General features: G+C 36.8%; 1 long non-coding RNA gene across 2 annotated transcripts; it reads left to right on the top strand.

Moving 5' to 3' along the window:
• Window positions 1–23506: 23506 nt before the first annotated feature.
• LOC134415236 (uncharacterized) lies at window positions 23507–115655 on the top strand. 2 transcript variants are annotated; one of them, XR_010026971.1, is made up of 4 exons: window positions 23507–23615; window positions 35355–35443; window positions 108311–108388; window positions 115538–115655. It is a non-coding gene; the product is annotated as an uncharacterized LOC134415236 (long non-coding RNA). The 2 variants fall into 2 exon arrangements; XR_010026972.1 differs by lacking the exon at window positions 115538–115655 and adding an exon at window positions 113766–114085.
• The last annotated feature ends 28524 nt before the right edge of the window (window positions 115656–144179 follow it).

Genomic DNA, 144179 nt, shown 5'->3' on the forward strand with positions numbered 1-144179 from the left:
CTTCCACCTTCCTTTTCATCAGGTCTATATTGTATGTGATAGATAGTTTTATAAGAAATGAAGGTGTTTGATAATATGGTCTGCTGCTGCTTAAGGTTAGTGATTAAAGACAATCATAATTTTCTCTCAGAGATCTTATTAGCTTTAACATTATTTATTCATATGTGTAAGATGTGGGCCCAGAATCTCTCTTTCACTACTATACATACACTTAAAATGTAAACTCAACTACAATCCTATTGAATGCAAAATATCTTTGAGATTTCCAAGCTCATACAGCACGTCAACTTCTTGTGATAAAATATGTGCTCAAGCAGAAGGATTATGATGAACTACTTCATGTCTATGGTTAAACATAAGCATTTCTGGTATAATATATGCTAATTTAATATCTCAATTGCAGTGTATCAATATTAATAAAATAGTTAAAGGTATGATCTATGGTTTTACACAGATCTTCTTTTGGGGTGAAGCTACAACTTTCCAGAAAAAGAAATATTGTGCATACTATCTTATTTTTTTAATATTTAATTTTTAAATATTTGTCCTCAACCAAAAGCAAACATTTACAGGCTGTTTTTGTTAGGTATCTTTATTGTCCTACTGTTGGCACTGAACATTTCTAGTTATTTTTCAATCTTACTGAAAGTATTTTGAACTTTACTGGGAGGAGAAAGTTGAGAAAAGAGAGGAATATATGCAGAAGGCTCAGAAAAGAACGGTGTGCCTTGTGACATCAGCTAAGTATTTTGGACATTAAATCGCAATAGTTTTTTTCAGGTATTGAAAGGATTTGGACTTTAATTATTAGCTTTTTCTCATCACAGGTGTAAAGTATTGTCAAAACCAAAGACACAAAAATAAACACAAAAAGAAGACTATTATTATGGCAAAAATCACTGTAGCTTTCAATTCAAAACAGACACATAGAAATTCATTCTATTAAGATTTTTGAGAAACAAAATAAGAGTTGCAATTTAGGAACGTACGAAAACATGCAGATATAGAGAAAGAAAAATCTTGCCTGTTCATTGAAGTTTGTGGTATATGAACACAGCCATCACTAAAAACATTTGAAGAGAATGTTTCTTCCTAGTTCAGCTAAAAGACAATCTTTACCTAAAAGCTGCAAAATCATTTTCACTTAGGGCACAGAAATTGAAAAAACAGATGACCACACTGACTATTTCAGAGGAAGCAGGCAGGCAACTGCAGGTACAAGAAACCAAAAGAAAGTCCAAATTTCAAAAAGATAGTTTCCCATTAAACCTAAAGTAATAAAAGAAGCCAAAATTTGCATACCTGCATGTCAGTACTGCATACAACACTAGGTCAAGGCGTCCTGCTCTTACCTCTCCTACATAGTTATTAGTGAGAGTGTATGTCCTTTCCATGGTACATTTTTGATGGAGATGTCTGCTAAGATCATACATTGCTAAGCCCAAAAACTTTAGAAAACTTTGTGCTAGACAACTTCCAGAGTGCCCATAAATTATCTGTTTGTGTGTGGACATGACTGCTTGTACCCCCTTGCTTTAGGGAGTAAGGAAGCACTGCTAGGAACTGGGCAAGGCAATTCATTCTGCAAAAGTGTCTGATTCAGCAGGTTGATTGACCAGGACTTCTCCCATGTTGACTCTTACCTACCAAGCTTAGCAGAGATGATAGGTGGTTGTAATAGTTTAGCCAAGCCCTGATGGTAAAATGATCCAGTATTTTTTTTTCCTCTAGAGAATTAAAAAATTTCAAAATGTTTCATGCCTCCAGGTATGCAGCATTATTTTGAGATTTGTTAATTTTTATACTACTTCATAAAGCCAACTAAATTAATTAAATTTCTTATTTGTTCCCTTTAAAATAATTGGTGAATGTTTGTGCAATAGTTTTAGTGCTTATTATTTTGGCCTATATTTTGTAGTATTATGTTTCTACTAGATGTTTCTCACTGTTTGTAAATAGATCAAGACTGTAACTTCACTTTTCCTGTTTGAGTACAATAATTTCTGTTTCACATGCTCTTATGCTTGTTGCATATGTGAAGTAAAGATGGAGCAAAAGAAGAAAGTTAAGTATGATACCCTTAAAAATTCTAGCAAATGAAATAAAGGAAACAGACAATTTGAGGATTGTAGGTGTTTTCTTCAGACTTGTTTAATTATAAAAATGCAGTGATAAACACAGCAGCTCAATAGCCCAAGTGTGGTGCTTACAAGGATAAGAGATTTATACCTTGAGCTACTGCAACAGCCAAGTCTTGGTGACATAAGCAAAACTAAACAGTTTTGTATCATGAGAATTTATAATACCTGAATAATACCCACCTCTGTTTTTTTCTCTCAAAGATCAACAAAAACACAGGTTCTGGTCATCCAGGCTGTCCATGGGAAATTGCCACTCTAGTACATCAATAAAAATTTGGGGGAGAGCAGTGGAGTTGTCAACTCCTAATTGTTACATTCATGAAAGACTGTAAGGCTCTTCCATTAGCATAGCTGCTCTTGAGCCACTGCACAACTTTATGTATTTCCACTGGGAATTGGTCCTTTATGTTATCAAAAGCAGGAGGCATTTCCTCAATTGGTATGAAGGCTGAGGCTTGTAGGTAATGGAGCTTCAAATTGAATTCTGGATTAAATCCATGCTGAGTTGCCAATCCAGTACTTTGTGTTCTTTGCCAATAGCTTTGGCTCAAGTGAAAGAAACAGGCTTTGTTCTAAACTGGTGCAAATTCCTTGGTTGCTGTGATTGTAGCTTGTTCAAAGTGAGTGATCACATATGTGAGTCTTAAGTAGAGCTGTGCAAAACTTGGCAGCTCGAGTACACAAGGGGTTTGGTGAACCTTCATTTGGCTTCTATATTTATGGGTTTGAATTAGTGTTAGGAAAATTAAAGGATGAGGTAGGAGATGCACTAAAAGGAAGCAACTCAAGAAGTAAAATGAGTCACAGAGAGAGATATCAAAAGTAAATGTAATTAAAAGTGAGGGAGTGCAAAAATAGTTTGCTACAATTTAGATATAGTCTTATTATTTAAATAAATTTGTTTTAGTTTAGACATAGTATAGAGTATGCAAAGGTGGAACCTTAAAGAAAAGTATGCTTCATTTTGTTTTATGTTGGGTTTTTTCCTTTTTTTTTCTTTTCTTTTTTTCTTTTTTCTCTGGAAGTGACTTCCTCACTCACTGGAAATAAGAGCAAAAGCATAACTTTCCAGAATGAGCACCGACAATGATTCACTTAGTTCTGCATTGCTCATATTAGGCTTTATAATTTGTATGTCTTCCTTGCCAGAATACTCATACTCATTAGCTGTTTTCAATTCTTTTTTAATTTAAGATTTACACATTAATAAATTATGTGTAAGTAGTAGGCTATGGTAAACGGTTCAGCTAAATAGCTGCCTCAGCATCAAACTGTCTCAGAGGAGAATAGGCCCTTTTAAAGGCGTCTTCATATCTTCTTTGTCCTCCAATGTTGTATGAGAGTGAAGAAATGGTAATAGGTAGAATTTCCGTCTTCTACATGATAGGAGTTTAGGGTGAGCTCATTGAGAAACTGGTGAAATATACTTTAAAATTTAAATTTATGGTGCTGCCTTTCCCACTCTAAGAACTGACACTATTTCTTAATAACAACGGCAATGAGATATTCTGGTATGCTATGCTTTTATAGATCATGGTGTTCTCTTTAGAAGAAAATATACTTTTACCATTATCACATCACTTGTTTTTCAAATGCAAATGTAACTGATTGACTAACTATCATTTTCCACTCAGTCTCCCTATTCAAAATTACCCTTGTGGCATTTTCAACCACTCTCAGTGAAGAAACCCGGACCAAGACGGAGGGACAATCCAAGTACTCCTGTCCACCACCTCAAACTGTGAGTGCATGGAACCACTGGAGTGGTGAAAATGGGTGGTTTGCTCCTAATTTCTCCTCAGGATCAACTCTACTTGCTGAATAACCATGGAACCCTTAAGTTGCTTTTAAGATGAGAAGGGTAGAAACGAGTTTGTATTAAGGATGTGACTTTAATGGGATACATATGGAAATGCCATCAATGTGATGATGTAAAATGCATCTCTATTTTCAAGGCAAAACTTCAAGATTTCAAACCCAATAAAGAGCAGCATAGGACAAATAGTAAAACAGACATGGATGAAAATCTAGGCTATCCATTAGCATCTGATGTTGACTCAGCAGGGGAATCCTTCCTCTGAGTTGTTCTGTAATCAGTGCTCCTGTATTTATGCATCTCATTTTTCCAAGAGCAAATGGAGCAGAGCTGGTGATTTGTACCACTCTTTTGCACAGTAGCAATTTTGAGGTTTTAGCCAAATTTGAAGCAAATCCCAACCAGAAATTATTTTAACAGAGATGTGTATCACAAGAGTTGTGGCAGAAATAGCAATTTATTTCCAAGGACATTTCATGTGAAAGGGGCTGTCACTTGTCAGTGATCATCAGAAAATTCATGTCTGCCAGTTCTACTGGCTATAGTTTTATTTGACTGGGAACATAAACCTTTGGTCTAATAACAAGAGAATGCTTCTTTTTCTTAAACATTATCATGCTATTCAGAAATTAGGATATAGTTTGGGATACAGCTGCAGCATTTCTGGTAGTCACACTGGTTGTTTTTGCATTATAGCATACAATTAAATATTTTAGAGCTAAATTTACCACCAAATAAAATACTCAGGTACCTCTAACTTTGCATTCAAGAGAAGATATTTGAATATTGCTATTATTAAGTAAAATTAAATTGAGAGCAATTACTGAGAATGAAAAAAGCCTCTCCCAAACTAAGTTGAAAACATACAGCTAATGAACAAAACTAAAGAAGAATGTAGGAGAAGTGATGTAAAGCATTGTTTTTCTAAATGGAAAATCTTGTAAAGAAAAAAAAAATAAAAGGAAGAGATGTCTGGTATCATTTATATTAAAATTATCCTATTGCATTAGCAAAAAAATGTTAAAAACACATTCCTCCTGTAAAATGCAATAGGATCATTCAGTTGATCCATGAATACAACGCATCTTATTACAATGCTATAATTTTCTACAACAGTTTAGTAAGAAAAATTACATTTTTATCTGACTATTTACATTTCATCCTTCTGAGAACTTCATTGTGAGAGGATATGCTTTGTTTAACCAAATAGGAATTATAATGTTGGGTAAAAATCCCTACAAAGTAATCAGTGTTTTAAGAAAATCACAAGGTGAAAGTCAACTAATTTGGTAGGCAACAATGTTTCTGTAAGAAAAGGACTTATAAGATATTTTAAAGAGGGAGATAATCCATATAATAAGAAAATAATCTCACTGGTTGAAGTAAACACTAACAGATACACTGAACATTCACCTTAAAAAGTATATTCATTTAAAAGATACCTTGAATTTTGTTAATTTGTTTGGCATAATGTCCTGAAGTGAGAAAAATGAGCAAATGAAAGTAGAACTAGTCTATAGCTTCATGCCTTTCCTTTTTTTTTTTTTTTAAGAAACAAGACATATTTAATAATAATAATAATTGAAAAACCTGAAACACATTTGGGATTTCACTGAATTAGTTTCTCACATAACTCTGCTAAAGATTAAATATAACAAAACCAATATATTGTTCTTAACTATTAGTATTTTCATATATGATTATCAATAACTGTAAAAACAATCATATGAGGCCTTTTCTTATTACAGCATTTTTAAAATACTCCACAGAGTTTAAATAATATAGGTTGGTAGAGTTAGTAGGGGAGATTAGGTAGGATCACTTTACGGGGGAAGATATTTAGGCCTCAAAGGTCTGAACAAATTTTTTTACTTTTCCATTTCATGTATTTCTCAAGAAAGATTATTAAATCTTAGTGTCAGCATGGCTAGCACTTAGTCATTCTATAATTTTTCTAATTAGAGTATTTCTTCAACCTGATGTATTGCCAGTTAACAGTTCATTTTCTAGCCAGCTCTTATTCCAACAAGTCATAATTGCCTGCTACAGAGCTCTTTGCACAGGATCCACAATAAACTCTTTCTTTATAATTAACTAGCCCATGAGGAGGTCTCTGCTTAGAAAGTTTTGAGAACTATTTCTTGTCTTCCTTCTTCATCTTACCACTATTATAAGGGCCCAAGAAACAGCCCATCATCTTTCTATGTGTGGTTATGACTTCAAAGTAAGACTGGTTCTGTGGAAATATTTTTCCCCTTTGTCATCAAAGTTTACCTTATGTATGGAAGCCAGATGTTTTCTGCCTTTCTATAAACCAGTATACCTGGTAGAGTAATGCAAAGTGTGTCTTTTATGATCTGTTCACTGCTCACTGTCAAATGTTTTCAGGAAACGGGACTGAAAAATATTGTGAAAAAAATTACCAATCTATTTTATTTGGGGAAAAAAGCAAATCTCTATTTTGCTAGAAAGACATTTTGAAAAATGTTTACCCCAACTCAACCAAAGTACTTGCAGTTTCAAAATATCCTTGTATATATGCAATTTTGTACAGTGCTGTTCTTCACTCACATACTTTGTGCCTTTTCATTCAGTGCCTGTTTGGGGCTTTTTTATCAATTTTCTTCTTTTTCAAAACCTTCACTTTTTTTTTTTCCAGCTATATTTCCTCTGAAACTTGCAAGTTGGTCCTACACTAAGCTGGAATGAATGCAGTTTTGCAGTCATGTTCATGATGGTATATCTTTCTACAAACATTCCTGAGAGCAAGATTTGATCACATGGAAGTTCAAGACGAAATATAATTATGACTATCACAAAGGGAACTCAAAATATCAGCAAATTTAGAGTTTTTGCAAGATGAAGTTATAGCCTTTTCATTTAGCAGCTACTCATTTTCTCCACCTACTCAACACTTACTCCATTGCGTACTAAATTTGCAATGTATCTTCTTTGCTTATTTGCTGTGATTGTCTTATTTGCTTCAGTGTATTTTTACTATGTGTGAATTCTGGCTGAATCCATTCAGGGATTGAAGTATCTATGGGACAATTTTATTATGCAAATTCACTGTTTAAGAATTACTATTATTTCTGAAATGTGAAATTCTTTGCTGTGTACCAGTTGGCAATTCACATTGCAAGGCATCCAGGCTCCTGAGGGTGGGAAGGGAACACTCCTGGAATGTGGCTGTGGGCCCCTTCACAGAACTTTTGCTTTAAGGCATCTCATGTTAGCAATAGAAAAAATGACAAGGCCAAGTTCAGTGGAAACGAGCAAAAGGGAGAACTGATGTCAAGTTACTTCAGTGAGCCCATACTGACAAAAGATGTGTTCATGTGAGCTCCTTTACTCACTAGGAAAGCATCTTGGGCTGACTATGCAAACATTTCCTTAAGTGCTGTTTTTGACTTAGGTGGAGTCAAAATTTTGGTGATAAGAGTGCAATGAAGCCACAAATCTGAGCCTCAGGATATGGGGACAGCTCCAGATATTCTGCCCCTGAAAGGGTATCTGAGATGTTGTGCTCCCTCTGACCCTAACTGAATTATCTACCTGAAATAAATTAGGTTTCATTACCCAGTCTCTCTTTAACCTTTCCTACTAGTTAGGTTTGGTAGCATTTCACTCCTCATCTGCTCTGTTCTAGGTTTCAATAGGTTTTCTACAGTTTTCAATGAAGTATCTTGGAAGTATGTTGGAATCACAGAATCACAAAATGGTTGAGGTTGGCAGGCACCTCTGGAGGTTTTCTGGTCCAATCTCCTGTTTCATCAGGACAACCTAGAGCCAATTGCCCAAGACCTTTCCCAGATATCCCTTGAATATATCCTCTGCAGAGTCATCCTCACAGTAAAATCTGTTTCCTGATATTTAGAGGGAAACTATTTTCGAGTTGTGCCAAATGACTCTGGTCCTCTCAGTGAGTACCACTGAAAACTCTCTACAACCTACCTTCAGATATTTGTACACATGGATGAGAACCCCCTGAGCCTTCTCTTCTGCAGGCTGAACAGAAACCTCTCAACCTCACCTCATATGTCAAGAGCTTCTGTTCCTTAATCATTTCAGTGGCTCTTTGCTGGACTCTTTTTAGTATCTTCATGTGTCTCTTATAATGGGAAGCACTGAACTGGGCCCAGCAGCCTAGTTGTGGCCTAACCAGTGCTGGGTAGAGAAAAAGGATCACTGTTCTTGATCCGCTGAAAATATTTTGCCTAATGCGCCCCAGGATACTACTCACCCTTGTTGCAGCAGTAACGCTTGCTGGCTCATGGTCACTTGGTATCTAACAAGATCCCCAGATCCTCTTCTGCAGAGCCACTTTCTAGCAGGGTGGACCCAGCCTCTGCTTGTTCCTGGCTGTTCCTCCCATGCTCAAGACTCTGCACTTCTCCATGTTAAAATTCCTGAGGCCCCACCAGGCCATCTCTCCAGCTGCCAAGGTCGCTCTGGAAGACAGCACAGCTGCTTGGCATATCATCTACTCCTCCCAGTTTGGTGTGATCTGCAAACTTAGTGAGGGTAGATTCTGTCCCACCATTCACATTCACATTAATGAAGGTGTTGAATGGAACTGGAGCTGCTCTTGACCCAGGGGGTACGCTACTAGGTGCTGCTGCTGGCCTCCAACAAGGATTTCTGCTGTTGATCACACCCTGGGCCTGGCCATTCAGTCTGCTTTCAATCCACCTCAATAATGAGCTGAACAACTGAGTACTTCAAAATAGCTATTATAATCCCACTTTTTTTTTTTTTTTTTAATTTAGTGTTTTATACTAGGAAAGTGTTAAAGTGACTCTTTGATTAGCTTTATCCCAGTCCAATACACATAGAGTTTGGTTGTAAATATCCTGAAAACTGTAAATGTACTAAAACTTTAGTTTTATAAAATGAGCTAAGGTCAGGAAGTCTGCAAGCTGAATATTAACTCCCAGGACACCAGGAGCTGATATTCATATAACTGAAGAACATACTTAAAAGTCAGAGTCATAGCATCACTCTAGGGAGGAGAAATAGAAAGTAGCCTTGAACAGATTGTAAATATCAGCACTTTAAATATTCTCATCTAACAAAACATTACTTAAATTCTTTACATGTAATTACTTCTTCCACAAACCCTGTTTAGAGTAAAGCAGTCCTCTGCTGAAATTAGGGTATTATTAATGTAACTACTCATACAGACATTTTTGTTTTATTTTGGCTGCCAGATTAATTTGCTGTACTTAGGACAAAATGAATGGCAAGGGACATTAACATCTATCAATAAATAAATAAACTGTTAAATTTAGATCTAAACAAGCACTTAGGCATCGTGATCAACACGTGGGAAGAATTTTGATGTCTTTGTTCATAATGGGAATTTTAAATCCAAAGGTTGCTCGGTTCTGGAGGAGCACCTCACCTGCACAGGGTGGGTGTGATGTGGAAGGGACTAGAGGGAAGACTAAGAGCAGGACAGAAATATTTGTAATTTCTACCCTAACAGTGGTTCTCATGAATTCTGACCTACATGTAAAGGACTGTCTCTGAATTTGCATCTTCATATATGTATGTAAAAATTGTGTCCAGGACTTGAACTGCAGAAGTGAGTGTACTAGCAGAAAACTATAGTGCCAAGTCTCCAGTTCAGTTTTCATTACTGTTCTTATAAATGCTGGTTTTGTATTGATCCCATGAGACTTCCAGCAGATTGGGTTGAAATCATCTCACTGCATTGCCAAGAGCCTCACAGTGTTCTTTTGCTGGAGAATTGTCAGTTTTTAACAAAATAAAAAAAACTTAAGTCTGTTCTTGAAGTCAACCCATAGGCAACAGGTCACTACATAACAATTGGTCTTAATAATTTTGTTTTTTATGTTATATTTTAATGTCTCTTTTGTATGCATCTTCTTATATGCTTTTGTAGAAGTACTCATATTTTCGTCATTCTAACCAAATTAAAAAACTATCAGCATCTTCCACTTATTCAAAATGAATAAAATGGTAGTAAATTATTTCTAAATGTTTTTGTCCCTCCTCAGCAGAAAGCTAGAGTACTGCTGACCAGAGGAAACATACCCTTTTTTTTTTTTAACATGTTTTGTGAATTTTCAAATTGAGTAATGTGAAAACATTTCAAATTTCATGGATAATGAGAAGTTTGAAAGTGTTGATTGCAGAGACTCCAGAAGCAGAAGTTAAATTTTAAAACTGTACATAGTGTAAGAATAAAAAGTTAATGCAGAGAAAAGGGTTGTCTCTTTTCTTCTGTAAATAACAATAAATGAAAGTAGGCAGAATGAACCAAATGTGGGAACATTTACTTCTGTTTCTTGTATGTATTTTAGTTTCCCTAAAAAGAGGTCTTTGTTTCATTTCAGCTACTAATAGTCATACTGTTTGGGGTTTTTTTTCTTTCTTTCTTTGCAGTAGAAGAGCTTATATCTCACAGGTCTGAGGCATTTCCCTAATGAAAAATTGTTAGAAGCATTGTGGGGAAGGAATCAGCATTATTGCCTGCGACTTTCAATATTTAGGAAATTACATAATTGGTGTTTACTTTCATACAATAAGACCTAACAATACATTAAGGTGCTGCACGTTATACAGCCAAAAATATATACATGGCCTACTAGGAGCTCTTCTGTTTTTCTGTATCTCTAGGAGGTTAGAAGGTAGTTTGGCTGCAGAGGTCAACAAAGGGATAAGACAAGAGTAAAAGAGATTATGGATAAAAAAATAATCTCTTAACAAAATCTCTTCAAACCTTCCTGTATATATTCAGGTAATATGCCAAGATTTGTGGCCATTTGGTGAAGAAACAGGTTAAAAAGTACTTACAATATAGAAATACAACTGAGTCTGTATGTACTTTAGTATAAGGGGAATGAACTTTGTGTCATATGGAAAATTCTGGTTCCAAGGCATTTTTCTCTCAGATACTTCAATATTTTATAAAAGTATGAGGCCTTTCAGGATTTTACAGTAGGAAAAAAACCAGTAGGGGTTAGTTTTAGGTTTCCTTCTTTTGTTGTCTTTTAAAGAATGCTGTTCTGCCTAAATTTAGTTGTCTGTCATGCAAATAGAAGAAAAAACCCTGGTAGCAAAACCCCAACAAACCTCATCTAATAGTGAAAATCCCAGACCAAAAGAAAAACAAAATCTTCTCGTTCTAGCTGATTAGATTGGTTTTGCAGCAGAGCGGGAATTGCTATACTTTACAGATTTCAGGGCTTACTATGCCCTGATTCAAGTCTGAGAGGTCAGCAGAGGCCAGATGAAGGGCCAGGCTGGGACCTGCAAGACTTTCTACCTAAGTGAGAGACAAACTGCTGGATCCTTCTGTGGCTGCTGTGGCAAAAGCAGCTGAACAAAAGCCTACATTGCTTATTAGAAGGAGGAGTGTGATTTCAAAGGAATCAGTATCCTTTACCTCTGACCTCTCCTCATGCTTTTCTGGGAAAAAAAAATGTGCACATGGATATTCATCAGAATTAATACCTGTACCTAGCAAAGGGGGATTAACAGTCCACTATTCATGGCTTGCAATTGTGCTAGTTATTGTGTTCAGGAAAAGTCATGCATTTAAGTAAAATAAGTAAATGTTTTTATTCAGATGCTTTAATTGTGTTCTAATTTAATTCATAAGGAAAAGAAAAAATAGCAGCAATTGTGGATGATAAATATAAGATAGAAAAGACTAAAGAAAAAATAAAGTCCAACAGTTTTATATTATACTTCATTCCAGGGTCTGAAATTAGTTGGTCCTGACTTTGCTCACTAAGATAATATCTATCTTCAGCCTGACTTCAGGTGAACTCTATTGATGAATGGAAAAGGCTGTTAGTCACTGGGAAAGTGCCTGAAAACAATCTCTTCCTGAGAGCAACTGAGATGCTAGCAGAAAAGGAAAAGAGACGGTCATCTGAGATGTTCCGTCATGTGTTCTATTGCTCTGAATAATACAGAAAATTGCATACTAATTCTTAGAATGTAAGGATTCTAATAAACTGCTTTTAGACAAAGGAAGTTTTCTTATCTGGGATTTTTTTTCCCCATCATTCTCCATCTGTCTTTTCATATTGTAAGCTCTCGGGGTTAGATCTTTCATACATGTTTGTAAAACACTAAAACACTTGGCTTAATACAAATACTAAAATCCAACACAGTATAAAATATTACCTCTTCAGTTATATTAAATCAGAATGGTTCAGTTAACTCCCCTCTGCTTTCTGTGAAGAGTATTAATTAAAGTAGCCAGTAAAAAAAGGTAATGATGGGGTTTGAAACCATCTAGACTAGTTTTACCTCAGTTAAACTTTTGCTTCATGGTGTTACACTTGGTACTTTTTATTATAACTGAAAATAAAATGCAGGCTACACAAAAATAAAGAACTAACTGAGAGAGGCTAGTCAGGATGTGGGCTATTTTCTTCACTGCAACTTCCTCAAAATTTGCTAGAAAGAAACAACACATCATGATAGTGTCCTTTCCTGGCTCTAGCAAACCTGGAAACAGATAAAGAGTAAATAGAATGTTTCCTTGTAAGGATCTTTCTTTCTATTGTATTTTTTAAAATATTAGCCTCACTAGAAATCATCCAAATTAATGAAATATGAAAGGGAAAATAGAAAACAACAACACCAAACAATCACATGAGAGGAGTAGAGGAGTTCTACTCCCTCTTCTCTTTCTCCAAGAGGAGAAAAATTCTTTTGAATTCCCTTCTAGAATTCCAGTGAGTCTCACAGACAAATATTCAACTGTGGTCTTGATGCTTCTCAGAGGTCTTATTTAAAAAAAAAATGAGTCACACCCATCTTCTGAAAAAGCAAATTATTTTAAAACACTCTTGGCTGCTGAAAATCATTATTCTTCTTGAATATCTTAAGGCTGTATTAATTGCCTACAGATAAAGATATATTAATTACCTACTGATAAGTTCTTCTTTAAAAATGTTGAGTTCCGATAGCAAGGCACTTGAATATAATTAAGAACTTGGGATAATTGAGAATTGTAGGGCAAATCCACATACACTTCACATAAGTTTATTCAAGTTAGTCCCAAAAGAGAGGATACGTGTATGCCAGGCTGCTATGCCACACAGGTATGCTAGCTCATGTATAGGAAGCTGTATAGTGATGTGAATGTGGTATTTGCACTGGGACTAATTAGGTCACCTCACTTTTCACACTGTGAGATTTTCCAGTTTTGGAGCCAGCTGGGTATCTTTTCATGGTGCAGTAGTGTTCACTGTAGACATACCCTTAAAATTATTGTGTATACCCCTTACCTATTTGTCATGTGTACTGAATGAATTAGGATCCCCACTGGAAAACAGAACACAATTATTCATAAGGCATCACATATTTCAGGATTCTTTATTTGGGGTTTTCTAACTTTAAATGTTTGTTTTTTGCCATCCGACTTTTGAAGAAAGGAGGAAACCTTAACATATTTTTATATGTTGTGACAACCCTCCATTCTGTGCTCTAACAAGTATTTGAACCACAACCTTCACAGCTGAGACTGCTATTCCTTGTAGTAGGAGACAACTATTATCTCAGTGGGGAATACACAAACCGATGGTGTTTAATCAAGGGGCTTGGAGGGGCCTCTGAACAGGCTGACTTCCTTTCTTCAACTTCCTACCGTGGAGGCTTTTGGCCAGATGTGAGGAAAGAATTACTTGGATTACTTTGATGCTAAGAAAAATAGAAAGAACTTTTCTTTTTCCATAAAAAAAATTTAGCATATATTGCTCTGAATACATATACAGTACCCAAATATCACCTACTAGTCATTGCATCAATATGTGACAAAAAAACCCCAAAACGAAACTTGTAAAAACACTGCACAGGAGTAATGAAAATTGTGTTCAGATGACGGATTCAGAGGTATATGCAAGTTTTTTTCCCTACAATGTAGTTTAGGATTTTATCCCTGAAGAAGTTTCTTAAAAAAATTAAAGATAAAAATATTTTTTCATAAATATGTATTCCCTTTTTACAGAGTTAGCATGAAACAGTAAATTTTTGTATCTACTATGATTGAAGTATGAGTAATTGCACATATAATTGAACTGCCAGATATAATTTCTCTGATTAGGAATGTACAGATTTCAGTTTGGTTTTCTAGCTTGAAACTGATCTAGCATCATAGATTTGTGGGTTAACATGATCTATTGAGATAGATTTTCATTGGTCTCTGTGCAAAATAAAGTCAAGCCATTCACAAACACTTAATTCTATTAAAGATTAATTCCATTACATTGTTGCAATCTTTCTGAAGTGATAAATTTGACAGCAATGAGCCAGATTCATGCCTAGGATACACTGAATTTTAAAGGCCTCATCTTTGAGGGCAGATCTTTCAGATAAGGAATTTTTTTTCTGGGTGTGGGCAACACAAAAGCACATATGATTTCAGGAAACTGGAACCAAAGTATTCAGTACTAAACTGCCAGGGTGTCTGACTGCCCATTAAAACTGTCAGCAAGCTGCAGAAAAGTTCAAAAAGACAGTAACAAAATCACTGTTGACAGTCTCATGAACTTGAACCCATCTTTAGTGACTGCATCAATCTCAGCCTCTAGTTCTGGTGCAGAATTCATGACTTAAAGGCTTTTTGCTCAAAGTCATAATTGTCATCATTTACACATGGCTTGTTTAGACCCTGTTTCATAAGACACAGCAGAGGAAAGCTCAGGATATTTGGTACAGCACTTATATCAGCCCAGACCTCTCTAGGGGCACCAAGGGAAAGACATTAATAAGAAAGAAACCCCAAACCCAGAAATTAGGTACCCAGGCAAGGTAGAGCTTAGTTATCTTTAGTATCTTAAACTCCACAGGCTGAGAAGAAAAATAATTATATTTGCAAAAAAAAATTTCCTTTTTAAATCCTGCTTCTAATGGAGAAATCAAAAGGCAAAAGATTGGAGGAAGAGTCATTACAGGTTTTAAGTTAAACTAGAAAATGAAAAATAACACACTTGTCATAGCACACAGTAAAACTTTTCAGTATGGTTCAGACCTACTTGAAAGACTGAGATGTTACTGAAATTGGAAATGCTGCTGAGCTTAAGTATAATACCACACAAGTTTTTTCCAGAACACATATATTCTTCTATAGAACAACCAATACAAGAAGAATATAAACTCTAAAAAGGATGCTTGCAGAATAAGTTTAATTAACCTAATGTGCTTCCAATCCATCAATGAAACAGTTCAAATATTTTCAGTATGCTAAATGTAAATAAGTGAGGCGAGGTTCATAAATTCAACATATTGCTTTGTTGTCTGTGAAGTTGTACTGATTTTCCAATTGGAGTAATTATAGCAATGTCATTTCTTTAATAAATCTTTTTATTAATTTTTGATGCATATAAATACACAAAAGCCATAAATATGAAAAAATAGCACAAAAAGAGAATAATGCTGAAGAAAATACAAATTATATCCGTTCATAATACCAACAATAATCTGCATTTCTAGAACACTTTGCATTTTGTTGTCTCCAAACATGCCACAGATATGAAATTTTTGTGAGGCTACGGTGAGAAGAGGAAGACTTAGCATCTCTGTTTAACTTCCTTCAATTTTTTAACTGCCCAACAATTTGGAGAGACATTTTTGGAGAAGTGTGTGACTAAAGGAGGACTGAACTACCCTTATGACATTCTGATCAATAATAAAAATGCCTCTTTTTATCATTGATATCCTTAAAGATCTGGGTCCTTTGGAATAGAGGAGAATTTCACCTGGAGTATGTATCAGGAAAAGAATAGAGTTGAGGGCTGCTGATTTTCAGTCTCCTGTTCTATCCACCAAATCATCCTGTCCAGCTCAGAGCACAAGAGTGTGGCCTGGGGACAGCAACTGTCCGCACTCTCAATCTCTCTGAGCTGTTTGTAGCGGAGCTACTTGTCCAAGGAAACTCCTTTTGCAATAACTATTGAGACAGCCTGTTTCTGCTCTTATAAATGAGACATATCATCCTCCTCCTGCCTTTTGTAGATTCTGTAGAAATTTATCAGGTCTCTTCTGTATTTTAGTCTATAACACCGCACCAAAAGGAATGTGAATAATTAAATGATTATGTTCTCTATATGTCTGGAAAGGGACATAGATTCTGATAAAACTTCCTCACTGTACAAAGTGTTAGTCTGGAGAGCAATGACAGTTTGAAATATCAATACAATTGTTTCAATTAGCACATTAACAGAGAGAAATTTATTTTAAGAAATAAAATAATAATTTGAAAAATAAAACAAAAAAACAAAAAAAAAAAAAAAGAAAGGAAAGTAGAAGCTACGTCCTATATGTCCTACTCAGTGTTTTGAATTTTTATCTTCTAACTCTGTACTACATCAATAGAAAAGACAGAAAATTTTTCCAGCAGTTATTTCAAGACTCTGTAACCCAAATCCATATTATCATGTTGGGGAAATGTCCTGGTTTCAAGAAATTAAACGAGCCTTAATCATTTCAATTCACCAGTCTCTTATGATTTGTTCATATGATTTCACTAAGTAGTTTGATACGTTGTTTAAGAATATTCTGTTAAATAAGTAACATTTACAAGAATTTCTCTCCATCCCTGCAGGGATAATAGGACATTATAACAGTTCCCTCATAGATAAAGCCCTCAACTTTTAGTTCCTTTCTTGTTAAATCTAAAAATCAACTTCCTTTCTAGAAGCAGTGACAAATCTATTCACAGTAGATCAAACAAAGGGGTGGAAAATGAAGTGGAAAATGTCAGGGAGATTGGTAATGTTAGAGAGGACAATAAAATCTCAAGAAAGAGGACCTGGAGTACGAAATCTATACAGGCGGTTGTTTCACAACAACTTGCCAGTATGATGACACTTTTATAGATAGTTTTGGGGTTTGTCCTGAGAGTTTATGTATCTTCTGCAACACCCAGGGACTCTGGGAGCTCTGCAGGAAGCCAGAATATGATATGCAGACAGGGGTTCTGGTGACTTCTCCTTCACCTGCTCTCCTTTGCTTGGCCAAATCACAGTACATAATATTTCTTAAAAGTCATAACCTATCACAAAACTTATTTTGGGGGAATGATAATGGATCACAGAAGATATAAATATCACAGAAGAGCCCCTTTCAACCCCCATACCTACATGCCCATGCATAAAAATCATCTTGGCATTGACTGATGATTTCTTCTAAATATGACAGATCACGAATTTCTAGCTCATTTGTTTCTTTCTCTTTCATAGAAGATCTGATTATCGGCCATGAAATTTACCTAAATAAAGACTGTGTGTGGAGCAGATTTTACGCCTTTAATTACAAAGAGGAGTTAGTTAACGCTGCTGTCCCAGCCTTCCTCTCTGTTGCACGTTGATTCCACGCAGCCCTTTCAGAAAAAGGAGTGCCTACAAAATGGAACAGCAACAAGGAAGGCAAAGCTGGGAGGGGATCTGTTGTAAATGTCTAGCCTAGGTGTGTCCCTGGAGGTTTTCTGGCAGAAATTTGAGCTTGCAGAGTCCTCAGTTCAAGTGTGCTTGTTGGGAGATGCTGATTTCAAGCCTCGGTTTTTAGAAGGTGAGCGGGTGGTTCATAATTTGGGGAGAAGAGGGTGCTGAGCTGCCTTGCCGTCAAGCCTTCTGACTGCAACGGTGGCAGGTCTGGCTTCAGTTCTGAGAAGAGAGAGGGGTTTTTGCCAAATTTTCTAACCCAAGTACCTGCATTGTTACATGCTTAGCTCTGACATGCAAATACTGACGCTCATACATATGTATGAATATGTCAGTGTCGGTCTTCAGCCGTGGATAGCTGTATGCTTGACTGGCATGTGTGTTGCTGATTACTTGATTCTTGGATTCCAATGATTTTTTGAGACAGCTGAAACCCCAATTTTTTTGCATTTTGTTTATTTAGTGAAATAGCAAAAAAAAAAAAAAAAAGGAAGAGAAGGCGAAGGTTGATTTAAGTTTGGAGGTTTGTTTTTTTCAAGGTTTTTTTTTTTTTTTTCCTTTGGCTTTGGTGTTTTCTCTTAAGCTGTGTTTCAGCTTGCAGCAAGTGGTTGGCCACCCCTACCCTTCTGGTTCCTTGCTTTCTTTTACACTATTCCAGAACATGTTTCATGCCTTCCCTCTTTCTTGTTTAGACTAAATTAGCCAATGAACAACCTGACCCAGCTGCTTAGCTGTTCCCTGATCTGCATTTTACTTCTTAATGAGCTCAGAGTGACAAGCTATTTAGGCTGCTTGTTCCAGCATCAGCTCTGACTCCATCTGTAACTTTAGTGCCACTTCTTTGTCAGCAATGCCAATTACAAATGTGTGCCTTTCTAATTTACAGCACTCTACTTATAACGCCCACGCTGTGCTCCGTGTGTTCTCTCTTTGCGTCTACTGTTTGTAGTCACCTGAGCAGACCTTCAGATTGTCAGAGCAAGGGTCTGCTACATGGCTGGCATTGATCAGCTATCTATAGCACCATATACAATTTGGCACTGCATAGATCGTTTGCTCCCTTTCATCTGCCCTGAATTTGGAAAGCTCTGTCGGTTCACACGGGGTTCTACAAACCTGTCTGTGCGTTGATCCTTCTGTGAACTGGCAATCCTGGAGCAAATGTGTTCCCTTGCATATGATACTGCAATATGGGAAAAAGAATTACTTACTGTGCATCTGTAGGGCTATATTATATTTTTCTTGGCCTCCTCTGCATTCATCTGCAGAAAAATCTTAAATATGTTCCTCTTTTGCCTGTGAGCAATAACTACAACTTGATCCATTTCTTTGTGTGTATTGTCAAAAACGCAGAACATCCTCAATTCTCTGCTCAGGCAAATACAATATCAGTAAGCAGTCTCCATTTCTGCTGGTTTATAATATGGCTTACTGAGTAGCTGAAAATGGATCTGCTCTTTTTTGTTGTTGCTGCTGCTGCTGGGTGTGCATTGCCTGTTGACCAGTTGGTCTTCTGCAGAGTAAGACTCATATCTAGAAAGATGTTTCAGGGAGCACTAAAGGAAGCAATCTGTTTGGCTCCTTATCTTCTCAGACAGACAGTTCCTCAGATTTAATAGCTCGTATATTTTAAATTAATTAAAATACATTACTTCTTCACACTATTCATAATTTACTTTTTTGTTTTAACTTCATCACGTACTGTTGCTGTTCTGATTGGTGGTTGGATATAAAAATACCATTATTATCTCCAGCCATGCCAGATGATATGAGAGCACAATCTCAAACTGTCTGATATTTCATCTGAAAGTTCACTATGGGTGGTTTTGCCACTAAATTTTTTCCTCCCTGTTTGCACTATTTCTTAGTAACTGTGGAATGCCCTCAATTATTGTAAGCAGAGAGGAATGAGGGAAATCCCAAGAAGAGCATCAGATGGGTTATGATGTATATCTGTAAAGGTAGAATAACAAGGTTCCAGTAGTTACCAGGCTACATTTCTTTCATCAGATCCCATGTGGTGCTTTCAGCTGAAATGAGTGGGCATCAGCCAAGGTATTCCTGAAATTATTAAGCCCTTTATCTCCCATGGACTGTGGAAGTAGAATTTGGTTTGATGTGCAGAACAAAGAAGCAGTAGTGAGCAACATTTAGTATCTATTTCTACATTATTGTTTTGTCTTCAGGAAAAAAAAAAATTGAGTCTGAGATAAAATGGTTACTTGCATGGTGTAAGTGTTAAAAGTTGTGTGTTGCACTCACATGCATAACAGTCAGAAACTGTAAACCAGAAAATCTGGTATTAGAAAGTTTAGATCTTGAGTTAGTAAAATTATAGACGTAGGTTGCTGAGTTTAAATGGCCCTAAGAATAAGGCAGTGTTTGGATTGATTTTGAACCATTTATGATCTGTCTCTAATAACTCTTCCTTTATTAGAGGATTTACTCATTTTTTCAGGAAAACAAAACAATAGTGAACAAGCTGCTCAGCATTTAGATTCTCTTGAACAACTGATAACTAACTATGCAATTTGTTTAGGTTATTGAAAATGCTTTCAAATTTTCAAGTTTTATCATAAATTCTATTTCAAATGTTTTTGCAGAGGGTAAACATCATTGGAAAAAATCCCAAAGGCTGACATGTATAGTGAACATGGTGGAGATCTGAATATCATATCTCATTTTTTGTATTAAACAAGCATAGAAAAGTGTAATAGTAAGTGATGGTGGTGGTCAAACCTGTGACTTTTAGGTTTTAATACTGGAGGATTGAGTTTATTTATTGGTTTTTTTGAAGATTCTTCACTAAAAGACCAGAAAAACTTTGAAAATTATGATCATAATTCTAAAGTAATACCATTAGAATTGGTGGGTTTGTCTCAGGAAATTAGACTTGCTTTTATTCTTCTGTTTTGAATGGCTTAGGTTTTCTGAAAAGGAAGGTTTATTATTTTAGTCTACTTTCCACAAGCAAGATTGTGCTGATGTCTCTTAAGTGTTACAGTGAAATAACTTCTTTTAAATTTACTCATTTGTAAGAAGGATTCTGTCCTGTAAGAAGATCCTGTCTTTATCCTTTTTTTAAGTCTATTGATAGTAAGGATGAAATAATTTATTTTAGATATATTATTTTAGCTGCAATAAGGAGATGTGATTCTGATCACAATGACTCTTTGCTACTCCTCCTACTTTTCCTCAGTCTCTCTAGTCTTTTTTAGGAAACACACTTTGGGGACTGCCAGAGGAATGAGTGTAGAGGTGTATGGATCCTGATTTGGCCTGATTATTCATCAGCCAGTACAACAGCTACAGGACACATTTGCCAGCTAGAACAACTTAGGGCAATCCTGAGGCTGCTCAAAGGGATGAACAGTCCCAAGAAGGACACAGGAACTGTGGCTGTCTCTGTCACCACTTTTCACTACTGCACTGACAGTACTTTAGCCAAGGCAGGAAAATCTGGCAAGTGAAGAAATCTGGAGTGTTATAAATTTATTATTTTCAAATAGTCACTTTAAAAATGCATAGGATCAAGATCTCCTTATTAATTTCCATTGATATTGCATCAGCTACAGAGCTATTTTGTTAAGATTGGTCATTGTTTCCAAACTGTTTACTTTTCATTTTTCTTTTTTTTATACATATTTTTTTTTTATCATGTGGGCTAAAACTAATAAATTAATACATTTTAAGTTCAAAAATATGCATGACAATATTTTGGTTTTACCTCCTATATTACATGAGTCATCGAACTTCTTTTTGTGATTTCTGCATTGAATCTTATAACTTACAGCTTAGCTAGAATGTACCTTTTAAAAAGCTGTCCAGTATTGATTTAAGGATTCCCACTGAAAGGGAATCAGCTATGCCCCTCAGTAATTTACTCCAGTGATGAATTACCTTCAGTATTAATATTGTGCATCTTATTTTCAATATCTCTCTTTTTCAATCCAACATTTGCAGTGGGAAAGATAGGAGAGATTTTACACTGTTCTGTGGAGAACTGCTCAGCACTATATGAAGCAAAAATAGCATTACTCCCTTATTGCTCCCTTACAGATTCATCATTTCACCAGTAACACTTTGAAGCTCATTGAGACATACCTCTAAATAGGGGCTCAAACATGGTATAAGCCCCTATTACCTGCCAATGAATGCCAGAGAAACACTTTTCCATGGGATCTGGAGAGTGAGCTGTTGTGTGTACCAGGGGGCTAATACTGCAGGTACATTTACTCTCTGACCTGTATCAAGTAACCTGAAGGAGATAGAGGCTAAGTCCTTCCCCTAAGTGCATGTCTGAAAATAATGTGATTGTACAGGTTAGTTTGTAGACAACAGCTTTTCAGGTACAGATTTTTCATATATTTTCATAGAAGTCAACATGGTGATGGAGATGACTGGAGGGTATCAGCCTCTCCCCCTAATTATGAAACATAATTTTTAAAAGGAAATCAAAACCTTTACTTATTTATAGGATAAATTGAGGCAGCAAGACTAGACATTGGTTAAGAATTGGTTGCAGCGCCTTCAGTGCAGGCTAAAGTTTCTTGTTCGCAAATTAAACAGTACCTTTGGTGTACATTTTTCTCTTCATTTCTTCATCTACAAATGTGCTTTAGTCTTAACCTAGAGGGACCACCTGTGAGTGAGAGGGTAGTTTAGTCTCCATGCTTATTCACTCCTTGGTCTCTCTGCTGAGACTGTCAAGCCAAGAATGCCAATTAGTTCAGCATTAACAAGCCCCTTTATGTGTTCTATTGGGCCTGAGAATTGACAGCTTCAATTCTGAATTTCCTTGGTTATGTGGATTTATGTTAAATTCTTGTTTCTCATGAAAATGCTCTCAAGCCTCTAGTTGGGCTGTAACTAATTGTTTCAGAATTAAAAGTGGGTGCAAATGAAAACCTGGTCAGGTTACCCTTGGACTTGGATACACTATCAAAGCTAATCTGTACAAATCTTGCCTAACTGTGTTTACAGTGCTCCTCTGAAATATTTTTTTTTTTGTCTAAAACTGTGAAAGGTCTTAGTTTTATATTGATGGACATGCATATGCCTGATACATGAGCAAAGAGTGGAATTCGAAGCAAGCCCTGTTCAGAAACAAATTTTGAAAAAGGGAAAGAATTTTAAATGCATGCGCTATATAAACTGCCTTGTACATTTTGTTCAATGTTAGCCCACGTCTGCAAAAGCACGGCAAGTGCTGGCTGCCTATGGACTAGATAGGGTAGTTGTGCTTTCTCCTGTGCCACCCCACATGCTTAGGAAGACGTATGGGTAAACTCCAGAAAACGGGTAAACTCCAGAAAACCATGTTACCTCACTTTTAGTATTCCACATGCCCTCTTAAAAGCCTTCATCATGAGAACTGCAAAGCAAAAGAAGAAAAAGAAAAAAAAAAAGCTGGTAGTGATTAGGCTACTCTATTGCTGAGATCACAGCATGTCCCAGGATGCTGTATTTTCCCATTGCTTCCCTGTGCCAAGCCCTTCCACTGAGTTCTTTTACTAGATGTAACAGGAGTGAATTTTTTTGTGCATAGATTCTGACCCTTCCCAGGGTAAAAGTTTATGACATAGATCCCCATGCTTCACAGTTACACCAGTATGAAATAATTTATAAGCACCTGCAAACAAAAGGGCAAAATCAGAGAGATTGTTTCTCATTCTGCTTTTCCATTGACTGTACAACAGTAGTCAGCATGCCTGAAAAATGTCTCTATGCATGTTGTTTATAGCTCTGTTGCATTAGTCAGCTTCCTTTAATAAATCAGGTGCAAGTTGTGACATGTTGTTAATTCGATCACTAATAACCTGCTCAAATTGCAAATCTATGTCAGCAGGTTGGTGTTGATTAAGTCATAGTCACTACTAACATATTGTTTTAAATGACTGATAAATTTTATTTGCTGCAGTGATAGACTGCCTGCTCTGATGTATTTGGTTGTGGGCTTGTGGGGGATTTTTGTTGCGGGGGGCTTTTTGGTTGTTGTGGTCTTTTTTTTTTTCTTTTTTGTCTCCTTGTAAGCTTAGAAAAATGACACAAATGGCCCTGAGGTGGTCCTCTAAAGGCCTTTCTCTTCCCCTGTTTGCTGCAAAGAGAGCTGGTAGCCACTAGAGGGGAGGAGACTGCCGGCTTTACCGAGCGCTCCAGCTACAGCTTGAAGGTGCAGAGGCTGTCACCAGACTGGTTGCCCAACGAAATGGTATAAAATATGTTATGAAGGTTAGTAAAAAAATAAAAATAAAATGTTTTTCCCTCATGCCCCCACTTCCTTTAATGCATTTGAAATATTAACTGCTCAGCACATGGGCTATCTTAGGAGGGTTACTATCTCAGGTGATAACTGGGGGAGGGAAAAAAGCCTACGGTAATAAAGATTTAAAATGTTACGTCCGAAGGTAATGTGTTAAATCTTTCAAGGCAAATGTTTAATTTTCTATGCAAGGATGCTGGAAAATTAGGGTGTAGTCTAGGAATAACAGTCATTTATTTCCTATGTGAAATGAGAAGTTTTGATTTTATGTGTTCGAAGTTTCCAATCATTCTGTCCATTCCCCTCTTCCCTTCCCCCCCCCCCATACTATTGATGCTGAACAAATGTCTAAACTAGTAGAAAACTTAAGTATCATTCTTACAAACTTTTTGAAACATATGGTCTGTGTTATATGTAAGCAAATCTAAGCCAGAATAGCAGAAAATCTCATTTTATCATCTGTAGATGGATAAATATATATTTTTTTATATGTATACAGTTGACCTTTTTATTTTATTTTTTAAAACAGAGTAAAATTCTTGGTGTTGTTAAAGAGCTATAATGTAGAACTGTAGCTTGTTACACTTACTCTCCTGAGTGTAATTGCACTAAGATCATTCAGTTTCCATTTGGAAAGCCAGTGGCAATTACTGGAATACAATGTATCATGCATTTGCTCACTGGATATAAAACGTATATACTAATTCGCAATAAAATGTAACAGCTGTCAGTGCATTTTCTGCTCTGTTACTTCAATAAATTGGAACTCTGACTAGAAAATGGGAATATTGCATTTTTACACACTCCGTAATGTGTTTGCTTTTTGCAAATACAATTTATTTTTTTCATGACAAAAATTGTGGTTTGTTATTACTGCTAGTGGATAAATATTCTTATATCAGAATGAATTACACATGGTATCTGTAAAGAAGTAGTAATATTTTCTGCTTTTTATTGTAGCCTGTCTCCAGTAAACAAAATGCACTTAACCTACTTCTGTCATGTATTGGGTATTTTTTTATTTTATTTTATTTTATTTTTTAGCATGGCAGTGGTTGAAGGATAGCAGGAGTGTATTTTACCCTACCTTTGCAGTTATTTGAGTAACTGGTTTACATTTTATAGCAGACTGTTAATTCTCTCTTGGATTTATTTTTATTTTTATAAACATATATAGAGATAAATAGTTCTGGAAGACAGTTATTAACCATGACTCCTCACATCATGAACTAGTGCATCTGAGTTTTATTTAAGATAAAATGCCTGCACATTTGTGTAATTTTGTTACTTGAGGTCAGACTTTTCACAGATAATTAGCCTTTTACACACTGTGAAATCAACCTGCATTGGTTATTTGGCTAGACTCTTTGCTTCTGTTCTTTATTTCCCAGAAGGTTAACGTGCTGAAAATCTAGCTGCAAGCACATAGTACTGTCTCTTTGTGTTGCTAATTATCCCGTTGCATAATTATTAATATCAGGAGCAGGAAGAGGAAACAAGCACACCAAATAGTCATGAATGCTAGTGTTCTGGCAGGAAGCTAGTCCTGCATTAATAAAATGTGCCTGTGCCAATATCACAGAAGATAGGAGCGTTCCTTGTTAAGGATCATTTATTAACTGAGATCATCTTTTAGTTCGCCTTGGGGTAATGACTAATGTCAATGGCAAATTTCACAGTTGTCTAGAGAAATGAATTAAATTTGTAATAAAAAGCCCTTCGGCTTGTTGTACATGTTCATTTATTGGAGTAGTTGAACTAGGAGAACTGTAAGGCAACCAAGAACATTGGCTTAATTTTCCTTACATATAATAGTGACCTTTAGCTTCATATTGAAAAAGTTACCTATTATAGACTGGTAAATTAAATGAGGAGTTCCTCTAATGCAAAATAAACTAAGTGACTGAGCTAAGTTAAACGGCCCTTGAGCTTATGAGGTTTTTGGCAGAAACAAATTCCTTTTTTTGCTACATCTGTTCAGCACCAGCCTTCTGAAGGTGGTTTGGTATCTAATCAGTCAGATAAAGTATTACAAACTGGGATGCTAAGAAGTAGTTAGAAGCTTATCCTGTAGGATACCAGGATGATTACAATCTTGGGACAGTACAGTGACATTTTTCACACTGAAATTCTGGGTTTTTTTGAAAACTTTCATATGTTCTTTACATTATATATTTTATATAAAGTCAAAGCAACCTGCATCCATTAATAAAAAGGGTGTGTTGGAGTTTACTTTTTTTAAAATGTATGTGTGCACTGGAAAATAGAAGAAAGTTTTAAATATTGTCACCGCAGAGTGTAAATATGAAATTTACAGGAAAATATCAAAATGTAGAGGGAAATGGCATGCTCCACAGCACAGATGGAGTGAGAATTATAAAATTTCTCTTTTCCTAGGTCAAAGGACAAGAGAATTTTTTTACTTTGGGGTGTATGTATTTTAGTTTTAGGAAAAATGATAAGCCCTGTCCCACCACCAATTTAATACGAAATGTGTCTAATGGTTAGTAGGGTCGGTTTCTCTCTTTCAAAGAGAGACAAGACACAAAAAACCACAAGAAAAGTATGTGGGGAAATCCCAGCAGACAACAAGAGAAAAATACTGTAGATGTTGAAAGAAAATAGAGGTGAGAATACATTTACTTTGCCATCAACACCTGGCAGGGCTCAGGATGTGCTTTTATGGTGACTCCCTGAAATCATGCCGCAGTGCTTGGAAAATGGACAGAGTCAACACAATAGTGCTGTCTTACTCTGCCTGTTTTACAAAGTTCATGACAGAATTGCAGCACCAATGTTTTCAAAACCACTTTTCTGTTTGTATAACTACTCCATTTAATTCTAAGTAATGGGTACTTTGGTGCGATCTGCTGCTGGAATCCTGTGTTTATTTCCATCAAATTTAATATGGCAATCATTTAGCTTATTTACTCTGAAGGTTCCTGAAGTTTTAAAAGTTTTGTAGATGTGAAATTTCATTTCTGTTCTATTCAACAGCATAAAATAACTTTTGGAATTCTAGTGACTTTAATGGATGCTTTCCCCATAAAATAATATTTAAAATATATTTTCATGTGAATTAAGGGATGTTCTTACTATAACTGATGAGGCTGAGCAAAAAAACCATTGGGATGACTAATAAAATAATGAAAATACAACTGTTAGTATGAATTCCTAATGGCCCCCAGTGCAAACCATAGGTTGTTGACAGACATGCAGACATAAGAAGTTTTTACAGAATTTTGGCAACTCTTGACTACAATATTGTTGTGGGACCAAGTCAAGATTGAATTATTTCAGATGTAAAATTAGGTTGAGGAAAGGTTATAGTCAAGTGTAATATCCAGAGATTGTAATACATCCACAGGGAGTCAGTGTTGCCGGGGATCTTTTTTGCACCAGTCAGTTAATGGACCCAAACTAGGGAGGCAGAAAATAGGGAGTTAAATGCAGAGGTACAAAGCTGCTAATGGTTACTGTTTATTTTTTCTGACAGAGAAGGTCAACTTTAATTTTGTATCTGTCACATGCCTGAATTCTAATGTATCATGTTAGCAGCTTTTAAGAATATTCCGGAGATGGTTACCAGAAGATAATGCAGAAATGAAGCATGGTGGCGTTCGTAGGTGGGGGAGGGAAAGAGCAGGTTTGCATTGTCCTTCGGTGTAAATCATTGTTAAGTTGTGTGGGACAGCTATCTTTCTTTAAAGTCCAGACTAATATTCATGGCACTGACAGGATGATAACTAATTGAAGAAAAATTGTCACCTACATGGCTCTGAGTAAAATCTAAAAGTTCATCTTTTATTCCTTTTTGAAATCCAGAAAAAACAGTTGAGAATATCTTTTTCTTCAGCAGTAAAAAAAGGTTTTGCTTAGCTGTATGCAGTGAAATTGCATTTTCTCACTAGCAAGAATGTACAGTAGCAGGAGACTTTCATTTCAAAAAGGCTGCTCTAAAATCCAGCCGTTGAAAGTTGTGAACATGGTAAGCAAGCCCTGTGTTTTTTAAATAAATATTCTAATGCCTGTTCAGAATGTGGGCATGGGCATGTATAAAAAGTGTGGTTTTCATAAAGTTTCCAGTATGTTGATTTAAGTGGGATTTTTGTTTGTTTTTTAAGGAAAGAGGAAAAAAGTGCAATCAAAGCTAAAACTTGATCTGAGTGACAAAAATATTCTAATTTGGGAGTTGATAAAGACAGTGATCATATACAGGTACTGACAAATTTCAATATGCAGTTCTATGAAGAAAACAAAGAATGTTTTTTATGCGTAAGGAAAAGGAGAGTAACTCACACATAATTTTATTCCACAACTTTTATTCTTTTCTAGGTGGTGTGTGACCAATAATATAAAATCTTTTTAAAAAACTCAATGAAACTAATGTCCCTGTAGCCAGAAATATGACAGTGTGCAATTATTGCACAATTAAATGAAACTATTGAATATATATTTTCTTAAAATTCAAGCGCTGTCATTAGCATTTGCAAACTTGATACCTGGAGTACCTGCAGCACATGTCAAAATGTTTCAGAAATTTCGATGTGCAGAATATCTGAAATTTGGGCTATTGTTACTCAAGTCAGCCAAATATGGATTTAAGTAGCTAAAGTAGCTAAGCTTCAACATGCTGGCTCACTTTTGGGCTTTTAAAATTGTTTTCTTATTTTTTTTTTTTCAATTTTATTAGCCTTTTAGGAAAAGATTTTTCCTCTCTGCTCTGTTTACTTAAAATTAATTTTGTGTTTTCTACCAAGAGGCATGTTATATTCTGGATTTTTTTTTTTTTGGTTTTAATTTTTCCACCTTTGTAAACTCTAGTATTTACTTTTCACAGCCTTAGATGACCAAGACATACAGCAACATGGGGGAAATAAAGCAGATATGGGTGGGGTTCTCTAAAACAAATTCATTTTCTCTCTGTGCATTTCTGTGCTGTGGAATAGACTTTGTGCTTATTCACACAGAGGGAGTTTAGAAATGTTTTTAGAAAATGCAGATGTGTAAAGCATTCTTAATAAGGATGGGAAAAGAGTTTGCACTCCCCTTTTAACCACTCTCTCACCTCAGCCCTTTTCAGCATGTAACCTTATTCTCTGTGGGATTACTTGGATGAAAACCAATTAGAGAACTGCTCACACAATATAAATGCATACAGATTAGTACAGATTGAACGGTACCAATGCCAACTAATCATACAGTATATAAAGTCCTAAACAATATAGATATTAAGGAATGATGGGGAAATGGACTCATATTGTTACAAAACTGAGCACAAAATGGAAGCAGCAGAAAACTATTTATTTGAATAATAAATAAAGTATAGGTTTTCTTTTGCCCCTCTTTTTTTTTCCCCTTTGTGGCAATCTGCCCATAGACAAAACTAAGTGTACCAAAGAAAAGTCAGCCTACATGTTTTCAGGGTATTCCCCACGCCTTCATGGTAATGTTACTTTATTGCTGCTGTTTTCTGTCCTTTAACTGTCCGTCCCCTTGATAACCTCGAATGCAGAGTTGATTCTCCAGCTGGGATGAGAATGAGAAAATGGTCTCCTCTGATGTGGATGTTTATTCCTTACAAAGGTGTCTGGGAGGGACAAATAGAGACTGTGAATATAACTGAGTTATTTTAATGCATGGCCCCCAAGGACCGTGTGACCTGAAGGGTTTGTTTTGCCGAGGGAAGCCTGCAAGAGGACGATTGCAGAACCATGAGATCAGCCATTGTTTCCTTTTGCGTTGGTGTTGTCAGTTCCTGACATTCCAGGGAGGATATTTTGAGGAAAATATAGTTGTTTTTTCTCCTCACAACTGTTGCCCAGCAAAGGTAATGGAATGATGAAAAAATACAAGTCTCCTTCAGGTTTCATTCTGTCTTCATACTACAATGTCTGTTCTGATATGCTTACAGCTTTGGTCATTTGTTCTTCCTTTACATTTTATTAATGTTTGTTTGTTTTTTTTTTTTTTGTTAATATAAATAGGAAAATGTTTCAACAATTCAACTCTAGGCTTTCTGTTGAGCAGTAAGCTCTTCCTACCTCCTTCTTCTTCTGTTTCTTTGCTACATATAATCCCAGTGAAACCTGAATTTTTAAAGTAATTTCCTAGACAATTATAATTCTGTTTCTAATTGGAGTCTGTTATCTACTTTATTATTGGAAAAGCTTTTTAGTCCTTCAAAAACATTTTGGCAACATTGTTGAAATAATAGAACAGAATTTTGAGTGTCTTGCTTCGTAACTGCTCCTGGGCATTTGTCTCACAGATCTCTTAGCTGCTGGACTGAATTGTCCATTTACGATTATGCTGAAAGTGACAGAGTTAGGAATCTATCTAGATATAGCTACAAATCAAAAGAAATACACACATAAAAGAACTGAGTCATACTCAGTTTGGAAAAAGAAACCCTTAACATAACTAAAGGAAGTGGAATAGTTTACAGGAGGGATTGGTGTGTACATTGGTCTTCTCCAGAACAGCTGTCATTTTTAGATCAGCAGTGATTATGCATTGAGTTTTACTCTGAAAGTGTTTACTATAGCATTCAGGAAAAAAAAGACTAATTACTATAGTCACTCTTTGTACTACATAGTGTCTGTTTTTCTCTAGCCTCAAAGAAGAGAGAAAAGAAGTCCTTCCTACCATGGCTGTTACATAATTTTAGCTGGATTTTTGTGTTCAACTTTTGATGGAGATGCGCAGGAGCTCAAATGCCTGCATTCATTAAGCTCTAACTGCTCAGTTCTGTAGCTGCAATCCAGAGCCAAATCCTGACTGTATGCTCAGATACTAATTATGTCCTAAAAGGAGTGTTGGATTGGCCCTTGTGCGTGTGGCAACCTCATCAGATGATGTCTAGGTGCCGTAATTGCCTTAGCTGAAGTAGTCTAATAATGATTTCCGTATCATGAAAGAAAGTCATTTTAGAAGTGATGGAGAGAAAGCAAGAGCTAGCAAAGATTGCAGTACCCAAGCAGCACGACTCCTTAGTGTTACAGAGCAGGAGAGAGCAGCAGGGGCCTAATGTCTCATGTGAGTTCATGTAATCCACTGCTCTCTTCCTGGTTTGCCCAGGTTTTGGGGACTTCACTGATTGCTGCTTTGGTAGAACTTTCCATTGCAGACCTCAAATGAAAATACACATGAGCAAAAATAACTGCTATGTTGGAGCTTCTGGATTTTGCCTGGAGATGGGATCACTGGGGTTATTAAGGTCAAGTCTCAGCGAATTTGAAGGAATACTGACCTTTTCCAAGAAAAATTCAGACCTGATGATTTGAACTTTTAGGGGGAGTAATTTTTTATCATTAATATGAATAATTTCTCAGATTTTCTAGAATGAGATTTATTTTTTCTCAAATGCCTTTCATTACCATTGCCTTAATATTGCCCAGCCCCTTGGTCCAGATGCAGGAAGGAGCCAGCTATCTCCATTGCATTGTTATGGAGTGAAAGACCCTGACTCTCCTCAAAAGGCAAAAATGTGTCTCTTCAGTTCATCTGAATGTTTAAACCATATTAGGGAAAAATATTAATTACTATAATAACCAACACTGAAGATGAAAAGTTTTGATTTAAAGCCCTTTGCCATGTCACTGTCACTCAAAGTAAGCATAATCTGAAAGGAATTATTAACATATACTAAGCAGGAAGGACTATGTTATACCATTGGTCACTGAAGATTTATTCTTTTTTCTTATCTGTCACAGATTTGTCAAGGACCAGTCAGGGAACTGAGGTACCACCAGTCTGAAGTGTTTAAAATAGAGAAAAACCTATTAGGTCATCCACTTCTTCTAGGAGAGATTTGTTACTGATAGTGTGGTCTGAAGTGCTTTGTCCACTTCAATTTTTAATGACACTTGCTGCTGTCTAGAAGTTCTGGCGGGAGAAACAACATCTTACAGGAAAAAAAAAAAAACCTTCAGTGGACAAAGACTACTAATTTAGGAAATTAAATGGAAGTTAGGTTTTGTGTGAGCTTTCTGAAATCTCAGAAGGCATCTGTCCAGAAACAGTGAAAAAAAGTCTGGGCCAACGGTGGAAAGATACTTTCCACAGTTCTTAAACATAAACTATAAATGATAGCAGAGCATTGATTTTTTAATAACAATTTTTATTTTGTTCTATAAAAATGTATTGTAGGAAAAGAATAAGGGATGGAGGGTTGCATTTGAGTGGACAAAGGAGAAAATTAGCTGCCAAGGGTAATAGAATCTGTGCGGTACAGCACTATTTCTGTTTCAAGCAGAGGACAGTGTAAGAAAGCAGTACAGTGCTTACTGATTCATCTCAAAAACCATGCTGAATCCTGAAAACCTGCCAGAACTAACAAGATATCATGGGTGAATTCCTGTTCCCCAACAAGTGAGCAAGGATCTTGCCATTGACTTCCTCGGGGTTAGGATTTCACACAGTAGTTGAAATTTCTGTTGTGCGGTGTGGAGCTGAGGGGTCACTGAGACTTTAACTCATGAATATGCACACACAGTGCTATACTGGGAAGTGAAACGTGGGCTCCAAAGAAACAGGGAGAAATCAGTCTGGGATGCTTTCTGTGCCATCTCCTGACCGGGTCTCATTTCTACTGGGCTGATACTAATCCCAGACATTCCTCATGAATTTACATTCCAGAGAACAATAACTTACCTGAAAGACTGCATTTTCTCTAACTCCCTTTTAATATCCTGTTCATGTTCCTGAGTGTATAAGTAATTGATATGTTATTGTTATGCTTAGATTTCAGGGGTATTTTTGAATACTATCTTCAAGGAAGTGGTATCAGGGCATCATGTGAACTGTGAAGGAAAGGAATGCCATAGCTGACTACCTCCTGTGACCAATAAACCTCTGTGCCATGCTCTTTCAGATTTCACTGTGTCATTGATACTGTCAGTTCCAGGCTTCCTTGCTATCCTAGGTTGTAGAGGAGGGGTGGAAAAACTGCCCTCCAAATAGTAGAGATCTTACTTAGTGGGAATCCTGAAGATCAGGCTGAAGACCTTGAGTGGATTAGTGGTGTACGCCTTAGTAGATGTGATGCTGCATTTTGTACTGTTTGGAGCATCTGCATATGTTGGAGCATCTGTATGCGCCTTGGATACTTTTGTAACACTTACAGCAATAACATTCATTGAGCTCATTCTCATGTCTTATTTTAATAATTTAGATTTAATATGGAAGGAATTATAGATATGGCCTCCTAGTCAAATTGTGAAAGATATTCAGCATGTGTTCATGAAAACCCCACATTTTTACAGATTGTCCACATTCAATACTAGAAAATTTTGAATAAAGAAAAAAATAGTCTTTGGAACAAGAGAAACAGTGCATTTCTGAGTATAAAATGTTTGGAAGAATATCCACTCAATCTGATTTTTCTTCATCATTTTCAAAAATTATCCTCATTTTTCACTATTTTATTCCCCAAATCAAAACATGAAAAAATACTGTCCATTTTCATATGTTTCTGGTACCCTGGGAAGAGTTACACAGAGCATTTTCATATTAGAAAACTCAGAACATATACATCAAACTACATAGTATCCATCAACGACTGAAGATAATGACTTTTTTAAACAAATCAAGAAATTCTCAGCCAATATTTGTTATTCATGCTAAAATTCTGCTCCCATTATCCATTTTTCATTTCTATAACAGAAAAAAACATTTAGCAGTTTTAGTATCCATAAACACTCCCCACCCAAAACATAGCACCACTATAGGGAGATCTCTATGCAAAATACCAATCTTGCTATATAACTTATTTTCCTAATAAATTTTGCAGTGGTATAAAGAAAATTGGACCACATTTATTACTTGTCCTTCCTCAAGGCAACACAGCTTTTTAGATTTGTGGAGTGGACACCAAGGAAGAGAATGGCCCTGTAATGTAGTTCACCACTTGCTCTCTATGGGAAATTTAGGATGGCTTCCTTAAGTGCAGTTTACAGTATAGGTATGACCTAGGTCCCTTATGTAGTTGGGCAGGTTTCTACCCTGAAGTCATTAGTAGAATTAGTAGAATAAGAGCTGACTAGATCTTGTTCATGCTGAAGTCTACTGCTGGAGGTGATAGTCTTGTAAACGTCTGTATTGCTGAAGAAATATTATGGGTGAGCCTGTATCTGAGGACAGAATGAAAATACAGACAGTAGGATTCACCTGGCTTTAATTCAAGTCATTGCTCCCAAATGTCCAGTAATGGCCACCTACTGATCCTGGTCCAGCTGGCAGCATGTGCATATAAAGGTCTCCGTGGAGATAAACAGCAATTAAATCACAGAGAGAGAGAGAGGGAGACAGAGGCAGAAAGCAATTGCTGTTGAAGAAGCTAATATTGAGAAATACCACAAAACCAAGTTTCTACTGCAGGTGTAACATTATTATAGGATTCAAGGTGCACGCACCAAAGTAGAAAACACTGATCTCCTAAGCGTATTGGGGGGGAAGAGAGCTGGATATGATTTGCACTGTTCAAGGCCACAGTGCCTGTGCTACTGTGATGGAAAGACATATGGTGCTTGCTTGAAGCAAGCTGAATACAAGCAGAGGTCAGTCTTGCACTGGTGAACAGGATCTTGCATGTGGATATACGGAGCTACTGGAATTCAGCAGTGGTTAGCACAGCTTGCTTTTCCATTGTGGACATTGTAGAATTGGGGTTAAAAGATGCAACTGTGCTCATCACTGGAGAGGTTACCCTGAAAACTGTATTTGTTTGCAGCAGCGATGGTATAATTTCTGTTATAGGAGACTTTTGCCTTTGTTAAGAATTTTTGTTTCACCAATATGATTCTTTTAGACACTGCATTGTCATGGTATTTAAAGGAAATAGAGTGGGTTAATACCCAGGAAATTCCTTCTTAGAGAATGGAATTTACTATTTTGGATATTTACATTAATATATTTTTTTTCTATTGAAGTGTCTCTGAAGGAAAAACCATCCTGGGGTGAAATGTTATTTACCTATGTAGAGGATTTTTACAGGAATTTTGTTTTCAGGTGCATTGATTCAGCCAGCCTTTCTGTTGGTTAGCATTTGGATTTTGTTGAAAAATCTGAATTTATGTATCTCTTTCTCATGCACTCTCTAAGTTTAACTCACATAGAGCCAGTAGATGGTAATTTTGTTTCCATCCTCATACAGTAAAAAATAACCTCTTCGCATTAAGATGACTTTGCTTTTTTGCAAAGATGTAGTACGCAGGTCAAAATCAATATGTATCCAAATCCTTTGTGGCAAGAAAAGATGGATAAAATGCTTTGAGACAAAATTTTAAAAACAAACACTGTAATTAGCTTTTATTTAGTCTTTTTTTTTTTAAGACAATGATTTTCATTTCATATGGAAATGTAGATTTCTTCAGAGTAATTTCATGTTCTTTTTGGTTTAAAGCAACTTTTTTCCTTTGATTACTGAAATATGCAGTTCTCTCTATTTAACACGTAATATCAAATCAACATACTTCCCCCTTCCTTTTTTTGCTGATGACAGTCAGCAGAAATCATGTTCCAAAGTGCCCTGAGAACAAGGACATTGATCTCAAGTGAGACTCTTGTGCCACCTTCCCCTTGTCACTTTCAGCTGTAATTTGTTAAGATACCAGCTCTAAATTATTAAACACTTTATAAGTATAAATAATTCAGCAGTCAACAAATAAAGTGACAGCCCATTAATCAGTTCCTGTTCATGTACATAGGTGGCATGCTGTGGTCTGCGGTGGGCTATGAATTCTGCTGGAGTCCGTGCGCTTTGCAGCAGTGCTGCTTCTTCTCACATCAGGAAAAGGTTTGTGTGCATCTTCTAGGTTTGTCATTTGTTTTGCACAAAATCCAAGGAGTTCCTGCTGAACTCTAGGGAGGCTCAGTGGTGAATTGAGTCTTTTATTGTATGAGACCACATTGATATGCACTCTTTCCTTCTGGCCTGGGGTTAAATCTTTTGAGGGCCAGCCCAGCTTGGAAACACCAGAAATCCAGCAGTACCTGTGAGCAGGAATAATGCAAAATGGTCCGAATAGCAGAAGGAACACCTCTTTGCTATTTCAGGCATCACCTGAACAAGGGAAGCAGTGTGTAAATCAGGCTGAGAATCTTGTATGCTGCCTATAAGGTCAGCAAGCATCCCCTCCTCAGGATTTCAGTAAAGTTCTTGTCAAACACAAGCAGTATGTACCAATGAAAGGCTGTTTTCAGAACACCACATATTCCAAATCCAAAGTATTATTAGAGTTTTTCAGTACAAAGATAGCCTATTTCATAGTCCTGAAATTCTACCAAGAAGCTATCGATGGACACAAACGTGGCACAAATGTCCTCGGAAATTTTTATCCCAAAATGTCACAAAAATCTAGGTAAACCTGTGTATGAGGATTATGCACTGTTCTTAGACATGATGTTATTTCTGGGGAGAAAAAAAAGGAAAAGAAAAATTCTCTGGAAAGTGTTTTAAAAAATGCTGTATGAATTTTTGTGTTTTTAAATCACTGTTTGACAAACATAAATGTAGAGTGAACGCCTTTAAGTCTTCATTTTCAACACCGCAGGTGTTGCAAATTTGGATTGGCAGTAAAAAGTTTCCTCAGGAAGAAAGAGAAAATGGTTGTTTAACAGCTTTCCATTCTCATCTTGCATAGAAAGCCTGGGAAATTCTTGTCGTAATGGAGAGACTACAAAGAGGCAACTGAAATGATCCTAAGTCAAGGATCAATCCATCACACATAGGAAAAGATTATGTATGTGTCAATCTCTCTTGCTTTTTGATGCAGAACAAATGGATGTTACCCTTTGTAAATGGTTTATATGAATGCCAGTGCAGCGTTTTAATAGAACAGGCCAAGGACAGGGGGACCTCAGACTTCAGCACAGTCAGGGTTTCTTGCTGGATAAAGCACTAGACTGGAACTCGCAAGACCTAAGTTCTGCTCTCACCAAGCTGCTAGATGACCTTGAGCAAGTCACTTCACCCCTACACAGCACCCTTATAAAACTGTGATAATGATATTGACCTCTTTTGTTACAAAAGTGTGAGGTCTAGTGTTTAAAAGTCCTGCTTAAGAGCAAGTGGTGGTGTCACCCTGTGTGTAGTTGGAACTTGGATGAGACAATTTTTGGACGACATACATGCAAGTGAAGGATTCTAAATTACACTAGTGATTTAATTTGCATAAGTGCTTGAAAAGAGAAAAGTGAGCACCTGTGACGAAGCTGGTCTGAATAATATATAGTAAGTAGGTGCAATGGCAGTAACAAGAAAATAATGTGGTTCAGAAACTGAATATGAGAAATGACAAGCAACTGGCAAAGGAAAGCTTTCACTGAAAGGAATGTGATTTGATTCTGTGATGAAGCTGGGATGCAGATTTTCTAAAAAATAAAACAATTTGGATTTTTTTTTTTAGAGTGGGATCGTATTAAACCTGTGAAATTCTCACATGTAAATAAAGATTAGGCTCATCTCTTTCCTGCAGTAGGATGGATGCAGAAATCTATTGTCTGGTGGAGAACTTACTGGGACATAGGACTGTTTATTGCAAAGTCAGAGCATCACAGAGCTAACTGAGGGTGAGGGAAACATATATGAGATATTACTTTTCTGACTATTAAAAGATAGTCTCTGGTCAAGGGATCAGGTTTCTGGATAATGAGTGCTTTTAAGGTCTGCAAGGTTAAGATGATGTGGCATCAGCTATATATAAAATGCTAGTGCTGCCACTTGAAGCAGAGCTCAAGGTGAAAGTTAAAACTGTCATGGAACAAGGTGGCTGAAAAAAGTTGCAAGGCCAATTGACTGGATCAGCAGTATGGTGGCAGTTAGAAAGACAGGCAAACTGATGATCTGCATCAATCCAAAGGACCTCAATAGCATACTAAAGTGCTTATACTGTTCCCTGCCAACAGTCACTGAAATATTGCCAAATCAAGCGAACACAATAGTCTTTTCAGTCATGGATGCCAGAGATGGCTTCTGGCAAGCAAAACTGGATGCAGCAAACAGTTACTTGACAACTTTCTGGACCCTGTTTGGGTGCTATCAATGGCTGACAATGCCATACAGAACAGAAATTGCTTGAGGGGGTACCAGCAGAGATTGCACACAGCCCCTGAGGGTTGTCTGCTGCAGATATCAGTGCAGATGACATTGTTTATACTCATGTGGGAGGGCAAGGATTGAGCTATGGCCAACCGTGATCGTAAATTTTCTCTAGTAGAGACAGGAGACAGCAAGAAAGAACAGTCACGAGCAAGCATAGGAATAGCTGTACCAGCTCAAAACAAAGCTTTCTAACCCCTGTTTCTAGTGGAGGCTGGTGGAGGAAGCCAAGGAGTACAAAAACATGTCAAGTGCCCAGTGATAACACCACAAATTTCTTCTACAGACAAATTTTAGGAGCTAGAGATGGTTATAGACCAATATACATCTTTGCACATTATTCCTGCCATCTGCAGGACCATCAGTAGCTTCTGAGAGACATTATTTGCCCCTCTTTTCCCCTTCCCTTCCCTTCCCTTCCCTTCCCTTCCCTTCCCTTCCCTTCCCTTCCCTTCCCTTCCCTTCCCTTCCCTTCCCTTCCCTTCCCTTCCCTTCCCTTCCCTTCCCTTCCCTTCCCTTCCCTTCCCTTCCCTTCCCTTCCCTTCCCTTCCCTTCCCTTCCCTTCCCTTCCCTTCCCTTCCCTTCCCTTCCCTTCCCTTCCCTTCCCTTCCCTTCCCTTTCCCTCCCCTTTATGGGAGTCAAGTTTGATGATTCTAATTTCCACAAATATCCTCAAATTCTTTTGAAAAATTCAATTGCCACTTTACATTTCTCTTGTACAGAAGCCATTTGATGTCCAATTTCTTACTACAACTGATGGAAGGTATTATTTTTTAGGCAATCGGGAAGCTATTTATAAAAATCATTTGGATTGTCTTAACTTTTAAGGAGGCTTCAAGTTTGTTTTGTTTTGTTTTAACTTGAACAATGCTTCTACTTTTGAATAATTGAAAAATTAAAGAATTTTAAAATAATTCAATAGAATGCTGTAAGAAAGTACAGCATCTTACATCTTACCATCTGATAATGCTATAATTAAATTACTGACAAAAATAGCTGTTATTTGGTTCACTATAGATTTTATTTTTTTCTCTTTGTGTGTACAATCTTGTACAGAATCTTTTATTTTAGTAGATAATATTAATTTTTATTTATATTTATTATAACATTGTCTTTAATGTCTTTAAGCCATCCACCACCTGCATTTTACTTCTCTAATTTTTATTTTGTCCTCCTACATAATAGTAAATACCATTCTAATGAATTTTGACTGTATATTTTTTAATTTACATATATTCAGTTTGAACATGCTATGCTCACTCTTTTACCATAAGTATTTGATGTCAAATTTTTGAGATAAGGCTTGTTTCAGAATTAAGTTAAATACAACTTCTGCTGTGGATTGCTTCCCAGCTATTCCAAGTGTGACTATCTGAATCATGTTGTGCCTTGATGCAGCATTTACCTGCAAAATAAACAGGGCTGCCCCATTATTTTGCTTTCTGCTTTGTCATCAACCACTCTGAGCTTTCCTACCATCTCCTTGGCTTTACCACACACCAGTGTGGAAGATGGTAGAACAGTCTTCACTATTTTTTCACTTCACTTTTTTCATTTGGTAATGCAGTCGAAGGACTCTACTTTATTCATGGGTATGAGAAACATTTTGTTCTTACTTCACTTTAGGATTCTTTAATGTGCTGACCTTTTTTTTTTTATATATGTGCTTATATTTTTGAAGATATATTGTAAGAGAGCTAGAAGACCTTTTGCTAAAAGAATAACTCAAAATATTAAAGAAATCTAAAATTTAAATGAGAAAAATCACCCAGAAACAACAACAAAAACCCAAAAATGTCAATATTGTTTCTGATTATCCTTTAAATAAATTCTCTCATTTTTGATAGATATGCCAGTTTAATTTTTTTTAACCTTAAAAAAAAAAGCCTTATTTAAACTATTCACTGCTGAATTCCCATTGTCATTGTCTTTGGCTTCTGTTGCACATTGAGCCAATGCTTTCAGAGAACTCTTTATGGAGGATCCAACATGTATTTCCTGAGCTGTAACCACCAATTCTGAATGCAGAATCATGTAGACTTCATTGGCATTCCCCAGATGCATTACCTTATATTTAGCCACTAAAGCCCAGCTGCCACCCTTCTGGCCACTCTTTTTTGAGGAAAGTGTTTGCAGTCCTCAACATTTACACAGCTCAAGGAAAAAAAAAAAAAAAAAATTAGTATGGTCTGTAAAGTTGGAGATTTTAGTGTTCACACCCTTTTCCAAACCACTGATGATTTATGCTGGAAAAGAGCAGCACAAGCATCAGTTGATGGGACAACATCCTACTGTTGTCCATCTAGAAAATTAAAGAACATTTGGGCTATAAAGGTCTATGTTGGGACGTTTTCTTTCTATCCTTTAATCAGTTTTTAATCCATAAAAGACCCCCTCTACCAATCCTGCCACAGTTTAATTTCTTTAATAATCTTTAGTGTCAAGGACTTTAAAAATGCAAGTACATCACATTTCTGCTGACACTGTCAGCACAGTAGGGTAGCAAGGTAGCATTTCCTTTACAGAAATCCAGCTATTTCCTTTGTAACAACTTTTTTTCTTTTTTTTTTTTTTTTTTTTCTAAGTAGAGATGGAGTCCTGCCTTTCCCAGGATCATTTATTGAGACTTTTTTGAGATGGGAGGTGCATTGGCAATCTGTCAGTCTTCTGCCACAGTAACCTTTCATAATGTAGGTTACAGATGGCAGCCAAAAGTCCTGTAAGCTCAGATTTAAGTTGCCTCAGAGTTCTTGGGTAAAGGCCATGCTGTTTAATATCTTGCTTCTTATATCAAATTGATATATCTAGTTCAACTTAATGCCTGTTTAAAGTCTAGCATGAATGTCCAACACTAGGAACAAAATAATCACAGATCTACAGAATATTCTGACTTGGAAGGGACCCATAAGGATCATCAAGTCCAAATCTTAGGACATCCAGAATATCACACCCTGTGCCTGGGAACATTGTCCAAATACTTCTTGAACTCTGTCAGGCTTGGTGCTGTGGCCACTTCCCTGGGAAGCCTGTTCTAGTACCCATACATCCTCTGGGTGTAAAACTTTTTTCAAATAGCCAACCTAAACCTCTCCTGACACTGCTTCAGACCGTTCCCTTGGGTCCTGTCACTGGTCCCCACAGAGAGGAGATCAGTGCCTGCCCCTCATTTTTCCCTCATGAAGAACCTTTAGGCTGCAATGAGATCTCCACTCACTCTCCTCCGGGCTGAACAAGCCAATCGACCTCATTTTCTCCTTATAAACTTCTCCTTCATCATTCTTGTTGCCCTCCTTTGGATGCTCTCCAATAGCTTTATGTCTCTTTTATATTGTGGCACCCAAAACTGTTCACACGACTCAAGGTGAGGCCACCCCAATCCCCCATCCCCTCCCTTGCCCAACTGGCCATGCCATCCCTGATACCCTCCAGGACAGGGCTGGCCCTCCTGGCTGCCAGGGCACTGCTGGCTCATGTTCAACTTGCCATCCACCAGGACCTTTCCATGGCACTGCTCTCCAGCCTCTCATTCCACAGTCTGTCCATACACCCAGGGTTGTCCCATCCCCTGTGCAGAATTCAGCACTTGCCCTTGTTAAACTTCATAAAACTGGTGGGTGCCCAGCTCTCTAATTTGTCTGAACTCTCTGAAGGCTTCTCTGCCTTCCTGGGAGTCAACAGCTCCTCCCAGCTTTGTCTTACCTGCCAACTTCGTATCCCTTTAGTCTTCCGTCCAGGTTATCTACAATGATGTTGAACAGCAATCTGTTTGATGTGAAAGCAGACCTGATATTTAAAATGCTTTAATTCAAAATTAATTAGGAAATAAAATTACAGAGTGAACTAAATTAAAGGGAAAGTTTCAGAACATAGTGGAAAAGAAGTGAGAGTGTTCATTCTCCTATAATATAAATAAATTCTTGCCTGGTAGTTACAGGCTTCATGTTCCCCATAATATGTCTACTTGTAGCTTCTTTGTGTATTTTGCTACACATATTATTGCCCTTGCATAGAGAAATATATAATGAATTTTCAGAACTGATACATGGTTAAAACCTATATATTTTATATCTGGTTTTTATTTGAAAACTGTTTCCTAGGAAGACATATATATATTTATATTTGCCTTTTAGAAGATGAAGAATAACACCTGGCATGTATTTCTCTACTGAAAATGTTTAGCTTCACATCACACACCTTCCTTGTTAGGAAATGAAGAGTTAATTAATCTCTCTTAGCTGCTCTCCATTTATAGTTCAATCAGGGAGTACATTCTAGAAGAATCAAATCCAGTACAGTTCATAGACATTGCAGTAATTTTGTACCACTATATCATACTACCAGAGGGGATATCAAGATTAGAGTTTTCATGCTGAATATTGAACACATTAGACTGAAGATGTGGAGTTCTTAATTGCCAGAATGGGAGTGTCTGTGCCCAAAATAAACTTGCAATGGAGAAAGTTCACTCATCAACTTGCATGACATAGGACTTGTTCCTTTCATCCGCTTTTTTCACTTAGACAGTAAATGCTCTGAAAAACAAAATCTAATTCTTATGTGCTGAAAAGTCTTGGCCAGTGTCTGTGAAGGAGAGAGGGTTATATATTGGCCAGTGTTGGTGGAGAAGGAGGGTTATACCCTCTTGAACCAGCAAGACATTTCTTTTACTCATGTTTTATCCCACAGGGGGAGGTCCTAGCTGTTTTCACCTTCTCCTCGACAGTGTCTTAATCATCAATGCTGTTATCAGCACTGTATCTTAGAAAAATTTACATTCTCATTTGTAGACCTTCTCCTGGGAGCTGAGCATTTCTGCAGCTTCAAGTAAAAGAGGAAATTTAAATTGTTTTGTTATAGTACACAGGTGTAGAATATCTAAAATATTTAGTTAATGGGGAAAAGGTGTCTTCTAGCAATTTTGAAAAAAAGGCCCTCCCTCTTTCAATTTTTAAGTAGAAGTGCCCAAATGAATACAGCTGATTTTGGATAGGGAGAAATATAAACAAAGTATTTCTGATTTGTTTACTCTGTTTCTGGTGCAACAAAAATCAAAATTCTGTTTAGTCTAAATTGAATGTTTTCCCTATTTTAGTTAATTAACTTCTCACTTCTTTCAATTCCTCCATTATCCACTCCCCCAAATAAACAAGATTCCCAACATAGTCATATCAGTATTAATAAAGAATGAGTGTTTTGTAGATTTTGGATGAGACTAGCATTACCTCTCAGGGAAATCTATTCAGCACATTGTGGTTTATATAAAATATGGTACTATAGAAAAAGCAAAAAAGATGGGATTTTAGATTAAAGTCTGAAAATCTCTCTTGAAAATTCTATTATGAAAATGAAGTAGAAAAAATAATTTCTATACTGTAGAGAAATAAAAACTAACAAAAGCAGATTTTTTTGCTCACAAAATGATGAAATTTTCCCCATAATGCTTTGGGCCAAATTATTTTATTCAATGCAATTTAAATATTTCATTTTGATTTCCTTATTAATGATTTTCTCTAAAAGCAATTTCACTCTGGGAAGAAATTTTGAAATAAACGTTCAATTCAAAAAATGCTAAATAGGGCACTTGGGTGTTATTGAAATACCTAGCTTTATTTCAAGCTGACATGCTTTACAAATGCTGTAGTTTTTATTAAAATTTTATGTTAAGTAGTTCAAAACTGTGTGATTATAAATTTGTGAGTCAAGTCTATTGCGGCAGAAATATAATACTCCTTAAAGAAACAGGTGGTTGGACATGTATAACTTGCATTGTACTGATCAGGAGCTATTTAAGTGATACATGGAACAGACTTCAGTGTGCTGATACATTTCCAATTTATGGGCAGAATGGGTTATTAGGTTTTGTTTTTGGAGGGAGGGGCAGGGATAGAGATGGTGGTTACATTCCTCATTTCAATTATAGCAAGAATTAATATTCAGTAAGTGCAACATGCATGTGTTCTACAGACTGGATCCAACCCCTCAGATCTACAAATGCTACAGAGCTTCCAGGTTTGTAATCCTGACATTTGGAGTACTGCAACTATAGGGTGCACTGTGCCATGAAGCTGCTGATGGTTCAGATCTGACCTCTGGAAACACTACAGGGCTGTTGCTGTTTACTGTTTGCATCCGCACAGTGCCAAAGGAACGAGGACTCTACAGTGCCAGGTGGTGCACAGAGATCAGACACACTGCCCTCACCCCAGAGACAGGGAGGACAATAGACACACTCCAACAAATAACCAAGCACAAGGAAGCAGTCAGCTTGCTGTGGTAGTAGACCCTGTGAACATATCAAGATTGTAAGATGCACTGCAGAAGGTGACTTAATGAGAAATTGAAAGTTGAATAATGAATCAGTTTAAATACTTCTTCCAGAGAAATCCTCTTTAGTCTAAATGAAATTAACATCTTGGAAAACAACACATTGGTGCTTGCAATGAATTTAACAAATGAGAGTGAGTGTTTGCATCAGAGAATTACCAACTCTTGTCCCTTAACAGTAATAAATTAAAATAAAACAGTAGCCAAAGTTTGGCAGTAAGGCAATCTGAGAGTGTAAATTTAGATGGTCAATAACAAGCCCAAGAAGGGATACAAAGTTGAGAGAGGATTAGCTCTATGAATCTGGCAGAATGAACCTTGGAGCAACAGTCTGGATTGATATGAGTAGGGAAATTTCTCAAGGCCACACAGAATAATGCAATGGCAATTACAATTAATGCTAATTATACCCTACTCAACAAGGATTATGTCCTGGTCATGTCCTGCAAAAGATGGATATGGTAACAATCTGTGGCAAATGGTGAGACTGCAAAGTACACTGGGATGTGGCAGGGGCACTTGGATCCACAATGGTACTGAGGCCCCCCTGGCCAGGAAAGCATCTCATTCCTTTCTGAAGGAATGGCTGCAATAGGTTACTGTTGAAAGGGTTAATATTATTTTGTTCAAAGTCAGGTGAATTACAATTTGGTTAAAAAAATTAGATAGATCTTTGTCTTATAAAACAATCACCACTCCACCTGTTTTAATGATAGTGGTCAGTCAAAAAAAGTTCACTGTGAACTCCTCAGCATTCATATCCATCCATATTTCAGGGTAATACGTAGACAAACATACTGCAGACATTGCCCAAATAGATCTGAATAATAAGAACTAAGCAATATCAGTACTAGAAACATAAAATTTAGTATTAGAAAAATATCACTCTTAGTTACTTTAAAGATAAAGATATTTTAATAGTTAAAAACAGTTGCATTTGTTAAAGATTATAAATTATCATCAATTGCTGTTTTTAGCGAATTTAAATATGACTGTTTTTCAGTCACTGTGAAATTCTGGTGTAGGTTTGGGAAAGCAGTTAAAAAATACAACCTATAGGAAGCTTTCAACTTTGTATGTATTTAGAGATTTAAAATGATAGAGCATACTATTTCAGATAGGCATAAAATTAGAAGCATCAGCTAATGAGATGTTATGTGTTATGACTTTTTAATGTATTATTTATGGAAAACTTTTACTAGGTAATCTATCACTCAAAATAAATGAAATATAGCCATTTTATTAATCATTTTTATCAATCACCGTTGTGCTTGAGAAATAGGTTTTTCATGTCAAGAGCAAGAAAGCATACATACTATTTTCATTTTATTCTGCATGGGTAGAGCTTCATAAGGGAAAATGATATACAGGAAATAATTTTAACTTCAGTATAATATTCTTTCATGCTAGAAATTCAGAGCAATTCAGAAACATTAAAGATATGAGACAGAAGGTGCAAAGAAAGGACAAAATTATCCAAAGAATAAGCAGTAGAATATGGAAAGAACCAAAAGATTTCATCTGATCTTGGCTGGAAAGCATCTTTAGCTGAAAGGTAGTGACACTTTCTGGAAAAAAAACCAGGGGTCTTGAAGAAAGTGAGAGATAGAAAGTTGCAGAATCACTTTTCAACCTCAACTGTAACTAAAGCAAAGCATAACTTCTTGAATACATGTCTTTGGAGATGTCTTCAACTTCCAGAAAGCCTGATCTCCTCACTGAGGGGCTGTGAGTCTGCACCAGCCTCTCTGGGTGCATATCTGTGTGCTCCTACACCCCAGCACTACCCTCACTGCAAGTATACAGCGGGGACTGCTGACCTGTGCTGTTGTATTTAAAAACATAAGGACAAAAAAAAAAAAAAAAAGGAAAAAAAAAAGATAATGCTTTTTAACCACTGAAAGCAGTCTAGTGTTGTTTCAGGACAAAGTTTGACTGAACATATGATGACTAGACACGTGGAATCAAGTTAGTTATCCACACGAAACAACAACTGAGTGAATTTTTATTCCTTAAAGGAAAGCATCTAAAAAAGACCTGTGCACCCAAAGTTTTTAACACCTTTAATAGACATCTGCATATTTTTTCTTGTTATTTTTTCTTATTTTTTAATAGAAGGTGTCTTAGTGGCTTAGAAAATTGGAAAGAGCAATTTTTTGTTATTAAAGTACATGGAAATGACAAATGCAAAATGCTGAAATGTATAATTACTTATGTAAAATTTCACAGTTATTAAGATATCATATTCATGATTCTTACAGTATTCATATGAAAACTTAGCCTGCAAGAAGGAGAGAGAAGGGGTCCCAAGTATCAACAGGAACACAAACTCTTTATTTTGCTACAAAAGGTTTATTATTACCATGTCATGGATCATTGTCCAACATGCATAGCAGCCTGGTGCCATGGAAAATAGACGAATGCAAGCCCCGTCCTTGATGTTTACACTTACAAGGGCAAATGGTTAGCAGAAACAAATGACTATATCCTGTAATCAATAATTACCAACTGGGAAAACTGAATGTAATCACTGAACAAAATGGTTATTTAATCAGAAGGTATTACTATGTATTATTCAATATTTAAGCTCATTGGGTATTTACTCGGTTATTTTGAACTTATATAGCTTTAAATAGGTTTTGCTCAATTGAAACAATAGAAGAGTTCAATGGAAGTCTGAAAATCAGTAATTTTTGAGGGTGCTTGAAACCAAGGTGGACATTTGATCTTGAAGACTCCTATAAATTGGTTTCTGTATACCAGTTATGTGCCAGCAGCTTAATTTTTTTTAATTGACCTTCAGATCAAGAGAAATAGATCTCTGATTCATTATGTTTCAAATTTCCTCTTCGTATATCAAAGTTACAGGTTGCTTTAACAACAGAAATTTTAAACTGCCTTTCAGTTTTTATTTTGTAGAAATCCTTTTCAGCTCCACTGTTGTTGGAGTTATTTTGTATGACATGAGAATTTTTGTGTGCTTGTGAGCATCTCTCCTGTCATGTCTTAGTTTTGACTTAAGCAATGTTACCTCATTTAACTGCAAAAACGACACTTAAAATGTGTGGCAATAGCAACTGTAATTTTGCCCTGCCTTTATCAGGAAAAAGCTCTGAACATTTAGTGTGCTGAGCAGCGTGTGAAGACAAATATTGGATGAAAGACTGTATGCTGCTAAGTGACTTTTTGGGATAGTAGATTGCTTGTTTCACAGGAACCTTTGGGCACTGAGGCAGCATCTCAACACTGTGTTTAAACCAGGTCTCTTGACTCTATAGGCACTGGAGAATATTTGGTGGTCTACCACAGTACTTATTCCTGTGAAAATACTTAGATTACATGAACTGAAAGTGCATTATCTCTAAAGAGAACCAACAGCAATCTTAGTTCTTAAGAGAAACAAGGCTTGATCCTGCCTTGACCCTAATGGTCAAGTTTGGATTAGATGCACCTTGCTCAAAGATATGGGCGGAGAACATAGTCCCAACACTATTCCATTTGTTGAATCATAAACTAGCAATTGTGGCATACAGTTTATCTTTGGTAACTTTTTATGGCTCTTTCACTAAGCTAAAATATTTCTGCACAAGTGTCCTCTTTTCTTTACTAGAAGATCAGACTGAGTTTCTTTTGCTGTTCCCAATCAAGTTAAGCTTTGATGGATCCACATGTAATTCCATACTTCATTGTCTGGACTCCTCTTCTTTCAGCACAACAGAGAAATTTAGAAGATTCAAATATACTTGCAGATGATTGCAGTTTTCTCTTCTGACTTAATTTCAGATAAATGGACTACTGCATTTCCCAAAAAGAAAAATTTTAAAAATCAAATGCGAAAACAACTCCTGTGGTTGGTTCTTCGCACTTGATGCTTTGAACATTTTTCTGTTCAACTTTCTTATCATTATAATTTTCATTTGTACAGAATTTTTGTGTGTTTTGCACTGAATTACAGGTTTGTTGTTCTTGGAGAAAAATAAAATATTGACAAACCTTCCTATAATCTTACCTTTTATTCATGAATGAAAAGCAACTTCAAAAACTAGGAGTGGATAAAGTGTAACTCAAATTTTATTTAATGTTTCTAAAAGATTTTGTATTTTAAATTCTATGTTCACTTCCATTTCTCAGTAAAGCATGCATAACAGTAGAAAGAGTAGGGAATGCAAAGGATTTACTGGCCAGAATCTTTTGCAAAAGGAATAAGCATTTTCTATTACAGAATCTGCTGTGTGTGGAAATAATGAAAATAACTTTTTTTTTTTCATTTGTGATTGTGTGATACTAGAAATTCTTGAAAGTGTCCTACTTGGGCAACTTTGAAATTTGGTATCTTACGTGCATTTCTTTATCTATTAACTTTTTTTTCCTACCTTCCCTCTCATTTGCTCGCAAGATGGATACAAATATAGAGGCCCACACCGGTCCTAAATGAAATTCCATGTTTAGAGAGTCTCTGTTTCTAGAGTCAGCTAAGAAAAGAGGTAATCTCTTTTGATCCTCATGACTGCAGTCTGTCAGGAGGAGCATAGGGTTAGCAGTGGAGTATTGGATTGTTGATTTCAATGCTCTTATGATAAGGAACATCGTAATACAATCTCACTGAGATGGCTATCAAACCCTGTGTTTAGACTACCCCTTACAGCTCTTGCCCAATACTCTGCTCTGCACTGGTGCAGCCTCACCTTGAGTCCCACGTGCAGTTTTGGTCAGCTCAATTTAAGAAATTAGCTCATTAGAGAGTGTGAAAAGGAGAGCAAGGGAGATGGTAAAGGGCCTTGGGAGAAAATTGTATGAGGAGCAGCTGAGGTCACTCAGCCTGTTCAGCCTGGAGAAGAGGAGACTGTGGAGGGACCCCATCAAAGTTTACAGCTTCCTCAGAAGGAGGAACTGATCTCTTCTCTCTGGTGAACAGTGACAGGACCCAAGGGAATGGCCTGAAACAGTGTCAGGAGCAGTTTAGGGTGGATATTACAAGAAGGTTCTTCACCCAAAGTATGTTTGGGCACTAGAATAAGCTCCCCTGGGAAATGGTCACAGCACCAAGCATGACAGAGTTCAAGAGGCATTTGCACAATGCTCACAGGCACATGGGACACATGGTGTGACTTTTGAACATGGTCTTGGGCAGAGCCAGGACTTAACTCAATGGTCCTTGCAGATCCCTTTCAAATCAGCATATTCCATGAATGTATGAAAATGTTCAGTGTTAGCTGATTTCTGTAGCAAAGAGAAGCATGGTAGTTTCCAGATTAAAATTACTTATCTTGGTTTTATAACTGTGTTTTCTTATTCTTATGCTTTGCCTTAAATAAATGGGGTTTTTCCTCCTTCCTTTTGTTTGTCTGCTGTTAGATTTATGAATAAGACCTACAGTCCTTCTCCTATTGTTCAATCATTTTATCTTGGTGTTTCTTCTTAAATAGTGATGCCTCCATTGCTTTATCATATTAATATATATATTTTTTTAATTCTAGTTAAAATTTACCTCTCTTGAACATGTCTGTAGAGACTGTTCTAAGCAAGATCTAGGATATTGATACTTGCTGATTGCTTGTCTCCCTCCTCACTTCAGTCTCCAGAATCACAAATAAGTTTCAGGCACCTGCACGAGATCAGCAGCTTGTCATCATTTTGTGATTTAATGATTTCTTTGAGACTAGATCTATTCATCTGCACCATTCCCCTGTCTAAGAAAAGTCAGTGCATCTCACTGAAAAAAGATACCTTCTAATTCTAGCACAATGAGTGTTTGGTAAATAAATGTGTAATTTTTCAGTTACATCCATGTTTATAATTTTGAATTCCCATTTATGTTTGTTCTAAGTCTGTCATGTTTTGATATAGCTAACCAGCTATCAATTTACCATAGCCATTAATTTTACCTCTTACAGGCAAGTGCTCTTCTGAATCTCAACAGTATCCAACAAAAATCTTTGCTACTGGTCAGAAGACCAGTGTGGATGAGAGTCAAAGGAAGTTGGAAGGAACTTCTGGAGGCCTGTAATATGACCTGCTGACCAAAGCAAGGCTAACCAAGCTCTTTAGGGTCTTGTCTGGTCATTTTATGGAAACTTCCAAGGCAGGGCACAGTATTGTACAACAGTGTCCATCTTGTTCTTCAGACTGAGTCCACTGTGGCCTTGCCTCTATTTCAGGTTTGAGTGTGGATGACGTGAAATAAAGCTTATCAATGAACAGAGGTTTTTGTCCCCATGTTCAAACAAGGGCAGATGAATATTTGATAAGAGAGAAGAGGAACTCTGTCTTCTGCCCGAAGCATGCAATGTGTGGATGTGCTGTCTGGAGCCCAGCCCTGACTCTGACTGAAATCTTTTCATAGCTGTGGCTTTCCTAACATGGGACTCAGAATATTTCCTCTCTCAGACCACTTCCAGAAAAGATAGTTCTACAGGTTTTACAGGCAGTCCTTTCTCCATCCTTCAAGATTCCCAGGAGAGTCTAAGAAACACTTGGATCATGTCAGCATTTGTCAAGAAGAAGAGGAACAAGGATAGGCTTTAGATCCTAGTAGTACCTAACAAAGGAATGATTGTCTGGCATATCTTCTTTTTTGTCATTTGCCAGATTTTCCTTTTTCTGTCTGTGAAAATGGACTACTACTCTATTATATTTTATTTAAAATCTCTTATTGATCAAGACTGTCTCAATCCCAAAAGGCAAAAAGATGAGAATAAGTAACTTTAGAGCTTGTATTGGAGTTGAGATTACTGCTTAGGCATTCTGATATGTAATGTATGACCTCTATATCCCATCATTATTTTGTCTACAATAGACTGCTCTCATACTGGTGATCAAGCTAGGAATCACTCACAGAAATTTATACATTAATTTTGAATAAAAAATATGTTTGAGAAAATTAGTCTGTTCACAGATAACTCACAGTTACCACCCTGTGATAACCCCTTTTTCATTTAGGGAAAGTTAAAAGGTTGGAAACAATGATTTTGTGCCTCTCTTTCTCAAAGTTTAAGGTCATTTTGGGAGCACACTTTTATAAGGCAGAATCCTTTTTGTACCGTGGGCTTGGATTTTTCGATTATTAAAAAGAAGCATGCAGTTTTAAATAGCAAAAATTATAATACCCTGCCTTTCAGGTAAGAAAGTTTTAGATTTTTCTACTCTAGAAGCTGTGACTTGTTCTTGCATGTGAGAATTTACAGCAAAAGAGACAGCAGATATCCAGTGCAGTGGAAACTGCGCAATGAACTGGCATCTGCAGTTTGGTGCAATGTATTCTTCAAATGTATGCCTGTGCTGGAGTCTGCAGTATCCCGGCATTTTTGCACATGTCAAAACCACTGAAGACTGTTGGAAATTCCTATAAGGAGAATATTCTCTGGTGGGGTTCTTGTCTCTCTCAGGAGGAATATCACTAGGTATTCCAGAAAACTGCTTATGAACAGAGAAAGGGAAGCTTGAAAGACAAGGGTCTTTTATTTTTAATTAGAGCACCACTCATTATTCTTTTAAGAAAGACAAGGAGAAAGATTCTTCTTACTTTGACAATATGTTTTAATGTAAAGAAAATTATATTAGATTTAGAAACCATGTAAACAGTTAAACGAACAAGAGGGATCAAATTCAGGTGAAGCATACATTCTATATGCTTCATTATAATTCTCTGCGGAACAGAGATCCTGATAACATCCTTCAAGTCATATGTTATCACTTCTGCCAGTTATTATTAGAACTACTTGAAAATTAAGTTAGCATCAGTACAAGTGAGGCCAACAAAGCTTGATACTCAGGCTGATGTCTGATCAAAAAATATAGGTTATTTAATTTTGTTTTATTAATTTTTTAAAACATTTAACTTACCTTATTCACAAATGGAAAGTCCATAAAAGACACCGGTGGAACCTTAGGAGGGTCAGAGATTATTATCTGCATGCCTTCAGTTTTAGGCTGATCTTGTTTAATACATACAAACAAATCAGAGCTAATTCAGTTTACTTTTTTTTTTTTTTTAATTTTTTCCTTTTATTTTCTCTTTTGAGGTGATATAATTATTCTGGATCAAGTTATGATTAAATTTTGATTTTCAGATTTATAGGTACTTCCTTGAAACTCCTGGTTGGTCAAAGCAATTTCTTTAGTCCCCTTCCTGAGTTTACTGCTACACTAAATCAGGCAAAAAGCTTATGCTGACATCTGCAAAAAGAATTTCTTAGAGAATTTTGTAGGTTTTTTTAAAAGCTGATTCTGCCTTTTTCCTTCAGACCTACAATATGTGCTTTCATTGTTCACACACCAACTTATGAATATGTTGATGCCGTTTTCTCTTTTTTTAAGCTCCCATCTGAGTTCTGTTCATCACAGATGTTTAGACACACAGCTGTCCATCTACAGTGGTTCTGCATGAAAGACCATGGCTGTTGTGTACAAAGAAGGGATTCAGGCAAAATTTACTATAAATAGATAGCATTGTCTGCTTCTTCATTCTTCACTGGAGTCCTAAGTTCTGGAATTGGAATATTTGCTACTTTATCAAAATAGTTTTTGCCTTCTGCCTCCACTGAACTAAAAGATGAAGTGCAACCTGAGCATTTATTGTGGCTGTTATTTGTGAAAGATTTCCATTCTCTCTGAACCAAGGAAGCTGGCTACTCTGGCAGGGTCGCAGGCGACACGCAGCGCGTGGTGAACATGGGCGCACAATGTGTGCCGTTACACAATGCGGCATCTTCACCTGTTCAAGGCGGCAAACTTCACGTAAGATAAACTGTTTAAAAATGCTTCAAGGTCATGCTATTAATGTCTTAAAGCATTTGATTTAGAGAACAGATCTGCATGCAGCATGATAAGCCCCTCTGAAAACTGTGGAGCAGCAGCATAATATCTGAGAGCATTGTGGCAAATTGGGAAGTTGAGATGGAGCTGCTAATTATTCCAAGGCATATTTCTAAAAGGACAGGAGGTGTGGGATGTTCTCTGCCAAAAGCCCCTATTTCTTGAATGCTCTCACCATCTCCATATGCACATATGAAAGTTAAGCTATGCTGTGTGTGTATAAGCTGTAGATAATGTGGTCTTATCTATTGCTTGAAACCTTGAAAATCAGTAAGATACAATTCAATAATGATGAGGGCAGCAGTGGAATAATTTGGGTAAGACTAGATTATCAAAAAACAAAGAAGAAACTGCAATTAGCATCTGCTACAGACCCCCAGGACTATAAGAGAGTGAGGAAAAATATTCATAGAACAACTCTGGAGTAGTTCAAAACCACACACTACTGTCCCAGAGGGGACTGTAACTGTCCAAACATCTGTTAAATTATAAAGCTATTGTAAATATAGATCAGAGATTCCTATGCACAAATGAAAGTGTGTGGATCCTAGAAAAGATTCCGATCTTTAGTAGTAGAGCACCATTTCAAAAATATCATGCTAACAAATCAACAAGGAGAAACTACTCTGAAACAATGGGAACTATATTAAGGATACATGAATACAGCTGGAAAATTCTAGTGAAAATGTGCTATTTCAAGTCAGGAATAATCAATAAAAGAAATTACAATGACGCAAGAAAAAAATCTTTTTAAGACTAATATTTACTTGATGCAGTTTTATTGCAAGAACAATATCTACATAGATATATAGATATATAAAAGACATGAGTAAGCAATTTGACAAGGAAGAGCATCACTGGAGGTTTATAAATAAGAGTCTTTCAATAACTGTCTGAGATGTTGTTAAAGGTTTCATGATAGCTGTACACACCTTGAAATTGCTGGAAATTGTGAGGAATTTTCTGAGTAAGAAATTTCTTTTTTTTCAAAGAGCATATCCCTCTAATTGTGGTCTTTTTTTTTTTTTTTTTTTTTTTTTGAAGAATAAGCCATTGTTTCTCTTCCATATTGGATAAGGATTTGAACACCTGCAGAAAAAGTTGTTTGAGATGCTGGCATTTAATAGTATCTACCTGCTGACTCCTGCCTTCGTTAGCCTGTAAGGATGAGCAGATGTTTGACTTTGGAGATATTTGGAGAAGGTCAAATGTTTTGAGATATTTGGAGAAGGTTGTTGATCTGCCTTTTAAACCATGTGGTTTCCACAGGTGTCTGATGCCAAGTGGAAACAAGTTGTAGTGATACTCCAATATTTGTTTCCCTTTTAATGATGTCTGGCACTTTTATAGCAATGCACCAAAATTACAAGGTTCATCTATTGGTGCTTCATCCAGGTAAACCAAAGTGTATCTGACTGAGGTGTAGCTGCTTGACCTCCATTCACTCGCTCAACAGAGGAAAGAAAAGAGAACTATTTGAGTGACCACAAAAAATTTTACTGGTCACTGAGTCACATTTAGCCTTTAATAAGCATTTTTTGCTTCTTCCACCAGCATAAAAATGTGCATGCTGCAATTTATAATGCTAATGATAGATGAGAGACACACAGTTGGTTCACACTGGATATCTGTGAGAGGGACCCATTTTCAAATATCTGTATGTGGTTCACTTGCACAGGTAATTGAGTTCCAACATATTTTTCCTTTGACTCCTTCTAGAAGGATGGTCTATAAAGTAGGAATCAAAGAAAATAACTTTTAGGGTACTGTGGTATTTTTTTAATTTGAGCCATAATGGAAACTTTCTGTCACTCTTCTATTGTATTTTCTTTTAAGTGAATATTTACATACCCAAAAAGAAGCCCTCTCCATATTCAGAGATAAGTACTTTAATACAGCCACTTATGTTGTGTATTTAAGCAGGTGTTTTGCAAAAGAGCAAAATACTTGCTTGTAACAGGCTGTGATGACATGGGCATCCTGAGAATATAAATTTTTATGAAGAATAGGCCCCCTGGCAATTACAGATGTGTTAGTGACTTTCTACTTTCACTAAGAATATCTCAAAATCAATTCACTCTGTGCATTTCTGGTTTGCAGAGGTTTTTAAATAGAAGAGAAGACATTTTACTTTCCTTCTATAAATTAGAGTTTATCCTCAGAAGCCATTTCATGCCCTGCTTTTATTTATTTCTAATAATGCATTTTTTGTCAGGCTCCAAAGTGGGAAGAGATGAATTAAAATTCAGAGTTTCATAACTTCTTATTTTCAAATTCTTTTTTTCCTAGGGTTCCTTGCTTAGTCTTATAATTGTCAGGATATGTCACATATTTGAGAATTCATTTCTCTGAAGTCCCCATAATCTGCCTTCTTCATTATGGTAGAAGTGCCACAGTTAGCTCCCTCTTAAAGTCAAATAGTCGAATTACCATGTTGTTGTCCTCAGTCATGACTTTGGACCCTGTCAATAAAAATTGTCTTCCACCATGTAGCAGCCTTTTTTTTTTTTTTTTTTGGAGACCTGCCTTTAGTTCTCCTGCATGTACTGATGACCTGAATATTTTGCTGTCTCCTTTAGGCACTGAATTTCCTCTTCAAGTTCATGGGCAACCTGTAATCCTAAACTCCTTGACAGATACTGCCTATTTCTTGACTTATCTCTACCTTTTTAGGTAATTTATGTTTATTTCCCCAAAATGCTGTACTTTTGGCCCCTAGATGGATCTGTCTGTTTCCAACATGCTTTGTTGATGAACTCAGCCAATCTCTTCATAAAGCTATGAAAGTGATGGAACAGAGTAGTGCATTGATTTTTTTTTTTCCTTTGTGGGAGGGGAAAGAATTTATTTGCTGAAGAAATTAAATTTCTGGCAACTCAGAGCTGTTTGTAACTTTAGTTTCAAATGTGTGAACTAACTGTGCCTGAAGAAACATTTAGAAATATTCAAAAAGCACTGCCATTGGCTTTTTACCAACTGATAAAGCATGTAGCTCAGATAGCTCAGCTGTCTGAGGTGACTTGGAAGTAGAAGAGAGAAAAACTCAATGCCACCACTGCAGGAGATGCTGTTTAACTCCATGGGTCAACGATGAAAAGCAGCACTAGAAGAAACACAGTGGCCTTCTGTTTGATTGGAATTGATGCTCCTGTTGTCATTGAGAACAGCATTAACAGCATAGCATGTTAAGGAACCCATCCTAAAATGTCGTATGATGTCATGATTTTTACAGATGTGACAGAAGGAATGTCAGTCTGCTCAGACAAACCTGCCAATCTGATCATGGGTCTTCCATGACCTAGGGGAATAATCTAACCACACTGGATAAGAGGAGAGATAAAGCAAACTGGGATCTCCTTAAACACAAAGCTCTGGAGGATAAAACAAACAGTCACAGGGTTTATTACTAGTGAAGTCACATCTGGAGAAAAGCATCCCAGCTATAGTCTCATTCATGGCTTTTTAAGCGTGATGTACATTTATAACTTCTGTCCATGGAGAATGTACAGCTTAACTGGCAGGAAAAGCAGAGGGTGAAAAGAAAAATAGAGGCACAAAGACTGAAAATTTTGTTCCTGAAAGAAAGATAGAAGCAGCACAAGGGTTTCTGTTGTTTATCACAGCCATCACTCATCCTTCCAGGCAGCATTTGACCACTCCTCTTAAACTATCTTATGTTCATAACACGTCCAGCAAAAACTTGTAATTTGCTCTTTCCTCCCACACTCCTACTTCCTTTGATTACAAAACACACTCAATGCTGTACAAAGGTGTATTTTGCAATATAATAGTGATTTAGTTGTGATATGCAAATGATGTTAGAAATATTGTTGGGTCACCTATTGACATTAGATATATTCAAAAGTCAGCGGATCATTAAATGAGATTATTTCTACTGTGCACTTTTACATAATATTTGACAATGTTTGTAACCCCCATGCAGTTTGTATATTTATAACAAGGACTAATATTTGTGCCCCAAGTGGTGTATTTGCCTCTCACGTAACCTGAAGGTGTTTGTGTTACAGATGCCGCTCCTCATGTTCAAACCTTTCAAAAGTTACTGCCTTTCCATTCTGGATGCCCCATTGCCTTTGTCCAGTGCTGGCCACAGAAACAGCAAACTCACCTGCAGTATTCACAGGCAGCAATGAGGGAACTCCGAAAGGAGAAGGTTGCATTTAAGATGTTGGTTCAAGAAAAACACAGAACAAAATGACATCTATCAGTTAATATGAAGGGAGCCTGTTTATGCCCAACACAATAAAACTGTGAACAGTTCTTACCTTTCTGTCACCAACATACACAAGACTCATTATTCCCATTCCCTGAAAATACTGCTAGGGTCAATGAAGTGCAGGGCTACCATCTATACTGCCATTAAACTGGTACACCTCAATTAAAAAGAAACAAAAAAAAAAAAAAAAAAAAAAAAAAAAAAAAAAAAGAGTTTGATCTATTGATCTATGAATTTCCATGACTGCTTTTTCCTTGTCCACTGGGCCAAAAAACACCATATCTGCCCTCCTCCTCCCACTGCTCCTCCTTGTCCTTCTCCCCACTGCCCCTCACATAAACATCTCCAGGCTCCTTTTGGACTTGGCAATCCTCTCAAAGGGAGTATATATAGCCAGCTAGGTGGGTATGCCAGTTTGAAGGTAATCTTAGACAGCATTCTGCCCTAAAATACATAAAATCTATGCTTATGTAGCATAAGAAGTGTGCTTTAGTGGACTGAAGACTATACAATAATATTTAGGTGCTACATTGGAAAGTGACTGCAAGTATTTCAACTTGTGTATTTATTAAATTTTTCCAGTGGCGCACAATCTATCCCCCTGTTTGTTTGGATTATTGACTCTATAGTATTTTCTCTGATCACTCACTAGGCTTAAATATTATGAAAAAAGCTTTTCTGCAGCTTCTATCTACTGTGCCTCTTCCCTCCACACCGATTAGACATTTTTCTGTGCTTGTTTCCAGAATAAAGGAACTCCTCTGAAATTGCCACAGTGTTTGAATTTATGGACCTACTCTTTTATATTACTTGCCGCCAGTGATGTCTCATGCTTGATCAAAGGTGACAGCTGCATTCTTCAAAGGGACAATTGTGCTCAAGACATTCAATAGGTGTTAAGTGAGCAGTTGTTAGCTATGATACTGCTGGTGGCCAAGACCTTCCAAAACAGTGGAGGTGCTGTTACTGCTGCTCATCTTGCCTGCTGCAGCAGTTGGCAAGCACTGCCAGTCAGCAGGGAGTGGTTAGGGTGAAGGAGACCCAATCAGGCATACTGTAATTTACATCTGATTGATGAATGCATGAAGAGTGTGGAAACACCAATTAGAAATAAAATCGTAGCCACTAAGGACTTTTGATGTGCTTCTCTTACCCTGTGCTCCCGAGTGCTCCCAGAAAACTTGGAAGGTCTGACAAACAAAATAAATTCAAAAGGCAAACTCTATACATCCGCAGCTTAATTTGGATTGCATTGCAATGTTTGTAGTCCTTTGCAAAATGTAGTACAAAACGTTTATTTTGAAAAATTTTTACTCAAGTTTGAAATGAATATTTAATTTTCAAGTAAGGGTAGAATTATAAATCATTTGTATTCTCATTCTAAGCATGGTTCCTGATTATAATAATTATCTAAAACTAACTTTTGATACGCTTTTGAAAATTTTTATTCAACTATAATAGTAACTTGAAATAAATTTAGAGTTTCTTTCTTAGAATGCACTGCTTTTAAATACATAAAAATAATGTTTCAGATTTTCCATGCTGAGTGAAACAGCCTTTAACATTTTGTCCCTAAGCCAGTATCGTCAGTGCTATGCTTTTGATCTGTATGACCTGCTTTTCTGAATCCTTCCTCTCTTTCTGTTTTTGTGTGTGTGTTCCCAGTAAAGTGATCGATATCATTTATCTCAGTATAGAAGAATTGGAGTTGATATTGATTACGCTGTGTTAGATTTTGAAATTCCTTTGTAAATGTGTAAAGCCTGTGAACATCTACCATTCATCTACCAACACCTTAAAAGAATCATCCTTCCTCTGACCACATAATTGTTAAATTGTGCATGCAAAATGGCTAGAGGATATTCTGTCCCTTTTCCAGCAGGTTATCAGGCAAAACTTGCTAGAGAACATTGTGCTGTTTATATATGCTCCAGTTTAAGAACTCAAAGGTCAATAGTTGCTAAAAGCAGTTTCACTTAGCAGCTTACTACTTTTCCCAAGCTCTGCAACCTGCCTCACCAGTGATCCTTATCATTTATTAGTGAAAGTGTACATATCCAGCTCCTAGATCTCTACCCATAGGCAAGTAATCTTGGTTTACTGAAATAATCTGTCCACCTTCTAGTATAATTAGTCATGATGATTAATTACCTGAATAAGCAAATATTACCTGTAAATACAATGAGCTTACATTGTAATGTTTTTGTTTCCTAACACTTCTTACTGACTGAATCTGCAGTGCAACTTGATTGACTGAAAGTTTTCCCTGGGTTGGAGTTAGCCATTTTTCCCTTCCATTAAATAGCTAAGAACTGAATCTTTTTCTATTTTGTTTGCTTGCTTGCTTTTTAAATTAAAAAAAAAATCATTGTACTAATTTTTCTAGATCATGACATAGAGTGTTACCAAATATTTAAATTGCATCTGCTTTCAACAGCTTGATTTTGTCTTCAAATTACTTATGACACCCTATTGATTAAAGGAGTTGTTTCTGTTGCATGCTGATGGAATTGAAACAAAAATTAAGGTTATATTTTCTTTTTTTTTCAGGGGGAGATTTTTCTTTTATTTACAAGTTTTTCATACTTTATTTAAAAGGAGTAAAAAATATATATTATTTTTCATTTTAACAGTAATTTTAAATTACAATTCCAGGCAGGAAGTTCTGTTAAAGTTGATAATTTTTTTTTAACTAACAGGTATTTCAAAGTGCTGGTAATAGTTCTGTCATTGGCAAATGTTGCTAATAATTCTGTTCATTTCAGAGGAGTTGTCCTTTTTCTTTCCTGAGCACTTATCTGGTGTTTAGCTGAAGTTATCTTTTAGTCCAAACTGTCCAAGAATTATTGCTTAAACCAACTCTGTGCAGAGTGTGCCAAGATGAAAAGATGAACAGAATTTATTTTAAAATTTTGCAGCTTAAAAAATAAAGGCATTCATGCTAAGTCACTTCATAAAAAATCCAAGTAAAATTACCATGGTGCTGAAATTTGCAGATTAATTCTGTGCATAACTTAGGGATTTTGGAATACTGCTATATTTTCAAATGTGTGTATGTGTTAAACAAACAAAAAAAAAGGCACCAAAAACTCCCCAAAACCAAACCCAAACTCAAAAATATAGAAGCCTTTATATTTTATCTGTAGTAGAGTGCTTATGGAGTAAATATATGATTATGTTCAAATAGACTTGGCCTTGTTTTCTTCTAATTGTGATGGCATCATTCAATCAAATAATATAGTTAATGAACACTAAAGCAAAAAAAACCAAAAATAACCCCAAATGGACAATGATGGGAAAGCAGTAGCTACAGTAATAAAATTAATCTAAGAAAATAATGCATTCAATTATCATGGAGCATCTGAAAGAAAATAAATGAAAGAAGACTGTCATCAGATTCTTTCCTGTCCCCAAAAGTTTGATACCATTTCTTTAGGGAATAGTTTGCAAATGATATATATAATATGTGTAACACAACCATAAACAACCATGTAATTTGCCTCACTTACAATCTGTTCCATGATCTTTGTTCATCCCAAAGAAGAAAGAAAAGGTGCAGATCTTGAAACAGTTGAAACAGTAGGATGGGGAAATAAATCAGAGCTGCAGTTAATAAAACTGGTTTGGGACATTACAATCATAAATGTTTACCTGTTTTTCTTTGTACGTATTCCAGAATTTATGCTAGCTCTGGCTTTTCAGTGTCTTTGTGGATTATTTCTTAACCCGTTTTAACATTGGTAATGTTAAATATAGCAAACAGTTAAGATAATCCATGGAAAATTATGGTACATATTCTAAAATCTAAACTTCATTCAAATATAGAAATATTGAAAGTAGTCTCCCTGTGACATGGGCAGCAAAGTCTTTATCCTCTGCTTTTTCTTGAGCTTGGCTAGATCTGTTTGAGTGCCAAAAACTGAGCAGGATTAAGGAGAAACCCATAGTAGAGAAAATTGCACATCTGAACTATTAACTGGTATATTCAGTGATGTTTACACCTTCTTTCACCAAACATGTTATGCTCAGGTCTGTAACTCATCTGCAGTTAGACTTTTATGGCTCTCTTCTTAGCTGAAAGACAGTTTACTCTGCTGTGTCTCTGAGAGGGTGCAGAGTGTCTCCAATAAGTTGCTGTCAAAACATGAGAAAACAAAATGCCATCATTTTTGTTGTCCTTGTTCCACTCCACTCCATCCAACCCCCAGCTGTGCGTGGCCACTTGCCACTGACCCCTACTTTGTCCCAGTTTCATTCCTCCTTTGAGGATACACGTGACTGCACAGAGCAGTGCTGCATTTGGGAAACAATCACGCAGCAGAAATTTCCAGCAGAAATCTGGGCAGGAACAGGGGCAGCTCTGTGCAGGTTTGGAGCCCCCAGAGGTGGTCAGCACGGACATGCTGCTCCTGACAAACTGTATTGTGTCTATTACAGGCTGCAGGATCACTGGAGTAGAAATGCAGGACGTGAAGCTTAGCTGGGAATGGCTGAGGAGATGTTTTCATTGTATCACAGAATCTGTGCTATTTATGCCATTTAAATCCTGTTTCTTACTGGGATACTACTATTATTCTTCTCTCCTCTTGCTTTGCCCACAGAGCATCCACCCTCTCATCAAACAAAACAGTCAAGGCAATCAGAGAGTATTTTGTGCTATAAAGGCTGATCCAGTGATAATGTTGATTCTTCAGATCTTTTTATTGAAAAAGTAAAATATTTTTGCAGATAATGACATTCTGGGGCAAAAAATGAAAATGGCAGCAGATAGCGGAAAATGGTCTTATCTGAGTACTTAAATTAATTCCATTTTAATATATATCAGAAATAATCCCTTTTAAAAAGTCCAGTGATTAACCCCTTGCCTGCATACAAAGGAAAAAACAGCACAGAAAAATGATGGCATAAGTGAGAGGAAAAACTCATCCCTTGTTTACATTTGTGCATTATACTACCTACATGTATGCATAATGATGACTGAACAGCCTTAAAGGATTAATACATATGCAAGTTCTTCATTTTACCCTCAAATCATTAGTTATCTGTGAAATCACAACAGAAAGAAAGCATGCAATATAGAGCCGATCAAGCAAACCCTTTACTTACTGTTTCCATACGTATTTAAGCAGGATTTCCAGGTGTGTTCTTGAAAATAAACTTACTTCTGACAAAGAAAATGGTAAAATTTGTACAACCTTTTAAAAATCAGTATTTGAATTTAAAATATTGTATTTGGTGCTATTTGAAGTAAAATTGTTGACCATTCATCTGAATGAGATTCAGAAAATAATTGCTGCTTGGCTTCAGAAAGAGAAAATGCAAAGCATGCTTATGATGTGACAGCTGATTGAGTGTATACATCGATGCTGTGATTTTTGTGATTTGCTCTCCCCCTCAAAAAAGCCCCAAAACCCAAAAAACAAAAACAAACCAACAAACAAACAAACAAACAAACATGACAATCTCTAACAGGCTAAACTGTAGCAAAAAATACAGGCTTAAGGTATTTAAAAATATTTTTTAAGTAACAGAAAATGTTTTATACCATTGTAGTTTTGAACACAGCATTAGTTCTCGATGGCAAAATACGCAAAATTCATGAAAAAAAAATAATGTGGTTGTCTTAACATTGTTGTTTCGTGCATATGCCTAGCAATAAAGGTATTTAAATACAATCAGTTTCACAAATATAGTCACATATATCAGCTTCTCAGCTTGCATATTTTAATGCAAACTATTACATACTTTTGCATATTACTCCCAGGGGGAAAAAATGCCACTTTTATATGTTTGCATTAGTGTTGTCATAATCATCTATTTGATCTGTCTTAATTGTCTCTGGGAAGTGACCCAAAGAAGAATTGCCTTTTTGCAACATTTAAAGATTAATATATAAAATCTTATCTTTTTTGGCCTGATGCACAATTAAAACCACTGTGGGAATAAATATCTTTGTCTGTGACAGGTACCTTATCTCTGCTTGGATTCTGATTAAGTTTGTCTTTTGCCCTATCTTCCATATCATGTTTCCACTTTGGTCTTATGCTCTGGCATCTCAAAATATTAATAAAATGTTCTTTCATAATACCTTTTCATTGTCTGGAAACATTCCTGAAAAAGCCACAATTGGGAAAGCAAGAGATACCCAGGACTGGTAAATCCTCATTGACTTTCCTTGCTATTACTGTTTCTTTTCTACCCTTACCTAGTGACCTCTCAGGGTCTACTGTTGAAGTATTATTGTTGTTTATCATAGATTCATAGCAAGTAGGGCTGGAAGTGAGATAGAAAGAATGTTCAATTCCTTTTCCTACCCTGAGGCAGAACCAGCTGTATCTAAATCTTCCCTGGCAGATGTTTGTCTATCCTGTTTTTAAAAACCTCCAGTCTGGGGATTCCAAAAATTCCCTAGGCAATCTATTCATTTACTTCACCATCCTCACAGTGAGAGAGCTTGTTTCTTCTTTTGTCTTTTCTAATGTCTAAACTCAATAATAAGCTCCATATTGCAGTTTTTATCATTATCCTCTCTTGCATCTTCAACAAACATGGACAGCAATCTGCAGTCTTTCTCCTTGAAGCCACCTTATTTTAATTTGAAGATTAATATTTGAATATTAATACCAGGTTTTGTCTTTTCTGATGATTAAGAAACCTTACAATTTGGTTTTCTGCCATTGTACATCTCTATTTCCTTCCTTCCTTCCTTCCTTCCTTCCTTCCTTCCTTCCTTCCTTCCTTCCTTCCTTCCTTCCTTCCTTCCTTCCTTCCTTCCTTCCTTCCTTCCTTCCTTCCTTCCTTCCTTCCTTCCTTCCTTCCTTCCTTCCTTCCTTCCTTCCTTCCTTCCTTCCTTCCTTCCTTCCTTCCTTCCTTCCTTCCTCACAACTAAGCTGTTTTTTGCTTAATCTTCTTATTCAGACCCTTCTCGTTCAGTTTGTCCACATGAGGCAGTAATTGCATGGGACAAAAATGTGTTGAAACTTAAAGGTGGTCAGTGCAGGACCCATCCTACAGTGAATGTCCCCGTCCTTTACACAGCCAATGGAAAGTCCAGCTAGCTGGCTTATGAAGGACATCCTGAGTTTGCTCTACATTAGGTATCTAAACAGTACAATAGTCTTTTGGAGGAGCAGTGAACAGGGGTGTCTGAAAGAGGAAGAAGGAATGAGAAACAAAGCAAATTATGTGAAAAAATTAAGAGAACGTACCTACTGGTAATTAATTGTGTAAGCAGAATACTCCCTGCCTGAAGTCCTGAGAAGTTATTGTCTTCCTAGACGTTATTGGTCCAACAAGTGGGTTTAAGAACAGAGGGAAGATCTATCTGTGATATATCTAGCAGGGTGATATCTCACCCTGCTAAGGAGATTCTGCTAGCTGCAGGAAAAGACCTGAACTTTCATTTTAACCCCTTAGACAACAGTAGTGACTAGAGGGGCTGCTAAATAATGTGACACTGTGTGTTTGCTCAGGGACAAACACAGGAGTCCCCACCTTATTTACAGATTAACATTTAACCCTTGGGACTTCTGGGCTGATTTTTATGGTGCTGTAGTTATAAAAGAAAAATAAATGCTCTTTATTTTTTTTTTGTTTGTTTTTCCTTTTTAATGCAGCTCACATTAAAAAACCCCAATGGAATTCAATTTCTGAATAACCATTAATATGTTGCTCACATTTCAGACAATTCTACTTTGTTTTGTGTATATTAGTCTGTGTTCTTTTGATATGTTTAATTTTTGCAATTGAAGCTTTCTGAACTCACAGTGAGGTATTTGCAGAAAGTTAATTAGCCCATGCAAATTCACTAATATCTGTTTTCTACTTTAAAATAATTGAAATTGTCTTTTATGGTACAGTTAAAAAATTAAATAATTAGTAAAATTTTATGCTATACAAATGACCCAGGCTGTGTTGCAGCCTTCAGACAGGTTTTATCAACTTTCTTAGGCTTCTCATTGGAAACAAAAAATCAGTTTTACTAAGTTGAGTAGCATATTAAAGACCTGATAGATACCTTAAAAGATAAAATAAAGTCAGCCAATATTCTCCCATGTCTTTCTGTAAAGCACATTATCAGTCTTGGTGAAAGTAAGCCTGAGGTAGCTGGTGTTATTACAGTTTAAGTATTGACCTTGCACAAATTCGGCCATAATCTTGTTATCAAACTGATATAGAAGGAGGTGGACATCTTAAAAATCAGGAGGCAACAGCAATTTCAGAACTAAACCCAGCACTATGTATTGGACTAATTGGAAAATTTTTGGGTGGAATTCATCACACTAAACTGTAGACACTAAAATGAAAAATGTACCATGAGTCCAAGTCCAAACTAAGAAAAAAAAATATCAGGAGATTTTATAAGACCAAATTCCAAATGTTCTAAAAATCCCTGGGCCTGAGATCATATGAGCACTCTGCTAACTTCATCATATAGCTAGGAAGTCTGTTAAATCTGCCATAATCTAGCAGGTTAGGGATTGGAATCTGGGAGATATTGCAGTCTTTTCCCATTACTTGTATTTGAGCCCATGTGGTTTTTTTCCTTTTTAGAAAGCTTTCCTATCAAACAGTATCAACAATATCAAAAGGTACCAAACAGACATTTAGAAATCTTCAGTGAAGGTAGCAAAATTTAGTATAGTTATGTTTTCTTTAGCAATCTGTTTTCTGTTGTCTTTTAGAATGGTATCTCTTAGTAGACAAAATTTTTAACAAAACTGTACTTTTATGGGAAATTCCCCTTTACCATTCCTGTATCAAAATTATCTCTTTCAAGAACATTACCGTGATATAAGGTTATCTACACATTTTCATGTATCTTTTACAAGGTATCTTAGGGAATTATAAGAATCTTCTCTCACAGTCTCTACTATATGAAGATTCAGAGTAGAGTTGGCCACCATTGATGAGCAAAAATTCCTTAAAGAATATAAAGAAATATTTAGATGTGGAAAACCAGTGTGCTATGGCAATTAACACTGCCGACCCCCGAAGAGTACTTCAGAGGATGGTACCACAAAATGAACAACTGTGTTACATAATTGCAGTAACAAAGATTATAACCACAAACAGATGGAAAATATTACTGAGAATATCTCTTGGTGGTTGTACCGGTCAATATTAAAAGTAAAAACATCTTTCAATATTTTTATGATAATCATAATGGATCAGTGGCAGCAGGAGGGGTGGCTATGCTTGCAAGCTCTTCTGTGGAGCTTGCTCCTAGAGGCTGCCTGTCTCACTGCCACTATCTCCCTTTGCTGAGAAGAAAAAGCTACAAGGCTGCTTTTAAGCATTCACAGTAACTTATAATATTTGGCAATCAGTTGCAGCAGGGATCCACCCAGATCATCAAGTTATGAATGCAACATAACCCCTCTGCCAAGTGTGTAGCACTTAAAGTCTGTGCAGTGCCAAAGAATCCTTTAAAATATGTCACCTGTTTGGCTTATTCCCTGATTGATAGCTGTAAGCACTCCATGCCTTAGAAACTTTAAAAAATAAACATCTGGAATTTTTTGACAGGTGATTTTTTTCCTTACTTGCAAAACACTTGGGAATCCTTCAGTATGTGAATAACTTTAAGTGGGAAAACAGATAAATAACAAGTTGCGTATTGAAATACTTCCTCAAGAAGTACATGAGGGTAATGACAGTCTTCCTGACTTCAGTTCATAATACTCACTTATGGGTTAAGCCCTGGAGACAGACAGAAGATGCAATAATATCACCCTTCCCCAGCCTTTCTGCTGCCATTCAGCTGCCTCAATCAGATTCAATACAGCCAAGCAGATCAGGTGTTAGCTGTTGGTGGCAAAGCTCCCATTTAGGTCACCTTCAGCCAGTTGTCTGAAATTAAGATTTTTGGGGGCAGTCAATCTCGCGGTGATGTTTCAGGGATTCCACTGGGTCAGTCAGCCTTACCAAGATTCTGGCAAGAAATCATAGACCACATACTAGAACAAATCGATGAAATTTTAACTAAAACTTGAAGAAGGATGGGAAAATGCATCATACAGAACAAGTTCATTTGTAGTCCTTGTATGTCATCTACATTTGTAGGCCTCCTATGTGAAAAACACACATCCATGTAGGACCTAGGTTGTGCTGCCATTTCTAGGTTTTGCTATGGAGGCTATTAACTTGTACTTGACAAGCAAATCTTAGTTTTCAACTCCTTTCTCTGGAAATAGCCAGAAACAAAAAGAGCATGGCTAAAGAACATTTTGCTTTTGCTGACATTCATATAACTACTGAAATGACCATGCATGGAGCTCTGAAGCATATAAAGGAAAGAATGCAACTTCCCTGTTCATTGATGACATCTGAAAAATATGTTACTGTCACTGTCTAACAAAGGAAAACAAGCTTAAGCTTCTGATTGTCATGCACTGATCCTGATAATCCTGACCTTTGTTCATTCATAAATTCTTATTATTTACTACTGAGAAACCTAAATAACATGAGATTTTAGAATCAGCAGATTTTGCAGTTGAAGTTTCAGAAACACAAATCACAAAAATTTTGGCTGTGACTGACAAAATAAAGAGTTTCTTCAAGCAAGGATCTAAGATTTAAGGAAGAAATCTGGCACCTCTTTTTTTTCACCTTTTATAGAAGAATTGACAGCAACTTCCAAATGGCATACTGAATTTCAGCACTGTTAAGACTCATGAAGTTATACTAATTGTAACCCACTTATTCCAATCTTTCACCACTGTCACCACCTAAAATTAAGTCACTAGGATATTGACAAATTATGTAAGTGATGTAGGAATTGGACTTTTCTTGAATTTGTATTGACTTGCATTCCAGAATTATTGTTTTGTTCTTAAAAATCTTTGGACCCTCCCTTCTGTTTGCTTTGTTGTGCCCTTAATCCTGAAAAACCCCCTGTGTTTGGGTCCCAGTAGTACCAGTCAAGCAGTTATAAGAAGTAACTACAATAAGTCTGTTTTACCATTGATGCTAATGGCATTCTTTGTTAAAGCAAATGATTGGGCACTAATTTCTCAGTGCAAGAAAAAGCCATGAAAACAAAATTGTCCTGAAACAGCATGGTATTTTAAAAAAGGATGTAATATGCTTAAATGTTTGTAAATGATGATTTTATTCACTTTGGAAGACAATCTATCTTCATCAGTGAGGATGCAAAATGTAAAATTGAGACTGTAATAGCTACTTACCCATCCTTTCACTCCTACACACTCTACTTAGAAACTCTAGAAGCTGAAATTTCTGTCTCTGCTGTGAAATAGAGAAATACTTCTACTTACTTCAGATACCTGAAAAGGTGATTTATCAAACTCCTTCTTCTTCATGTGATACTATAAAATCAGATAGCATATTGAACTGATTGCTATAATTCTTCAAAGTTTGTTTTCCTGAGCGTAGCAGATGCATATCATGAGCTGTTTTAATATCAAAAGGTGTTGTTTATGGATATGTTATTATGCTCCTCTACTTGTGTTTCCTTCTTAATGACAAAATATGCATTTTCATATAAATTTTCACTGATAAAGTACTTTAAGGTAAAGGACCTAATTGTTTTAAAAGCATTTATCAACAGATATCATTAGCAAAATATTTTAATCACTATAGTTTATGTAGACTAAATGTAAGCTTTTATTAATACAAGCTAAGCACTCATTATAAATTTGCACAGAAAATGATAAAATATTATGTATGAAATGAATCATTAGCATGGACCATTAAGTCCTCTATTTTCCTTTAATTGAATTTGTCAGTAGTACCCTCTTTAACTGAAAACCAGTCATAACCACAAAATTAAATAATAATTAAAGAAACAACTATTCAAAGAGTTGCTTGGTAGCTAAGGTGCCATTTAACCAAAACAGCAATTTAATGTAAATTGCAGCCCATGTAGACATAGTTCTGAAAATTATACATCCTGTGGTTCATATACGTTTGAATTAGCAAAACATTTTCACAGTCTAGATGTTCTTATAGTGGTTCTGGAAGCATAAAGGAAGACTGAATAAATTGGTGAAAATAGGTATAAATAGACCTATGGCAATTAAAGCTAATTAAGACTTTACAGAAATAAATTGCGGGCTGTTCCGTAAATTTTTAGCAGATTAGAAAATGCACCAACTTACAGTATGGGCATTCAGTCACTCAGTAAAATGCACTGGATGTGAGACCAAAAATAATTATTTTCCCACTGGTGCTTTCTTCTAACTCAACCCAACTATTAAAAGATAGGTGGAACCTTCTTTTTACAGAAACTTTGGTGTACTGCCCCTTTCATACACAAAAAGAAAAACCAAACCAAACCAAACAACTGAACACCCCCACAAAAAAACCTAAAACAAAAACCAACAAAAAATACCCCAAAACCCCAAAAAACTCCATACAAATTAGGAACAATTCCAATAAATACCACTACCGTGTTTGAGAAGGTGAATCTTGCTCTCTCTGAATAAGCAAAGATGCAGCTTGAAAGAGGTCCAAGAGCCTCCATTGCATATATAGAGATTTGCTGTTGCTGCTTTAGAACATAAATTGGGAATATATTTTCTTGTTGATCATGATTATCTCACATCAATTACCTATGGGACAGTGGGTTTTTTAGTCAGAATATCTGTTTTGCACAACCAGCAGGGGGAGGCAAGATTTAAGGAAATAAACTGGGAAAACTTCACGGAAGCAAGTTCTTTTTAAAAGGGGAGGGCAGTTGAAAGCTTTGAACAAAGGAGAGAGGTGAGTAATACAAGACAGAAGGGTTAAGCTGGTATTTTGATTGCTATTTTCATGTCTATCAAACCATAACATGCAGTTGCCACATGTGTGAAATTTGAAAGAGCTTGCATCAGTTTGTCCATTTTTGCAATGCAACCCATTTTTCTTACTGTGGATACATAGCTGTAGTAAAAAATATTTTATTTCCATTTTCTAGTAATGCAAACTAATATGAAAGAACAGAGCTGTAAGTAAACGATGTTACAAGTTTCAAAGACAATGTCTCTTGTTTAAATATTTCACATAATTGACTACTTGTGTTTAAGAGGCAATGAAAGAGATGCACAGCTGGACTGAATACCCTAAAATTATTTTCAGAAATACATATCTCATTGTACTTTTTAATTCTTACTTATACAGCTTTCATTCTTCTGAACAATTTACAAAACAACTTGCGTAGCTATTATGGTTAAATTTTGATTCTGCTAAGAGCATTTCAAGATATTTTCAGAGAGGACCTAACGTTTTGATGTGTATTCATGTCTTCTCCCTGATTGTTATAATGTAGGGGCACAAGCCACGTGATGAGGACTAATAGTCAATGTGTGTGCTTGTTGCTGCACAGGATCTATTTTTCAGAGCAGGAAAGGGTGCAGACCTGCTGTGAACAAAAGGGCTGTTCAGCTGCGTGACTGTGTTCTGCACCAGGCAGGGTGAAAGGTACAGCCAAACCCTAAGAGCTTCCTTGGAAAACGTGCACATGTAAAGCTGCCTGCTGAATAACTGCCCCATGAATTTCATCAGGACTTCTTACAGGTTGGTGAGTGAACGGCAAAGTATACCATGTGAGCCACAGATTAATATCCTGCTGGTTACCTATGTGGATCATCAAGGAGTCTTTTCAGCTCATTGCTCCTTCTGTACTCCTCCATAGATCCCACCTGTTATCCGTCTCATAGGTCTGCTTGCCTCCACACAGTCTAGACTAGTCTTTACAAATATGATTAAAGTGTGTGTGCATGTCTATTTTAAATCCTACAAATTATATGCATATTTATTTTATATGTATAAACCCTCAAGAGCATATAGACTTAAAAAGGAGGTATATGCTGCCATTTCCAACTGTAGACCAACATGGCAAGAGGGCAGCAGCCTGCTGCCCCTGAGTGCCTGAGGTACAGGATGCCGTTTGCACAACAGACCTTGGTAAGGAATGGTATGGTATGGTATGGTGTGGTATGGTATGGTATGGTATGGTGTGGTATGGTGTGGTATGGTATGGTATGGTATGGTATGGTGTGGTGTGGTGTCGTATGGTATGGTATGGTATGGTATGGTATGGTATGGTATGGTATGGTATGGTATGGTATGGTATGGTGTGGTGTGGTATGGTGTGGTATGGTATGGTATGGTATGGTATGGTATGGTATGGTATGGTATGGTATGGTATGGTATGGTATGGTATGGTATGGTATGGTATGGTATGGTATGGTATGGTATGGTATGGTATGGTATGGTATGGTATGGTATGGTATGGTATGGTATGGAATGTTTGCTGCTGTTATTACCTTAATCCTAACTTTCTAGGCTCTCATGATACCGAGTCCCAAAGAAGCATGCAGATATAACAGTTACTTGTAATTACAGCTTTGACGAGTTATTTGAATCAATGTATTCCAGAGCACAGGAAAAGTTCCAGCCTCATGGCTTTGATACTGACAGATCTGGTGCAAAGTGGGTGTTTGGATACAATGCCAAGCATAATTGGTGCCAGCAGTGGAGATTACATGTGCTGGCTCTATGGAAGCTTTTAGACTTATACAATTGTTGGGAACAGGGCCATGCATGGTAGCACACATGAAGTCAGAGCACAGCCTTTATGTGAAAGTGATATTATTAATTTGGTCTCAGACTGCAGTATGATTTTTGGAAATAAGAAGGAATACAGACCTTATTGCTTTGGTTCTGCACTTCTGTCAAGTTCTTCACTCAAATCAGAGGGTAGATACTGGCACCATCCTCCAGATTCAGCTGCTCTTCTTCACCAGGTTTCAAATATAGCATCTAGAAATTTTTATTTTACCTCCTCCAGTAAGGCCATCTGTTCCCATAGCTTTCCCTCAAAACACCTGGCGTTATCTTTTTTAGAATTTCTGGACTTCTGTGAGGTTTTTTTTGTCATGTTTAGGGGAAAATAAAGATTTGAAAGTACACTTTTAAATACAGGATTACACATATCTCTTTTGTTGCTGTTCCCATTTGTCATGCAAGAAAGTGACAGGCCATTCTGGCTGAATTCAGAAGTCCTTTTCACCTACAGTCCTGCCAGGATAAGATGCCTTTTGAAGATGCCTTACAAGGTGAAAAGGAAATGTGTGTAAAAACTGAGTGACAACAATACTTCAAAGTTTAAACACAGGATTATTTTATTGAAATTCTTACAGGAAATAGTTGGTATAATTGTCTTTCTCCATAGCAAGAAATTTTAGCACATTGCAACAGTTTTCCATAAAACTTATTGTCTTAACAAAAATATATTATTACTTAAATAACTAAAGGTCTGGATTTAAAACCACAAATTCACAACCTGGAAGCACCCCACAAACTCTTTGTGATTTTGCAGTTGCATGACAAAGATATGAAGGTTTGATGGATCTAAGAAGGGATTTGTGGTCTGGAGAACTCAGTGAAATTCCTTGGCCTGTCTTATGCAGAATGTCAGACTAGACTCTGGTGATCACTTAAAATAGAATAATTTAAAACAGATTCAGTTCCAGCAGTTTCTAAAAGGTCTGGAAAGACTTAGTAAATTAGCATTTGGAAAGTTAGATCCTACTCATGCTTCAAGTAGTCACAGCTTCTCCTCGGCACACTTTTTATTCTGTGTGAATAACCAGGTATGAGTAATGTTTCTTGACCAGCAGAAGGATCTGAATCTAAGGCACCTGAACTGCACCTGCTCCTCTGCTGTCTGTAAAATTTGGAGCAGGAAGACTTCTTGGCTGACAAGAGGAAAAGTTTTGGATCCAGTGGCTGTCCCATCATACGTACCATCTTCACTTTACACTGCAAGTGAACCTGACTAAAGTAAAGACTTATTTCAGGGATAACATTTGGGACCAGTGACAAATGCCTGGCTGATCCAATTGTATAACTTATGCTAAGCTACAGAGACAACCCAGACAACCCTTAAGAAATTGTTACAAGATTGTGTTAAAGCACTTCTAAAGAGGGAAGGATGCTCCAGAGCCAAACCCCATCAAGCCAATGTCTTTAATATATGATTTTAAAGATAAAGCACTGAGGTAATTTATAAATTGTCTGTCACCAATGGCTGAACAACACCTTCTTTCCAAGCAAGCTTGAGTTACACTTGAGAAAGTATGTCCTGGCTGAGCACTGAACATCATTCAACCTGCTGAAGTTGGGTTTGAAAGTGATATGGGCACAGATGCAGTGTTCAAAGGCCAATCAGCTGTGTCTGACACCATATACCACCATATGCTTTTAGACAAAATAAAGTACATGAGAGAAAAATCAATGCATATTACGACTGATACAATTTCTAGCTGAAAAAGGACAAATTTCCCCATAATCAGCAATGATTTCTATGCTGAACTCTGTAAGAAGAGCTAATAGTGGAGGCTACAGCATGCTGTACCACATGGGAATGTGCTTGAGTCTGTATTATCAAGCATCTGTGTGACAAATCAGAAGTCCATTCTCATAGCAGAAGTATTATTTCTGCTAGTAATATTTTTAAGTCTGTCTACATTAAGGGCTTCACATGAGTTCAAACCAGATTTATGTCCATGTTCCTCAGGTTTTCACATTATATTACCAAAACCCAATTGCAAACCAACCCAAAAGAATCTGATTAAACAGTGACTATCCTTTCTTCTTTATTTTTTTTTCCTCTGAAATCACAAGTCCAGTAAATTTAGTGTGATTTGGAACAGGTTATTGTTTGCCCACTGTTGCAATCCTGTTTGTTTTGGACATAGGTAGAAAATAATTTCCATGCACAGAATCGTATACTGAAGAACCTCACAAATTCTAAATGGACAATAACCTGAGAACATTATGAATGACTACACTTGCATTCTCCAAGGGCTTATTATAAAAACAAGAAGGGCTCATTCATGCAGAGAAGTTAGACAGTCCTAAGAGAATGTTGCGGCTGTATTATTTAATGCCTTTGACTGGGTGAATGGAACAAACTGCCTGGGCATTTTGGGATCACCCCACCGAAAACCAAAAGCACAGCTGTGAATAAAGTGGAATCCTTCCAACAGATTGAAGACTGAGGTACTGACTGCTATGGCATGCTGCAGCTGTTGGCCAGCTGCTGTAAGATTTCCAGCTACAATGGAGCCATTTAATAAATCATCAAGGGTTCTGTATCCCATTCAGTTTGTTTAGTGAAAAAAGGGAAAATGATCACTGACTTTTTCAAATACCTACTTGGGAGTTCAAGGATAGACTGACCAGTCTGGACATGTTTGACTTATGTTCAAAAACAGTTGATGACACAGACGATTTATATGAATATAACACATAGACATGCCAATGTGGAAAATCACAGATCAAAAAATATCTTAATGTATCATGAATAGTAATTCTTCTATGGAGCAAGTCACAACATGCAAACAATTTTGGAAACCCACACAGTGACCCCAGAAGGACATAGGAAAAAACACCCCCAGTGCTCAGAAAGTTTATTATTCAATTTCCTTGTGCTATTGCATTTTGGCCAGCATGCATCCTTCATATTCCAAATAAGAAGTATAAAAAGATTTTCCAGAGAAGTTCACATAGATGAATATTAAGAAAAATAATGCTCTCCTGTACTAGACAAACTCTTTCAATAAAAAGTTCAGCTTTTTGTATGTTTGTTTTTTAAATTTTGAGACATATCCATGTTTTAATCAGAGGTACCATAAGGACAATTCAAAAAAATCTATGAAGGTTTTGACTTACAGATCACACCGATTCCCTGTCTCAGGTAAACAATGTTAATTATTAATTTGATTTTCCTTTTAAAATGAGCTGGTTATTTCAGAACAAGTTCAGATTGCTTGTCCCCATTTATACTTTTTTGTCTGTCTCTGCATCTCATTACTTTTCAAATATATATAATTTCTTTTTCAAATTTTAACCTCTAAAAGATATTTCTCCTTCTGGTTTTAAGGGAAATTAATACTGTTATTTTATGATATTAAATAATCATGCCAATTGTCCGAAGACACTTAGGAAAGTGGATTTGAAGTAAATTTTAGATGGATTACCTTGGTGCAAAAAAACCTCAGCAATATAAACACTCCAAGTTTTTCAGTGTTATTAATTATTTGCCTGCGCTTTTGTCAGAACAATATTTAATCAGTATAGATTGCTGCTGGTTTTATATATTTGATCTTGAAATTTGGTAATACAAATTCCACTGAGATGTTACATTTCTTCCATTTTTTTTGCCTTTCCTGTCCTGAAGATTGCCAGCAGGATTAGGTTTATATAGGGTACTTGCAATAGTGTATGCAAAATGTTTTTATTGTAACAGTGTGCAAAAAAGTCTTCTCAAGAGCAACCCAAAATATTAGAAGTTTTACAAGGCCAAATTGGATGTGTTGCGCAAAGAAAAAAAATAAAGGGATAAAGGAACAAATAAAGGAAAAAATAATTGAGGCTGAGATCAAAGAGTAAAGAAAATTCTGTAGTGAAGAGTATGAAGTGTAAGCATCAAATGACAAAGAATATGTCAAATAGTACCAGCACTAGAAAGGAAATGAGAATCACTCAGTGGACTGAGATTTCGTTTTGTCAGCGCAAAACCTTTTTCTCCACAATTATAGGAGGAAAAGTTTCCTTTCACAACTCACTCTCCACACCTCATATTCTAGATAATTTTACACACCTTAATAAAATAGATCTTGTATATGAAAAACATTTTGATTTCAGCAGTGGGCTTACCATTAGTAACAGCCAAATTCCCACTCAAACTCTCACCCATTTCCCGTGCCGCAGTAGGATAAGATGAGGTAAAAAGAAAACCAGGTAGAAGAATGTTTGTGGACAGAGGTAAAGATATGGAGATTGCTTACCAATCACTATGACTGGCAGAACAAACTTGTCTTCAGGAAAATTAATCTATTAATAATTAAAATTTACTTGGATAGTGAGAAACAAATAAAATAAAATTACAAATATTACAGCCTTAACTTTCCTTCTCCATTTTCTGGGCTCTACCTCACTCTTACTCCAACCTCATTTACTTGTGAAATGTTGTAGAATGGGAAGTGGAGAATGAGGACTATGGTCTGTACATGTTCCTTTGTTTCTCATCTTCCTCTTCATACTTTTCATCTAAACCAGCATGGATTCTCAATGAGGCACCTTGCCCTTCATGAAATATCCACTGTCTCCCAACCTGAGAATCTCTTCCACCTCCTGCTCTGACCTTGGTGCTCCCTCTGCTGTTTCTCCCCATTGGGTTAGCCATTTTTTTTCTTTTTTTTTTTCTTTTTTTTTTTTTTTTTAATTCTCTCCTCTTATGTCCATAATTTTTGTCATTTATTTAATATGTCTTCCCGTAGGTGGCACCATCTTGGCTGCTGGGTCCTGCCATGAGTCTGCTGGAGGTGTCTGGAATCAGCAGTGCGTAGCATAGGGCAGCCTTTGGTCTCTTCTCACACTTGCACAATGCCACGGCTGATATAAGGCCACCTACACCCACCATGGCTTCACACTGTGCTTCAGTGAGGCTCCTTCCATTGGAGGCACACAAATCCACAGGACTTTTACAGTATTTTGTAAGAGAGGTTCTGCTATGAGAGGTGTGGTTGTTTTTGCAAGGTGCTGTGACAGAGGTGAGAAGTCCACACCTGGAAAAGAGAGTAGCAGGAAACGGAAAGGAACTAAATGTCAAAATCATCTACTTTTGCTCTGACAAATCTTCCAGGGTATCAGTGCTTCTTCTGTAAATGATGAGTGACATGACCCAGTAGCAAAGCTTTACTTTTCAGGACAGGGGGAGCTGGTGAACCCTGACACAGTGATACTCCTCTTAGTCATACTACCTTCAAGTTTTCAACCCAGGTCAGAGAGTATTTCCCGTTCAATCTCTATTTTCATTTAGTCAGGACTCTAACTATGGATTTGACATTGCCATAAAGATTTTTTCTAAAAGCAAGAACTTGCCTGACTAGCATTTCAAATTAATATTGTTAACAAAACCATTAATAGAACTCCAAAGATATTTTGCAATAAAAAATAGGTCCTGTATTATATATTAAAAGAAAACCCAGGCGAAGTCAGAACAAGGTGAAAAAATTGAGTGAGTAGAGGAATTCAATGGAATTATAGAATTTAAATTATTATTATACTTCAGTGGGAACATAAGTGAACTCTAGAAGGGAGGAATAATTTGGCATCTCCCTTGAGACTAGCCATTTCCTGGTTTCCACAGCACTGGAGTGGGAGAGATCTTTGTGCTCCCTTGAGGAGTAGCAAGGTTGAGATCTTCCTCAGAGAGTGAAATAAGTTGCTGTGGAAACACCTGATTCCAAGTCAATATAATAACAGTATACTATTTGTTGTTTTGAGCAAAAACATATTTTTCATAATGATGTGATAAAAGGAAAAAAAAAAGTAATACAGCCTCCAGGCTCTTCATGGGTAATTAGTGATGGTGAGTAAACCCAAACCTCTTTTAATATAATTCCTGAATGTGTGCTCAGCTTGGATCTTTATTTTAAAAGTTCATAATACATGACATGATATGTCATGCAGTCACTTTGTAAATGTCAAGCTCTTAATGGAAAATAAGTCTTTCATTGTTTATTCAACTTGTGCTGTACATCCAGCACTCAGGACTAGATTTGTCCTGTCTAGTTGCAGGTTCATCACATCTAAATGGACAGAACAGTTTCTTTAAATTGTGGTGGTCTTTTTTGTTTGATTTTTTTTGGTTGTTTTTTTTTTTCCTGTCTGTTTGTTTGGGATTTTTTTGTTTGGTTTGCTTTTAGATTTTGTCTTTTGGGTTATTTTGGCCCCAAAAGCAGTAGAGAAGCTAAAAGACTGGTTATAGTCAAGCAGCCTGACTGAGGACTGAATCACCTTCTTCACCTTCAGAAGAATGCCCTTTCCTCTATTTTCATCTGTAACAAGGGTTAAGGGCCATTTCTAACTTGATTCCCTGGATAGGCGGATGAACATGGGATAGTCTGCATAGTTGTGCTTATTCTTTTGTCTGTCATTTCTGTTTCCTCTTGGATAGAGAAGGATGGTTTTTTGAGCTCACAAGGATGCTTATTCCCAGAATTTTCTAGGATTTTGGAATTGGGAAATTAGGAAATATTTAAATTTTTTTCAGAAATTTTTGAGGAAAGCATGTCAAATAAGGGGCCATCCATTGATTTCACCTGATTTTTGAAAACACATTAAAAGTATTAACATTCTAGGCATTAGCAAGAGGGAATGTAAATTTTTGGTTGGCTAAGTTCCCTAAGATTCTTAGGAGAATATCTGAGCCGAGGCAGAGAGAGAAACAGCTACTGAACAGTCTGGCAAGCAGATGTGGATAGAGAGCAAAATATAACAGGGTGATGTTTGCTAGTGGCACAGTTATTATGTGTAATACCCTACTCAGAGTAAAGCATTCTTGCTCAGGGAAACCATAGTGATTCATATGTGGTTGTGAATGAGTTTCTAATAATGCTCTAAAATTCTCTGGAGTTTGTAAAGGAATTCTGACATTGCTCATTTATAAAAACCAACACATTCTCTCTGCTCCCTGCCCAGTACAAACAAAAACTTATTCTGCCATTATTAATAGAACCTATAAGAAAATTACTTATTTGGGGTGTGTAGGAAAACTAGTAACACAACAAAGCATGGGCAAATATAGGTGAGCATCGAGCTAAGAGACTAATTTTGACATAACATACAATTACATTCCTCAAAAGAAAAAAACAGAAGGTAATCAACAGCAGAAACATTGATTAGAGCTGTTCAAAACCATCAAGGTCTTCCCTTGACTTGTGCATTTGGCTTCAGCGTGATGTGTGTTTAACTTTAGACCAAACACTTTAAAGCCCAAACAATTGGAAGGAAATTTAATGTAGAAACATTAAACTTTCATGGTTTTCAAAGAAACCTGCTCCAACAGGTCCATGTCTTCCTTGTGCTGAAGACCCCACAGCTGGACACAGAACTTCAGGTGGGGTCTCACGAGGGCAGAGTAGAGGTAGAGAATCATGTCCTTTGCCCTTCCAGGCACATTTTAGATGCAGCCCAAGATACAGTTGGCTTTCCTGGTTGTAAGTACACATTCCTGGCTCCAGTTTTTCATCTGCCAGTATCCCCAACTCCTTCTTTACAGAGCTGCTCAAAATCTATTCATCTTTCAGCCTGCATTGATACTGGTGATTGCTCCAACTCAGGTGCATTGTGGAATTTCTTGAGGTTTAAAGGTTCACCTCTATATACCTAGTTATTCACATTAAGTAAATCTTTTCTGTCATAGATAATTTCAATTTATGTAGCATACGTGGCGTAGAAGGTTGACCCTGGCTGGATGCCAGGCACTCACCAAAGATGCTCCACCACTCTCCTCCACAAGTGGAGCGGGGAGAGAAAATACAAGAAAGGCTGAGATACTGAGTTGAGATAAGGGGCAGGGATCGCACACAGAACACTCTCACAGGCAAAACAGACTCAGCTGGGGGATGTAAATGGTTTTATTACTAACAAAATCAGAGCAGGGTAATGAAAAGTAAAAAAAAATCTTAAAATACCTTTCCCCACCCCTCCCACCTTTTCAAGCTTACTTCCTCCCCCTCAGCAGTGTGGGGAGATGGGAAGTGGGGGTTACAGACAGGTCATCACATGTTGTCCTTGCTGATGCTCAGCTAGAAGAGTTCTTCTACTGCTGCAGTGTGGGGTCCCTCCAATGGGAGACAGTCCCCCATGGGCTTCCACAATGCAAGTCCATCTCACAGGAAAGAGTTCTCCACAAAATGCTACAATGTAGGTCACTTTCAACAGATGTCCTTCAGGAACAGCCTGCTGCAGCATGGGTTCCCCACAGAGTCACAAGTCCTACTAGGAAAACTGCTCCAGCATGGGTCCCTCTCTTCATGGGTCCACAGGTCCCAGCATGGGCTTCCCATGGGTTCACAGCTTCCTCTCAGGCATCCACCTGCTCCAGTGTGGGTCTTCCCCATGGACTGCAGATGGACTTCTGCATCCCAGTGGTCCTCCAGGGGCACAGCTGCCTCACCATGGTCTTCCCCTTAGTGCGCAGGGAAATGTCTCCTCCAGAGCCTGGAGCACCTCCTTCCCCTCCTTCTGCACTGACCTTGCTGTCCGTTGAGTAATTTCTCTGACATATGTGTATTTGTCACTTTTCAGGATGCAATTGCACCTGTGCACTAACATTTTTTTACCTTTTTAAGTGTGTAATCACAGAGGCATTACCACCATTGGTGGAACATCCATCGTGGAGCTGCCTGGCATTGGCTCTGCTGAGCATGGAGGGAGCTTCTAACAGCTTCTCACAGAAGCTACCTCTGTAGCCTCTCTGCTACAAAAACCTGACCATGTGAATCCAATATAGCAGACCAGTAAAGATTTCCACAAGAATCTTCCTTGACCATAGTTTTTTAAAAGGTGATTATCTGTTTCTATAGATGGCTATAGAAAGTGCTGTATTCTGCTTTAGCATGCTAGTATTTCTTCAGCGTAATGGTTTTTACCATATTATCACCTAGGAGCCATAAGACTATACTTTGCTTGGCATAACTCAAACCATTTGCATAATTCATTTCCTAGTACAATGTTTTCAAAGTCCATGTCTGAACATGGGGTGACATCCCTTAAGAAGTGACTTTTAAAAATACTGATGATCCCATATTGCCATTGTGAATTTGGATCCACAAGGTCTGCTTGGTGGTGCTTTCCTTGATACCATGACAAAACACTTCCTAGCAGCCTGGGCAACAGTGGTGACTAATCTCTGGTTACATTTTCACAGGGCATTTCAGTCATGTGAAAAGAGTGTGCATTGGCATGGTGCTTCCATATGTCCCAGACCTGCACCTTCAAAACACATCATTGTGTTTTGGTGCTGACAAATTGGAATCTCTCATCAAAGTGGAATAAAAAAAAATCCCGCAAGTAAATCTATATAATCTTTCAGAGGTTTGAAGTGGTGTCTGAACCTTACATATTGTCAAATATTTTGGTCTAGCAACAGGGCAGTGGAAAAGTGTAGATTGGCAGTAAAGCTAGACAGAAGTTTTCCAGCAAAGCAAATGTTGATTTGTTTATCCTGAAAGGTTTTGTTTAGGCCCAGCTGGAACTAACATATGTCAATAATAAAAATTAAGTCACAGCCTCACCTTTCCTTCAGTGACATTCTGTGTAATTTCCTGCTGATTTCAGATTAATTTGGTGTTTAATAATTTGCAGTGATGTTTGAGCTTCCTTTACAATGAAAATTACTGATATAGAAAACCATGTTAACTTGCCAAAACCCCTCAGAATTCCATTCATTTATCCTGCAGAAACAAAAGAGATTTATTAGCATCTCTTTCTCTGCATAATGCTTGGGGCAGGAACTCTGTTATACTACTATTGACAAAAAAAGTTGAAAGTTATGTTAGACTTTACTTGCTTGTCTATTATGTGCCAAAGAATATGTATGTGTGCAACTGCATTAAAACTTCTCAAAATCATGTGAGATATTTAAAAAAGAAGATGGTTATTGTCTCATCAGCTAATAATTAGGCAGTATGAACTGGTTCTGGCCAATTAGCCAGGAAGTGTTTTCATTTTCTAAGCCAATAGAACCTATCTATAGCATTCCATAATGAAACAAATTAATTAATTTAATTAACAAAACATAAATTCTAAAATGAAACACGATTTTGAGTGGGTAAGTACCCATGCCAAATGGTGTCTTATAACAATAAAATCTTATTCTACTGGTTGGACAGGTTATTCATAGGGCTTCACGCTTTCCTACTTGCTGGGAAGCAACAGGCATGCTTGGATACTTTGAAACCTTTGCTTTCAGAGGAGACAGATTGCCACTTGGTTATAGACAAACTCTGGTGTGGGGCCTGTCTGTATCATTTTTAAGCTTTTCATGTCAGATAAAATTCTGTATATTTGTCTGTCTTTGAAGAGAAAATGCCAGGAAGGTGATGATGCCCCTGCTGTTAAAATCTAACGCAACGTCATAGGCTCTTCTTTACATGTACTTGGTCCCAGGGGCTTACAAGCATGAACATGAATGAATTTTCTCAACCCTTGACTCATGGGGTAAATCTATCCAGAGACATTAGACCACTAAAATGAATCTGCAGGAGCAAAAGGTCTAACAGGTCACTGCAGCAGTTCAAAGCATGCTGGTGCCAGTCCCAGAGCACTTACACCAAAGCTAGAAATTACACATATATAATAATCTTATTGTTTTCACTTGCAAATTCTCAGTGATTTAAATTCATTATCGAACCGACACTCTTGTAAAGCTTTTTCTTCTGATCTTGTCCCAGGTGCCTGATTGCAGTCATCAAACATACCATACTAAGTATTTATATAAATATATCATAAAATAATCAAATATGATGAGCTATTCCCTTTGTTCCTTTATGTTGATACACTTTTCACAAAATATTTAATATGCTTCTGAAAATGATGATGCCAGTGATAAAGCTAGTTTGCAGTTTCATAGATAATTTATGGAAGTTATAAAAAATGAACCAAATTGTCATAACAACATGACAATGTGAACATTCATGTTTACATAGTGTCCACATACTGTACAAATACTGAATATTAATATGAAATGAGAATTTATAAAATTTGCAATAAACATAATGTAGAAAAAATAACAACTTGATACAATCTCTGCTTATATTGCAACCTATAAAGAGATCTTACTTTATGAATGGCTTTGACATTTCCTTTAATGTGTATTGTTTTACACTCTTAACCACAAATCCTGGTATATTTTAAATGTAAATTAGATCATATCTATCCTGTTTCCCCTTTCAGATAAACAATCACTCTAATTCAAGAGAAGGGAAGAGAGTCCATAGACAGCATTTTAAACATACTTGGCACAAATTTATCCCATGGGGTGCAAATAGCAAAATATGTCTGGATCAGATTCTGCTACCTCTGTTCTCATAAGGTAGCTATGTGTTTGTTCAGTGATTCTGTTGCCTTGCAGTAAGTTATGCACAGTTTTTTGCCTTAATATAGACATTTATTGTTGTTTTGAGATACTCTAAGACATTCTCCTGGGGCATGCAGATGGTGCAGAGGATCTGTGTGAGACCCACACCTCCATAATGCTCTTCTGGCCAGCAGAGATGGCCAGGCAGGACACAATGTCAAATGTCACTCGATAGTTTTAGGCCCCCAGATAAACCTGTATCAATACCCAGAAACGTAACTCTTCCCAGGACAGCCTTTGCACGTGATCATCGCCTTACAGTCACGGCAAAGGATGAAGTATCTGTCTGCTAATTGTTTGTTCTGGTGGCATCTTCTCTGTGGTTCTCTAAAAGCTGAAGAAACTGAATGAATCATGAGGCCTGTGCCTTTGTACTGTGCGAATACCCTGAGAGTATTACAGTTATAATTATAATACTTGAACTGTGTTTATTTCAGTAATCTATTAATTACTCTACTAGCAACTGGGAATGAGTCCTGAGATTTTAATTTTCCTAGTGGCTCTAAAGTCAGCTTTTCCTAATACTTTTTACTAAGGACTATCATTAGGCCTGCTGAACTGTGGGCTTGGGTAGTGAATTAGAAGTGGCACAGGCCACTGCTTGCCAGTATGCATCAGTAAATTTGAAGCTTTGGGTCAAAATGTAAACAATGTCTATCTAGTATTAGGTAACACCTAACAGTTCCTCCTCAGGGGTTGCTGAGAAGTTAAATGTCGTGTCCCTTCATGGCAGATTTGCTCTTGGTTATTCCAATCTCTCTCTCTTTCTCCTCATTGACTGTGTAGGGACCCTGAACAGTTGTAAATCTGAAGTTAGACACCCCAAAACGGTTTTTAAATCTAGATGAGATAAAAGGAGGCTTCAATAACTCAGTTTCCCCATTACATTGATGAATTAATGTTATATATATATTTTTCTGCTGTTTCATTACGTTTAAAATTAAGTTGGGAAGTCCTGATAAACATGTTAGTCATTTTTATTATTGATAGCAGAATTTGACTGTTGTAATTTTTGGAACAGAAATATTACAGTTGGATGTTCTAGCCCACATCTTCTAAGGTGCATGGTGCACATGCTTTTTCATCACTTGGTAAGTCATCCACTTATTACCATATTAACTGATCTGAGGGTATCATAATCATAAGAGCTTTGGGTAATATTAAAACTTGAAATATTATTTGAATACTGCTTACCTTCCAAAAACATTGTAGAGGAACAAATGACTGAAATCACTTATGTAGAAAAGGTCCCCTGCTCCTTCATTCTGTACTAGCAAATAAGACCCTACTGAAATTTGATATCCCTTTCAGCCTCCCTCACTGCACAGTACCCAGCATGTTTACTTCCAAGGACAAATACTATGCAACTTGGATCAAAGGAAGGAAAGGTAATTATTACTTTTGATAATTAATTTCTATGTCTAAATTTTATCTTGCTTTTAGCCTAAGTGGTGCTGCTTTTCACAGCTTACCCTGGCTTTTACCATTCATTATGTAAAATAGTATTCATGTTTTCAATCTATTTTTAAAAAAATATTGTGTGTGCTATGCACTATTCATGTCTATTTTAGAAAGTCTGGGCAAAAATGCACACAATTTGATTTGCTTCTAATTTAAAGAGTCTTTCTAAAGGCTGAAAACCTTTCAGGTACAAATCAAAATAACTGCAGCAGTCTTTGGATAATTTCTGTCTTGGCAAGTATGAACAAATCCATGGTAATCAATTCAAAAGGTATTAGACCCATTATTGGTTGTAATTATCATGACACCTGGGTCCAGACTTGTGAAATAATTATTAAAGGCAACACCAATGTGCAAAGGTTTTGTTAATCATTGATTTTATATCAGTAAGTGCTTAACAGATTTTGTGACTCTTAATATGAAGATGAGTGTTTCACTTCCAGAAGCATCAAAAATAAGGAAAATAAATAAAACACACACACTATCATATAAGTGAATCAGAAGTAAAGAATTAAGGTGAAGATACCACCATCCTTGAAATCTTTCTGGTTTCAAAATCAGAACTGGCTTGCTTGAAAAATGTCAGTGTTATATATTGAAATAGCTTGCTGCCAAATAAAATATATGCAACTGGATTTATAGTGAGAGATTAAGGAAGGGGCCTTGGAGTCTCCTTTTTCTTAATGCTATATGTGTGCTTGATTCTTTTTAGTTATTTTTTGCAGCTGTGCTGCTGAATATCTGAAACCGAGCGTGGGCTATTCCTTCTTGTGGCCCTCACCATGGAATTAGGGGCAGATAGTAGCAGTGGGAGTTTAGAGTCATTTGCCACATTCTCTGTGGCACCACAAGGCTTTTCTCTGTTAAGAGATTTTAGTCCAGAGTATCTGTCTTTTGCACAGGATTAGAAAAATTGACTCCTAAGTTAAGCATTCAATGGTATGAATATCCCTTTCTATTTCCCTTCTGCCTTTTTCATATGCTATTTTGTTCAGTATGCTACTGCATATGCTGGTTTTGGCCTAAAACTGATGGGTCCATTGATCTTCAGTAGTGATTAATAGAATGAGCATCCTACAGGGACTGAAATCATCACACCTGTGGAAGATCAGACCTACCCACTTCAGGGAACTGAGGTCTTTTAACACCTATCCTCTACTCAGTCTTGACATGTAGTGCTACCTGCCTGCAGCAGTGGGCCGGTCTTTCATTAGTTAACAATTCTTCCACTCTTTAGATAATTTTGAACTGTTATAAACTTAGTTAAAACTGGTTTCCTGCAATTTCTGAAGCAGAGATCAAAAGGTGTGATCTAGACACTTATGTGTCTAGAAGTCCTGAAGCCAAATGAGTTGATGTTCAGGTCCCTATAGCTACAGTCACACATTATGCATTCTGGTAGATGGACAAGAGATGCAACCAGGAGGATATCAGGTCACACTCCATATAATTTGGTGGACATACAAGAAGGAAAATGTCATTAATTAGATCTTCACGAGGCCACTTTTTTTGAAAAGAAAGATACAAAGCATATATCTGAGTCTCAGCAGTTTCAATGTCACTGATTTGAGAGTGAAACTGTTAGGTGAAAAACCTTGTGCATAAGGGATGATGGAAAGTAATGAGTTTCTGAAAACTCCTGGCTAGCCAGAAGAGAAAGTTATATGGAACAGATTTTGCAGCAGTGACTGAAGAAATCCAGTCCTGAAATAGATATTGTAGTAGTGACATTTCCATCTTGCAGCTATTTTTACTTAAAGGTCTAAACAGAAATGGAGAATTAGAAAATAAAAAGCAAAAGATGACTCCAAAATGCCTAAATAAAGCTTATCCTTGTTTTATGTGTTGTCAGAGGACAACATCTCTGAAAGTGATGGTGAACTGAGTGTCATAGGAGAAAAATGATCCTGCATGTTTTAGCTGCTTTAGTAACAAAACACATTAATTGTCAAAATGGAGAATAGGAGAAAGGAAGTGTGAGTCAAAGTTGCATAAAATGTGTGAATCTAAATGACTGCACGTGTATATCAAACTGATTATACTGTATAGCTCCTTTGGGAAGTGACGGAAATCCTAGCACAAAGAGAATTCTTGGTTCTTCCAACCATCTGTGAAATAATATCCACTAGCTTTGGCTGATGAAATTTTGTAGAAGTTCACCCATGCTGTCTCTGGGTATGTAAATACAAGTAAGCAATACATATTTATGTGTGTATATATACACAAGAATGTATATTTATATTCATACACATATATTAAAAAGGTCACTCAAGAGGAATACAGTGGTCTTGAACTATCTATTCTTCTGGATTGAGTTCCAGAAAGTATTTTCCCACCCCATCTACTCTGTTAGATATAGAGACATCTGGTCTCCTGTGTGAAACCACTGGAAGAAATAACAAATCCAGGACAGTGTTAGTGCAGCTTTTCCATAGCCAGTGATATCTCTGGTAAGAGATTCCAAAAGCTGACATGAGGAGTCTTCTTCATGGAGCAATCTTGCTTATCCTCTGCCCATTCTGATGAATTCAGCTGAGCTGGCGAGATGGAAAGTGTACTTCAAATTTGTCATACTAAATTTTTTTTTAGCATGCCCTTCTCTATTTATTCCACATTTATGTGAGCATTATACAAAAGAAAAAAAAAAAGTCATGGTGTTAGAAATAAAGCATGGCTTACTGAAACTAATCAGAAGATAGGACTAAGGACAGAAAGAATTAAATGAGATTATATCTTTATCATATCTTCTTAATAAGCAATCTGAAAATCTAAATAGCTATTCATTTGCTATTATGTACCATGCAAAATGGCAGCACTATCTACATGCTTGGGTTGCTGGAAGTAAGTTCAGTAAAGAAGAGGAAGAAAATCCGGACAGGCTGTTTAACCTATTTGAGATTGTTTGTCTTGAAAAATAAATGGTGAAACATTTCCTGCTTAAAAAAAAAAAAAAAAAAAAAAGAAAAAAAAAAAAAAAAGAGAGAGTTTAGAAAAATGTCCTGGTAAAATAGCTAAGAATGGGTTTACTCACTAGATTGAAACAAACTCCATATATTTTAAAATATGGAAATACATAAGGTTTGTATTATACAGGATCCAAATCAAAAGTAATTGAAAGAAGTATTAGAAAAACAACTCAATAGGATACTCAATTTTTTTTACTTATCCAGATATCTAAATTGATATGACATTATTTAGAAGTACCAGTATGCAAATGTCAGGCTGTGATAAAATACATACTTTCCCCAAAAAGGAATTCATAGTGAGGAGAGGAATGCCCCTTTTTGTGTAGTACTTCTCTTGAAAAGAGTGACAGAAATCCATCGATGCACATTTGCAACAGTAGTGGATTGCACCATGCAAGGGAAAAGAAACTCCCTTGCCTGAGGAAGATAATTACACCAGACATTATGTTTGAGTACATCACATAGGCAAGCAGTGAAGCAGTGGGAGTAACACAGTTGGAGAACACCTACAAGGAGAGAGTTTTAGCAACAATTATACTGTTTGGTTACAAAACAGAATAAGGAAAATGAAAATGATGAAGCAAGCCTAAATACCTCGGTTCTGCAGTTTTTATAACTAATATGTTCCTGGATATAGTTTATGGAAGAAACAATACTAACATTTAGAACTGACAATGTGACTGAATGAGTGATCTCCCAGAGCAAAAACTATAGGAAATGTCTGCCCCTTTGCTCAGCAGAAATATTGTCCACATCTATGAGAATGGCAGGACGTGGACAGCATCTGTTATATCCAGTACATGAACAGAATGTTAAATGCAAAGAAAATAAAAATGGTCAAATGTTGATCATTCTGTTTGCAAACCAGTACTGAGACTTCATACTAGAATTACAGAAAGGCACTGTACCTTGGAGAAAGATCAGAAAGGATCTTTTGGTTCAGAAAGGAACTAGTCATGTAGTACCTATGAGATTGATGCAGATTCAAGACTGCTCTGCCTATGCAAACCACTCTGTAGGTGACAATGCCTTCAAAAGTCTGGAGAGAAAGAGAACACACTATGAAGCTCACAGTCTTCTAGCAAATCCCCTAGAAAAATATGGAAGTCAAAACATTAATCAATCCTTGCAAAAATAAAACAAAAGAAACTCCATGACCTTGGATTCCACACAACAATTTATTTACAGTTTATGGTGAGTCTGGAGAAAAGCTTAGCAATTCAGCTATTTTCAACACACCTTTCTGAAGATAGTGTTTTATCAGATAAAAAAGTGCATGAAAGACAAATTTAAAAATGCAGAAAATTCACACAAGTATTTGAACACATGGTGTCAAAAATTATGTGAAATTATGTGAATTGTGGCCAGGGATCTCAGAGAAGTCAATGCATACATATTTAAGTTGTAGAATTTTTGCCATTAGATGTTACGAGTATGAATTGCTTCCTATTTTTGGAAGAAAAATCCATTAAGGACTATTAAGCCCAAAGCTGCCATCCATGGCCTAAGTCCCAGTGCTTGGAGCTGGGAAGTATCACAACTGTTTCTCTGTTCTTATGTTTTTCTCTGTGTGTCAGCTGTTGTGCACTGTTGGAGATGGGAAATAGACCCTTGGTCTGACCAGTTTTACCAATTTTGTAGGTACAAGCGGAGACCATTGGTGTCAATACAGAATTATTTATTCTTAAATTAAACAAAAATAAGTGTTTCTCATTGTCATTGGAAGTTGCAAATTTAATCAAATTTCATCTGTGTAGGTGGTGAAATGGCAAGACTTGTAGAACTTTAGTGAGCATTCAGGACAATCCAACTTCTGCACTATCACAACTTCTTACATGATCATAAAACCACAGAGAGGTGCAAGTGGAACATGAAAAGAAGCCATAGAAGAAAACCATGGACCATGTTCCTTTTTTCCATGTAGTTTCACAGGAAGAAAGTATGCACTTCAAGATGTCATGTATAAGTTAAATTACATCTTACCAGAAACAATATTTTCAAGCAGCTATGTTAGAACAAAAAAAATCTAAGAGTAAGCAAAGTAAACAAGATTTCAAGACATAGTAAGGTTGGTGCGTCTACTACAAGCATATCAACTTTTTGATAGACTATATTAAACAAACACACAAAATTAACAGAGTAATTCTGAAGAAAAATAAATGAATGACTACTTCTGCAGTGAATAATGGAAACTTATTAGTCTATTTTTCTCAATGTTTTAAATCGATACTCCAAAACACAACAGCAAAAATTGTACAAAAATTCAAGGAGAAATTAGCCAAGAAAAATGAGGACAGTAAAAATATTTACTTCAGTTTTGTAAAGCATCTAATCATACCTGTGGAATGATTAGCAAGGAAACCCTTGCTCAGTTTGAGTATAGACAGTAGAACAAAAAGGTGTCATCAGCGCTACCTGCAGAGTCTCTTCCCATGTGCAGTTGCTAAGCACAGCCACTGCTCTGGATAAAAGGAAGAAGACCTACACATCGCTGAAATTTTTAATTTCCATTAAAATGTCTGAAATATCAAAGTGAAGTTACAGTAATTTGTGGTATTGTAACTGAACACACAACTGAATAGTTTATATGAAATATGGACAACAAGTACACAACCTTCAGCTAAGGCCAAAGATCCCCAAGGGATGAGAGTCTGCAAGCTGGACTACCTCCAATGGAGAACAGCAGCATGTAAGAAAACCAGCTGTTATCCTACAAATCTCTGAAAATCCAGTGTCTTTGGAAATATCATATATCCCAGCCAGGAGGCAGTACAGATGTCAGAAGAACCTACTCTGTACCTAAACATAAGGAAAGACTTGCTCAACGTAAGGCCAAAAGTTCAAAACCAAAAAGTGGCAGTACCATAACGTCTGAGATTATTATTCAGGCAGGTTGGAAAAGGTGTCTCAAAGATTGTTTTCACCACAGTGAACAGCTGTGGCAATGCAAATAAATGGAAGAATCTTCTTGCAAGGAGGAATCCTGAAAGTGTCCGTCCTTCTTTCTCTTTTCCCTGCTTTTTTGGGTTTCATTTGTTTGTTTGTGCATAAGTAACCCTCATATTGCAAACAAGTAAGGTGAAGAGATGGGAAGCCCTTTTTTATTTACTCAGGGCTTTGCCTAGGAGTAATCTAAAAAGAAGCAATCATAGCTTCCAGCAGATACAGCACAGATCCATGGGCTGTAAAGATGAACCTGACACAGATGTATTTGGCATTATTGTATACCAGAAGAACCCAGTGTCTGGAAAAGATGATCGCACAGAGGCAGAGCAGTTGGCTTGGACTAAACTAAGAAATCTGTTTAGCTGGAAAATGGGAATGTTTTGAATTAGTTGGGAACCATTAGCTGCTCGAGAATCAGACCACAGTACAGCATGAAATATTCCAGGTAATAGCAATTAGGGACAAGGTTAATCCACAATGAAATTTTTCATTTTTCTTTAAGGAAATTCGGTTCTCATCTCAAGAACTACTTTTTTTTAATACTCCAAACCTTTTTTTTTCAGGATTGGTGAAAGTCCCAAGAAAGGTAGAAACACTATGGTCTGTAACAGTGCATCTCAGAGCAGCAAAACACCTGTGCAAACACATGTCCCCTTTTCTGTCAGAATTTGTGGGTCAGAGTTTACAATAATTTTCCCCAAGGCTTTCTATTAACTTCTCTGCCAGTGTAAGGTGTGTCTGCTTAGGGCATGCTCATTTCCTTCCCTCCCTGCTTCAGCCTGCTTTGGAATGAAACTAGAAAACAGGAATCCTGGCCTGGTTCATGGTAGTCCCAGGGTCTTTACATAGAGCACAGTGCAATTCTGCATAAAAAATGTGATCTTAAGTATTGCATAAGTTAAAATTTTAAAGCTTTACCTTTGAGTCTGAAGATATGTAAATTCAGAACTGCAGAGGACATGTTTTAGAGAGGAAAGGATTTTTTAAAGGTGAAGTAAAGAACTGAGGTGCAAAAGTTTCTTTAGAGAGAAGAAAAAATTAAAAGGACTTCTCTGGTACTAAGTTTGAATGAAAAGTAATGGTTTTGTATTTTCAGATTATTTTAGATTCAGAACTGTTCATATTTCACATTGCTGAATACTGATTCCTGAAGAGTTAATAGCAGATAAAGGGTTGGAAGTAATTTATTTCAGAAAATCTTCCAGATATATCATTCAAGATGCCATATCAAATTTGTACTATTTACAGTTTATCAATCTATCTTTAAAAGTCTGTGAAGATAACAAAGCTCTTCATATTTAAAAACCCACATAAGATTCAAAAGATTGTTAATGCTTACCAGGGTTGCAAGTGAAGTTAATTGAGAAATTAAAACATTGACAGCCAGGGGAAAAAAAGAGAAAAGGAAAGACACTTCAGCCATTCTTTTTGCTTGCTTTAGCTTTCCTTTTTATCATGATGCTTCTTACAGTCATTCATTAGTTTTGTCATCGTGGGTGAACTTTATGGAAGGAAGAGTAAAATCTTTGATGACAAATACCTAACAAGCTTCTGGAGCCAAGGAGCTGTGGAGCCAAGGAGCTGTGCCTGCCAGGGGAACTAGAAAAGAAGGGGCGGGGGGAGAGGGGGGAAGGGGGGGAAAGAGGAGACATTAAAAGCAGGGAGCAGGGTTACCCACGTTGTGAAGGAAAGAGAACGTGAGACTGGAGACCGGATGTGAGTGGCAGTCTGCCAAGGCAACAGCTACGCCATCTGCAGCGGGGTCACAAGTCAGAGCCATCTCTGAAAGTAAGCCCCCAAGAAGACATCTAAACAGAACCAAGGAGGGCACTCTCCCTGCTTTGTGAGGATACCCAATATGCTGCTGACAGCTCCCTGCCAGAGCTGCACGCAGGCACGGTGTGCAATGGGAATGCTTCTCCAAGGTGGAGGAGCTGCCCCGAGCCCTCTCTGGGACACACCGTGCGGGGCACTGCTGCGGAACCTCGGCTGCTCTGCCATAAACCTGCTTCACTGACAGCCTGAAAACCGCACAAAATGGCACCAGCAAGTGCAGGAAACTACGGGGCAGCAGCAAAGGCAACCTGGCTACAAAAGACATTGCCTGGAGGGCAAAGGAGGGCCAGAGCATCAGGGAACACCACCCTGCCCTTGGTGGCAGCTGTGCCACGCATGGTTGTTTGGCTTCACTGTCAATGTGTCAGAGACAGATTTGGGCATTCTGATCACAGATTCTTGCCAGTTTTTACTAGAACTGGGTTTTCTTTCTCCCCACTCCCCCCCCCCCCCCCCCCCCCCCGAAAAGTGATTTTGGAAAAAACCATAACATCCAGCTAACAGTGGCCTTTGGTACATGATCTGAGTCAAATGACATGGACAACATATAGAGTACAAATCAACCCTTTGTAAATATTGTAAATATCTCACCTTCTTTTCTGTTTTTTCTCCTTTTTCTTTTTTTTTTTTTTCTTTTTCTGTTTTTTGCACTCTGATTTTTCTCTGTTTTTTTTTTTTTTTATTATTTTATTTTATGCCTCAAGGTGCATAGGTACTCCATCTTTTTCCAGGACATCTTTTTCCATATATGAAGTATATGAGGAGGGGTCTTAAGGTCTTTAAATGCTTCTGTTCTAATAATCCTCTTCCAGAGGGAGAGAACAGGGCAAAAGGCTAGCAAGAAATTTATTGTCTAGCAGGCAGTGTGTAATTACCATAACTTACAAAAAAAAAAAGAAAGAAAAAAAATCCACATGTTGGTGTGTTTGATTTAATGCCATCAGAAGTGTAAGGTTACATGAAATAAATGGTTAATTGGGTTAATTTAATAGCAGGTTAAATCTTTCTTTTATTTTGTGCTAAAGGAACATTAAAATGGTGCAGTTTTGAAGTGGTCTTAGAAAAGTAGAGTTTCTTGATAAAAAATATATGTAGTGTTCCTACTGCTCGGTTTATGGTGGGAGCTACTGGCATTCTTCCAGTTCACCGCATGAGAATCTAAGCTGCCTGTATAAGTACAGAATTTAGCGTTGGGTCTTAAGGTTTTGGTTGGCATGTTGCCAAAGATGTTATGTATTTAGCTGGGAATATTGCCTAGAAGTTAATTGAGAGGAAAACACTAATATACATCCTCCACCACCTTAAAAAATGCTATGGATGTGCATATGTTGCTGATCCTTGATAAGAGATGAGTGTTTGCAGTAAAGAATTAGCTTAAAATTGGTTCAAAATTGTCTAGATTGAAATTTTCAAGCCTCTCCCTTCACTATATTCACAAGAAATATTATTGTTTCTCCTCTCTAATCTCCCTGCTTGCACCATCCTCAGACAGGCCAGAACAAGCCATGACATGGTCACAGTCCTCTTTGGAGTGGGCAGAGCTGGAGGACGACAGTCTCCAAGCACCAGGCAAGAGTAAATCTGCCCTTTCCTCTGCCCCAGTTCTGTTCTTGTGAAAGCCCCAAAGCTTATGATGTGCCTGGTTGTCTTACAATCACCACTGTCCAGTAAAATTTGGAAGCTCACTTACAGAGTGGACATTGACACTTAAACCACTTCAGAGCAGCAGATGTCTTTTCCTTCTACACAGCCTGCCATGCTGCACACTATCACCTAGCAGAGCAACCTGGGACCACCAAAGGCCTGGAAAAGCCCCATTACACTGGGCAGTGAAACCTCAGCAATTCAGCAATTTTTCATCCTGTCAGAAAAATTAGGTTTTTTTCATCTCAATAAGTGAAAGATTGTCGTTAAACTGCAGTGAGCCACTCTGCAGCAGCAGACCTTAAGTGGTTAATGATCACATCTGTAAGTAGGCTCCAGATCAGACAATAGACTATCTTTTGGAGCAAGGAGGCTGGAAGGCAAGAGGCACAGGAAAACAAAATTAGGAGCTATACTGAAAGCAAATGAGCAAAAGGCTTTCTTCCAATTGTGACCAGCTGTCTTCTTTTGTACACCCAGTGGATGCTCCTGATGCACTGATCTAGAGGAGACATAAGCAAAGTAGAAACAATGACATTTCGCTATTGTATGAATTCCCTCTCCCTTCACTTAATCCTGTTCTTACTGGGGCCTTGTGCTGAAAGCTGATAATTTTGATGGCCCCTGAATAAAGCCGGTAGCTTGAATTCCTGCCACCAGCCCCCGGATAATGAATTGGGCTAATGAATGCTAGTAAGTGGCAGGAATCTGTGACCAGCTGCATCAAGGCAGGTAATACAGCTCAGATTTAATTGGGAGCAGGTATTGGAAGGCTGTATTACTTTAATTGGTGAGGGGGTTTTATAAATGGAAGGGACAAAGTATAATGGACAAATTGTGCTGTACAATAGCACTTAAGCCGGGATTGTATGCATTCGTTAATCTGTTGAGGAATGAGGCAATTCTAAACAATTTTCTCAGTGAAACCAACTCCAGAAAGCTTGTCCCTTTTGTTCTCCCTTGGGAAAATGCAAGATTGAAACAGAAAATACCTTTACCGAGGCAATCATTTGCCACGTGTGGAAAGCGGATACAGCTGTAAACTATGAAAGAGGGATCTTTGTAGTACAATAAAGGATGGAAAAAGAGATAAAGCTGGGGATAAGAGTGGGCCTGTCACTGCATCCAAAGGAGGAATAAAGTGATGACATTTACAGTGACAGATGAGACTGTAAAGGGAACTCAGGACAATTTAGAGAGGGAAATTTGATATTTAAAGAAAGGGCTCTGATAATTAAAAGTAGCATTACATTAAACTGTTACGCATGTCATTAGTGACAGAAGGGAACTGGCGCCTTTTGAAAAGTTAATGATTCGCACAGACCTGCTCTTGAAACTTTGTATGTAGTAAAGTTCACTTGAACACAGCATACTGTATGCAACGCGGCATAAATTTTCTCTGTGTTTCATAGTGGGAAATAAGAAAGTTATATGATAATATGGAAGGTGTACTGTAAATACCATATGCCAATGTGTGTACAGTGTGGGTGTGTATGTGTAGAATCGTTGTACGCTGGAGGTCCAAGGTAGAGTTGAAAACCCAGCATATATAAATATTGTCAAAAATGCTCATTCTGTGGAATCCTTGGAAAAGGCAGGGTGTCTTTTTCTCAAGGCACAGGTTCACACATTTTATTTTTGTCTTGTTTGTGTTTAGCTAGATCTGTTCAACCTAGTGTGCCTATGGCAACAGAAGATAGCTTAAAGAATAACCTCTAAAGGTAGAGTGTATTTAAAGTGAAAGAACACAACACATGCAGCCAATTTTTCTGTGTAGTGCAGCTGTAATGGGTTAAGATACCATTTATAACCTAGCTCTTCTGGTGGGGTTTTTGCCCCAGTGTACTTTGTTACAGGTGGGAAAACAAGACGGATTGTATGTCCTTCAGTGTTCATGTAGGCTGGGAAGTGGGAGGAGAAAAACAAAACAAAGCTGAAAATGAGTGTTGAATGGGCTTTCCCAGGATCCCCAGGTGGGTTTCATGTATTGCTTAATGCTGAAAATGAGACAGATTCAGCTTTCTGTACTGGTTGTAAAGGCTGAATTATCTTACTCACTATTGTTCATGACTTAAAGTCAATGCACAAAGCTGGAGATTATTTCAGAAATTCTTTGCCAGTAAGAACTATTTTGAATTCTTTAATATTTTTTCGTTTTTACAAATAAGGATAGAATTTGGTCTTAAGCTTCCAAAACATTTATATATATATGCATAGGATAAATTCTAAATTAAAAATGATATGCAAGAGCAATGTTATTAAATTCTAAAAAGGAGCATGAAATTAACACTTATCCATTAGTGTGAAAGGATCATAATTTTTTTTCAAAAATCTGTGGTTAGCTCTGTGTGAATTGTAGCAAAGTTCTCCAGAAAGCAGGTGAATTACACAATAAAATAACCTATGTCAGGAAAACAAAATACACACAGAACTGCCTATGTGGTGAGAGATCATTCTTTAGTCTCTAAATAAAATGTTTAAACAGTAACAGACACATAAGAATGAAGCTGGAAAATAACTTAGATTCGAAAATAAAACACCATTTATGTGATCTGAGCTGACTCTATTGAAATTCTACAAAGAAGTACTGATCAGTCACTGAAAATGTCTTAAGATAAATTTATATCATAACCATGTTTATTTGATATGGAGAAAATAAAGCAGCTTAAGGTCACCATCTCTTCTGTCATATAATGTGTTATCCCTGTAGTGCATCTCTCTACCTAATCATATGACATTAAAAGACATCCAGGGAAACCCACTTCACAGAGGAAAAAGGACTTTCTTTCAAAAAGACCTGTATTCCTGATTTTAACAAATTAAAAACAGACTCAGAAAGTGCAATGACTTTAGTGGGCTGATTAAATGTTTCTGAGGAAGTTGGGACCACAAACTCTATGAAACTCCGGATTATCCTCTCTTTCTCAGAGGCTCAGATGAATATCTAAACACAAAGAAAACAAAAATCTTTTTCTTCTTTAGCCTGAAGAGAAATAGCCAAATTTCATTAAAGTTTGGATAGCCTGCTTCCTCCGTCTGTGCATGTGTACATATATATATATATATATATATATATATATATATATTTAAATATGTGTTTGAAATTAAAAAAATGTTTTCAAAAGACAGTTCTGAAAATAGTAGCTCTGTCACAGAGTTTCATTATCTACATCTGCTTGAGACTGCCATTAAATTCTAATTCTTCAGACCTAAAGGGACATCAAGGAAAACAAAAACCAACAGTTACTTTACAATTTGAGAAAGGTCAGAGATCACTGTGCCTTGGCTTTAGAACAGAAGCATGTGTTATGTCCTACTTTTCCTAGTTGATGTGCATGAATCATGACTTTGAAAAGCCAGTTCTGTGGTCTTTAGAGTTAGAGCTTTCCCTGAAACCCTGCTGGAGTGCAGAGCTGGGCAGCATCTCTGGCATTCAACAAATGCACCACCTTGTTTCAGTCTTCAGGCAGCTCTGTACCATCTCCATGGCACCAGTAACATCTGGCTATTACTCATCTGTGTTAGGTGAGGTTGGAGGAGAGGAACTAGCAATTACTGGTTGTCTTTCCTCTCACAAGATCCCCAAATTGGTCTCACCACACTGCTGCTCTGTGGCCCATCGATGGAGCTCTTCTCTTCCTGGAGCACCTGTGGTTTTCTGTGCAAAATGACATCTAGGTTTGTTGCTTATGCTTGCCTCTCCCAGGAAAAGGAAATTAATTAATAAAATAAGTTTATTAACTATCCTCCATAAATAGTATTCTTCATGAAAAACACTAGTCTAGTTGTGGGATTCTGTGAAGGGGGTACTGAGGAGATTCTGCCAGTGGTAACTACATGTTGTCTGTATGTTGGAAGGACTTAAAGACACAATCCCCTGCACAGTCCAGCTGAACATCTTTTGTATACTACTATGGCTGTTTCTGGAAAGGGATGGGTTTGACCTCCTTGTTTTAATAGCTACTCCTCAAAGGTCAGATTATTGTCTGACCCTTCCACTAGTTAGCATGACTAAGTGATTGAGTGTGTCACTTGTGAATGCTTGTTCAGCTCCAACATCTGCAGCTGGGGCAGCAGCCTCTATGCAATTCCCACCATGTCTGGGCTGCTCAGGGGAAAAGCCACAGGAAAACAACCTGTGGCCTCATCAGGATGCCAGTATCTCTGCTGACTGCCCAGCACAGAGATAGAAGTGAGTGCCCAAACTGCCCCCTGATGTGACTCCCAGAGCCTGGGTCCTCTTGGTGGTCTTCCCAAGGAAGTGCTGCATTGCACTAGCCCCTGGGTAGGAGTGTTTGATAACAGCCTGGTTCACCTCAAGTGACTAATTTATAAAGAAATGAAAGAAAGCTCCAGGTGGTAAAAGTTGCAGAAAAGAGGATAAAAGAAATCTGAGAAGCAAATAGTAAAGGAGTCTATTGAATGTAAAGCAGTCACTGGAAATTACATCCCAGATTTTTCTCATTGCTACATGTATTTGAGATTTGCTATATTTGTTTTGCATCAGGAAACTCTTAAGATAAATAGATACTGTTTTTACCTCTACATATATAAAATTAAAACAGTGGGGTAATCTTGAGGTAATGTACATTAGTTTATTCCTCTCTTTTTTGAGCAGTGACGTCCACAACTTATTTGGATTTCTTCTCTCCTGATTTCATAATTTTGAAATAAAACATAAAGTACATTTATCCTAGGGGGAGGGGGGGGGAGAGAGAGAGAGAAAGGAAGGAAGGAAGGAAGGAAGGAAGGAAGGAAGGAAGGAAGGAAGGAAGGAAGGAAGGAAGGAAGGAAGGAAGGAAGGAAGGAAGGAAGGAAGGAAGGAAGGAAGGAAGGAAGGAAGGAAGGAAGGAAGGAAGGAAGGAAGGAAGGAAGGAAGGAAGGAAGGAAGGAAGGAAGGAAGAAAGAAAGAAAGAAAGAAAGAAAGAAAGAAAGAAAGAAAGAAAGAAAGAAAGAAAGAAAGAAAGAAAGAAAGAAAGAAAGAAAGAAAGAAAGAAAGAAAGAAAGAAAGAAAGAAAGAAAGAAAGAAAGAAAGAAAGCTGTGCTTTCAGAAATGAGTTTTCTCTACCTATGCAGATTCTCTACCTCTAGTAGAATGAGACCATTCTACTAGATCCAGCACAAGGATTTAAGCTCTTCAGAAAATGTTATATCCTGTGCAACTGAAGAATGGAAAGAAAGGCAAAGAAGAATTCTTCTTTGGGAAGTACTGTTTTGTCATGGTAGACAATGAATCATAAATAACTGGAGAGAGAAAAAAAATAATGGAAAATCTTTACTTCTGCTCCAACAGGGTGAAACTGAAGAAATTCTGGAGAGGTCAAAGGAGCTGTGCATAATATGCTTGGATTTCTAAAGGACCCACTCAAAATTTCTACAATGACAAATTTTGCTCAGCTTCAGTGTCTTTACTGGAATTTGGAATTGTGGTTTCACCACTAATAGACACATTGGGCCCCCACTCACTGTGTCTGAGCTACAAAAGCAGCAATGAATGTAGAAAGAAGGATGAAGTATGCCTGAGTATGCCTATGTACTTTTCAATTTAAACTGGAGAAGGCTCTGTTTATATGAATTAAAGCCTATGAGTATTTTGGCAAACTTACTGAGAAAATTTTATTTGTTAGTACTACAAAAAAGGGTCTTAACAATTGACTCTCAAGAGATTTCTAGGTCTCCCTTCTTTTCATTTTAGTATTTATCTTACAATTTTATCTTCCACTTTGGCTTAAAAATAACTTTACAGTACAAAAGTACCACTGATAATACTGATAAAATACTAAAGAACTTAAAATCCCTAAGCATTTTAGATGAGGTTTGGGTTTTGAAATTATGTTCCTTTTTCTGTTATCACTATAAATTAGTTCACTTTTTTCTCACTCATTAACCTCCTTCCCAGAAAGAGAGGCATTTCAGACATAATAGCCCACAAAGAAGCACTGTAAACTTGTCCTGCCCACTTGTATCTTTGACCTGAGAAGAGGAAAGGCAAAAACTACTTGAGAACCAAGTCAGTGAGTTTTGGAAACCTCTGGAGCCAGAAAGTGCTGTGGGTGTTTTGATTGTGCAAGCTATCTTTGAAAGAGCAGCCATTGCCATGTGAATGTTTATTAATCATGAAAATGTTGTCAGCTCTGTTTCCAAAAATGTAGGTGACATTTTCTTTAAACCACTCTAAAAGATTTTTCCCCTATATATGTTGGTCTAAGTTCCCTCCCCTCTTAGAAGAAAATTATTATTGTGTTTTTAAATTCAGTATCCAGTTACAGTAGGAGCGTGTTTTTTCACTTTTTGGCAAGAATAATTTAAATCAGTTCCTGGCTGAGCTTTTTCAGTCATTGTTGAATTTTTCTTTAGAAAAATATTGGGTTTGCTCACTGCTTATGATTAATTTTGAAGCTAAGAGAATGATGCCTGAATGGAAAAATAAAAAATAAAAAAAATACAAAAAAACCAAATTCATGCCATCCATGTCAGCCATCTCCAATTTCAAATAATTTTTTTGTAAAATGATTGTGAGTGGATCCCTCTTGACATGAAACACAGTATCTGAAAGTCCATGAACTATCATAACTCTCTGAGCATTTTGGTAAGCTCAACCACAGATTTAACTGTAACACTTTCACTGTTTTTCTCCTGATTCTTTGCTCCAGTTTCTTGTAGTTTGCAGAAAAATGTTATGTCTCTTCATGGACTCTTATTAGTGCAGATAATCCTTCTTATTGACTTAGGTGGACAGAAAGTACTAGTATTAAAGTATTTAACAGAGGTTATTTTAAATTTTTGTAGGCGTGGAGATGATCTGGGTTTTTTGCTGTACTTCGGCTTTCTGGAAACATAATTCACTGGGAGTATTCAACAGAAACAAATATGTTTCTTCAGGCGAAGGCATTAATCAACTGTGGTCTTGCATCCGGACCCTCCAGTCTTTTATGTGGCCAGCAAACATTCCTATCAGGGGGGACACTCACCTCTCCTCTTGGTGCTGAACCACATCAGAAAAGGGTGTCTGCTTGAGATGAGAGACAAGCTCATGATTGCTTCCTTTTTTCTAATTTTCTCTTTGGTTTTTGTTTCTTTCTCTCTCTCACCAGGCTCCATTCAGATGCATTTGAAATGTGAAAGTTTTCCTGTTCAGAATATTTCGTGCTGGCTGAGCATGCACAGCTGGTTGTATTGGAGCTTGCCTTACAGTTAGTGGGCAGCTGCTGATGCTTAGCACCAAACATCAGCTTGTTTCACCCAGCCTTCGATACCTAATGCTTCGCTCTGCTGGAAAGCACAGGGCTCTATACTCCAGTGCTCCATAGTTACATATTTGTCTTCCATATTTCTTAAGGCAAAACTCACTGTGTTTCTCTGGTGTGCTTAAAATTCAAATACCATGTTTGCTGTCAACAAGTCATCTGATTCAAGAACCTTTGACTTTTTCTTTTTTTTTTTTAAAGAGGAAGATGAGGAGTAGCAATCTTCACATCTTAAAAATATTATGCCTCTAGGGGACCGGTCATTATCCTGCAGTAGGTATTTCAAGTTCCCAAATCAATGGAGAAGATCAGGGATGAAGATGAAAGACGCAGCTAGTCTTGACCCTTGCCACTTTTATTTTTTTAAGTCTCCTTCAGTGCTGATCATGCAAAGAGTTGAAGTTAGGCTTATTTTACCACCAGCCAAGGTGGAGAAAACTCATCCTTCTTTTGAACTTATCCTTCTTTTCTCCAAAGGCTTTTTGAAACAGCCTCAGGTTTAGGGTTAATGTTTTGTCTTTCTATTGCTCAAGACTTTATTCTTTGCCTAAGGAATTTCTGAGAATATTCCTTTCTTCTCGTGTTGTAATGACCATCATGTCATGACAGTAATGATGACAATCATGACAGACGATCTAGTTTTACAACCCTAGAACTAGGAATTTGAGAGCAGGTATGTCATCATAAAAGCTTTTGTGCTGAAACAGGGCTAAGTATGATAAATGAATAATTTACTTTGTGGGTTGCTGGAGATTGTTCCTTTAATGCAGAAATATGTTCTGCTTTATAGTGAACCCTGAAGTGTTAAAGTGTGTCAGGTATTAGGAAACAGAAGGCTTCTCCATATGGACATGGACAAAGTTATTATCTCTGCTGCTCTGCAGAGCAAATTTTAAAAATTACAAGTTATTTTGTAAAGGATGAACACTACCTGCTATTTTGCTTCTATTAATCAACCTTATTTGCATTGTCTATATACACCAGCAAATCAGCAGCATTTTGAGTGAGCTAAGAACCACCTAAAATGTAATCTCTGTTTTTAAAACAGATTAATGTGCATTAACCTCACTGTGGCATTCTGAAAAAAATTTTTTGATGACACCAAGGTCCCAATATAAGGTTTATTAAAAGTTTAGGAATAGAAAAGTTCAGACAACAGTCTCTTAAAGAAAGAGAGAGATTATAGTATCTTACTTGAAACTTCTTAAATTTTCATGATTTCAAAGGCATGCAACACTTCCTTGAAAATAGAATGTCTTTCAAAGTGTATCTTGTAAGCCTCTTCCTCTGAAGTTGTAGGTTAGAGATGTTGAAAGGTTTCATGTTATTTTAGTCACCCAAAATGCAGAATCCTCATGTGACTATCATGGGTAAAGAGGCATGCTTTCCATGCTTAGTCCTCACATTGTGGTTGAATGTGGGACTCCCTTTTGATATTATGAAGGAAAAGATTAAACTTTTTCCACAATGAATTTCACTGAAGGAAGCTTCCCCCCATAATTAGTTAATGCCCTCTACACGTTTTCTCAGCAGTGACCAACTCCTATTAGTGCAATATTTAGACATATTCTTGATCATGTAAATTTTAGCATATGCTTTAACATAACTTGTGGAACATTAAACCCCCAAAGTGCATTAGTCACAGTTTTAGATTAATCCTTAGATTAAAACTCAAATGAGGTTTTAGTAATCTCTTAGATTCCAGCTTCTTCATAGTCTGTAAAGACTTTAATTTATTAAATGTTCACCTCTCTCTAGCTTGCTCCTCAACAGATGTGGCTTGATCCCTCTTTGTGCCAAAACTGTGCTGTGACTCATCTGTTTTTAGTGTGAAGGGATGGAAGGACCATGGGGGGAAGGTCACTGGAGACTTGTGAGTTTCCAGTCTAGGCACATTTTCTCTGTCACCAAAATACTGTCTTATATTCTTTGACAATTATCAGGAAAGGTTTTCTCTGTAAAATGAAAAATCATACCCCATATTTTTGCATTACACACAAGTAAGTTCCTTCCGTGTCATAGGAGCTGCAAAATTTAAAGTCTAAAGCAAAGAAATAGCCAGCTTAAATTAAGAAATTAATCAATTGTTATTAGTTTTACCTCAAACCCAAACGTCTTGAAAAATGACATTTTAACTGCTTCAGTGTCAGAGATAACCACAGCACCTTACTTATTCTCAAGTTTTGTAAGCTCTGCCTGGGAATGCAATCTGCTGCAGTTGCTTGCTTTAAGAGATGTCTGAGTGACATATTAATGACCCCTGTTTGAGAGAACCATATTCAAAACATGTTTGATCTCGTGTTAGCATGTGAGGACTCCTTATAGACCTTTAAATGTTCAACTCCTCATGCTATTATCAAGATAGTTTGGGTTTTATAAACTGAAGTTACTGAAATGTGAGTCAATACAATTTATTGTTGATACTGGAAATCTACATCTGAAAAATACTGTAAAATCTAATCAAAGCAGCATTTGGTTTGTGCTGGGTATTCTGAAAGGCCATTTTTTACATTTTTTTCTGTCTTTTCATGTACTTTCCAACAGAGATCTGCATAGTTATTTATATTCATATTTCTGTAGTCTTTTTTTGATTAACACAAGGTTTATGTGTTGTATTCATTCAGTTTGGTAATCTTTGGTTCTTAGTGAGATTGCATAAAAAAACACACAAACAACCCTTTCTCACGTTTGAGCACTGTGAGTAACAACTCGCAGTTGGTACTGTGAAGACAGAAGATCTCCTGATGAAAGTATCTCATTGTCATCTCTGAAATGTAGTTACAGCACCAGAGAATGTGGAGGCAGCATTGTCTCATTGAAGAGTAAAACCAGCTAGATCACTGCTTTTGTTCATGGTTTTATTCCTAAATACTAGCCCTTACTATTACTTCCACACCTTTGTTCCTTCACACCTGAGGCTGAAATAGGCCATGTTTGTTTTGGTGGGTTTTTTTACTTTTACTGGGTTTCTTTCTTTAGTCCTCATGCTCAACACACATCATCTTTTACGATGGGAAGTTTGCTGATTCTCTTTGTAACTTCCTGTTGGTTCCCATGAGCTTCGTGGACAAAGACTTTTACTAATACTGTCATAAAAACTTCATCTTCAGCTGACAGGAGGGTTTTAAAAATTAGGAGCAGAAACAATTATGTTAATAAAGCATATTTATTTTAGACATGATAAGTGCTTTATGATCTGGGAATAGTCAGATTTTATCATTGAGGCTGAATTGTTGAGCACAGCAGTATTACTAGTTAGGAGGTAAAATTGATCTGGAAAAAAATAGTTTGCGTTATCAGTTACTTCTCTGTCAACCTTCTATCCCTCTTGATCAAGAAACGAAGTCCTCAGAAAATGAATGTACAAAACAAATGTCTGTTGTACAGCAAGATGTTCTTTAATTTACTTCCTTTTGTTTAAAAGTGATGTCTGTTTAGCACATTGGTTTAGATATGATTTAAAGCAGTTGACATGACAGATTGAAAACTTAAAATGTAGCATGAATAATACACAGTAAATTTATGTTGGGATGTTTTTATTCACTAGGGAGCCCTGAATAAGTTAGCAGCACTTGCAGCCACAACTTGTATACAGGGGAATAATTTGTATTTATTTTTTCCTTCATGGAGCTAAATTATGTATATACATGTGTATATATATACACACACACATATATGAATGTACATGTTTATGTGTGTGTTTTCATGCATAATATATGAGTACATGTATACACATATAGTCAGCTGAGATTCACACACACATGCAATCCATGCAGTTTATTAACAGTTAGCATATCATCTCTAAATGGAGCTTACTGCAATTTGAGATGTGCCCTGCTAGGAGCTAATGAGCAAACTCCTGCCTAATATTGACAATTAATCAGGCATAAAAGCATCTAGGATCAGGACCCATTGCCAAGCAGAGAAGACTCATACAGACTTCAATGGAACATGATATGTGAACAAATTTGTCTAATTGTATATCAGTCCTACGAACAAATTCCCACCAAAAGACTTAATTATCCACAGTACAGAAGCAATGGATCTATCTCAGAATGTTACTGGCTTTTTGGTTTGTTGTAAGCCATTTACCGTAACTAATAAATTGAAGGAAGTATCATTATGTTTTCTTGCCAGTGTTCCTATTTTAATTGGCCTTGTATACTTGAGCCAATATCTGTGCATTGACTAGAGTAACTGAGTAATGATTGCACAATAAAAAGTGATCACTATTGGCTGAATACTTTTCTTCCATTGATGTGGGAAGATTTGTTCTCTCTGATAAAATTAACCTCAAAAATAAAAAAATCCCCAAGCTAACAAAGAGTGCAGTAAAAGGTTCAACCTTACAGTTTATAATAAAAGAATAAAAATGTAATTGCTAATATAGAAAACACATATTTGTTCAGGTTCTGTGAGCTTAATACTGCTAAAATATCTGTTATACAACTTTTTTTCTTCTAGAATAAAACTGTGTACTGCTTTCTAGTTTAAAATCATGGTACAGCCTTTTTTTTTTTAGCAACATCAATAGAAAGCCTGTTATGACACACAACAGAAAACCACTTGAAGTATTGCTGTTACTCACTACAGAAGAATGATTTGTGCAAAGATAAGATGCTTTGGCCTTGAGACACACACGAGTAAATTGGGTAGTTTTCCTAAGAAGCATGCTTGTTGAACTGTTTTCCTTTTCCATTTCAGTTGACAATATGGATCTGTAGTATATTGTTGGATCTGCTGTGTGATAACACAACAAAGCCTGTGTTCTGCTCTCAGCAGTGCTATTTATACCTTGTAACATTTTTCAAAGTACTGCTTTAGTGCTCTTCCACTGTTCAAAAAAAAAAAAAAAAAAAAGCCCAACCAAAACAACACAAGATAACCTGTCTCCAAAACAGATAAATAAATAAATAAATAAAAACAGCCATAAGTCAGCTTCAAGCCTGGATATTTCCCTGACAGTGAAGCTCCTTTTTCAGCTGATTTACAGAGGAAGAGTTGTGTATTGCAAATTATGTAATATGAGCCAGAGAGTCCACCCTTCACAACTGGAGAAGGCAAGAGCTGCTCAGATCATTTTCTTAAGCCTATTACTGTGAATGGAGAGGAAGGACTGGGATTGGGCTGAGGGCTGATGAATAGCTCTCTCCCAAAAATCTCCACACCAGTGAGGGCAAAAGCTTCCAGTCTCAAGTGGAAGGCAAGAGCAGTGAAGGAAGCAGGTTAAGCACCTTCTAATTTTCATTTGAAGATGGCTGATAGTAAGAAAGCTCAGTATGACTGCTGAGCTTTCATACTGAAGTGTATCTTCATGTGGTCTCTGAGAGGGAGAGACCCTTCTGTCCTGGATGCCAATCAGCTGTGGTCAGCCAGAAGCTGAAGTGATGCTTACTCATTGCTGGAAGTCAGGGGAAGAAGCAGGAAGAGATTTATGCTAGGCAGCAGCACAAGGCTTAAGTCAACCTTGGGCAGCAAAGAGAAGTGAAAAAAAGAGGCTGCTAATAAATTTATAACTGGTATATTTTGAAATATATGGGTCACCAAAACCAAAGCAAGACTAGGCATGGCTTTCCCTTATACTCAGAATTCACACTTTCCTGGTTGACACTGAACTGCTTGGCAAAGGTCAGCTTTTAATATTGACCATTTTATGTGAGTGTAGATGTGTTTGTGCATGTCCATGCCACGCCTAAAAATCAAAAAAATTTGATGGCCACAGATAAAATTATTAATTTCTTCTAAAGTTACAGTACACAGTGAGATTACAAATCAGGAAAAGATATATCCAATAACTTATATTGGGGAGTGGGTGTGTGTGTGTGACTAGTTTTTTTATTATTATTATTATTATTATTATTATTATTATTATTATTATTATTATTATTATTGTTATTATTGTTATTATTGTTATTATTTATTTTTATTTCCTGTTTTTCTAATAAGCAAGGCAAAGATGAGAAAGAAAAAAATTAAGGAAGAAAAAATACAAAGCTTCATTAATTGACTTCTTTTAGCGCCCAAATATCCTGATAAAATAATATAAAATGGCTGGATATCGCCTCTGTGGCTTCAATATAGATAACATGCTTTTTAGCAACACAGAATGACTTTTTTTTTCATGAGTGTAGGAAAAAAATTAATATGAAGGACATTATATTCTTGGGCATAAACTTCAGAAGATGGGTTATCTTTCTATTAAGGACATCTCTCATTTTCTATAGATAGATAATTTCCTCTCTTTTTGAAAAAAATATTTGTCTTGGCTAATCACAATAAAAGGGAAATATATTAACAGCTGTACTGTCATAAATCTGCTTTTCTCTTAATTCATAGTAAATCAGCAGTTTCATGGATAATTTGCTACACCCAAAGCACACAGACATGGAAATACAGCCATCACAGAAAATTTTCTACTGTAAGGAATAGGAAGAAAAACTGCTAAAATCAGACATAGCACCTTTAAGCTTCTCTTTTTTCTTGCTGTCTTTCCTAAATAGAGCCTTTAGAACTGCTGGTACCTCTCAAAACAGTAATTATTCTTTCATTAAAAGTCTTCCCTCACCAAACTCACAGTCTTACAATTAAGAGCCAAGACAAAACCATGCTAGGTTTAGCACTCTAGGGCAGCACTCTAAAGGAGGAGGTTGCTGAAACTTGGATCTCTCCTTTATTCCCCCTGCAGCTCACATTACTTTGCTATAATTTTTGGCATGGTCACAGCACCACACTAAATCAAAAAGGAACAACTGCCTTTGCCCAGCTCTAGGTTGTTCAATTTTTTTTTCTACATGCTTACCCTCTTACCCATTGGAGTATCTGAATGGAAAATACTGAAAGCAGTTCTATAACACATATGTTGCAATTGAAAATAAAATACCTGTGACAGTATATGTGTGTATACATACATACAGGTACAGATACATATAGAAACATAGATACATAGATAGATAATAATAAATACATATATATCTATAAAATATACATAAATGCATATATCAAGTTGAAATTTCAAGACAGCATAGAATGGTTCTATGCTGTCTTGATTTTGGGTGTTTATTTTTAATGTGCTAATATATAAACATTTTAAAATGTTTAATACATTTCATTGACTGTTGATTCTTCACCTGGTTCCTGATCCAGGTACACTGGGACAGAGCAATGATGTCAGAGAAGGACAGTCACATCTCTGCAGACTTTGAAGAAGCAGGTGACATCAAGGTGAGGAGCAGATCATCTTCCTCAGTGTTTGGGAGCTGTCTGATGTTCTAGGGAGAACAATCCTCAATGCAAAGTATATTTTGAAGAGCTAAAATTATTTAGCAATTGAAAGCAAACTTTTGAAAACCATTTCGGGATTTGGGGTGTTTTTTACTTTTCTATTGGAAAATTAATAGGAAAAAAAAAAAAACAATCAGGGAAGGAATTCTTATGTCCGAAAAGTTTATGTTTCAAAATATGCTTGCCAGCTGGTGTGAGCCTGGGCTGTTTTTGAGCCTTTTCTCCAGGCTCTATCAGTTGTTTTGAAGGCTGATATAGAGCTACATGTGAGGTCTGGAGAGAGAGAATTGCAGTGCCTACCTGCAGTCAGCCAACAGGTTTGGGATACCTAAAAACAGCACGACTCTTGAGTCACCGAGTGCGTTATGCTTTTTTGCCTGTATGCACCGGTGACACTCAGCTTTTGCTTTCTTTTTAGTTCCTAATTTTCCTTTTTAGTTCTGCCTCAAAACATTAGCATTTAGAGGTGAAGTCATGCACATGTTGCTTTTACCATCTAATAGTGATTAGTAAATATGAGGAACAACTGCTCCTGCTAATTTTCCCTTGAAAAGCAGCAAAAGCAGTGTCTGGTGGGGACACCCACTGACTCATCCATCCTCTCTTCAAGAAAACATAAAAATAAGCCATGAAGGTAATGCATAGGTGAAGAGACAAATTTTTGAGATAGCTACAGTTTGATGCATACAGAAGTTCTTGGACTCTGAAAAGAAAAATAATTTCCCTCCAGACTAGTGAGATTCTTTGTAGAAGCCGCTGAAGTACAATACTTTTATCCAAGCAACACAATGTATCTCTTTCTCCAGAAAGCCTTGAAGTAGAGTCCTAACTGAGAGGTTGTAATGAAAATGCAAGTAGTCATGGGATTAGAGGCAAAGTTCTTTCCTGAGTTTCAATCTCATTAAAGGGGAGAAAAAATAAAGCTCAGGAAAACCTGAATTTCAAGGTGGAAGAGGGATTAAAACCAAACCTTGCTCCTGCAGACTCCTTTCCTTTGAGCTGGGTCTGTAGTACATGGTTTTCAATTGCACTACATGCGTTTACAAGGTAGTGTATACATATGTTATGTATGTATGTGTTATTATGTAACATGTGTGTGCTGGTTTATTATTTTTAATTTTTTATCTATTACACCTTTATTACAATATGATACTGTTACAGACGTAGAGGAAGAAATTAGTTAAATTCCTGACATAGTTAAAAAGCACTGAAATTTTTTCAGAAGCATTTATGAAGTTCCTACATTACAGAAGTTCAGAAGACTGCTAAAAAAGAAGGTGGTACTGTTTGTACAAATATTCGAAATCTTAATAGTCAAAAGTATAGAATAGGAGGAGAGAGGTAGACTTTGTAGAAGACAGCATGAAACTGGGCTTTAGTTCCTGAGAGAGGCTGTGAAATACAAGTCATTAAAACTTTGTAAAGGGACAGTATAACTTTTTAAAATGAATCTTCATAGTAACACAGTCAGAAGTAAGATAAAATGTAAATTTCATGCTTATGTGCCTTAGAGAAAGATACTAAGACAGAAGTTAATAAGAGAAACTATTTGTGTTAACATTCATTGCAGTGAAATACCATTTTTTGTTCCTAACTTAGAGTTATCAAGGAATGTATTATAAGTCTGAGGAACATCATTTTTTGTCACATATCGGCCTTTTCATATGATAAATATCTTTTTAAAAATGTATGTAAGTTATGCTTGTAAATATCCTTTAAATAACCTTCAAGCATTTCTTCCATATATTGAAGATAAAGGAGAAATTTGATTTTGATATTTTCCTGATTTTAAATGACATACAGAAAAATATGTATATATTTTATAGTTTAAACATGTCTAAGCTTTACATTTTCTTTTAATGAGGACATTAGAAGCAAAAATGACATGTGTTGTGCAATGTTGCTGCCACAGAAGTAGAAAAGAGAAAGAGTACAAAATTCAGGATTTCTGTCAGCGATAACTTGATTATTTTGGTGATTTGGATATGAACATCACTAATTTTAAGTGTAGCAGAGCACCAGCTAAAGGCAGGAGGATGCTGCCTTGGCCCTGAGCAGGTCATCAGAGCCACTGCTCTCAGTGGGTGTCCCTTTGTACGCAAGAAAAGCCAGGTGAACTTCACCTCCCCTCCCACATGAATCTCTGCACCACTGGGAATGGGAGACTAACAGAAAAAAAAAAAAAAAAACTTCAGCAAGAAGCATGGCAGAGAGGGGAAAGGGCTGGAATCAGAAAAGGAGCCGCCGTAAGAACTGTTCAGCAAGGTGTGCCTTACCCACCAAACCCAATTGCTTGTGATGCAACAGCACAAACATGAATCCAAATTTTTGGAATATTTATTGGAAAGGCTACTTAATTTGTTCTTTTCTTTTAACTTTCTTTAGAAAATTGTAGTTGACTAGAGCTAATTACACTTAAAATTATGTGATTTCAAATTTAATTGAAGAACTGATCCACAGTTATTTATTGATAGCAAAAGATTCAATAGATATGTTTGTAGCTCACCACATTGTAACAGAAGGTATATTTAAATCATTCTTTATGAAAATATGGGGAAAGCAAACAGAATTTTAAAATAAAATTTCTTTAAAATAGAAACTATCTCAACTTACCATTTCATGAAACAACTGTCCATGTCCTTATTTTGTTTTTGTTTAATGTAGATTATGCATTTAAACTTTCTGGGTTCAATTGTTCAACAAGTTTAGAGAACAACTTAGAGGAGATGGGAGATAATATATTTTCTCTCCCTAAAATTATCCAGTTAAAGGTGTCTGCAAAAAACTTCCTTGCCCCTCTTTAGAAACAAAAATCACCTTTGGGCCAAGAAAAAGAATCTAAAATTCCAGACCCTGAGGAACTGATTGAGAAAACTCATAACAAGTGAAATAGGTGAAAAAACCAACATTTCCCAAGTGTTCCAGAACTAGCGAAAAAAAATTTCTGTGTGTATATAAAAAATCTTGCAAAAACATATCCAAATAATCATGTCAAATATAATTTCTCATTAGCCTTATATAGGTAAAAATGTTTAGCAACACTAAACAATAAGGTATTCAAAATATAGAACATCTAGTTTAATGCAGATTAATTTTTAACAAGAATTCCTATGCAGTAGGCAGATAGTTCCCACATTCCATTGTGATTGACAAGCCTGACATATGGAATAGTTCACAAATTCCCAGGTGACTGACAGATGGAGAATAGAAAGGCGGATAAAGTTGCCTAGAGAGCTGAGGACGATTTCATATTCAGCGGTTTTGATCAAAAGGATTCCAGATCTCACACTAAATTTAGCACCGCTGGCAATTAGTGCATGATTTATTCAGTCCTTTCATTTGCTGGTTGACAAATGGAAAACAAGCACAAAATTAAAAATAAGTTTATTTCCAGCATTTCGGATATTTAAAATGTGTGTGTCTTTGTTTGCACATAAATTAACATGAGATGAATTTATAGTGAGATTAAATCTGAAATGGAGATGCAAGCAATAAATAAGAGCTTTTTTATGTATCTTTCAGGCAGAACAGGTGTTTGAATTAAGAAATACTAATATGTTTAGCAGCATGACTCCACCTTTAGCATTAGGGAGTTGATGTTTCCCTAAATTTAGAATAATCTTTCCACAATTTAAGATTCTTTCATAAGCTTCCAGCATAGGTGGCCATCTGTAAGTCAATACTAATGCTTTTTAGACCAATAATAATAAGGATAAGCTATCCCCATGCTTTTTGAACACAATTGAAGAACTGCAATTTTCCTACTGATGTGTCTGCATAATTCTTACAAGTGGCAGTTAAACACAAACAAAAAGCAAGGGAGTCTTCCCAGTAGTGGAATACGTCATTATTTATGAAAAATAGAAAGGAAACTCTTCAGATCCGCTAGCAAAACTTGTTGAAGCTAGAATCCAATTTCTCATCTATTTTTCTGACTTTGGAGTGAAGAGTCATTTCCTCCAAAATAATTAATTCATGTGAGCCTTTTGAATAGAATATGGCAATATCTCATCCAAAACAGCATGGTATTCCACTCCTGGGGCAACCTGTGATCTGGGAAGTTTCAGGTGTGCTTGCAATGGAGAAACCAATCTATAAAGACTGATAAAAAATGTTAATTTCTAAATAAGAAAGTTAATTTCTAAATCTAACCCTGAATTTAGTGAGCTTGTACTTATTCTGAGGGATAATGAAAGCAACATGAAATTCTGGGTACATCTTTTAAAACCACAACTACTGTTCTAAATCGTTTGTGGAAATACCATAATTTTCAGCCTATAAGGGTATAAGCCTGTAAGTCTTCAAAAGTTTATTTTTTGCAACAAATAGAGAGATGTTAAGCTAATCATAATGCAAAAAATGGCCAAACAAAAAGCTGCTGCTCCTGGTGAAAAGGTATAAACTACTGACGGGAAATGTTTTAAATCCTGAAACTTAGAGAACTGAGAATAAAACCTGCCTACTATAAAATTTAAATTTAAAAATATAAATAAATTAAAATAATTTTATAACCACTTCTACTTTTTTTTTCTGGCTACAGAAAGCTGGAAATAGTAGCAGGTAGTGGTGCGGTGTAACTCTGTGGTACACCTATCTCCTAAGACAGAAATATGTTTCCCAAGCCTCTGTGAAAACTCAGCTCATTGCTTCAGGAAGTCATTGAGCTAGCATGACACCAGCATCGCCCAGCCTGAGGAGCACAGCACACTTTGTGCTTCCTTGCACTCAATTTCCCATCTTCGCAAGAACCTGTGGTTTATTATTACCATTTTCTCCTCCTCTGGATATCTCTTCCTCGCTCCCAGCAGCAACCCAAAGTAATTCCCAGGCAAGCAGCCTCAGAGCAGACTTTTTTTTCTTTTACAGAATTCCCTTCCCAGTGCCCTTAAGCACTAGAGCAAAATAAAATCATTGTCTCTCCATAAATGTAATTCTCCTCAGATTTTTTGCACCTCTGAAACACAATGTCTCACAATAAGTCTCTCAGCTCTTCCCCTTCCTCTATACTTATTTTCACATTTAAGAATAAAAAGAAAACAACAAAAAACCCACAAAACAAACAAACAAACAAAAACAACAACAACAAAAACCCCAAAACAAAACAGAAGAACACACCAGTAGCTGTTGCATTCACAGTACCTACAGCTGTGGCCTACATAGCAACTTTTGAGTGAATGTGTAGAATACCCATATTTTTTGGGATGAAGGAGAACATCTCATAGAGAAAATACATATGGTAGATTGTCCCTAGATGATCTAGGAGGATAGAATTTTTGTCTGCTCATATAAGTTATGGTATTTCCTCTGTCTATTCCAGATCCTAAAAGATGAGCACTTGATTCACTGAATCACTGGGATTTACACACATCTAAAACTTACTTGGTCCAAAATAGTTTTCTTCACCTTTGGGGACAGGAGAGAAGGCAGCAGGAATTAAAAGGGAAGTACCATGCACTTGCTAAACCCTTCTAATAGGCTAAGAGCCTGGAATACCTGCTCCACTTGGGAAATGTAGAGAGCAGAGCAGCATCGATGTTCTCTCCTCTATTGCATCTAAGCAGCAAATGTCACCATCTTTCCAAAAAAGGCACTCTGCTTTCATGGGCACAACCATGAAGCTGCCATTGTGCAGGAGACTCTAACTGATTGGTAACTCTATCACTGTTTTCCAAGATGTGCCTGTTTTGCTCTTTTCAATTTTTCTTCTTGTTCCTTGTAGTTTTTTCTCTTTTTCTGACAGACAGGAAGGCAGTGCTTACTGGTTTCTGCTAAGGCAATGTCTCCTTTTACTACACAGCTACACAGACTAAAGACATGCATTTAAAATGTAATGTGAAATTCTGTAAATTCAAATTATTCCAGGCAGGTTGGATCCAATCCAAACACTGGATTTTTTATGCTTCTGTCCTGTGGTTACCAGTGCTCAACATTCTTCATTATTCTGTGATGAGTGTTGTTGCTTGCTTTGTATGAGTATGCTAGGAATAAAGTTTTGCTGAACTGGAAGTGGAGCTGATCCAATTTTCATCCCTTCTTTCTTGCCATCATCACTATGAGTGGCAGTCAGAGACATTAAGGAGTTCCCAATATCCCCATTATGATTTTTTTTTTTCATTTGTGTTCTTCATTAACCAATTTTTAAATCCTTGGGTCAAAGATCTGTCTTGTTCATCTTTTGCTGGTGAGGCCCTGCACCTAATGAGGAGGGCATGATCGCACCAGAGCTGGCTGTGAAGTAATAGAGGAATCAGAGAGGCAAGAATTTGTCTCCTTGTAAGTTGCCTTCCCTGTACTTGAGTGAATACCGATAACCAAAACTTCATTTTTTTCTTGTGTAGTTCAGATAGTTCATTTGGTGAATTGTTTACTACATTGACTGTTTTCACATGGTATTGTTTCTTTGCCATGACTACATGACTAAACTTTTAAATAAGATACTAGGTGAGTAATGAAGAGAGTGAATTCACTGGTAGCAAAAAAATCAGATTTGAGTCACATCTTCATGAATCTGTCTTTCATTATTTGACCAGCTGGAGTTTATATCCATCACTATTTTAGCCTCTGCTGATTTTTCACTTCATCATAATGTTTTGGTTAAATTCAATAATCTTCTTTCTGGGCCAGATTCTGCTTTCAATTATGTTAGTGTAAATCTAGAAGAACCTCACTAAAGGACAGTATAGTTATTTTTATTTATTCCAGTGTAACACAAAATGGAGATTGTCTGCTTTACATGTGCTGCTAGGTCCCTATTTTATTCTTTAAAATCTCTTTATTTGTTTACAGACACAGCATTTTTCCCCAAAAACCTTTATCACTTACTCTGCGTGTGTTGTAAGGAAGGAGAGAAGTGTTCTTCCCTGATATTTTTTTCTTAGCCCTTTTATTTTTCTCTCCAGACACTATATTATGTGTTTAACTACTTAATATTATTTCCTCCCTGTCCACCCATCTGTTTATTTTAGTTGCTTCTTCCTCTTGGCTGGCTTCTGTATAGACTCTCCCCATATGCCTGCTAGGAATGTGAATGAATATGATTAACAAGCACTGAAATGCACAAATAAGATCTTGCTTGAAACTCTGTTTCAGGATCTGCGTATGGTGGGTGTTTCAGACCGTGTCTGCTTCTCAGCACATTAAATATCCTGAACATAGGTGTGCAGACAGGAGCGAGTCCACACGACGAGACGGTGTTTCCTTGCCACTGATGAGCTGGTCTGTGAAGTGATCCTTTCTGCCTAATAACCCTCTTCGTGCACTGTAGCAACAGTGGCTAACAGCTCTGCAGAGAAGCATGTGCTGTGCATTTGCATCTGTGGAGCAGATACGCAGAGCGGAGTCCTGCCAAAGCCTCTGGAAGTGTCACATCTTACATGGGTGTTGCAACTTCCTCTGCCTCTGCACAAGCCCTACCGCTGCTGAATTCTTCCAGAGCTCTGCTAGCTTTTACACATATAATTTAATCCAGTGTTACTTCTCTGCATGAAAGTACCCTGTGGAGTTCTGCTTACCGAGGGCTTCCTGTTGTAGCAGAGGTTGCAGCAGCATGCCAGAGACCTTCGAGTCTTTGTGACGAAGCAACAGGTTGAGAGAGCTGAGAAATTAAGACTGTGGGAAAAAAGATGGCAAAGATTAAACCTACCAAAGCTTAGCATAATGAGTTCTGTGACTGGGAATAGCTATCAGCTCAGCAAGTTATGCAAAATAAATCCTGAACCCTTGTTCCTTGCCTTCTGAATGCTCTATCTGAATCATCTTAAGGCTGATTTTCTGAATCATTTAGCTGTATTTAGTAGATCTTTCACAGCTGCAGGCAATCACAAAAAAACCACAAAATCTATCCCAAAAAGAAAGTTTTCTGCCAGGTAAGGGAGTTTCAGACCCCAAGCCAACTCCCTTGTTTCAGCATTAATACTCAGTCAGCAGATAGCTGTTACTCATGATCTTTCCATCCCAGGAAATGGCAGTACTTGTCTTTCACACACTTTGAACTTATAGCTGGACAAACATGTATAGACCAAACAGAAACAATATGTATTTATTTTTCAGTTTGGCCAGGAATTTGAAAAGGATTCATTTTCAATTGGCCTGAAAAATCTGTTTGTGGAAGTGCTGCCATAAGTGGTCAATTACTTGATTGTTCTGGATAATGCTGGAAAACCTCTCTACAAATAATTTATGGTGGTTATTGATTTACATTTTCATAGTCAATATATTTGGCTGTGATTGCATCCTCTTTGTGCTTGAACTCTGCAAGTCTGGTTTAGTCTTACTGGCACCACTGCTTATTGAAAAAGACCTTTAAAAGCAGCTGCTGCAGAGTGCTTATAGTAGGAAGCCCAATCACAAGGGCCACAGCCATCCAACAGCAACTGAGAAATGGTGCCAGCAGACTCATGACTGCTCACTGTTTGACTCCACAACTTAAACAGAAATCCAAAAACATAAAATGTTTGGCTATGTTGGAGGGGACAGTGCATGTATTTCATAGATGTAAAAGGAGGTAACTAATAAAAAATACTATGTTGTTCCTGAACAGAATAGGAAGTGAAATTAATTAAACATACTATTCACTTATGAATAAGTCCTATGTGTTGATCAAATTCCAGAATATGCCCAGTGAAAACCTGGCAAAAATCCAGAATTCAGTAGGACCTCAGTTCTCCAAATGTGTGTGAGTCTGAGTAGGTGTAGAGCTCCGTTGACAGGGCTCCCAGCCTGCTGCACAGTATGGACCTTTGGAAAGAAAACTTGTGTGCATCTGAGTATGTGTAACTGGCTACATATTTGGAACCCAGATTTTATCATTAATAATAAAGTCAGAGCTAAATGGTTGGTGATAAGTTGCTGAAATTCAGAGGAAGAAATTTGAAAACATATGGTAAGATTTGGTTGAAATCCAATGGAATAAAGTAATTGAATTTTGTACAAAGGCCACAGAAGGGAAATGGAAAATGTGCAATGATAAATTAATGTGTGGCCAAGGGTTGCGTGTCTTATCCAGCAATATATACACTAGAAAGTAAAAAAGTCCGTGTGGGTAAATAAAGATGTGAAAAAGTAATTAAGGGTTGAGACACAGGCATATGTGAGGTATAAAACACCCAGGTATGAGAGAGATCTGGAAGCATTAAAAAATGATTTTCAGAAAAAAATTATGAGGAAAGCAAAGGTGAAAAATGAAATGAGGATCACAGAAAAGTTTAGATACATATTAAGGCATTTTTCAAGTATCTAAGGAATGGGAGGTCACTGAAGGAGGCAGCAGTGCCTCAAAGAGAATAGAAGGATAATTTATTGAGAGGTAGACGCTTCAGAAGAATTAAATGTTTTCTTTGATTTATTGTTCATAAAAGGAATGGGGGACGTATGCCAGGAATAGACAAATACCAAAGGAAAACAGGTTCATGCCAGAATTAAAAAAATCAGAAAACTTTGGCATAGGTTCTCAGCTGATGAAAATCTGCCGGATTCCCTTGCCCTCAACAGAGCCAGTTAACCCATTAAGATGGTTTGGAGACATTTATCACATATTTCCCAGTTCTACATAGAATACTTTACTGAAGTATACAAATGGTTTTATATTCTCTATTTTTCTTCTTTCTTTTCTCTGATTTGGGTGGTAGCTTGTTGCATGGGCTTCAGAGTAGAATTTCCATTAAATAATTTTTTTCACTGGATGAACTAATGTAGAACTTGAGGATGCTAGCTATATTTGATGTATATTGCTTTGTATTATAGTCCTGACGATAAGAGAAGTAATATATAAATAGAGAAAAACAGCTATACTTGTTTCAGACTGGGAATGACAAAAATGAAGTGACTATTTTGGCCAATGCTAAGGTATATGATTTATTGGGTACAGAATATGTTTTCCTTCTGGCATTTTCAGTACAGGGACTGACTCTGTAAGCCTGCAAGTTTGATAGTGTAACACTTCATCTGTGAGCAGTGAGACGTGTGACGGTGGAGGAGCAAGTTAGAAGTTCTGTAAAAGAAGATTCCTGTGTGAATTTAACAATTTTTGGTAGCACATTTAATGAGTCATCATACTGACTCGTAGGACTTCAGGATTCCATAGCCTGTCAGGATCAGACATACTTCAGTACCCTCTGAGAATCCAATGGCAGAGCAGTTCTAACACAAAGTTTAGTGTAGTGCCATGTGTGCAGCAAGAAGTGTCTTATCTTCTTTTTTCCATCAGTCCTGCTGCTAATGTTGGATGGAGATGAATCTTTTTCTTGTGACCAAAATCCTGGGTTTTTTTCTGGTTTCCTTCAACATGTTCATTTTCACAAAGCTCTAAACTTAGCCTTCCACTGAAAATCAAAGTGCTTTTCCACATTTTCTTGTTATCATTTTGGTGGATTGCCTTAAGCAATATATTTTCATTGAGTAATAATGATTAAAATCCTGATGCCAGTGACACCTTATTGCCGTATGGGAACCTGTGGAAAAGCACTTTGTGCTGACACCTGGGTCAGGATTTTGCAGTTACATTCACTGGGTTGGTGAGGAGCAACTTGAGCAGGGAGGAGGAGAGCAGTCCTAGAAACCTAACCCAGTTACTTCCAGTCTTGTTTTTCTCCCTTTAGGAAGTCAGCAGGAAGGCAATGACAGAGCTACCTTGCTTCCTTCCATTTAATAATGCAAAAAAAATATTGTGAACCGGTAAACAGAACGAGCAGAAAAAAGCGTTCTGCATTGCCAGTAACAAAACGGAAATCTACAAGACAAATTTTTTGTGAAAACATTTTAATCGTTTTCATACAGTTCTAAAATTAGCCCCAGTGACAGAAGACGAAACTTAGTTAATGTATTTGTAGCTCTAAGGTGTACTGATTTATTTATGAACAGTGAATATTTTATGAAGTTGAATGAGTATTGCAAAAAAGAAGATGAATATTCACTTCAGTTTTAGAAATGGGTTGTTGTGTTTATGCCTTTTCTATGATCACTTTCTATGAACCTTCTAGTGATTGAAATGCAATTCCCTTGAACTGATATCAAACTGTACTGTCTGAGGGCACTCAAGGATAGTGGATATAAAACTCAACCTGAATGAATCACATAAAGACCTGACCCCATCCATCTTAGTTAGGATAAGGCCACATACAAATGTACTGTGACTAGATTTGGAAATGTATTTTCTTGCAGAATGCTGTTTATTTATTTTCTATTGAAAAAATCCTATTTAATCAGCATAAAACGTTTTGAGTAAGGCAAGTTTATTTCTTTAAAAATTTAGTTTCAAGAAAAAATAAGTCAGTAAGGTTGAAATATTCTGGTTTAGCACTTTTAGAAGGCATTCTCATTTTTCTAAACTTTTGAATTATTTCCCATGTAAAAAAATATTCTCCATATATTACCCAAATCAGTCACATACAGGAAGTAAAAACAGATAAGAAAAAAGCGGGGTTTTTTTATGCAATACATTGAAAATAATTAAAAGCCCACAAACTTCTGGAAGTTTCAGATCTTTCAAGTCCTTATTAACCACATTCTGTCTTGTACACTTTCAAGATTTTTTTTTTCAATTTTTTAGGTACAACATTGGTATTCAAGCTGATGAATATGCTCCCCATATATATGGGCATGTGTGTGTGTTTCTGAAAAACCTCCCAGACAAATCTTTGTGACAGGATGTCAGTCAGAGCATAGTGTTTTCTTCTTACTAGATCAAATATTTAAAGGCTTTTCAGATCAATAAACTAGAGGCAAACTCTATTGAAAGTGCTTATAGGTGAGAATTATGTGAAGAATTGTTATGGATGCCTTTTCAATTAATTAGGATGTCCAAGAGAAGGCCTATCAGCAAAGGAAACTTTTGGTAACAAGCATATTTTTTCTTCAGCACACTGTTCACAATTATATAATTCATCTGACCCCAACGTTTTTCTCCCAGTGCACCACTTTCATGCACCATATTAAAGGACTACCAACAGTAAAATCACAGACAACAAATCTGTCCATTTGCCCATACCATGCTAAAGTCATGGTCAAACATCAGTCACCCTGGCATTCATCAGTGTGAAGACCTCAGGCAGTACTGTCCAAATACATTTTGCTGGAATTCATGTTGTTTGGGATTTGTTTCTTGGCTACTTAAGGCAAAGAAATCTTTGCACAGTACTTCAGTACTTTTTAACAAGGAGAATTTCTAAAATTACTTCATGAAACCAAGCTATAGAAGAAAGTTAAAAGTGAGAAGCACACAGGGTTAGATGTTAAAAACAATGTGCACCTAAAATATATGCAAAAAATAAATTAAAAACTGCAGCCTGTCCTTAAAATTAAAAATTGAATTGAATATCCTTGTCTTAAACAGTGGAAGCAGGGAATGATTCTGTATAACAAGGTTGTGGAGTTTGTCCCTCCAAGCCCCAGAGGAGCAAGATCAGCAGTGACAATCAGGCTTTGCCTCTTATCTCACCACCAGGGTGTTTCTCTAGCTCTGGAACATGCTGACCCTTCGGTAAGGTGATAACTAATTTGAGATTTCAAGATTAATTTCTCTTAGCACCTTTTTTTTTCAAAGTTTTCTACACCATAATTTTCTGTGATGCCCTGATAAGGACACATCACTACAAAGGGAGTAGGCTGGGCTTCTTCAGTGTAGACCTTCAATTGAATCCCTATTTATGATAAAAATAGAAAAGGTGCTCCATGTGTTGACCTTGGCCACCAGCCTGTTACTCAGCATAGTCCTGGCAGAGACACCTTACTAGATATGATCATCAAAAAGTGGATTATGTAGCTGAACTCTGCTCCAATTCTGAAGCATTCAAAATCTATTTGGAAAAATGTCAGCAATATAGTGTTCATATCCACAAGAAGCCCCTGGCAGGAGATTCTTCACAGGTTATTATGCTATCACCTGAAACCAATTGCCTGAAACAAATAAGTTCTTCTTTAAAACACCCTACTCTGAATTCTCATTAGGTATTGGAACTAGTTTAGTAGCTTTATTCAAACTACCTTACAGAAACAGTAAACGTTTATTTCCGGGCAGAGGGCTGCATGAGATTTTTGGTTAGTTGCAGTTTTGGTGGGGCTTTTTAGCTGTGCCCTAGTAATGAAAGCTTTAAGTTTCTTTAGAAATGACTGATAAAGTCCTGTGCATTATTGTATTTATTTAATTTCTGTCATATATCCATTTATAAGACAAAAGATAAAGTTTTAATATAATGATGCATAGCTGTGGTCAAGGTTGTTCATTAATTAGAAATAGAAGGGAAGCTAATGGCATGTTCACAACATGCAGTGAAATATGTTTAATTAACATGGAGAGGCCTCCAAAAATAGTATCTAACTGAGCTAGCTCCAAAAGCAGTAATATTGCACTTACTTGACAAACCACTTAAACTAATTAGCCTTGCAATGAGATGGGGCTTAGCAGCTCAGTTATATTGTCTCCCCTCTCCAAACATATTGCTTTTGGGACCCAGCAAGGGGCATCACCTGGCACTGCTTTTCACCCTGCAGCCCTGCTCCCACACTCCCACTTGCCTCCTGGGCTGTGCTGCATTCTCCACTATGTGTGCTCTGCATGCACCTGCCCTCTCTCTCTGTTGGGCACAGGGGAAAACACAAACACATCCCTCATCCTCCCCAAAAATAAGCCAAACTCAAGATCAAAAGATGAACTTGCCAGATGATCTTTTAAATGAAACAGAGTAAAGTTAATGTTGTCTCAGGGGCTGGCTATGCTGATATTATCAAATTCAACATGTGCTTGAATATTTAATTTATATGGAAAAAAATCAGCTATATTTGGTCCCATTGAAAAAAATAAAAGTAATGATAAAGGCTGGACAAAAAAAAAAAGAAAAAAAAAAAAAGTGTAGATTAGGGATCTTGTTAGGGATCTTGGCTTGTTATAACAATTCTGGAACAATATTCATGAAAGGACTTATAATAGCAGCTGCATAGCTTATGGGTCAATGCAGTGAATGTCAATGCTTCACAGGCAATACCTGTCCACTGAAGGTGTGGTTTGGTTTGTAGTGAACATGCTGCCTGCTTTGTGTGGAAACAAGTGGCTAAGAATGTTCATTTATAGCAGCATTTGCTTTGGAAAAGTGAAAGCACTACATTTTTGCAGTAATCCCAAATTTGAATAAGTAGCACATATAGCAAGAGAGTTAACGTGTCTTTGTTTAATCTAATCACATTGCAAAAACAAAGTAATGGTTGTGGTTAATATCCTATTTAATTTAATGTTTTGTCAGAAAGACACAGAGGTGTCATCACATATATAAAATGTTACAAAAGAGAAATTGTATAGAAAGACTTATGAATCTCCCAAAGCTTTTTCAGTTTTCTCTGTTTCAAAAACTTATAGAGCAAATTATTATTATTATTATTATTATTAATAATAATAATAATAATAATAGTAATAATGTTGTAGTATTCTAGTGCTTTGTTATTTTTAAAGTAAAGAATTTGTTTTTGTGAAGATAGCATGTTTGCCAGATTTAATCTTTCAGTGGATTTTTAAATCCTAGTTATTTGTTAGTCATAGAAATGATGGCTGAAACTGAACCATTGTGACTCTGGGAGACAACACTATAATAAAGTGAGTAAAATACCTCTAATTATAAGGAAAAATTATTAATGTATTTATTTTCCTTAGACTGAACCAGAAGTGAAAGTGAATGGTTTTTGTTAAAAAAAAAAGTAAAAAATGGTGACTTAGTCTGAGAATCCCTTGGGCATGAGAACTATGACTCAGCTGGCTTCTAATTTGATGCTGATATTCAGAAAATTACAGACAGAACACCACAGCCCTATCAAAAGTGTCCATATCCTCAGCACTAGGTGAAAAGAATAAAACTTTTTACAGTGTTCCACAATAGGGTGACAGCTGTCACCTCTACTTTGTGGAGGTCTGTCTTACTGGCACTTGTGAATGACTTACTGGTTAATACTTCTGATTTATAGGCAGAGAAATAAAATTAGTGTAAGAATTATGAAAACAGCACACTTACACTATCAGAAAGATAATTTGAGTAAGAAGACAGGCCATTGGGTATATGAATGACATTTTTGAAGATATTTTTGGCATATTTGCCCAAACCATGAGCTAATTTTTAGTTTGAATAAGGACATAATCATGGGTTAATTATAATTAGCATACTTCTCTTTTGTAAGTAATGTCTCCTGCATGCATAATCTGCACTACAGTTCAAAAAGTTTGCTTTAGCAAATGAATTAACATGTAGGGGCAACATAACTCAAGACTTCTAAAATGCAAAGAGACAGATACATTCACCAAAATGAGCACAAGCTCACAGATTATTTTACCCAGGTTCTATCTCAAGTTTTGCAGTACATGTTGACTTCATTATTAGTTCAGATGGGCTGCTACTGTTGTCCAATGATGTGTTTTATTGATATCTGGCTGTGTTGGGGAAACCACCAAGCTGAAGGCCAGGGAAGCAGAGATGCTCTGGTAGACGCTCTGATAACATGTGTGGGATTTTACAGACTACATTTTGGTGACACTTGTGGCAGAAATTAAAATTCCAGGTAACACAATTATTCTTGTGACGAACAAAATTGCACAAAGTGAACTGCATCTTAAGCTCAGGAAGGATCTGAGGACAGAATTGCTAAATTGCAAGTTACTGCAGAAAGAACACTAAAGAATGTGTTGGAGAAGAAGGTGATAGTTCTTGGTTTCCCATTCTAACTCTAGACTGCAAGTCAGAAATATCTCAAGAGAGTAATAATTAAGAAGAACCTAAAAATTTTGAAAATTCATGGCAAGATATAAGAGTAATACTTAAGTAGAGCTTAAGACATTAAAATGCATTTTAAGATATTGGTCAGAACTTTCAGGCCCTGGAAGTTTTAGGCAAGTGAAACAGAGGTCAGCTTTTCAGCTGACTATCCCCGCAGCACACTCTTGGGTTGTATTTTCCACTGAAAACAGCATGGTGAAACAAAGGAATTGTAGAATACTGAAATCCTAGCTATATCTTAAAGAGATTTTTTTGTTTAGTACTAAAAAGAAGGAAGCTAGAATAACATTACATTTTCAGTTTTCTAGGTTTTTAATGAAGCTTCTAAGCTATTAAAAAGAGAAAATTCAATTATATCTGACAAAGAGGTAAAGAAACTACTGTACACAAGTAAACACATATCAGCTTGATACATTTGATTTTGAATTCTCAAGCTCAGATTTTTCTTTATAAGCCTACTTAGAAATCCAAACAGCCAGAAGATTTTAAAGACTCATCAGATGCAGTTTGCCTGTGTTCTTTCTGAACTTCCACATATTTTGAAGGTATGGTTTTTTGTCCACCACTGAAACATTTTTTTCCATCGTGTTTCTGTGTGTGTTTTGAGTATCACATAGACTAATGGCCTTTTTGGAGCTGTCTTTCCACTTGTACTTCAATCTCCTTTGAAATGAACAGGATTCTACTCTGACCTTTAAGCATACAGAAAAGACATAGCATGGAATACAGAAGGTTAATTTTTTAGCCACAGATTACTGCCCTTTTAATACTGTTTTTTTTTTTTTAATCTGATATTAATTTTATCCCTAACCTTGCTGCTGAGATCATTTATTGCCAGCATAAAACAAGAATCACTCTTTGTCATCTACACTGTGATCTTTGAGTTAAACTACTTGGAAAGGGTATGCACATGGTATGGTTCCATAGGGTTTATTAAAGGAAATTGTCTTAGCAAATATGTCTGTTTCATTTGATTCTGAGGAATAATTGGTTAATGAGGGAATGATTACTTTGTTCAGAGATGATTACTGGAGAAATGTTTGGTCCATATGTTGCTGAATAATGTGAAATTCTCCAGTGAAAGGGGACAATGATTAGAAGAAATAAAATAACTGGAGAATATATTCCCCAAAGTGTTACACTAGTATTTGCTAACAAGCCAACTCTAAGGATAGTATTTCCTTCAATAGGAATGGAAGTTCAAAATACCACATTAGTTTAAACTGTTTCTTTCCTTTGCTTTTCTTAGATCAAAGAACTGCATCTTCCTCTGATAAACAATGTGACTATCACAGCTGTTTCTCCCCTTAAACATGATGTTAATTTGTTATTGTTGTCTTGATGGACATGTATTAAAACAACTATATCTTAAAATTAATTCCATGCGTCTCTTCTGCTAATTAGTTTATTTTACCATAGGAATTGAGTGTATTGACCCTCTGACATACATGCAGTGTTCATGCATGTGCACATGCACACACACACACACACACACACACAGGTGGTATGCATTGTAATTCTTATAGTTAATAAGAATATTCAAGTGTTTTCATTATCCAGAGTCATTTTCACTTGCTTACTTAAAAGTCTTAGTTTATTGCTGAAATTTGGTGCGCTTGCTTGAAATCAAAAGGTGTCTTTTTCCTGAATATAGAAATGGCTGCACACCTCCAGAGATTAATGAAATAGGTAGGTAGGTAGGTAGGTAGGTAGGTAGGTAGGTAGGTAGGTAGGTAGGTAGGTAGGTAGGTAGGTAGGTAGATGTGACACCATTTCTGAATTAACAGAAGATACTGAAAATTTCAAAGCTGCCAAATGCTAAGGATCTAGTTCAGTAATACATTCAAATGGATGTCTGATTTGAAGCCTCTGGACAGTCCTACAGAAGTTTATGGCAGGGAAGACAGGCAAGCAATAGCAGATCGGAGGAGGGACCCATAGATACAGATCTCTGAACTTTCAGAAATGCTGGAGTGCTTGACTGCCGCTGATTTAAACTGGAATTAAACAGCTCACTGCTGTTGAAGCTGCCTCTGGCATCTAGCTTTCAGCTTCTGCCAATTACCCTGAAAAGTACCTTGGACCAAAGTGACTTGCCCAAGGTCATACACAAATATGTGTTCTCTTTTCTAAAGATGAAGGACTATTCAGTAGCTATTTCATTTTAAAAAGTTATAAATTTAAACAAATTTTCTGTCCATTTCCGTTTCATCCAGTTAAGTCTTTTATCAGATCTGACTACAGACAAGGAATTCAAAATTCCACTTCATGATGTCTGATGGAAAATTTCTTGTTTTATTTTCTGTAAGCAATGTAGTTACAATTTGCCAGTTCAATCCCCAGGTTGATAGCTTTCATAGAGTGGAAAATAAATGTTGTAAATGAAACATCTGTCAACACTATTATTTTCTAATAACATTAATAGGCAGATGCTTTTAGATGACAAAGCAAAGTGTATCAGTTCTGATTTGTTCTTTTGTCCTAAGCTGAACTTGTGGTCATTGAAAAGTACCTACCTAAAAGCATCTCAGCATGAGCAATAATTCAGTAATATGTTCAATAATATGAGTTCAGAAATATGACATTCTTCCATGTAGAAAGGTATCATTGAGGCCAACTGCTCACAGAAAAAATGTTAGTGCATTGTCCAAAAACATACTTGTGTGGAGGAAGGTACCCTCTCCATTGGCAGGACTGGTAGCTCAATCTACATATAGTTTGCACAGAAGTACTGTGCCAATTCAATTACCGTCTGATTAATGAAGTGTAGCAGGTTTATTCAGGGGTCTAGCTAGCTATTAATTAGCATATTGGGGCCTATACTCTACTGTTTTGCCCTGATATGCTTTGAAAAATCCCAATGCAATTAAATAAACTCTAATATGCTTTAAATAGTTACTTGAGAAAACACATTCACATTTTTTTAAAACCCTTATGGGATTTTTAAGCACATCCAGATTTATTGTAAAGCATCTGAAGTTCTTTGTAAACACTATTGTTGTGTTGGTTTGTGCTGTTCAGCAAAACAGCATTCCCTTTGCTTTAATGGAAGACTTCCTCTAACACAAGAAGCTGGTGTTATTTCCTTATGGTGCTCTGGAGCAAATAATGAGGTTGCTGGTACCCCCAAATCCCACTAAAGTTGCTTGCACTTTTCATGGTCTACTTATTTTTTGTTGGATTTCTTCACTTCTACAGTCTTTTAATTTTTATTTTTTTTTCTCCAAGATCACTGTTAACAGTGGAAAACGGGAAAGCTTGTTGGTATAGGGTTTGAGGTCAGGCAGTGGAGAGTAGGAAGCACCACATTGCCTAAACTAGAAGGAGCTGAACCCTTTCTACCCTGGACAGTAGCACAGAGAGCTAATAAATGCACTATATGTTCCTCAGGTCAAAGGGATTGTCTGAGCAGGAACATTTCAGTGCATACTGATCACAAGTGGGCTAGAGAGATGTTTTATTCAGAGCATTAACTATTTAGTATCCTTGCAGCCTGGGAGATACAGGAGTGTGAGACCAGTTAACAGAGATATGGAAATATTGGTTAGATATGTCCCTTATTTATAAATTTTAGTACTCCTCTGACTTTAAATAGTTTCATGGCTTCCAAAGTGTCACAAGTGCCTTACTCAGCTCTGTATCCCATGTACTTCATAGACCAGTTTGTTTATCCTCTTGTCTTCACCAATCCCTTCTCTTTCACCGCCCCCAGAATCTTTCTCCCACTTCATCTGGATCTCTAAAAGCTCTCAAATTATAGTCTGCTATTCTCCTTTGTTCTCTGCATTAACACTTATAAACCAGTTAAATCCCTTATCCCCCTTTTTCCTACAAATAGAAAATTAAAACTTGTTTTGCTCTGGAGGCCTTCTTTTGTTTGCCTACTCACCAGCGATGCCTGCATGCTCCATTGCTTTGTGTTTGCTCATGCCTGGGTTAAATCCTGCGCTCTTAAAAGTGCCATTTTGCCTCTGAAGGAGTTTGTGGGAGCTGGGTCATCTTCTTTAGACCCAAGTTTTGGCTTTTAGTGTTCAGACTTGTCTTTTTTGTACCACAGGTTCTGGTATTTACAGTTCTGTCTGAATACACTTTAAAGAAACTCCTCATCTTCCCTCAGCCACAGTAAAAATTAGTTCTTTTGTTAAACAGGATTGCATTAGAAGGCTCTGTATTACATTTGCCAATATTATCCCATCTTGTCTAAAACATATATTAAGGAAAGATTATTTTACATGTGCTTTTTAATGTGCTGTATTGCACTCACCAAGTAGCAGTGTTATAGCAAGTTGCACAATCATCTGATCACACTGTTCCCCTACCCTGGGGAGTGTTACTATGGGGGTTTGTGGACCCATAATCAAGCAAGCTTGTATGAAGAAGCTACCAAAAGTAAGGTACCACTGCAGATCCAGTATGCAGCAAAGTGCATCTGAGAGGAGGGCAAAAGGCAAGGTTAGGAAAGGTTGCTGATACCCAGGTCCCAGGGCAGCGCTGTAGACCTTCCCAAAGGGCTCACATCAGAGCAAGACAGAACCAACACGCCACACTTCTTGTGGTATCTTCCTTTTCTTGACCTATCCCTTTATTTTTTAATTATTATTTTTTATTTTGTCATTTTCACTGCTGTTGTCCTTGTATGTATACAGTCCTGAAATGCACCTGACAAACATATTTCTGTGCATTCTTGTAACTGATGGAGACAACTCAAATGCACACTGAACTCTAGGTGCTTGCAGAGTGCTTTTGATTCAATAAAGTGATTCATGTGCTTAAATTCAGGCACATGTTTCATTACCTGGCTGAAAAGCCATTCACTTAACATTAGGGTTGTTTTGTTTTAGAAATAGCATGATTAACTTCCTGCCTTTGCTATTTGTATGCAAAATGTAGTATACATATTTTACATAACTGAAGCTAAATACAAGGTCATAACTGTGCTTTAAATGGTCATAAAGTGCTAAAGAACCTGGGTTTAGGGGTGATTTCTATGGGTGATTATTAAATGAATGATTGATTGACAGGCTGGTCTAACAGGGTGGCAGTGAGATGATTGGATAGCCCTGTTCCTTTACAAATAGCACTCTCACCCTCCTTTAGCCCTGTCTTTACCACACTCAAGCACACCCTTTTTATGAGGTGGACATTGAACTATCTTTCCACAGTGTCTCCGAATGGTACAATGAACGTATTATGTGACTATTCATTGCAGCAAAGTTACCACGTAATAATTTACAATTTTATGGAACTGCTAGGATTAGCTATGTATCATCTATTTTTAATACACATCATTGTGGTATTGGAGCAATAATGAATGTATTTAAATAAATCAAAAAACCCAAATGAATGCTGAGTTGTTGTCAATCACTTGCAGATGAGCCTACTCTGGTGAGAAGATATAATGGAGAATTTTCTGAGAATGATTTATTGAGTCAGCCAGCATGACTCTGGAACAACAGATACCTTTCCAGCACAGAGCTACACACAGAAGTAAAGTTTAGTGAGAATACCTACGAGACAAATCTGAGGTAAATTTTTGTTAAAAAGTTTTATCTAGACTTTTTGAGTTACAGTGCAGAATGAAAAAAAAAACAAACAAACAAAAAAAAAAAACCTAAAACAACCAAAAAAACAACCAAAACTGGACAGAAAAAAAACCTGAACCAAAAGCAGAATCAAAAGGGAGCATATTCATGTCTAATTTGTAATTTACAAACAATGGAGAACCCTGTACCTCTTACACAAAAATGTGATGTATCGACTTACCGAGACGAAGGAAGCCATTGCTTTGTCCTTTCAAGGAAAAATTACCCAGTTTCATGGGAAAGAATACTAAATTTAGGTTTGCTGCATTCTCTTTGTGAACTGCTTTTTTGCCTTTTATTTGGAAAGAGTTATTATCTGAAGTTGTATCATAAGCAGCTACCTTAAGGACATAAAATAACTTTAAGTAATGAGGTTCAAGAAACACAAAATCTTTTACATAATGTTTTGTAGTCCTGCAGAAAAAAAATGCAGTTTTGTTCAAGAGGGTTGGAAGAAGCATGCCTATTTTCTGGGACTGATAACAGAACATTTCTATCTCCTGAGCATCTGACTTCATGCCACCTATTCCATATGTTCTGAACTCAAATCTAAGTAGGATTAGACTGGGTCAGTTCATGGATCAAAGCTCCAGGGGAAACTTAAATGCTATATACAGGAAACAATATTGATGATCTAACTTTTTATTGGGCATTATTTCAGTGAAGTAGCATGACAGATTTGTGTCATGGGGCCACTCTGCTGTTAGAGGTGCTGTTATACAATGACATGTAAAGATTTTATGATCACTTAGGAAATAGTATCAGGCAGATATATGTATAGATATAGATGATATAGATATTCTAGCCCCGAGATTGTAATTTGTCTTTTAGTTTCAACTGGAAAAACACTCTTTATTTCAAAACTATCATGTAATCATGACCACTTTTTAAGGATATATTTCACATCAGAAATACATTTCATTGGTGCTGTTTTTATTTCTTTACAGTTTGCCAAAGACCCTAGTCTTACGAACTGATGCCATTGAATGAACGTTTGGTGTTAGAATACAAAATTGCACTAAAATTAACCTGCACCAGCCTAATCTTTTACACATGTAAATCAGGCTTCAGTTCTGGAATGTTCATTTATAAAGAGCTTGGAAGTAAAAAAACACTTTCATTGAAACTGCAGTACTGTCACTGAGCAGTGATGGTCAGCACAGCAATGCCTGATGATACAAGGTCAGCTCTCACCTGAAATTGTGCACTTTTGTAATCTTTCTTCTGTGGAAGTAATTGATATCATTTGCACAGAAGGATTTAGAATGGTAACCCTGAAGTGAGGAGAGAAGAAAGCCTTTGAGATAAGCTATATCCTGAGAAGTGACCTACTCCTTTTACCAGTTAAGTTAAAGATCCTTAGGTAGGTATAAAAACCACAAAATACCATTAAACAAAGCTGTTCTACCTCTTGAAATGAATAAGTTTACTTCCTTCCCAGTGCCTGCCGTCCTGTTTGGATAGCATGACAATCCACTCTCTAAGAGCAAAAATGAAAATGAAGTAAAAATTAGTGTTAATAATGAGGGTGTGTTTTTACAGTTTCACTTTCATTGACTAGAGCAGCAGAGTGCAACTGGAGATCTTGAAAGAAAAGCTCTTCACCTGTCCTCTGCTTAATTAAAATACATTAGATAAATAGATTTATTTGAGGGTTTAATGTTAAATGAAGATGAATGAAATGTTTTATGGAAGTCGATGAAATGCTATCTACTTAAATAAGCAATTCTGTTCTACCAAGTCCACTATAACATTAATTTTTCCAGTAGCTGGGAACAGGCAAACCAGAAAAGAGCAACTATTTATAAAGGGTAGTTTGAGGTGTTCCACAGCAGCCAGGAGATGTCAAGGCCTGTGATTTTCGGTGATCTTCACTTCTTGATAAGGGTTCCATGCATTCTGGTCTTGCCCAGCCAGTGCAGACTGCCAGCAGATATTGCCCTGTGGAAATTGAGTCTCCAGCTCAATCAGGTCATGTGGGGTAGCTTTAGATATTGTTGCCTACAAGTGTCTATCCTCATGCTATCAATTCTTTAAGCCTGAAAAAGCCTCCACCAGTTTTGCCTTAGGTTAGTGATACAGAGGGCCCTAAACCGCTGCTAAACCTGCCCCAGTACTTTTTCAGCCAGGGAAGGCTGATGAGGTTTATCATACAGCTATCTCAAGTCCTTTTGCATAATCAAATAATTTTCACTGGCTTCTTATGAAAAGAAGCCTTCCTCACCTCAGACATTCCTGGAGCTACAACTTATCCCATAGGATTCACACATAATTTCATTGGCTCTCTTGGACTGAAGTGCAGTTGTTGCAGACTGCTTGCAGAAGCTCTAGCTAAGAGTAGCATATTTTGGCACCTGAAGTTCCCGTGCCCGTGAGACACAAAATTGCTACTTAATCCTTCATAGGCTTGGTTTTCTCACTCTTCAGAATAAATTTTAATGTTGTTCTTTATGATGATCAACTTTTCATCTAGCGTCCCATACTACTTCATTTGAATTAATTTAGCTCTGGTGGTAGAAATGCTTATATAAAAGTTCATTGACCATTGCAGTTTGGGTAGATATACTAATGGATGAATCCTCTCTCTTTGCCACAGTGCCAGGGTTTATAAATAACATATATACAGGACAGAAGGGAAGAAACAGGCCTACTTGTGGGATATGCTGAAGAACTATTGCTTTGTATACTGCCCTATATCTCTCCTCCTGCCACAGTTTATATAAAGTTCCTCTAAAATCAGCTCCAGTTGTTGGCTGAAGAGAGGTTGTTATCCCATCAGATCTGTTAGCACTCCATCTTCACTGCTTCTGTGTCATCAGACAGAGCTTAAAATGAAATCCCAGGTTGTTCTTACAAGTTTCTGAATCAGTTCTGCCACTTTCCACTAAAATTTGGAAGAGTTATTGTTAATCATGAACATTTACAGATGACTGGTAAATGGTTTAAGGAAATTATGTTTTCTTTTCAGTTGCTAAAAACTTCTAAGTTGCAGAAAACAGAAAAAGAATGCAAAGTGTGCTAGTGACTAAGGGGGTGCAGAATTTCACTCCCACAGCAAACAAGCCCAGTCCATAATAGTGAAAATTTGTTCTCTTGGCTCTGGTTGAGCTTCCAACTTGCATTCTGGATCAGTCCATGCATCCTATTGACACTATGAAGAAGAAGGGATTATTGTCTCGACATTTCCTTCTAATTTTTTCTAAAAAGAAAATAATAATTTGTAGCTTGTCAGTCTTTGCCAAGATTCGGCTTAGAGAGAATATTTTATAGCTGAGATATAAACCTCTGAAGTAAAAATGCAGACACAACTTTAAGTACAGTGTTGCAAATGCAGAGTTAAGTAATGTTAATCTATCAATACACAGTATGTGCAAACATATGTTTATAGACAGAGAGACAAGCATGTATAAATGAGAGGATAAAATCCCTATTTCTCATTTGGTGCTATGCAATTTCTATCAATTTAGAAATGTGTTATGATTTTATTTTAAGCTGACATACTGTAAATTGTGCTTATTTGAGAATACTTACTTAACTCTTAGGGTTTATAAGACAGAAAAGGAAGATGTCTTTGGAAGTCTTCCAGTGACCTAAAATGAACTAATAAATAATAGAAAAATGTTGTCCTTTCTTCGGAAACTTTGGAATGGTTGTCATCTTTAAATCTACACATAACATAAAAATAGGCTTTAAGTGATTAGGATTTACTATAAAATGTGCTAAATATAGCAGAGGTTGCTTCTTTAGGGGCAGGCTGTATATTATGCTCATGTTAAAAGAGAAATTACCAGATCTCTAGGTGAGGTATTTTAGAAATTTGGCAGATGGCTTTACTTTGTATTTGTGGCACAGAATTCTGTTCTAATTTTGTGTTTGATTGGAATATTCAACAGCTTCTGGTGCTACTAGGACTTGCTATCTGAAAGACAGAGTTTGCAAACTATAAATATGAACTTTGAAAATATATATCCTAGAGATAGTCCAGTAGATTGTGTTTATAACGCTCAGTTATTGGCTGACTGATGCATTTTGGCCCAAGACCAAAAACTGCCTGGTTGAGCAGTGCCTCTTGCCAACTGGGAAGGCAGAGGGATATTGGGGCAGTGGTTAATATTGGGAAGGTATTTAGTGTTGGGTTCTGACCAGCTACCAGTCTTCTCTGCTCATGGTCGCTCCAGCCTCACCTTCACTTCCCTTGGCCATATGGCCACAACTGTCCTCTTTATTCCCAGCTGCTGATTTGTTCTACTGTGGAACAATTCCATTGGAAGACAAGAAAAGTTCTGTCTATATGATCAAGGGACTTCAGCCTCAAGTTTATTCCCAGCCTGGCTGGCAACCTACCAAACAAGGCTTTGGTAGGTTGACTTGTGCCACTGTTGTCAGCACTAAGGGGAGCCCTTTTCCTGTTGGGAGACATGGGAGGCATTTTCCATCTGTCTCCTCAGCTGCTCCCACCATGGAGTTCGATGGAAGCAGAGCTGAGCCTGTGCGGAGGTGCGGGCACGTGGCAACAGCGACATTGCCTGCAGCATTGGCCAAGGTGAGGGGTGGATCTTGTCCTTGTCCTCTTTCAGCTGTTTGCCACCAGCTTTCTTCAGGGGTGACAACACCAGAAGCCTTGCCTGGAGCCGTGACCAGTTCAGCACTGCCCATTGTGCCAGTTCATAGCCAAAACATCAGAACCTTTCCCAATAATTTTGGCTTAAGCGAACAAGACTTTCAACCTTAATTTGTAGAGTCATGACTGATTTGTGGATGTGACTGTGCTCATATAAGCTAAATAAAATTTTCTCTGACATATCCCACATCATGGCCTGCTTGCTCATACCCCTGCCCTGGCCTGAGGCATACGGGCAGATATATGAGAGGTATTTCCTTCTACTTCCTACAACTGGATTTTTCAGGGACCAGCAGGTTTTTTTAACACATTGAAACAGACAGTATTTATTTATCATAATTTATCATTTTAACTTTAGTTGAATGTAATCTTCAAGGAGTCATTCGGAAGTAGTTATGAGACGAGTAAGGCAGTCTTTGCTGACATTGCTATTTTTCACACGGGACTGGTCAAAGATTTCTTCAAACTCTTCCCAGTCATTAAACACTCTGTGTCTCTTCCCTGAGTTTTCTCTGATAGAATGCATATTCCCAGTGGAAATGACAGAGGAATTCAGAGAAGAAATTTAAAAAGATGCCCTGAAGCATATCTGACACTATAAGAGTGGGGTCCCATCATGGATTTGTATATAGATGGATGATACTATAGAGAATGTTCTGTTTCTATGTCAAATAAAGAGCTTCCAAGTGTTGGAAGTGGCATTCAGAGTGTTGTGAGTGGCATTCAGGTTTGAATTCAGGCTTTGCGAGTCAGAGGGGACAAGAGTAGATAGCAGCCATTCAGCTGGCTTTGTCAGAGTGGATTTTCTACGAAAAGAAGGATTTAGCAGTTCTGTTATCCTCTGTAATTATACAGTGGATAGAATGTCCAGTCCATCTGTAAAGAAGTGTTTTTCCTAGAAATAGTGTTGAGAAGGTCTGATGTGGGACAATCGCACTTTTTGGCAAGGAATGATAATTTTTAAAATACTGGCACAGCCTCTCCTTTTGTACCATAAATTCTGGCAATAACCAACCTTTTATCCTTAAACTGCCAGCTTACATTGGCTCCATTTGTTTTAAATCCCTTGTTCTCAACAGGCCGTGTAATCAGAGTGACAGGCTGCTCACAGCTTCCCTGGTGCTCAGCTGCATGCAGGTCATGCCCAAGCCTCCTTTCTGGAGGAGGCTATGCACTGACTCCTGGCTACCTGTGAGTCTGAGCATATGTACCTGCTCAGGGGCGAAGAAAGCACAGCAGCTTAGTGTTTAACACCAATAAGTGTTGAAGGAGTGGAAATCTTGTTCTCTGCTCTACTGTTTTTAAATTGGAGTCTCTCTGCTTTTTACAGCAGCCCAGCCAAATCTCCTTAGCCAGTATTGTCATTACACTGTCAATAAAGACTTTAAAGTTAAGGTCAGGTATTCATTGAACAGTAACTGCTCTGATAAAGAAAACTGAAGCCCTTGTTAGCACCTGTCTTTTTGGCAAAGTCTGTGATTGCTTTGGCTGATGTACCAAGCAAACACAGTATTATTTTATTAGTATCGCAGTTCAAGAGCTTATTAAGAGATGCCGGCAAACACCAAACTGTGATTTTTTGAAGAGATGCATTTTTAGGAAAGCTAGTTTGCCATTTGCATTTCTGTCTTAAAAGTCTCAGTACCATTTGTGTGTCACTAGCCTTGATGATATAAATGAATTATCAGAACATCATTGTTAGCATGCCAGGAAAAGCTAGCTATTGGGTATTTATGAACAATTTGAGGAGAATATATCACTACTATCCGTTATAATAATAAAATTACTAATATAAAACCCCAGATAAACAAAAGGCAATCCTCAAAACCACGTAAGATCAAAATATTTTTATTCCAAGTACTTTGGTAATTAATAGTATCACTGTGTACAGACAGTTTGCTTCAGTGTACTGGAGACAATAATTGAGTAGTATTCTCAGACATCTTAAAAAACACTGCAAACAACACATTTAAGTGGAAACTTTCTTTTTCTTGCTATTTAGATCTGTATCTTGTACAGGTCTTCCTAGCTGTTAGGATTTTGATTAGTTTTACTTAATCTATTGAACACATTTTACTGATAACAGTTTTTCTTAATTTCCATGCATTTTAACTGATACTCTGAATTACTTTGTCCTTTTTGAGCTCAGGGTAAATGGGTGACTTGAAATCCCCCCACTTCCCAGTACTCTATTTGAATAATATGGAGCCAGACTTAAGTCAGCAAAGATGATAAACACACACATTTTATTCCCTCTCCTTAATTCTTTGGAAAACTAATGAAGGATCATGTGAGGGAAGAGCTAAGACCATTGGAGTTAGTCAGCCTGGAGAAGAGAAGGCTCCAGGGAGATCTTACAGTGGTCTTTCAATACTTAAAAGGGCTTACAAGAAAGATAGAGCAAACTTTTCAGCAAGCCTGTAGAAAAAGGACAAGGAGTAACAGTTTTAAACTAAAAGAGGATAAACTAGATATAACAAACAAAATTTTACAATGAGGGCTATGAAACACTGGAATAACTCACACAGAGCAGTGATAGATGCCCCAAACCCTGGAAACATTCATAGTCAGATTGGAAGGGGCTCTGAACAACCTGATCTAGTTGAAAATGTCCATTCTTATTGCAGAGGAATTTAAAGTAGATGATTTTTAAAGATCCCTTCCAACCATGACTGTTCTATGAGTCTATGTCTAAATTAGCCAGAGACAGTGCTGGTGCTTTCTAACATACACAGTTCCTAAAGGGGCTCAACTAACATAGAATAAAAGATTCCAAAGTCCTGCTTCCATTTCCTTTTTCTCTCCCTGTACGCTTTCTGAAAAATTAATTTACTGAATAGATTAGTATAAGTTTGGGCATATTAATGTTTCCTTAGTGAAAAAAAAAAAAATTGTCCTGAAGAGACAAAATGAGAATTTTATACTATAGAAAATCAAGAATTGCATATGTGAATGAGCATTACAGACCTGGCTTTTAACTTCAAAAATGCTGTAAATGTTTTATATTTGATGGAATAATATTTTTATGTACTGACAATTTATTTTACCTCATGGCTAGTGGTGTTAGCGGCTGTCTCTGAGCATTGATATGACTTCATTCTCAATTAATGTGCAGATGGATAGGGTGATTAAAATAGACCTGAAGTGGGGGGAGGGAGAAAGCAGGGGAGAAGTGAACAAATAAAAATAGTATTATTTAAACACTTCCAAAGTAATTTTCTCTGAGACATATATCAAAATGCCTGAGATGTTTTGTGATATGAGAAATTTTTAATTTTGCTTCTTTTGGCCAACCTGCATTTCCTGCCTATATATACACTCAGTTTATGTAACTATATTCTACCTCCCTACATTCCCATCTGCACTATTCTTCAAAAATTCTTCCCCTAAACTATTGTGTAGGATTTATGTGTTCTGTTAAACAGCTGCCAAGTTTTACTCCATAGGCGGCTGCACTTCAGTGGTGGATGAAATTCTTCTTGTAAAGTTATAAAGCATTTTGGGCTCTTTGCAGATGGAAGAACTGACTAAATCAGTGATACGCAACTTGTGTTGCACGTGGCTTTTTTTGGAAGGCACATTTGATAGGAGCTGTTTTGACTTCTTCCTGTGAGGGAACAGGCAGGGTGTTTAGCTGTTCCCTTCCATCTCTCCAAGCAACCAGGAAAGTTGGCTTATGCAGTTATTTCTCTGTACTTGCATGCCTGATAGGAATGCTCTGTAGGATTCTGTATATAGCATTTGATAAAATATATTTTAAAGCCATGTATAATCAAGAAAAGCTATATATGTGAGCTATAACGATGTAACGGATGTTAACGAGTGTATCCTATTGTATCCTATTTGTATTTTCTATCAAAATTATGTGGTTCTGTATTTCTTGATCCTGGACTGAAGTAATAATGCGGACAATGAAATTTTGGGAGACTATGATGTCATTAAAGCAATATTATGATTTCACGAGAAAGCTGCTGGAAATCAGAACTGAGCTGTTTCCTCAACCTCTACTATTACAGATAGCCAGAACAGAGTGAGTGTGCATGATGAATGAGCAATGCAACTAACATTTTTAACAAGGAAGCTGTCTTTCTTATGCCACTGACCTATTCACAGAGCAGCTGGCAAATGGCTCTAGTAAAGTCCTCCTGTTCTTTTTACCAACCAAAAAAAAATCTATTGTGTATGCAGTCTTTCTAATAGATAGCAGAGATATGTCATTCATATCAATTGGTCTTCTGTATCTCCATGTTTTATTCAGTTCCTGAGTATTATGCTAAAACGCAGTCTGATATTCATCAAGTTTTCAAACACTCCATAACAGCGACTGAAAGTGAAAAATAGCCCTGGAGTCATTACTGCTTTCCTCAATGACCTGGGAGGGGCTGGTTGGCATAGTGTGACTGTGGAACTAGGAGGGAATTAGGAGACACACTTGGGAGAGGAAAGGAACCTGTAGCATCAGCCTGAAGGTGGTTCATACTGTTCAAAGTAAAGGTGTGCAAATGTTAGCGTGTCTCTGCCATCTTTTACATATTTCTTTTCTAATTGGTAGAAACACCCAGAAGTGAGCATGGTGAGGATATTGCCTTCCATTATAATTCTTAGGCTCTTCCTTCCACAACTGCATAAGCAAATTTAATAGCTCGTTATCACCATCAAGACTACGACTTCAGCTAAGCATAGCACTGCACTGTCTTTCAACTGACAGAATGATTGATGTATCATGCATTTAAAATTATAGAAAATAATCTTTTAAGTGATAATTTTATTTAAAATAACTAGCATAACTGGACAGAAAAACTGAAAAATAAACATAGAACAGCACCACATTAAACAAGCAAACAAAATTGATGTCTGAAAGGACAGGAATCTAAAATTGCCAAATTCTCACTGAAATACGATGGCAGCCCTGAAGATTGCAGCCCGTGTGGATAAGCATTGCAGGGAGACATCCTTGCTGTTTTTATTCATTGATACTGTAACAATGCCTAAGGAACAACTAGGAATTTACACCATTGTTGCCAGTACTCACTGAAATCTCTATAAAAAGTCACTGATCTAAAGAGCATACGAGCCAACAATACAAGATTTAAAAGGAAAGACAAAAGAGATATAATACACAGTAAGAATGAACATACCAATTCCTGATTCTATTTTTTTCCCCATGAAGTTGTCTCATACAGGTTTCTTTTTTCATTTGTTTTCATCTTATTCAGTCAACGCGTGGTGGGCCCAGCACATAATTTCAATAAAATGTCCTTCCAGGCAGAAAATCATCCATTAACAATATTTTGACTATGGAAGAAAAAGAAATATTTGATCTTCTCATCAACATAATGATAATACATCTCGTTTGCAGAGTGTAACTGTATATTATTTCCAGAAAGATTGTAGGCTGCTCTGCAAATGAGTATTTCTGTTCTACAGGCAGTATCTTACTTTTGGAAAAGCTTAATTTCACTCCTCTTCACTAAGCTTCTGAAAAGTCTGTTCATTACTAAGCCTGAAAATAGGTTTATGTAAGGCTTACAAAGTGAGTAAGCTTTGTGTGGGTCTCCCTATACAAGGCAAAACATTTCATCCTAAAAGCAGATAGAAGAGGGATAAAAGGAGGTAGAAACTGGCTTATTCTTGCTGACCATCTCCTAAGGATGTCATCAAAAGAGTAACATAATTGGTTCCTTTTCATGTTAATAGAGTTTAAGGTAGCTTTTAAAAACAAGCTAGCTCCTAACAGATTTTTGCCATTTCACTTGCAGAATATTTTCAGATGTAGCCTTAATGACTAAAATAAACATGTGAGAAGAATTTCTGTTTCATCTGAGGGTGTGTGTCTGTGTGTGCGTGCACATCTGGGTGCATCTGCATCACACATCGAGGCATATTAAAGCCAATTTGGAAAATTTGTGTCAGAATTTTTGCTAATGAAAAATACCACTGTTATGCAGACATAAAACAAGGTATATTCTGTTGGAAAGCTGTACGTTTTTACTGCACAGGAAAAGAAGCTATATTGATTAGACTCTGTAAAAAGAAAGTATATACATAATTTCTTCCAAAATGAAATCTGGGGAGAAAATTCTTTTAGAATGACCTGTGATTTTTTAAATTTTTCTTTTTATTCTGATTTAAATATTTTAATGATTTGTCCTTCCTGTAAAAACATTCATTGACTACCATACTGCTTGTAAGTATACCATCTTGATAGTAAATCTCCAAGCTTGCATAAATAAATAAACTTTGTGCACTTCAGCTGGTTTCTTCCCTCTTTTTTACCTTTTTTTTTTTGGTACTGTTTTGGGTTTTGAATTTTTCCATTGTAACTTGCTCAGAAGAACGACTGTACTGGGTCATGCCAAAGGTCTTACCTAGCTCAGTATTCTGTCTCCAGCAGTGGTGATAAGTAGGGCACCATTAGTGTACCAGTAGAAAAATTCCTGTTAAGATTGTTTGCTCAGGGTGAGAAGGTCATGGAAGGCCATATTTTTTACTATGTAAGTACTTTTCACTTTTTTTTCTTTTCTTTCCTCTAAGAAAAATATGTGTTGTAAAACACATAGCTGTTTAATCCTGTACAGGAAAGGCTGTAATTCAGTGAGGTGTCATGGATAATGAGTGTAGAGTTGGGCTGCAAACGTTTCTTTAATTCTTCTTTCACAGAAAATCATTATCAAAAATAGTAAGAGATAAATATTTACATCGATCCAGGAGTGATTAGTTGGGGCAGATATTACATGAAGATTCTTGAGTAATACTTTGACAGCATTTCTGGATGATAATATTATTTCCTTCCTTTATTCATTCATTTGTATCTGTCTTTGAGGGTCAGTCATTAAGGGGTTTTTCTCCCTTGTGAAGTAATATTATTTAGGGATAAATATATTAGAACGGTTAGCTTTTCTAATGGAGTCAGGCAAGAGGAAGCATGACATTTTTTAGAGTTACTATTTTTACAATTATGACTAGAGAGATAATCAAATGTCATGGTGAGGAGTTTCTTGCATACATTTAAAATAGATAAATAAAATACCATTGATAGGTATTCCAGACAGATTCTGTAAGGAAAACTGAGATGGATGCTTATTTTTATCTCTGGTAAATTATAGAACAGCATAAATAGGTGTTAAATGTCATTTTGTGTGTTAAATTGCTGCATTTAGAGTAAGCTGACCAATATGGATATCAAAATCATAATTAGTACTGATTAATGACTGTATTTATCTTTTTGATCCAAATGTTATTCTTAAATGAAATGTTTTGTTTGCAGTAACTACTGCTTTATTTTAAAATATGAGGTATGGAGGATGCTCTATTGTGAACTAGGAAACTTCATTCTGCCCTCTATGAGTTATGACTGCATATCAAATTTTAATGAAAAAGGATAAATAAATTGTCTCACAGTTCACCATCATCCACTATATCAATCAGTTCATCCCATATAATATGTAATAAACTGAATGCTTCAATTTTTGGTTTATGTGACCATTTACAAGCAGTACTACTGCCTGAGAAATTGTCATCCCACAGTAGTTCACATAACCAGGGAGCAGACTAAAGTTCTGTGCTGTACATCTTGACTGAAGAACACTGACTTTTTAAAAATCTTTAATAAAAATAAGAATGGCAAAAAGTTGAGGTACATCAATTAAAGAATATTATCAGTAATATAAGATCTTATTCCTCAGCTCTGTTTTTGACATCATCAGGAGATTTATTTCAAATAGGGAAAAGAAACCCAAACCAACAAAAGAGGACTTAGTAATATAGTTTATGAACTGATTGTTCTATTCAGTTATTGTGTAGTCTGATTAATCCATCTATTCACTATTAATGTTATAATTCTAAGAGACATTTAACACTAAAAAAACTGTAGAAGTAGTTACAGCATCTATTTCTCCAAGAAAATTCTTTAATGTCTCCTGGTGAATTGTAAAGAAAGTAAAGAAAACTGACAAAGCAATTGGGAGGTTAAGCTACTTTTAAGTTCTGATTGTAGCAGGAAAAAATTTTAAGGAAATCTTTATTTTCAACCTTCTTTATATTCATCATACCATTGTAGATTGTTCCTCTGTGTGAGGAGACAAAAAGAAATGTCACAGTACAGTTAATAGTCATTGAAAAACTAGGGTAAATGTACTTCTCTGATATGTACAGCCCAGATAATGAAAGCAAGAAGCACCAGAAGTCCCACTGAAGTTTGCTGCATTTGAGTTTACTGATTAAATATCCTTTTCCCGAAGGAGTGCTTTCAAGTAGTTTACTTAATCATGTCATATCTAATGCTATGAAAGAGATCTACCACAATTCTTATTTAATAATGACATAAAAATTATTACTCACAGGAAGAAACACATATTACACAGATCTGCCTCACAGAGATTTTTTCCCATATACTTGTTAGTGGCTTCTACAAAGGCAAGAATGAACAAGGTCCTTTCACTTTGGACAGTCTGTGCAGGAGTAGGTGGAAGAAGCATTCCAGAAGGGAACTTTGATGAGATGGCAAAACAGACCTTGATATTTTTGATTTTCTGCAGAGTAGCTGTTTGTCCCACATGTCTCACTATTTTACATTAATAAAGGTTGAAGATACCTTGAGTAAGTCATAAACCCATGTACAATATGGAATTCTGAGCTATTATCATCTTTTTAACAAAACGTGAGCACCTGCTGCTTTAGAATTATTCCCAAGAAGAGCAATATTCATCTTAGCTCGATTCTAAGAAGATATTTTTACATTATGGATGATGATGAGTAACAGAAAGGTGCAGAATAGAATGGATTAAAGATCTTTCCTTAATAGGAGATGACTGATGGACTGTAAATTAAAGTTAAGGGTTTTTTAAACATTCGTTTGTGAGTACCAGATTCCCCACACAAGGTATGAAGATAATTTTGTAGTAGCTCCAGAGATCTAGAAGTTTGGGAGTTTTTTGCATTTGAGTTCAATTTTTAAAATAAATTAATTCTTAGGATGAGATAACCACCTTTACCCTGGCTCATAAAGGAGTAAGAGTTACGTAACATTACTTCAACTTCCTTGTGCATGCATGCATCTCTCTGACTACTTTTTGTACCCGCTGGCCAAATTTAACCAAATTTAATGGCTGGGTAGAAGCGAATTTCCTTTCTTTAACAGCCTCACTGAAAAATATTCTGAATCTCAAGATAAATCTTAATTAGGTACCAGAGAGATCATGCCAGCATGTACTACTAGGAACCTGCACACTAGGGAAAATCCAGTCAAATTTGCGCATCATAAATGCAGGAGAATCCAAAGCTTGAGATTTGGAGACTACATTTATGAGCTTTGCTGATTATGTTGCTATACATATATAGCACATTAATGTTTCAAAGTATTTTTTCAGAACTATGTGTTAAAAATACTAGTAAGACCCAAGTGAACACAATTACTGAAGGTAATGGGAGATAAATCTTGTCTGAGCCTCTTAATGTAGAATTTTTTCTTCCTTTTTATTAGTGTTCCTTATTAATGAAATGAATTTTACCTAAATGAGAGAAAAAAATTCATCACAATGGATCATGTTTCTACACTCATGAACTGCTTCTCAACAGTCCATAATTTTCTTAAATGTGTTCATTATTCTAAACCACACATTAGGTCAATTTGCTGAACAATACTTGCTGCCTAGGTTGAGAAGACTAACTTCTAAAAGGTTTGTGTGCAAAACTGGAACTGTGCTGACTGAAGTTCAATCTGTGGTCTTAATACAAACTCTGAAATATTGCCCTCCTAGAGTGTTCTTCAATGCTATCTTAAA

Source organism: Melospiza melodia, chromosome 2 (genome assembly GCF_035770615.1).
Source record: "Melospiza melodia melodia isolate bMelMel2 chromosome 2, bMelMel2.pri, whole genome shotgun sequence".
In the NCBI taxonomy this organism is placed as follows: Eukaryota; Metazoa; Chordata; class Aves; order Passeriformes; family Passerellidae; genus Melospiza; species Melospiza melodia.